The 136272-nt window shown below is 43.1% G+C and overlaps 1 protein-coding gene and 3 long non-coding RNA genes across 9 annotated transcripts, besides 6 other annotated features; 2 read left to right on the forward strand and 2 right to left on the reverse strand.

Moving 5' to 3' along the window:
- Positions 1–26074: 26074 nt before the first annotated feature.
- LGALSL-DT (LGALSL divergent transcript) lies at positions 26075–89997 on the reverse strand. Of its 6 annotated transcripts, none has more exons than XR_001739493.3 (4): positions 36603–43698; positions 35632–36430; positions 33395–33493; positions 26075–30784 (listed from the first exon to the last, which is right to left on the reverse strand). It is a non-coding gene; the product is annotated as an LGALSL divergent transcript (long non-coding RNA). The 6 variants fall into 6 exon arrangements; XR_001739492.3 differs by having other exon boundaries at positions 35632–35703; positions 36270–43698; XR_002959392.2 differs by lacking the exons at positions 35632–36430; positions 36603–43698 and adding an exon at positions 89644–89997.
- Positions 39302–39811: an enhancer, noted in NCBI's record as "H3K27ac-H3K4me1 hESC enhancer chr2:64631317-64631826 (GRCh37/hg19 assembly coordinates)". NCBI's record gives its function as "activates a minimal SCP1, AML or CMV promoter by ChIP-STARR-seq in naive H9 embryonic stem cells {active_cell/tissue: H9 hESC(naive)}" and the evidence as "EXISTENCE:reporter gene assay evidence [ECO:0000049][PMID:30033119]".
- LOC124907775 (uncharacterized) lies at positions 74357–80577 on the reverse strand. Its single transcript, XR_007086338.1, has 2 exons — positions 80491–80577; positions 74357–75093 (listed from the first exon to the last, which is right to left on the reverse strand). It is a non-coding gene; the product is annotated as an uncharacterized LOC124907775 (long non-coding RNA).
- Positions 89038–89457: a silencer, noted in NCBI's record as "silent region_11552". NCBI's record gives its function as "represses an Ori minimal core promoter by ATAC-STARR-seq in GM12878 lymphoblastoid cells {active_cell/tissue: GM12878}" and the evidence as "EXISTENCE:reporter gene assay evidence [ECO:0000049][PMID:35858748]".
- On the forward strand, positions 89281–96500 carry LGALSL (galectin like). The gene is made up of 5 exons (NM_014181.3): positions 89281–89700; positions 90463–90534; positions 90708–90796; positions 91407–91584; positions 93404–96500. Exons 1-5 carry the CDS (start codon positions 89665–89667, stop codon positions 93545–93547), a joined length of 519 nt encoding a protein of 172 aa, NP_054900.2. The 5' UTR covers positions 89281–89664; the 3' UTR covers positions 93548–96500.
- Positions 89468–89537: a silencer, noted in NCBI's record as "silent region_11553". NCBI's record gives its function as "represses an Ori minimal core promoter by ATAC-STARR-seq in GM12878 lymphoblastoid cells {active_cell/tissue: GM12878}" and the evidence as "EXISTENCE:reporter gene assay evidence [ECO:0000049][PMID:35858748]".
- Positions 89628–89927: a silencer, noted in NCBI's record as "silent region_11554". NCBI's record gives its function as "represses an Ori minimal core promoter by ATAC-STARR-seq in GM12878 lymphoblastoid cells {active_cell/tissue: GM12878}" and the evidence as "EXISTENCE:reporter gene assay evidence [ECO:0000049][PMID:35858748]".
- Positions 119184–120383: an enhancer, noted in NCBI's record as "BRD4-independent group 4 enhancer chr2:64711199-64712398 (GRCh37/hg19 assembly coordinates)". NCBI's record gives its function as "activates an origin of replication core promoter dependent on BRD2, P300/CBP, MED14 and CDK7 cofactors, and independent of BRD4, by STARR-seq in HCT116 cells {active_cell/tissue: HCT116}" and the evidence as "EXISTENCE:reporter gene assay evidence [ECO:0000049][PMID:35650434]".
- LINC01805 (long intergenic non-protein coding RNA 1805) lies at positions 121472–136023 on the forward strand. Its single transcript, NR_147011.1, has 3 exons — positions 121472–121549; positions 123854–123961; positions 135638–136023. It is a non-coding gene; the product is annotated as a long intergenic non-protein coding RNA 1805 (long non-coding RNA).
- Positions 127854–128148: a silencer, noted in NCBI's record as "tiled region #8770; K562 Repressive non-DNase unmatched - State 22:ReprW". NCBI's record gives its function as "represses a minimal TATA promoter and a strong SV40 promoter by Sharpr-MPRA in K562 cells {active_cell/tissue: K562}" and the evidence as "EXISTENCE:reporter gene assay evidence [ECO:0000049][PMID:27701403]".
- Positions 136024–136272: the final 249 nt, after the last annotated feature.

Raw genomic sequence — 136272 nt, forward strand, 5'->3', positions numbered from 1 at the left:
ATACTGATAAAAAATGAATATTAATAAATTGAATGTTCAATGAAAAACAGGGCATTTACATAATCTCAATGTATTTCCCCACAAAATACTTAATTACAAAAGGGAAAATAATAATTTACAGTGGAGAAACTGGCAGACACCACCATAATCAAGTGACCAAAGTAAACATCACCAGTCATGGGACAAATAGAAATCACGTGGCACCTGGTAAAATCAACGCCAAGAGCACAGGAGGATTGTTGCGATGTGACTATTTGTGTGGAAAGGTGAGACTACAAATTCTACAAAATGGGTGGCTTGCGATTTCCAAAACCATCAAGGTTCTGAAAATCAAGGAAAAGTTGGAAGAACTGTTTCAGACTAACCGAAGAAGACTAAGGAGAATTGCCTGTTAAGTGTGATGTATGATCCTGGCCTCAATCCTTTTACTTTAACATATTTGGGACTATTGCACAACTTGAATTTGTCTAAGAATTAGAATGGTAATTGTATTAGTCTGTTCTTACACTGCTATAAAGAACTACCTGATACTGGGTAATTTATGAAGAAGAGAGGTTTAGTTGAATAACAGTTCTGCAGGCTTAACAGGAAGCATGACTGGGAGGCCTCAGGAAACTTACAATCATGGTGGAAGGCGAAGGGTAAGCAAGCACATCTTCACAATGGCAGAGCAGGGAACAGGTGAGAGAGAGGAGGGAAGTGCAACACTTTCACACCATCGGATCTCATGAGAACTCCCTCACTATCATGAGAACAATATGTGGGAAACTGCCCCCATAATCCAATCACCTCCCACCAGGTCCCTCCCTTGACATGTGGGGATTACAATTCAGATGAGATTTGGGTGGGCACACAGAGTCAAACCATATCTGTAGTGATATATCAGTCTTAATGAATAGATTTCAATGGTGGTTTGTGGTTATGTCAAAGAATATTCTTTTTTGTAGGAAATACACAATAAAGTATTCAGGGGTCATGGGGCATTATGTGGCAAACGTGCTCATTTGTTTCAGGGTAAAACAATGCTGCTCTTACAAACATTCTGTACATTTGAGATTGTTTCACAAAGTTTTAAAATCATTTAATTAATTAAATGAAACCCTGTACCTACAGTTAAATTCAGAATTGAGACATCTATTTCCACAGAAGTTTAAGTGTAAAGAAGTTAGAGGCTTTATGTGGATACATACTCAATATCCGAATAATATAAAAATGGCAATGATATTATATAGCTTGAAATATTATTCAGATTAAAAATAATCACATGAGACTCTGAGGGCAGAAATGTGTCTATTTTATTTACTACTACTGTATTCTCAGCAGAGGATTTGGCATTAATAAATATTTGTTAAATAAATGAATAATATGTGGCAAATAATAAGACCCCAATAAATGGTAATTTTTAAACTGTTGTTGTTACTTATAAGGATGGAAGTCAACCATGTGAAGCTGCCAAAATGTTGGTCTTAGGGTGGCACAAGGTAAACAATAGCTCAAACACATATCACAATAGTCCTGCCAAATCTGGACAATCATGCTCAGTTCTAAATGCAATATTTTAAGCTCTATCAGATTTAATTGATCTCAGCTGTAAATAACAGGATACTTGATTTACAATGTCTTAAATAAATGCAGGTTTGATCTTCTCATCACACTGAAAGTCTGGAAGAAGGCAGTTGGTGGTGGCAATTCTCATTTCAACAGTTTCATTGCCTGAGTCTCTGAGATATTTTTGGCCTCTCCCTCATGGTGATAAGATGACTACCCCAGTTCCAGGCATCAGATGCCCTTCCAAGGGGGCAAGAAAAGGTGAAGGGACTATGCTAGTAGCATCTATCACTACAATTAAAAAGGCAAAAACTTCCTTATAAGCCCTTCACTAGGTCTCTGTTTATGTATGATTGGCTAGAACTGGGTCACATGGCCACCCCTAGTTATAGGGAAGATTGAGAAAGGCAGCGTTTTGTTTTTCATGCTTTACATTGGGAGTAGCCACAGCAAAAGAATTGCAAATGTCTGCTGAGTTAGCCAATGAACAGTGTCCGCCGTAGATGGACACCAACCAAAACATGTCCAGAGGAACACAACTGGGATGCTAAGGGGTGTAGAGGTCATGTCCTGTATGGCTTGGTGGAAGGAACTGAAGTTGTTTGGACTGAAACAGAAACAACTTAGGAGGATGTAGCAGTCACCTGATAGATCTGTCACATGGAAAGGGAATTTACTTTCTCTGTACTGATACAGAAGACAAAAGTTAAGACTACAGGTGGGAGGTATAAAGAGGGGCCCCTGGTCTTAGGCTGGCCCTCCTTCACATGGCTGCTTTGTGAGGGAGTGAGAGACCCTTGCCTGGAAGTGGCCAGCAGTGGCTAGACTATCACATATCAGGGACATCCTCCATGGCATGGGGGACTAGAGTGAAGAAGCTAAAGTGTGACTTCCAAAGCACAGATTCACTGAATTTTCTGTGACCCAGTCAGAAGCCAGGCCCACGAAGAAGTGGGCTGGTTTTGCTCCTGCATAACTTTGTTTTCAACACCTTCTTGGTAAAAGGGAGCATCTTTCTTCTGAAGAAGTCAAAACACTAATTTATTTCTTTAGTCACATCCTACCGGGCTTCTTCTTTCCTGCACATAGCTTCAGGGGTGTTTTATCTACTCATTCACTTGAACTTGTGCGTAACTGAGGAAAGAGTGCTACCTCCTCACTGATGAATGCAACAGGAACTTTATGCTGGGCAGAGGGTTAGAGCAGAAAGAGTGGCATTTTGACCCCAGGCTTGAGTTGTCCTTAGAGACGAAGATAATACACTATCTGCTTGACTCACGCAGTTGTAGGACTAAGTGTTGCTGAGTGCTTTGAAAATCTTCAAGTGCTGAACTAATGATAACTATTACAATAGAAATGATTATTCTGTCTTCTGTCCTGTCACAGAGAGAATATCAAATACCTGGATCCCCAGCTGGAGAACCTTTAAATTGGTGTAAAAGTCTGTCTCCCCACAAGTGTTTTCTGTTCGCTGGGGCTTCACTAGCAGTTGTTTGAATGTTTCATGAGTTTTGTTTTGAGCCTTCTAAATTGGCAGTGATTTTTCTGCTTCTGTCTCTAGAGGCTTGAGCCAAAAAGATCAGCCTGAGTTAGTTCTTCCCCGGCCCTTGTAGCTGCATCTCTGCTGCTGCAGCCCAGCCCTTGGTCCAGGATCTGACCCAGAGGGGCCCAGGAAATGTAAACCACCTTCGGGAAGAGTGTGCTTTTCATGACCCAAATAGGCAAACATCACCTGCAGAGGAGCAATTTAAATTACTGTTGCTGAAGAGAAGATAGGGAATTGGACTTATAGTACATAAAAGGAAATGGAAGCTTCAGTTAAGTAGTTTGCCTGAGGTTGCATGTTTTACAAGATTGTGTTCAGTTTTTGAAACAAGAGTTTCTGACTTCACAGCTTGTCGGTATATAAACGTCACACAGAGGATGGCTAGGCTGAGGTCGGATCTTAACAGATTTGAGTTAGAATGACAGGAAAGGAGGCAGGGTGGTCGTGTGGTGAGGCTAAGAACCTGGAAAATGACCATTATTTAAAGATACCAGGAGTTCTTCAGCTGCTGGAGATGGATACTTCCATTCACCTTTGGGGAAGAATACTTCTCTGTTTGAGGAAAATGGCCACCACAATGGGTATTTTTTTGTGCTGAAAAGCACTTGCAGGAGTTGATGGAAATGGGACTATGAGAGACTTAGGGACTAGACTGTGGGTAGCTGTTTCTGGATCCAAGGGAATTAGGTAGGAGAAGATGCCAGTGTTGCTCCTAGGACATGTGGAGCACCAGGTGATATTTCTATAGGGTCCCTGCCTATATTAACCATTCGTACATTAACCAAATGTACTGCAAATTCATGGGTCTATTTTAGATAGAACCATTTACAAATAAAAATTCAGAATAAAGGATAGAAAAGAGATATGTCTGTATGTGTTTGTTGTTTAATCAGTGCACCTGAAGATTCTTTGTAATGTACTGAAAAGGTAGCGATGGTGATGTGACTCACAGTTCTGTGGCTCTTTGGAACCCACTTGTAATTTTTTTTTTTTTTTTTTGAGAGGGAGTCTCACTCTGTCGCCCAGGCTGGAGTGCAGAGGCACAATCTCAGCTCACTGCAACCACCTCCCGGGTTCAAACCATTCTCCTGCCTCAGCCCCTCGAGTAGCTGGGATTACATGTGCCATCACACCTGGCTAATTTTTGTATTTTCAGTAGAGACAGGGTCTCATCATGTTGGCCAGGCTGGTCTTGAACTCCTGACCTCAGGTGATCTGCCCACTTCAACCTCCCAAAGTGCTGGGATTACAGATGTGAGCCACTGCACCCGGCCCATTTGTGATTTAACAATGTAGAAATTCTTACCTCTGCAGTTCCCTTATAGTTTATTTAATACTGGTGATATCATAACTCATGACTATATCATACATCCTGCCACCTGGCTGCCAATCACTCTGGAAGGTTGTTCTGGGCTTCATTGATGATGACCACAAATGAGATTCTTACTTAGAATATGCAGGAAAATGTGAATGGTAATTTGTTTTCTGCTCACTTTAAATGTACTGATAGGAACTGTACAGCAAAAACATTCTCTTCCCATCTTGTCTTCTCCTAAACTCATGAATCCAGTAATCATTGTATTCCAACAACGTGATGTCTTTCAGTGTTTACCCACCCCAGCTTTGCAAACACTGCCACCAGCAGGGAGGATAAGTGGGAGGAGGGGGGTGCACAGTGGGGACAGAGCCAGAAGATCCAACCCATTCATGTAAAGTCAGTCCCTTGTCCCAAAAGGCTTAAGACCGACCTGAGACACCAAGACATCATTGATAGTAAAGGCCAGTTGGCATTGAGGAGCAACAACCTCTAAGTCCCCCCAGGAAGTAGACAAGACCACCCCTGGGGAGGGTCTAACATGTGGCCTGGGGCCTGTGGGAGGGTGGGGTGACCACCTTGTGTGCCAGTGATGGTGGGGTGCACATAGGATACAGGATGCCCACTGCCAAGCAAACCGTCATCCCCACTGCCCCACCGTGCTGTGTGCTGGAAGTGGCACTGCAGTAGGAACACCCGTGGGTGAGCGTCAGGGCGTGGCTGACACATGCACAGCTCCAGCACAACTCTGCCGTGGGCTGTGGGTACCCCAAAGGCCTGAACTTGTCCTTGCCATAAGTGAGAATTACTCCAGATCCGCATGTTCTCACCTTTCCCATGGCCCAAGCTCTCGTGATCCCTGAGCACAATACTGCACAAGCTAATGAGAGCAATCCACCTACCAAGCCTTCTTTCTGGGAGCAAGTCCTGGACACAAGTGCCAGGAAACACCTCAAATTTTGAGAAGGGCGTTCCAAAGCAGAGGGGTCGTGTGTGGGACAGACCCACTTGCCTGGATCTAAGGGTGGTAGGAAAGCTCTCGCTCCCTGCCTCTGCCTCCTACTGAGTACCTCTGAAAAGAGGCAGTGTGGAGGGTTTGCAGAAGGTATCTTCAGTGGCTCTGGGGTGCAGTGTCCCTACTCCCTCTGATGGTTTGGAAGGTAAGGGGAGAAGCCAAAAGTAGCTGGAAAGAGTAGCTGATGGTCATAGAATGGTTTATGGGCACGTAGTGGTATCTGTTAAAGAACTTTCAGAAATTATTGGTCGATACTTCAGAGTAGGCCGAAGTGATTGGGAGATAAGGGACTGAGGTCCAGCAATCCCCCTTGATGTGGGGATTGCAAGTTTGATCTCATTTCACACTTGGGGTGATGAGGCCTAAAAGGTGATTTTTAAAAAAATCTTACTTGCTTTGATATTCATACCTATTTATACAAGTATTTGCAAAAGAGATGTTTCAAACCTTCTTTTAATTAAACAGCACATTGTGATTTACTTCTGAAATCAATAATTATTCATTCTAGTTTTTTAATTTTGAAAGTAAACTTTACATCAGGTAACATGCATGGATTACAAAGGTATGAGTCTTAACAGATAGATACAGCTGGGTAACCACCATCCCAGTCAAGACACAGACTATTTCCATTAACCCAGGAAGTTCTCCAGTTAAACCCATCCCCATGGGCAACCACTGTTCTGATTTCTATGACAGTGAATTAGTTTTGCAGGTTCTAGAACTTCGTACAAATGAAATCATACATTATTTACTCTTTTTGGTTGGCTTCTTTCACTGAATATGTTTTTGAGATTCATCCATGTTGTAAAAATTATTTTTTTATAGCTGAGTTTATTCTTTTTACATTCTACTGTATGGCTGAACAGTTAATCCGTTTTCCTGTCACTAGACCTTGGGTTGTTTCCATTGCCTATGATTTTTTTTTTTTTTTTTTGAGACAGAATCTCACCCTGTCACCCAGGCTGGAGTGCAGTGGCGCAATCTCAGCTCACTGCAACCCCCGCCCCCCGGGTTCAAGTGATTCTCCTGCCTCAGCCTCCTAGTAGCTGGAATTACAGGCATGTGCCAACCATGCCCAGCTGTTTTATATTTGTGGTAGGGTGGGTTTCACCATGATGGTCAGGCTGGTATCAAACTCCTCAAGTGTTCAGCTTGCCTTGGCCTCCCAAAGTGCTAGGATTACATATGTGAGCCACTGCACCCGGCCTATTGCCTTTGGTTTTAAGCTGTGTTCGAAGTGCCTTGGGATCATGGTGGGAGTCCATCACCAAGTTCCAAAGCAGAGGGGTCGTGTGTAAAACAGAAACTTCTATTTGTTTTCCATTTGTTTTTCTTACATGTTGGGATCTCTGTGAAATAGGTTTAGCTGCTAACATAGAGTTTAAACTGCTGTAACTCACATTAATGAAAAAAATTGTTTAGCTTTTCAAGTGTCTGGGATTCCCTTTCTTGTCCATCCTTCGGTGCAGCATCCATGTTGAAGGAGAGGCCAAAAGGTAAGTCATAAACCAGTAAACAAGGTGCAGCCACAGCTGCCTGATGATTGGCTGCCAAGTAGACCTGTCCAGATATGCCACTTTGGCTCACTTTGATGAGTAACACCACTCCTGGAACAATAGCCCTTCTGTAATTAACAAAGTTCCCAAAATGAATTGGACTCCGACTGTCTGCCACATTCTAAAACAATGAACCAACTGAAGGCTGAGATGGGAACCTCTGCTTCAGCTGAAGTTTAGGTCAGACATGTAAATACAAAGGACTAAACAAAACTGTCTGGAGTGTCTCCAACTTATCATTCACCTAGAAAGTGGAATGTGGGTGACATATCTCTCATAGCAAGAAGGTGAGGGAGGGGAGACAAGGTTGCACTTCTCAAGGCAGGTCCATCACCTGAGTTTGCTGAGGCCCAGCTAGGAGAGTTGGATGAAGCAGGAAGTGTGGATATCACATAATTGGATTTTCAAAGTGAGTTTTCTATTCCAGCTCTTTGTTCTTCTCTATACCCAAAATACTGGGCCAAGAGGAAATGTAAGACTGGGTCCACCAACCCAGCTTTCCAAAGAGATCCACAGTGACTCACTTACATTCTCCACCATCCACAGCCAGTCTCACTTTCCTTGTTGAGTCCTCATCTAGTTTCATAGGAAGTTTTATAGCTTCTACTTTTTGACCAATAAACTCAGAAATACATTTGCTACCCAAACATCTCCAGTATATAAGACCGTGTAGTCTGGACAATCTATTCTCATTGGTCATTTTCTTTGTCCTAATTTTATTCTGTATTTATATTTCACTTCATGCACTGTATATTTCCTGTATGCTGCTTTTAATCCTTTGTGGAATGAGGTGGGGTATGAATAAATAAATAAATAATAAAGCCTGACCTTGGAGCTAAATTAAAACAACGCACGTCTCTTCTGTACCCCCACCCAGCAGTTGGTACAGTTGGGCTGTTGATACAATAGCTCCTTCTTCCTGCAGAAAGAGTGGGCTGGGCAAACAGGTGTGTAGCTGCCTCTGGGGATGATATTATCCAAGCTTCTCACCCTTTGAACTTCCATTCATTCTTTCATTTATTGAACAAGTATATATTGAGCACTTAATATATGTCAGGTGCTAGGGGGACAGAAACAAGTTTGCTGCTCTCATGGAATCTTCACTGTAGTGAGGGAGACAAAAGACAAGCAACTGAACAACAACAAAAATCACATGATTTGGTGAGACCCTGTCTCTATTAAAAATATAAAAAATTAGCCAGGCGTGGTGGCAGGCACCTGTAATCCCAGCTACTCAGGAGGCTGAGGCAGGAGAATCACTTGAACCCAGCAGGCAGAGGTTGCAGTGGGCTGAGATTGTGCCACTGCACTCACGGCAAGACTGTCTCAAAAACAAAAAAACAACAACAGAAAAAACTTACGTGATTTCAGATAAGTGCTGTAAAGAAAATAAATGATGGTAAGGTGATTATTGTTTTAATGAGGGTGGGCAGGGAAGGCCTCTCTCTGAGGATATTTGAACGAAGACATGAATCAAAAGAAGGAGGTGAGCCAAAGAAGGGACTTCTAGTCAGAAGAAGCAACCACGCAAAGGCCCTGTGGCTGGAATGTTCTTGACCCTTTCTGAAAATGAGGAAGAAGTTCTGGAATGTGGCTGAAGCCTGGCAAGTAAGGAGTGGGGGGTGACAGTAGTAGGAGATGAGGAGCTAGATCATGTTAGGCCTCATATGCTGCAGGAAAGAGATTGAAATTTATTCTGAGTATGGTGGGAAGTTATTGAACCTTTTGAACAAGAGAGCAGGGTGAAGTGATTTCTAATTTGAAAGGAGCTCTCTGGCTGCTGCGTGCTGAGTTGACTAAAGTGGAACATAAGTGGAAGCTGGGGGATTAGTGAGAATGCCTCTGCCATAGTGCAGGGAAGAGATGCTGGCTTGGACCAGAACGCTCATGGAGGAGATGGCGAGGTGGTCAAATTTCACTAAGAAGGAAAACACCATTAATTAAACAATGGCACACCATCAGTTGTCAGATGTGTTCTGAATTCATAGACTTTATCATATGAGGGGAAAAGTGTGTCTTAGAATCAATGAAATGTGATATTCAGAAAGCAGAATCCAAAAGTGTTGCTGACAGATAGGATGTGGAGGGGCAAGAGAAGAGAAGACTCAAGGATGACCCCTAGGCTTCTGGCTTGAGCAAATGGGCAAACAATGGTGCTGTTATTGACTAGGAATGGGAAGACTGAGGGAGGCACAGCACTGGAGACAGGCAGAAAAGGCAGGGGGCGTGAGAGTCTGTCTTGGCCATGTCATTGTGAGCTGCCTACTAGACATCCACGTGGAGATGTGAGCCCTGCTTCAACCAACCGAACTTGGATATATGAGTCTGGAGCTCAGGGGAGGTGCGGGCTAAGCATATAAATTTGAGACTCCTCAAAACTGAGATTGTTAATAGCCATGAATTAGGGAGCAATCGCTCTATTCTTCTTTTCTGGCACCCCACTCAGAGACCTTCTCAGGCCAGCATGCTGCAGAAAGCAGAGTTGGGGGAGCAGGAGGAACTTATGTCACTGTGTACCCCATCTTCTCCCCAGGACCCTCCTGCATACCTGTCCTACCTAGGGTTCCTCCAAGAAGCAAAGCCTGAGACAAAGACTTTAATGCAATGAGTTTATTTTGGGAACTGAATTCAAAGAGCCAGAGGAACTTGGATAACGAAAGGAGAAAAGAGAGAAGCCAATCTGAGGGCACTTGATGGAGCTGGTCACCACCGTGGCAGCTGAATCCCACTGGGAGCTTCTGAGAAGCCATGTAGAATGCACCTTAGCATTGTCCACCTGAGACTCAGGAGAGGGGAGAATTCATCCACCCTCTCCCATACCCCATTGGTCAGCAGTTGCCCCGGGGGGTTAACTCTCTCAGACTTCTGGGTGTGTGCCTGTTCCAGCAAGGCTGAGTGAGCTCTCCCTGGTTTCACAGTTGGTGGAGGTAGGAAGTCCTGGGATAGAAAGTGACAGATGAAGAAGCAGCTGAGGCAAGGGGCTGCCAGACTACACCGGGACACAGCTGGTTCCAGCAGAGCAAAATGCGGGCCCAGGGATGTGAGCCAGCATGTGATAGGTGTCTGCCAGGGTACCCTGGAGCCCTGCCAGAAATCTGAGTCAGCATTTGAAGGAGGGTGCCCATGAGGGCCCGGAGATACATGGGACACAGAAATACAGTATAAAATGAGACAATTATGCAAGGTCAACTGAATTGTAATACTTCATCCATCTGAATTTCTGGAGGCAGGAGGCTTTTCAGACGGATTTGCTTGTTACTATGATACAGGATTAAAGTGCTTCATTCCAACTGTCTCTCCTTTCCATTTCTGACACAGAGAACGTTCCTCCCAGGATGGCAGGTAGTCCCTAGAGTTTGGCAGAATCCCAGGTCCCGTTCATCTGTGTTTGTGACTTGGGTGGAGACATGTGACTATTGTCCTGGTCTACGGGTCTTTGGCCTCTCACTCAAAAATGGATGAGTGATATCTTCCATGACCCAGAATTGATTTTCTTTGGCCCACCTTGAGGTCATATTGCCTGGGAGTTGACACCATCAGCTCTGGCTTAACTCTGTGCTGGGACTTGCTGTAGTCAAGGTGGGACTCATGGCGGGGAGGCATCTCCAGGATGTCCTGGTGCCCCAAATGAGCTAATTCTGGAGTGCACGGGTGTACATCAAGGATATAGGATTTCTCAGTGTGCTCTGATCTGGTCTTCATGAATTTTTATAGTAGTCACACTCCACCACCACCACCACCATCACCACCATCACCACCATACCACTACCACCACCACCACCATCACCATCACCATCACCACCATACCACTACCACCACCACCACCACCATCACCACCATACCACTACCACCACCATCACCATCACCACCACCATCACCACCATACCACTACCACCACCACCACCATCACCACCATCACCACCATACCACTACCACCACCACCATCACCACCATCACCACCATACCACTACCACCACCACCATCACCACCATCACCACCATACCACTACCACCACCACCATCACCACCATCACCACCATACCACTACCACCACCACCACCATCAACATCACCACCATACCACTACCACCACCACCACCATCACCACCATCACCACCATACCACTACCACCACCACCATCACCACCATCACCACCATACCACTACCACCACCACCATCACCATCACCACCATACCACTACCACCACCACCATCACCACCATCACCACCATACCACTACCACCACCACCACCATCACCACCATCACCACCATACCACTACCACCACCACCATCACCACCATCACCACCATACCACTACCACCACCACCACCATCACCACCATCACCAGCACAAACATGGCACCACCATTACCACCACTCCCACCACCACTGTCACTACGACCACCACCTCCCCATGCCACCACCACCACCATCACCACTACCACCTCATAGTACAGCAAAGCTTCAATAATAATTATATTAATGTTTATCTTAAGCACCTATTTATTGCACAAAAACACTGTTCTTAGCACTTTCCACATAATAGCTCATGTAAGCCTCATAATAAAGCTGAGAGAAGAGCACTATTATTATCATCATCATCCTTATTTTATAGATAATAAAACTAAGGCACAGAGTAGATGAGTAATTTGCTCAAGGTTAACTGGCTAGTAAGGGATAGAATCAGGATTCCAACCCAGGTGGTCTAGCCTTGGAGTCCACATGCTTAACTACTACTCTCTGTGGTCACGTTCCTGCAATGCAGCCGCATGTCCAATGCCAAGCTGATGGGTGCAATACCTGGTAGGATATTAAAGAGAGGGGCATGCTCTCTATACCCTTTTTCTCCATCTGTCAAAGCTGGGAGATGCATATGGTGGTGAGTCATTTTGGACAAAGCAGATGAAAGCAATTCTTAAAATTTAGCAAATCAAAAAAACAGGAGGATCTGGGTCCCCAACATGATGAAACCCCTTTTATCAGTTTTTGACTCCTTAGGGGAGAGAAAAATCAAAATCTGCTTGGCTTATACCTCTATTATTTTGGTCCTTAATTACAGCAACTGAATCCATATCTATAATGACACAGTGGGCAAAGTCAATCTGGATAGCAACACAGCCAACTGCCCCCACCTCAGAAGCTCTGTCTTCAGCTTCAACATGCCGAGGGCCTAATTCTATGCGAGGCTGGGCTTTCTGAAGACTCCTGCACCGCCGAGCTGTACAAACCAGACTCACAGGGTGGAAGTGGGGAGAGGCCCATCTCCACGACAACCAAGTGGTGATGTTTATATTTATGTAGACTCATAAATGCTCCTGTAGTTTTTATGAGCATAAAACAGAAAATTATCAAACCAGAGCAGAGCTTCCTCAGCAAAGAGCTGACACCCCAACAAAAGGCCTCACCTCACAAAACAGGGTGGGTGTCTTCTTGGAGACTATAAGATCACAGCAGAAACTAGATAGGCCATCTAATCTGATCTGAAGGCTGGGAAAGAGAAAAGGAGAGGGGTGAAGGAGGCCAAAGCTGAGTCAAAAGGTTGGAACGTGAAGGTTTGGGAGGTGCAATGAAGGAGTCAAAGTGTTTTTAAAATCATTTTTTAATTGAAAAATCAATGTAGTAGTAAAGTTTTTTTCTTCTTCTTCGTAGAGAGAGGTCTTGCTTTGTTGCTCAGGCTGGTCTCAAACTCCTCTGCTCAAGGGATCCTTTTGTCTCAGCCTCCCAAAGTGCTAGGTTTATAAGCATGAACCACCCTGCCTGGCCAGTGGTAAAGAAATTTTTAAGCCTCTAAAATTTCATGAATCCTTAATAGAACTTTAAAAAAAGTTTTCTATATATGTCTTCGTACCCACACTTATCAAACTTATCTACAAATATGTTCAACTTTTTGACTTCTAATTATAATTCTCCACATTTCTACATATCTATTGCAATTGTTAGGAAAGTCACTTACTCTCACAAAATCTCAATTTTCTCATCTTTAAAATGGGGCTAACTATACCTAGAGGAGTTGTTATAAGGATTAAGTAAAGAGGGTCAAACACCCAGCAGCATGCCTGCCACAGAGCATAAACAACCTTTCCCTTTAAAGAGTGATAAAGTTTCCCCAAAACTCCCCGTTCTCCGCGTTCAAGGCTTCTCTCTTCCTTCGCACTCTGTGCTCATAAGGTACTTCTTGTCTATCCACATTACACCAGTAAAGAGGTAACTTAAAGGCCTGAATACATAAATATAGTAGAGTCATTTGATGGAATATTATACAGCAATAAAAAAGAACAAACTACCGCCATACACAAAACATACATGCAGCTCCCAGTAAAAATGTTGGATGAAAGACATTAGACACAAAATAATACATATTCTGTGATCTCTTGATATAAAGTTTCAAAACAGGAAAAACTAATCTATGGTGATGTATGTTAGAATAGTGGTTACGGGCTGGGTGTAGTGGCTCACGTCTGTAATCCCAGCACTTTGGGAGGCTGAGGCAGGCGAATCACGAGGTCAGGAGTTTGAGACCAGCCTGGGCAACATAGTGAAACCCCATCTCTACTGAAAATACAAAAAATTAGCTGGGCGTGGTGGCAGGCGCCTGTAATCTCAGCTACTCGGGAGGCTGAGGGAGGAGAACCGCTTGAACCCGGGAGGCGGAGGTTGCAGTGAGCCGAGATCGTGCCACTGTACCCCAGGCTGGGTGACAGTGTGAGACTATGTCTTAAAAAAAAATAAAAAAGAATAGTGGTTACCTCCTGGGGGAGATGACTGGGAGGGGACATCAGGGCAGCTTCTGGGGTTCAAATAATGTCCTGTGTCTTGATCTGGGGGGTGGTTACTGGGTGTATTTACTTGTGAAAATGCATCACACAGTTCATCCCTGATTTGTGCAGCTTATTATATGTTATATTTCAGTTGGAAAGTCTCTTTCCAAAGTGAAAATTTGGGGTGTCACAGGAAAAGATACTAACACAGGATGCCTGCCTTGCCCTGATCACTCCAGCCCTACCCCATTCTCTGCCATCTCCTCTCTAGTGTCCAGGCAAATTTTTTCTTTTTCTCATGTAGGCAATTTTTCCAACACTTAGGAGCTGAGGAAAGCCCAGAGTCTATTCTTACACATCACATCAAGGAATTTCTTCCCCAAAAAAATTCTCTTTGCATTTATGTCATTGGGATGAACTCCTTTATGTGTATGTATTTTTTATTTCGATGAACTTTCCAGAGTGGGAATCCATCCTTATGACTTTTTATTCATATGACCGCTTTGCTTTCTAATATGGCTGTACCCAGTCACAACCCCCAAGGCAATTCATTCACACCCAACAATTAGTTTTCTCTGGTATGAGAACCAGGAGAAAAGTCCAGTCCTGAGGGCACTGGTCTGGCTACTCTTACACCCCGGGTCTTCAGGGAAAAGTTCCCCCAAAGTGATGATGCTTCTCAAGTACGTGAGGTGCTTGTTCATCTCAAACATGTCATCATCCACATTTATGCATTCCAGACATGAAGTGTCTACCTGGGGCCTGGCATGGGCCGTGCCCTGGGATAAGCATGGCAGTGGTGCGTAACCAGCACGGTGACCTCTGGCCTCTGGCAATGTGACCTGTGGATGACGAGTCCACTCACAGAGCAGTGGCTTACACAGACAAGAGAATCCTTAGCTGCCCTGTGTCCATCCCATCATTAGAGGAGATCCGCCAAACTCAAAAAGGAGTCTAGAATCACAAGCATCACGGTTATAGTTAGTGAGTTACTGCCTGGCAAATGAGTTTCAAGAGGCTCTGCCTTTTTCCTCTTAGTTACAATTCAAAATTCTTGGGAAAGACTCTGATTGTCCCTTCTTGGGTTATCTACTCATCTCCTATACCAATCACTGAGGCCAGGATAGTAGAATGGTGTAAGGGACAGCTTCCATGTGGACCTCATGATTCTTAGAGAAGAAAGAGTGGCACCCCAAAAGAAGGAGGCATTTTCCCAGTGGGAAAGAAAGGTGTTGGACATACAAAACAAAAAATAGTTTTCAGAAAGGTGAGCACATGCGTGGGCACATGCACACACACGTGAGGAGGTGGACTGTCTCTTAGCTTGGGTTCCCGCAGAAAGAAGGGGAATTGCAATTGTTAGGAAAGTCACTTAACCTCACAAAATCTCAATTTTCTCATCTTTAAAATGGGGCTAATTATACCTAGAGGAGTCGTGACCCTGAGATAGAAATTTGAGTGAAGTTTCTTTGGGAGCTGATCCCAGGCAACACCACCATAGAAGTGGGGAAGAGAAAGCTGTCAGTGAAAGGGACATTCTTGAGCCAGTTACCACCGAGGGGAACTGGGGCTTAATCCCACCGCAGAACTCTGGGAGTCAATACAAGACAGTAACCCCGGAGTTATCTCACTTGAGAGCTGCTTCTACACAACCACCACCAGTCACTGGTGGATGGCTGCTCCGGGGACTGGGGAGTGTTGTTAATTCTCTGAAACTTCTGCCCATTGGGCACTCAGACAGTGCAGGCTCCAGCTGCCAGAGAAAGCCCTTGTGCAGTTGGACACCTGGCTGGTGTTCACACAGTGGTCAGGCCCGGGGAATATTGCTGGGACACTGACAGTGTCTGTTTCATATATGCTTGTGTTCCAGCGGGAGAGATAATTGTGGGAGACCCCATATCTTTATATCTAGCAGCAAGGGGATAAGAAATTTGTGTTCCCTCTCAGGGTTCATGGGGATGAGGCTCGGGTGATGATGGCTCATGAGGGAGAGCTTTATCTGCAGATCTATCGTTTCCATTGGGGAAGCCCACTTTTAGTGCTAGGGAGGGCTGCCGGGTGCAATGACCATGAAGAGGGTGTTCTTGGGGACAGTCACATGTATGGAGCATACTTGTTAGTTTCTTTCCCTACAGGATGGGAACCTAACCCTGCCCTGGCCAATTAGTGCATTTGGACTCCCTATGCATAGCACCTGGTTCAAAGATGGACTTGTGGCCCAAATCAGTAAAATTCAGTTAATCCTAGAATGTTTGTTAGAATGGCCAGGAAAAGATCTTTCTGTAGCAGAAAGAAATGGGGAGACTGTTAGCATGTGGCTATGGAGGTCACCCTGTAAAAAGAGCCTGCCTGAAGAAAAGTCACAGGAAAAACAAAGGAGCCAAGGCTGAGGAGAGAGTGAGGGCTGATGACAGCACATGAGCTGCTGGATCAAGCTGTGCCTGAAAACCCACCAAATCCACCCATTGACTGTTCAGGTGTGTGTGTGAAAAGGTATGTGTGCCTGACTTTGACTGTTCAGCTGCGTGTGTTAAAATGAATTTTGCTGAAGCAATTTTTGTTGGTTTTCTGTCAGTTGTCCCTGGAAGAATCCTGGAAATACAAGATGTGAACTTGCAAGACAGTAAGATTTCCAGGCAAGCCCTGGCTGAAGGAACCGGGAGAAGTGTCAATTGCTCTTATGTTTCTGAGAACTAATTTCCTGGCGCCTTGAAGAGCAGCTATGAGAATCTTAAGGGTTACGAGAATCTTAAGGGTTACCAAGGCAACAGAATCAGTCCTTAGAAGTGAGTTTAAGGCTTTCTTTCTTTATTTCTGGCAGATAATTGACAATCCTCTTGCTTGATAAAAATCTACACTGGCTGGTTAAAAAAAAAAAAAAGTGACTGTAGCACCTTTCCATGAATTATTGGTCCACGATAGATTTAGTCAGACTTTTCTCTGCCTCTTACAAAGCCAATTAGGATGATATCAGATAAGATCCATAATAATAGCTAACATTTTTATGCACTTATGTGTCCGGCAGAGTTCTAAAACGCTGCAAATACATAAATTCATTTGACTCTCATGGTTAAACAACTTACAAGACAGGCACTATTATTACCTCTGTTGTATAGATGAGGAAGCTGAAGCACAGAGGTTAAGTCACTTCCACAAAGTCACACAGTTGGTACATAGTGGAATGAGGATTCAAGCCCAGACCTTCTGAATCTAGAGGCTATATTCTTTTCTCATCACCCCTCCAGGAGAAAGGGGGAAAAAGCCCTGCTTTCCATTAATCCCATGACACAAGCCAAGCATGTCCCTAAGCTACTTCCACAGGTGCAATGGGGACTGTGTCTCTCAGGACGAGATAGGCCAGGAGTAGACAGGCATGCTGGGGGCAGGGGCTGCTTTGTGAAATTAGTTGGAAATACATTCCTGGGGAATGTGGGGTCCAGGTACCACTCAATGACCCCTTTCCTCATCCCCTTCTTTCTCACTTTCCACAGTGGCCATACCAAAGTGCCCTTTGTCCTCAAGTCCCCATCTCCCCCAGTCTCTGCTAACGGCCTCATTACCCACTGCACCAAGAAAACAGGGGCCATGCGGCATAACCCCTTCCACTGCCTGCTCCTATAAACTTACCAGTATCTCCAAACAATCTTGGGTTCTTCCATTCGGACTAAGAGGATGTGTTCCTCATCTCAACCAGGACTCTACCCTGATCCTGTTGCCTGCTCTCTTGGAGACTCCTAGGCCTGGTTATTTTATCTCTGCCCTGGCTCCTGCTCTTCAACCAATCAGCCCATCCAAGTCCCTCATAGCCTAAAAAAGAAAATCCAGCCACCAACCCCTTTGAATTGCCATATATCATGAAAGAGGCCTACAGTGGTGCCTCTACTTCCTGATACCCAATCATTCCTTAGCCCACTGTAATCTGGTCTCTGACCACCATGCCCCTCCCTTCACAAACAGTTCCTATGGTGGTCATGGAAGACCTAATCTTACTGAATTCCCTACGGTGTTTGAAGCCCCCTTCTCCTTTTGTAAGCCTCAGCAGTTGAGTATGGTGGTAAAGGATGCTGCTTAGGAGACCGACGGCCCGGGTGCAAATCCCAGCTTCTACCTGTGTGATCTTGGGCAATGGGCAAGTGACTCACTCTCTCTAAGCACCACTTTCCTCAGCTATACAATGGTGGCGATAATGCTCTCTACATGCTAGGGCTATTTAAAGATTAAATGAGAGGATAAATAGAAGGCCAGACCTCTGGATGAGCCATGCATTTCCTCTTTGTTAATTACTGACCACCTTCCTCTACTCGGTGCTGACTTTAGAGCCCCCAGATATCCTTTGCAGAATTATCTGCCCCCCTTAGAGGTAGTAGGGGAGCACAAGCCCCAGCAAGAAAAAATGTGCACCCCAGTGCCCTTGGCATCAGTCAGTCAAGTCCTATTCTCATTCACGCTGTTTGGCCTGCAGTCAGACTCTGAGGTCTGGCCATTTTGGGATACGGACAAGTTCAGATTCCTGGGCCTACAAAGGGTGGCTGGTGCTTGCCCTGAGAAGCCCTGGCTGACTGAGGAGCTGGCAATCTAGGGGACCTGCCCTGAATGAGGGAGACGGAAGCATCAAGAACAACCCCCAGGTTTCCGCTTTGGGTGCCCAAAGAACTCCTAGGCAGAGGGGCAGACCTGGGGAAAGGGACCTTCTATGCAGTGCGGTGCTGGAGAAATGGAGAGGTCCAGCCAGCAGTCATATCACACACAGGGTACAGCTGTGGTGCCATCAGCATGTGGACAGGAGGAGGCCCTGCTTCCTCTTGCTTTCTCCCAGTTGCTACACATGACTGCATTTCCTCAATTCAGTTCAAGGCAAAATTTCCCATTTCTGATAACTGCTGTTGCATTTGCTTGCACCATCACAACCTGAGACCCACTTACCTTTTCAGCTTGACATTTCTTGGTCTACCTTGAAGGTGTGAATTCAGACCTCAGACCAGCATGAGGACCAGCCCGTGGTCCACATTCTAAGAGGAGATTATTTTCTTACCTCCGCCTAGTGCCAGCTGTGAGGCATTCAGATTTCCTTGCTGGCCTGGCAGCCAGGCGGGTTCATTCCTTGTTGACCCTTCCATTGAGAGTGTAGCTCTTTGGTGTCCTACACTCCCTCCCATCCCCCTCACCTTGACTGCTTTTTCTTTCTTAGAGGCTACATATAATAACGGTGGATCTTAACAATCAGGTACCTTATATTAGATGACACACTGTACCTTCCTAAACACAGAGATTTGATCTTATTTTTCCCTACTGAAAGCCTTAGTGACTTTCTCTTTCTTGGAGTGTGAAGGCCAACCCCTTGGCCACAAATACAGGGCCTGTTCTCATCTCTCATCTCCTGACACTTCCCCCTCCTACCCCACACCATGCCCAGGAACCTCAGGTCCACTGACACCAGATGACAGTGATTCCCCAGCAGACTCGCTGCAGGGGCCACTTTGGAGGGCAATACAGAGGATGCTGCGTGGAGCCTCTGCCTCAGAAGTTACAAACAACCTGCATCCAGAGCTCCCGCCCCCATCCCCTCTTATGGCTCATATTTTGTTATTTAATAAGAAAAAAAAGATAAAATTTTCAGGTTTTAGCTTACAAATGTAGAACTTTTTTGAGAAAAAAAGGCATTTAAAAGTAGGATTAAATTTGAGCAATAAAAAGATTATGTTTCAGGAAAATGATAATATTTTATAGATGTACAAGTATTACTTGGGATGCAGACATTTTCAAACCCATATTTAAGTGGTTTCTAAATTTTTAATAGAAAGAGTTTATCTTAACAATATCTTACCAAGTTCAAGCACCAGCATTCTTTGATAAACACTTGTTATAGTGTTCTCGAACTTTGTTGTTTTACATTTTTTATTTTTTACTTTTTATTTCGAAATAATTATAGACTTACAGGAAATTGCCAAAAAAAGCAAGGTTCGAGGTACCTCTGATATTTATTCTATTTTTATTCTTTTGAAACAGGGTCTCGCTCTGTTGCCCAGGCTGGAGTGCAGTGGCGCAATCTCGATTCACTGCAACTTCCGACTCCTGGGTTCAAGCGATTCTCCTGCCTCAGCCTCCAGAGTACCTGGAATTACAGGTGTGCATCACCATGCCTGGCTACTTTTTTTTTTTTTTTTTGTATTTTTAGTAGAGACGGGGTTTCGCCATGTTAGTCAGGCTGGTCTTGAACTCCTGGCCTCAAGTGATCTGCCCACCTCAGCCTCCCAAAGTGCTGGGATTTCAGGCATGAACCACTGTTCCCGGCAGCCAAGATTTGATCTTAGCAGATGCTACAATAGTAACCACTATAACAAAATATGTCTCTAACATTGAAAAGTTAAAGAAAATTTAATAAAGAGGCTTTTATGCATTTTATGTCTCCCATTAAATAACCTTGATATTGAAACTTTTCCATACTCACTTCCATTACCTCCCACTTCCCCCATGCCTGATGGGAGACTAATAATTCACTAGATTTTTAAAATTAACTATCACATCTCTAATAAATTGAAATAAGTTAATTAATGCTAATCTTGAGGAATTGCAGGGAAAGTGTGTCTGGAAACCTGTTATTTTACAAAAAGAGCCTTACATACCTCAGGTCTGTGTGAATTCTCTCCCCTACCTCCGGGGCCCGGTAGAATGGAGACTGACCAGATTTTTCTTTCTCCAGGAAGTCTGCACTAGAACTTCTCTCTCCTGAATCTCATCTGGGTTCCCCAGGCTAGCTGAATGAATCTTCTCAACCATGTTAGAATTAGTTTTGTATGTTGGTCTCTTAGTATAACAGTATGAGTATGGGAAAGACATTAAGTATGGTGGGAAAGTTGTTTTTTGTTTTGTTTTGTTTTCTTTTCTTTTTTTGAGATGGAGTTTCACTCTTGTCCCCCAGGCTGGAGTGCAATGGCACGATCTCGGCTCATTGCAACCTCGGACTCCTGGGTTCAAGCAATTCTCCCACCTCAGCCTCCCAAGTAGCTGGGATTACAGGTGCCCGCCACCATGCCTGGCTAATTTTTTTTTATTATTATTTTAGTAGGGACGGGGTTTCACCATGTTGGCCAGGCTGGTCTTGCACTCCCGACCTCAGATGATCCACCCTCCTCGGCCTCCCAAAGTGCTGGGATTACAGGCATGAGCCACCATGCCCGACTATGGGAAAGTTTTAGAGGCAAATAAAAAAGGTATCTCAAGTCCCAATTACTCCATTCATCCTTTTAAGACTCAAAACTTCTCATTGGTAAAATGAGTACAACCTAGTCCAGAGGAGCTACAGCAGATAATGCCTGTGCCTGTCATTTGGCACAAAGAAAGACATGGTTGAGATTACTGGCAGTGAAAAGAAGATAAAAAAATTGTTATTTTTAAAATTGCAGCTGCTTGAATAAATGCCTTCAGGAGAATGAGAGAATTTCTTTTAGAGAGAGAATTGCCTTTTTGTCTAAGACAATTCTTTGTTTTCATTCTCCCACTTGGTTGTAAAAGTTGAGGCCCTGACCAAGTGTGGTGGCTCACGCCTGTAATCCCAGCACTTTGGGAGGCCAAGGAGGGTGGATCACCTGAGGTTAGGAGTTCAAGGCCAGCCTGACCAACATGGTGAAACCCTGTCTCTACTAAAAATACAAAACCCCGTCTCTACTAAAAATACAAAAAAATTAGCCAGGTGTGGTGGTGCATACCTGTAGTCCCAGCTACTCCAGAGGCTGAAGTAGGAGAATCGCTTGAACCTGGGAGGTAGAGGTGGCAGTAAACCAAGATCACGCCACTGCACTCCAGCCTGGGCAACAGAGCAAGACTCCATCTCACAAAAAGTTGAGGTCCCTCCCGCAACATGGTTTAGAAGAAAAAGAATAAAGTATAAAATAATAATAATAACAAAGTTAAATTCATCCCTTTCTTTTGTTCTTTTTCTGATACCTTCTCTTTCCTTTCTGATCCATTTGGCCCTGAGGCCATCAGTGAGTGGGGTGAGGTAGGTGTCCACAGTGAGGGGCTCTCAGTGGCTAGGAACAGTGTCTCCAAGCCCCAGTGGGGTAAGGAGGGTGTCCGCATGGAAGGACAGCCCCATGCCCAGTGTCAGAGCCTGCATATGGTGAGAAGGACATCCAGATGGGAAAGAGGATAGTAGTAGAGACAGAAGATCAGTTACACACGAGGATGGATCAACTAAGCTGTGAAAGGAAATCTCCAGACCCCAATTCACTCTGCCAAAAGGAAAAACTTAGCCTGAAAGCTGAGTCATGCAAGAAACCGCCTTTCCTTTTGTTCCTAAGCAGACAGCTACAGATAAAAGGTTAAATATCTCCACAGGTAGCTGCTTTATCTTCACCTTACCTTATATAAAGTGTAGCTTTACTGAGCGCAAGATGAATACAGAATTGACTACTCCCCTACCTGCTCCTTTTCTCCTGCAACATATAGACTCAGTAATGTGACCATACCCTCTCTCTTGCCCCACCAACCGCTTTTCCCCTTTAAGTATTTGAAGCCCTCAAAATCACCTTTGGAAAAAGGCAGGATCACAGGTTGTTCCTGTGGATTTATGTTTCTTTTTTCAGGGCATGTCCTTAACGTTGGCAAAATAAACCTCTAAATTGATTGAGACCTGCCTCAGACTCTTTTTGGTTTACAAAGTAAATACATTAAGGGTAGTGGATGCCACTGTCAGGAAAGGGAGTTACAAACAGGAAAGAGAAAAAATGAACCTTGTGGTGGTTGGATTGGAATTGTAGACATCAATGTGAACTCACAGTTTTCCATATATATAGATTTATGAATAAAATAAACATAAATGTGTATATATGTGGAAAGAAAGATTGCTAAGTAGTATTTTATGGTATGAATGTACAATACCACAATTGTTTATCCATCCTGTTGCTAGGCATTTACCTTATTTCCAGTTTGGGGGCTATTATGAATAAAGCTTCTATGAACATCTTTACACAATTCTTTTTGGATACATATTTTCATTTCTCTTAGGTAAATACTCCACAAGTGAAATTATTGGGTCATAGGGTAGGTCTTTGCTTAACTGCATAAGAATTCATCAAATGGTTTTCTGAGTTGGTTGTACCATTTTCACAACCAGCAATGTAAGAGAGATTCAGTTGTTTGACATACTCACCAACATTTGGGGCTTTCAATGTTGCCCCTTGAGTAGGATTAAAAGGCTATCACATTGTGATTTTAATATGTATTTTCCCGATGACTAATAATATTGAGCACATTTTCATGTGCTTATTTGCTGTTCATATGTCTTCTTCCATGAATTGTCTCCTCAAATCTTTTGCCTATCTCTTAAAAATTTGGCTGTTTGTCTTTTTGTTATTGTGAGTTTTTAATATATTCTGCATACAAGTCATTTGTCACTTACATGCACTGTGAATATTTTTCCTACTCTGTAACTTGCCTACTTATTTTCTTAATGGTTTCTTTTAATGAGCAGATTTTAATTTTGATGAAATCTAATTTCTCTTTTTTTCTCTCATGACTATTTATTTTATAAAAATTTTCTACCTAAGAAAATTTTGCCTTACTTCAGGAAGATATTTTTTATGTTTTCTCTTGAAACTTTAGAATTTTAGCTTTTACACATAGGTCTTTGTTCCACCATGAATTACATCTTTATGTGGTATGAATAGTGATTGAAGTTCATTTTATCTTGTTTAATTTATCCAATTATTCCAGAATCATTTGTCAAAAATAATTTTCTTTCCCCATAGGAAATCCTTGATGCCTCTGTCAAAAATCAATAAACCATATATGTATGGGTCCATTTCTGGACTCTTTGTTCTGTTCAATTGATCTATTTGTCTACCCTGACCTAAATAACTCCCTACCATGATCATAGTAGCTCCATAATAAGTATCAGCATCAGATACTTAGAAAGCTCACTTAGTGTGAGCTTTGAGGTTTTCCCCCAACTAGATTGTTTTGGGTATTCTAAGCCCCTTGTATTTCCATTTAAATTGTAAGATTAACCTGCCAATTTCTACAAAAATCTGTTAGGATTGTAGTTGAAATGATATTGAATCTTTAGGTCACTTTAAGTAAACTTGACATATAACAGTATTGAATCTTTCAATCCATGGCATGTATCTTTCCATTTTGCCGGTCTTCTTAAATTTCTCTCAAAAATCTTTTGTTGGGGTGGGTGCAATGGCTCATACCTGTAATCCCAGCACTTAAGCAGGCTGAGATGGGAGAATCACTGGAACCCAGGAGTTCAAGACCAGCCTGAGCAACATAGCATGACATCATCTCTATAAAATTTTTTTAAAAATTCCCTTGGCATTGTAGTGCATGCCTGTAGCCCCAGCTACTCAGAAGGCTGAAGTGTGAGGATCAGTTGAGTCCAGAAATTCGAGGCTGTAGCGAGCTATGACTGTGCCACTGCACTCCAGCCTGGGTGACAAGGCGAGGCCCCAACTCTAATCAAAACAAAACAAAAATCTTTTGTAGTTTTTAATGCAAAAGTATTAAACATCTTTTATTAATTACTGTTTTTGAATCTTATTTTCCAATTATTTGTTGCTATTATATAGAAATGTAATTTATTTTGTATATTAGCCCTCTATCATTAGGATTATCTATACAATCTTGTCATCTTCAAATAAAGACAATGTATTACTTTATTTCCACTCTTTAATTCTTTTTCCTTTTGTTTTATTGCTCTGGCTAAGACCTCTAGTTACAAGTTTGAATGGAAGTGCTAGAAGTGAACAACCCTTCCTTTTATTCTGATTTTAGGAGAAAAATATTCAATATTTCACCATTTTATGTTAGCTGTAGGTTTTTTCATAGATGTACTTTATTTATTTATTTATTTATTTATTTTGAGATGGAGTCTCACTCTGTTGCCCAGGCTGAAGTGCAGTGGCACGATCTCGACTCTTTGCAACCCCTGCCTCCTGGGTTCAAGCGATTCTCCTGCCCCAGCATACTGAGTAGCTGGCATTACAGGCATGCGCCACCATGCCCAGCTAATTTTTGTATTTTTAGTAGAGACAGGGTCTCACCATGTTGGCCAGGCTGGTCTCAAACTCCTGACCTCAGGCGATCTGCCCACCTCGGCCTCCCAAAGTGCTGGGATTACAGGCCTGAGCCACCATGCCCAGCAGAAGTACTTTATTAAATTGAGGAAATTCCCTTCTATTCCTAAGTTTTAAGAGTTTTTAACCATAAATAGATGTCAAATTTTATCATATGCTTTTTTGTTTCTACTGAGATTATTATACAGTTTTTCTCCTTTATTCCATTAATATTGTGAATTACATTGACAGATTTTCAAATGTTAAACCAACTTTACATTCCTGAGGTAAACCTTACTTGGTCATGATGTATTATCATTTTTGTGTATTTCTGAATTCTATTTGCTAATATTTTGTTAAGGATTCTTGTGTCTATGTTCACAAGTATATTTGTCTGTAATTTTCATTTCTTCAAATGTCTTTGTCAGGTCTTAGTATGAAAGTTATGCTGACTTTATAAAATGAAAGTTTCCCTTCTTCTCTCTTTTTGAAAGAGTTTATGCAAGATTTGTATTTTTTCCCTTAAATTTTTGATAGAATTTACAAGTGAAATCATAGAGCCTTGGAGTTTTCTTTGTGGAATATTTTTTATAGTTAATTCAACTTCTTTATGAAATATGGGTTATTTGGATTATCTATTTCTTCCTGTTTTGATTTTGATAAGTTGTGTTTTTCAAGGAATTTGTTCATTTCACATAAATTATCAACTTCATTGCCATAAAGTTGTTCATAGCATTTCTGAATTATCATTATAACCTGTAAGATTGGTAATGATATCCTCTCTTTCATCCCTATATTAGTAAGGTGTATTTTCTCTCTTTTTTAATTGATCGATCTTGTTAGAGGCTTACCAATTTTATGAATCTTTTCAAAGAACCAATTTTTGACTGAGTTAAAAATCCCTGCAGCTTGTTTTCCAATATACTGACTTCTGCTTTTATACTTATTATTTCCTTCTTTCTTTGGGTTTACTTTTCTTTTTGTTCTACATTTAAAAATGGAAATTTGGATAACTAATTTTAAACCTTCCTTCTTTTTCTAATACTAACACATTAGAGCTATTAATTTCCCTCTAAGCACTGCTCTACCTGCACCCCACAAATTTTGAAATATAATATTGAATTTTCATTATCCCTCAATCTGAATATTTTCTAATTCCCCTAAAATGTCTCCTTTGATCCATGGTTATTTATAAATGTGTTATTTAATTTCTAAATATGTAGGATTATCTAGGTAGTTTAATATATGATCTAATTTCATTGTGGTTAGAGAACATACTCTGTAAGATTTCAATATTTTGAAATTTATTGATATAAAACAAGTATATAACTTACCTTATAGAAAGTAGAAAGTGGCCATCAGAGAGGTGTAAATAAAATGCCATGGGAGTTAGAGGAGGGAGAGGTAAATTCCAACTATATTAAACAATGGAAGACTTATGGAAGGAGGTGGGATTTGAGCTGGGTTTTGAAAGATAGATAGAATTGGGAAGTAAGGAGATAGAGGGACAACAGGCAGGAAAAGCTACAGTTAGACTCAGCTTTCTTTAAAAGGCGTAACTATGATTACCTTTTATGAGACCCAAGGCCTCAGAGCACTGCTGGGAAAGTGACTGCAGACCCATGGCCCCAGTATTCTTCTCTCAGTTGCCTCTAAATATCTGTTTTCAAATAACCACTTAGACATTTTAAACTCTGAATTTGGCCACCTCCTGTTTTAGAAACTGAAGCAGTAACATGTACTTTAAACTCACAATGAGAAGGGCCAAATTTCATAACTTGAAAAGCAATTTCCTTTTTATTTTTAGGATATGCACCATTCTATGATTTCTTTTTCTGCCCACAGATCTGGGAGCATGAGTGTGATACACTGAGACATTTGTGTTCCTAGTCACAGCCTCTCCCTTTGGGGAAGTTTAGACTTCTTAATGATGTCATTGGAGAAAACTTCACTTATCTCTATGGTCACATGGCAAGAGTCACTCTTAGAAGTGTCATGGGTAGAAGGCAAGTGGCTCCTCGGGATCTGTGTCATCTGAAAGAAGCTCCTGGTCAGAGCCCCCTGAGCGAGTGATACAAAAAAAAAAAAAAGTCTGGGCCTGAGATCATTATCCTTCAGCCAAACACATGGAGGCCACAATTCAGATCTGCATACTCCCAAATCTGTGTGAGCTGAGACTAATTGTAGTTTTTCCTGCCTGCTGTCCCTCTATCTCCTTATTTCTCAATTCCCAAACACACATAGGCCACAGTTCAGATCTGCTGGCATCTTTAGGGGTGTACAGCCACCATCCCAGAGCTCCAGGGCAGGGCTGGTATTTTCTTCCCCACTTCATATGCCTCAGCTCCCAGAGTGGCATTTGTGGAAGTTCATCAAGTGGACAGGCAGAGCCAGCCTGAGCTTTCTTCTTCCCTGAGCTCTGGTCCACAGCAGGAGTGGACTTTACCCTGAACTTCCCTCGAGAGATAAGACTGTTGCCCTTATCTTTGGTGATTCCTGGGGGTTGAGTTCCCAGTGTGGAAAGGTTGGTTTGGAATGTTTTCTCAGATGTACTCTGACATGCTAACACCCACATTCCTGCCTAAACTAAATAGTCCTGCCAGCCCTGCCAGATGTCATGGTCTTTTGTTGCCATAGATGCCCCTGGAGGAAAGGGGTAAAGGGCTGACCTGGAATAAACATGAGCCCTTGATAGCCATGTCCTTAAAAGACTGAGAAGCCACACCAAGCAAAGTGTGGCTATCAAGACCTCTAGTTCCAGATATAGTCATTGAACATAATTCCTGGCAAGAAAGGGGTAATCCAAAGTCAGGCAAAGGTTAGTCTTCTGTGGGTCTAATGAAGTCTATTTGAAGAGTTCATCCTGATGCCTCATTTGGCCTTGCTGAGGTGTGTCCTTTAGCCAGAAGCTATACGGGGCACACTAGCATATATCTGGGGCACACTAGCATGTATCCAGAGCACACTAGCATGCCTGTCCATGTGCGACACATTTTAGCCATGTGTTTACAGTGAAACCTGGCCAAAGGACTCCACCTCCAGTGAGCAGCCCCTCCCTGACTTTTGCAACTCTGAGTCTGGAAGGGTTCCCTATCCAGGATGGTGATGAAGATGAAACTGTCCCTAGAATGTCCCTCTTCAGAGGCAGTCTGATGAGTTCATGTAGGAGACACAGACAAAGGTTAAGAGCAGAAAGTGCCTGTGATGGCATCTGGTTGTGAGGCTTTCAAGTCTGGATGGTCTCAACAAAGCCTGCCAGGCCAGTTCTTAACACGGGACAAAGACTGGACATCTGGTTCCCTCCCACTCCAAGTGAGGAGGGCAGAAAATACAAGGAGACTATGGGCTAGAAGCCCTCTGAGGCTAGTTAGCCTGGAAGAGTTTGAGAGAGTTTAGTGACAAACACTTCAAACTCAAGTCCAGTACCTTACTCCTGATTGTTGCTTTAGGTTGACTACCCTCATATCAACTCAATAACTTTTCCTCCTTCTCCTCCCTACTTTCCTCTCTCTCTCATAGTAGAGGGGGGCCAGTATTTGAAGAAGTACAAGATTAGGAGGCATTGGGGTTGAGACTAGGAACTAGGAAAAGGTCCAAGTGAAAAAACTAAATGCCTGATCAGGACTTATGGCATATGTTTGTTAAGAGAGAGGTGGAGGGATTGCTGATAACCAGAAAGGCCAAGACACGTCTTGTTGCGAAGGCCTCCTATAGATTCTGATAGTGCATTTATAAGCCAAGCCAAATGCCACAGACAGACATGTTCCAAACATAATGGGTTCCATGGGCTTGGGTAAAATGGATGTCATACTTGCTTGAGATGTTTCCAATATCTTCCCAGACTGCACCCAGAGCACTAGCTATTAAAACAACGTCACCGAAACAGGAGTGCCCTGGAGTGCTCCACCCTCCACTCTGGGGGTTAGGCTTTGTGCATTAGCATACATTCCCAGCACTTATTAGAACTCCCTCCTGAGTACAAGATACTTGGCTTCCAACATAATTGGTTTACATTTAAGTGCCCAAATGTGATTATATAACTTTGATTAAATTAACAGGTCTGACTTGATTTGAACCTTGCTCAGGTATGAGCCAAACAGTCATCTAAATAATAATTAAAACAAGACAAACCAGCCTTGCTGGACTCCAGTGTTGGGAACTGAAGGAACTTCCGAGTCATCAGATGGAGTTGATGGATCCAGAAGCCCAGCTCCCAACACTATGCTCACTTGCCTTTGAGGCTCAGTGCTGTGGTCTGGGGCACCCCAGCTGTGGCCAGCAGGGACTCTCAATTGCTTGCTCTTTCCAACTTAGCAATGATGAAGCAGAGTCTAGGAGTTGAAAGCAGAGCTAGGATTTTAGTTCAACACAAAGGGTTGAAGGCTATTCTCATCTAACCTCCCACCCTGTTTAGAAACCCCTGACTGTTGTCACACCTCTGCCTGGCCTGGGTTAAGAACCAGAAGCCCACTACCCCCACCAATCTTAAATGATTCCAACTATGATCAACCTTCCTTTGTTTTGATCTCAAATCCACTTTCCTATAATTTTCATTCAAAAGTTATTTTCTCTTTAGGCCTCCCATGCCATTTCTCAACTCCCTCAGCCCACTCACAATAAATTCTGGAACCCAGAAAGCTTACTCTGCCACAGTATGTTGATCAGTGGCTTAGACTCTTATGAAACTCAATCATAAGATGGACTCTGCCCTGACTTTTGAACATCACAGCTTCAGATCTGGCAGGGGTCAGAGGAACTAAGGAACTCAGTGCTATGTTGTATGAAATCATTTTGAAGACTAGAACAAAATCGGAGAGGAAAACGAAATAAGTATTTTAAATCAGAGCTTTTGCCAACATAGCGGCATATGTTGATGGGAGAATCTGAATATTTTCTGAATAAGTTTTTGTAGCAAACTGACAGTGCCATTTATGATTAGTTTATAATGATATTGTGTGACTTTCATAATATTAGACATGGATCCCAGTGAGGGCCAGTGTGGGGAAGGGGAAGCCAGATACTCAATATCTTGGTTAGATGTTCTATATCCAGAGAATAGAATTATTCCCAGTTTACACAATGTTATGGCACCTGTGATGCTGTACTATAGGCAGCTATGTACCTGCTTGTCTCTGCCACTAGACTATGGGGTTCTTGGAGGCAGGAAGCATATCTTCTCCATCACCGTGCCCTCAGGGGTGGCATGGGATAGGCTCTCTGCAAGTGTTTGGTGGATAAACTGATTCATAAAAGATGTTCATTCCCTGGCTGGGTTACCAGTTCCCAGGGGTTCATCAGTGGTGTACTCTGACTTCAGCCTTGCACTGTGTATCTCAGCACACTTACATTCATAGGTGAACACATCCAGGACAGCAAACCTTAAATGTAGAGATCAGGAGGTGACTTATAATAGAGGAGAATTACTTACTTTAAAAAAAGATTTGCCACACAGCCATCCTAAACAATGAACTCCCCTCCAACATTTAAAATGATCCAATTTCTAAAACTTTGGGGCCAGGTACAGTGGCTCACACCTGTAATCCCAGCACTTTGGGAGGTGGAGGCAGGTGGATCACTTGAGGCCAGGAGCTCGAGACCAGCCTGGCCAACATGGCAAAACCCCGTCTCTACTAAAATTACAAAAAAAATTAGCCGGGCCTGCTGGCACATGCCTGTAATCTCAGCTACTCGGGAGGCTGAGGCAGGAAAATCACTTGAACCCGGGAGGCGGAGGTTGCAGTGAGCCGAGATCGTGCCACTGCACTCCAGCCTAGGAGACAAAGCGAGACTCTCTCAAAAACAAAAAACAAAAACTGGCCAGCAATTGAGTGCACATATCATAGGGGAATGACACCACACTCAGCTACTGAAGACACTGTGGGTCCATGGCAAATGATGTTTGAGTTCAGCCATGCCAAACTCAGAGATCAACCTTGACATCACTTTGATCTTTTCCACATTTCTGCTGCCATTTGCCATCAAATCCAGAGACCTGGAGGAAAAGTAAGAAGAAAGAACTTTCAGTGGTTTGAGATAAGCTCCTTTTCACATCCCTGAGCTCAGGGCAGGCAAAGCCTGGTGAATGCGGCACACAAGGCCCAGGGTCCCTGCCCTTGGAAGCATGCACACTGCAATACTGTACATCCCCATGGTCCCTAGGGTCAAGGATAGGATGTCCACATTTAAGTGCTATTATTTAATCATAACAGCCTGTGTGGCATTTTTCAGATAATGGAGCTAAAGCTTAGAGAGATTAATGTCACCCAAAGTCACACAGGTGAGGGCTGGGCATTAAACTCGGGCCTGCTCATGTCCACATGGGGAGGACCAGAACTCCCAAGGGCTTCCCCAGATGGAGTGTGTCTGGCCCACAGCATGAGAGAAGGGGCACTGCTACCTTTGGCTTCTTGGGCAGGGCAACTGTTCTCTTCAGGTTTTGATTTCTTATTACATGCAGAGAACTCCTCTGTTTTCCGGGTCTATTTGTAAATTACTTAGAAAAACCTGTCTGGGTGTCCATTCTGCTGTCAGGGCAATGGGAAGTGGGAAGCCAGCAGGTGAGTGGGGTGCCAGTGATTTCCTGTCATGGGGGGCTGGACTGGGTTCTGACGCCACTCTGCTATCACTTCCCCTGCCTTCTTTCCCTGTCTCCCCACGCCTCTTCCCGCACACTCAGTCCATAGGATCGGGGAGACACCACAGTGGTCCTGGCATCCCCACACTTCAATTCTGTCTTGGCAAGTGTCAAATAGAGACCCTGCCTTCCAGATACCCAACTCGGGGGCTTGGCCTAGTTTACAAGCCAAAAAGAGGAGAGAAAGTCTATCAGGAGTCCTTCATAATCTCCAGACTAAAGGAGAGTGTTACTGTGGGAGAACCAATGTCCTCAGGTGGTCTCTCTTCAGGCCTTTGCCTAGAGTAAGCCTGTTATGTGGCATCAGGAGTGGCCTCAAGATGGCTAGGGTGGTCCTGCCCTCTGAGAATGAAGGGGCTAGAATAAAATGGGTGAATTAGTTTGCTTCCCATTGTTCGCCCTAGCCAGAGGAAGCTTTGTAAAAGATGGCTCTAATCCGATTAGCCCCCAGTTAATAATCTCCTTGCCTCATCTGCAGAATCCTGGCCCTTCATCCTTGCCCCACCCACCCCTCCTCTTCTTCAGTCTCTTCCCCACCCCATCTCCATCCATGCTTTGCCCTCACTGTACCTCCTCTTCATCCTCAAACACCCCATGCACTTTGACACCATTGAGACTTTGTTGTTCCTTCTACCTGAAGTAGCCCTCCCTCAATCCTCTCCTCACCATCTTCACCCAGCTCAGTTGTCACCTTCTTGCTGTAGCTTGCCACATGTCAGGCAAAATTAATTGCCCCTCATGCAAATTCCCATAGCACTTGAATGTGTCTCTATATCACTCATCATGAGAGCTATTTGCTCATATGTGTCTCACTGGTTGGATGATACACTCTTTGGAGAGGAGTGATTACTTTATATTCCTGTATATCCCTGGGCCCTAGAACATGGAAGGGGGTGCATGAATGTTGTCAGGAAGTGGCTGCAACAGTGGAAGATATTCTTCAAGGGGGTCCTGGGCAGCTCCCTGGGGTCGAGTACAAAAGACAGGCTCCTAAGTGACCGGACCTCTTCTCCCTCCCTTACCAAATTGTCTGATGGGTCACAGCTTGGGTCCACCAGCTCTGGTGCAAAAGGTCATTCACCAAAGGCAGAGTGAGGTTTGGGAGCTCCAAGGTTTTTTTGAGGGACATCAAGGTTACTTTTTAAACCTATGATGATGGTTCCCCACAAGAGAGGTGGAGACAGAGAGGTGGGGTTCACAATTTTGAGCTAGGTAACTTAGAGCAAATTGCTTAATCTCTCTGAGGTACAATATCCTCATCTATACAAATGGGGAAATACTACATACCTCATGTTCCTGTGGAGATTAATAACTACTCTTTATTGAATTCACTGTAGAGCTATGGGCTCTACAAATATCATCCAGTGAGAAAGTGACAGAGACAGAATCAGAAGTTGTACCACCATTCAATATGAAAAGGACGTTGGAAATTGCGAACATCTACAAAAATGTTAGCTATACATTTTTCTTTTTCTTTTTCTTCTTTCTTTCTTTCTTTCTTTTTTTTTTTTTTTTTGAGATGGAGTCTCACTCTGTCGCCCAGGCTGGAATGCAATGGCACAGTCTCGGCTCACCACAACCTCCACTTCCTGGGTTCAAGCGATTCTCCTGCCTCAGCCTCCCGAGTAGCTGGGATTACAAGCGTGCACCAACATGCCTGGCTAATTTTTTTTATTTTTATTTTTATTTTTTTAGTAGAGAAGGGGTTTTGCCATTTTGGCCAGGCTGGTCTCGAACTCCTAACCTCAGGTGATCCACCCGCCTCGGCCTCCCAAAGTGCTGGGATTACAGAGCTATAACTATTTATTGAAAGTATTTAGGTCTGAAAATATTTGTCCTGTTGGGAACTGAAACTAGAAAAAGAAAGACATTTTTTTTTCTGGGCCACTGTGAGTAGCTGTTGCAGGAAGTGCAAAGGCGAAGGGGTGGTAGGAACAGCTAGTTGTCCACCAACAAATTGTGCCTTACCTTCCATAGGCTTAATGGTTTCTGAGACGTGGCAGCCCAGCCAGGGATTGCACTTCCTGGCTCCCCTTGCATGTAGGTGGAGCTATGTCATACCTTCTCCTGTGGAATGTGATCAGAAGAGACAGGTGTCACTTGCAGGTCAAGATGGTTAAGAAGAGGGTGTGACTTGCCAAAAGATAGAAGCAACTTGGGTGTCCATCATGGATGAATAACTAAACAAAGTATGGTGTATACTGCAATGGAAGGAAATTCTGACACCTTCTACAACATGGATAAACCTTGAAGACATTACACTAAATGAAATAAGCCAGTCACAAAAGGACAAATATTATATAATTCCACTTATATGAGGTACCTAAGACAGTCAAATTCATAGAAACAGAGAGTAAAGTGGTGGTTTCCAGGAGCTGAGGGAAGGAGGGAAGTGGGGATTTCATGTTGTTTAATGAGTGCTGAGTTTCAGTTTGGAAAGATGAAAGAGTTCTGGAGATGGATGGTGGTGATAGTTGCAAAACAGTGTCAATGTACTTAATGCCACTGAACTGTACACTTAAAATGGTTAAAATGGGACATTTTATGCTATGTATATTTTACAATAGTTGAAGAAGAAAGAAGAGGAGGAGCAAGAGGAGGAGGAAGAGGAGGAGGAAGTGGAGGAGGAGAAGGAGCTGTGACTTCTCCATATCTGCCAGTTGGAGGTGGAGAACTTTTAGGCCATAGGATGAAAGAACCACACAAGGGAAATAGCCTGTGCCCCTCAATCACCACATGACAAAAGACCCTCACTGACTAGGAATCTGACATTGGAATCTTATTTGAGTGATAAATAGACTTCCAATGTGTTAAGTCATTGAAATTGGGATTCAATCTGTTGCAGCAGCTAATAGAACCCTAACACGACCCACAGCTGATATTCACAGCTGATGTGGGAGAATGGCTACCGGTGCAGCAGGGTCCCCTGTGAAAGAGATAGGGGGTAGTTTCAGAAATGGGCATGGTTTGAGACAGAGAAGACATTTCTGCTGAGGGCCCAGCTTCAAGTTCAGCAGTTCTCAAAAATTAAGTCACAACCCTTTGTCTGCAAGGTGGCTTCCAAGGACTTTGTTTCTAAGGTAACTCAGAGGAGCTTACCTCCTTGAAAGACATGTCACCCATTCTGGGTTAGGAACTGGGTGTGGGCTTGGGGTATGGAAGGTAGGGGAAGAAGGAGACTGTGGTCCTCAGTCTGTGAGGGGTAGGCATGAGATCAGTCCCCACATGCTCTCATAGGCAGATCATGCCCTGGGTAAGTGGCTCTGCCATTCCATTTGAGTGGCAGCTCCTTAGCTGAGCATAGCATTGAAAGAAGGCAGGGATTGCCGTGTCTTGTGCTGAAAGGACAATTGTCAGTAGGATATATACCATGGCTGCTAGCTGTGACCAGAGCTAGCCACAAACTCCATGATCAGCAGCAAAGGAAGTCCCAGCATCAGGAGTGTAGAGGAGGTGAGAGTGACCAGGACAAGCTCTGGGGCTCAAATGGGGCTGTGGAATTTCAACTGCAGCTACAGTGTGTGGAAGGACTTTCCTGGCTGTCCAAGCCCCAGTCCCTCTGCCTCTGGCAGCGGTCTGGGACCCCCTGGGCATGGCAGGGGCTGAGGAGCCCCACAGCCTCCAGGCATGCATCTGAGATGGTTCCAGTAGCCCAGGAGACAAGGACTGACCCTTGGCTTTCTCATAAGCATCCTGGTAACCTGGACTTCTTGGGCTCATCACAGGGAAATGACCCTGGGAAAGAGAGAAAGCCATTCTTGCCAGAGGGGAGATGAGGCTAGAGCCAAACTCACAGGACACATAAAAGAGATGCAGCCTCACTTCATCTCTCAATTTTGCAAAGAATTCACCGTTTTAATGAATTAGAGCAATTCAAGGTCACCCTATAATAACAATGCTCTTACTTACATGCATTCTTTCTTTCCTCCTAAGCTAGAGAGGAAGAGGTGAAGTTAGGGTTTGGGAGCTGGGAATTGCAAACAAATTTGACAGTTGTGGCCAAATCTCGCAATGTGCATAGGGGTGAGTCATGTAGGTAAAGGTCATGTGAGTTACATTAAAATACAAGTTGAAAATGATTGGTTTTATAGGTTTTTATCAGAGATTTAATGTTTATTAAATGTATGAATGTTTCCCTGTCCCTTATAGTGTAAGATCTCCAGAATTCTCCCACAGTGGCCATTAACACTGCTGTGGGTTCTTACCTCTCTTTAGCTTGTCCCTGGCATTCACCCTGTAATGTGACACCAGGTTCTGAGGCCTCCAGAGATGACAGACTGCAGAACATTCAAAGAAAAAGTAAAACACAGACCCTGCCTCTCTTTGCATCCCGTCTCTTGGAGTTTCCTGGAGTCAGTCCTCCATCTTCCTACAAGGTGGTGTCTGTTTCTTTCTCTCACTCTGGATTAATGTTTGCGTTTTCCTTCACCAAAGCCCCAAGGGGAGACATAGCACCTTGCCCAGGGTCTGAGCCCTATTTACAGAAAGCTGTTTTCGCTTTCCTGACATTTTTCACAGTCTCTTATGCATCCTCAGCCTGGGCCTTGTACAAATACTAGCTGATAAACATCTGATGCCAGTCTTTGAAATGGTCCAAGGCCACCTGGGTCCTGCTACCACTTCCTGGGGTTGATCCCAGGATTAGGGCTGAGCAACAGCCCCTCCCGGCCACCTGATCTGGGCAGGGCCCTGCTAGGAAGGGGAGGTCTGGCTCTGGCTATTGAAGGCTGACTCAGGGCAGCCAAGCCAGGATTCCAGCTCCCACAGCATGAGGAGTCCTCTCCTCTCCCCTCTGCTCTCTTGCCAGGATGATACACCCCTGTCTCCCACTGTCAGCGCTCACCTGCATGGGAAGCACTCGCTGGGTCACGAGACTATTTTCCCATTTCCTTCAGCACCAGTGGCTGTGGTGACTTGAGGTCATTTAGAGACCTGCCAGCTCAGTCTCCTCTGTCCTTCTTGCTCTCTTGCTGCCTCTGGGAAGGGCTGAGCTATTCCTGACACCTGGAGTAGGACAACAGCACGAGGAATCCACGCAGAGCTGAATATAAGCAAGCTGGGCTCCTCATGCATGACAAAATGCAAGCTCATGAACCCTCTACGTGCCTGGAAAGGCCACTGTCCCCAGGATGTCTCCATATTCTCCATTTGGGGGTGGGGAGGCTTATGTTCTCACCTCTGGCTCCTAGTTTCTGCTTCCACTGAGTTCTTTCAGTTTGAGTCACTTTGCCATCCCGTGTACACTGTCCTGGGTCTGCACTCAGATGTGGAACTCAGACCTTTGCCTTGATTTCCACAGAAAACAAACCAAACACCCGTCTAAGACTTCTGTTTAGGCAGCAGACTCTGTCAAGGGCTGCTCAGCCAAGAGGATTTACACTGCAGCAGAACAAACAACTTCAAGTGGGGTTTTTGATCTTTAATGATCCTCTTTGAGGCCACTCCCAGCTCCAGAGATTTCCCAGGGATCAGACCATGCCCTGTTGCTAACGAAGCTCATGTTTTCACAGGTTGATGAACGGCCTATACTGGAACAACTACTGGGGGGCTTGGGGGGTCTGCTCTGTGTGTGTGTGTGTGTGTGTGTGTATAAGAGAAGGAGATGGTGGGTTTTATTTGTTGGCTTGTTTCTACTTTGTTTTGTTTGGAGACTTGGTTGTAAGTGAACCTTTACATTTGGAGATAGGTGTCCTGCTCTTTGCAGTGCCCACTCACCAGAGTAACCTCTTAGACCCCATCCACAAAATCCAAAGAGTTGAAAAGAACACAAATGCTGTCCAGCTCAGGAGTCTTCAAGTATTTTGCTTGCATTGCATGTCCCCTAAAATAATGTTGGAACATTATATATCCCCTTTGACAGTTTTTTTTTCCTCCTCTACTCTGAAGGGATGCCTTAAAATTTTTGTGTTGGTATTTTAAATCTCATTTTGAGTTTAAATAGCTGAAAAATGTTACATTTTACTGTAAATTTGAAATCTTTTAACATTTTAACAGTTAAACATTTTGGAATAACTATAAGCCACTATTTAAATGTATCAAAATAGAATTGGAATGTTTTAGCAATTTAATATGTTCCATTTTTTTAAAAAAAATCACGAACAAGCTCTTCTTTAACAGTCAGAAATTTTACATTATTCCTTTTTTCTCCTTGAGTTTGTATTTCCACTCCTCTTTCCCTAAAGAACTTTATCCTGATATAATATACATTTATGATCAAAGTCATTTATTAATCGCCTTATCATTTCTCTTAAAATGTATACAAATTCAATTTTTTTTCCTTTTCTGTGACCATAAAGCTCTAAAGCTACGTTGTCCAATACTGATATTATGGAACACTCATTAGTTTCTCCTTCATCTTTGTTAAAATAATTGGATAGTGTTAGATTTGTAAAAGGATTAATAATCTAATTATTAGCATAATTCACTCCTTCAGCTCAAATCAATACTTTAACATTATCTCTTTGGACCCTCCACCAGCAATGAATAAGAGTTCCTATAGCAGCAAAGATGATCCACCCTTCTTGGGGAGGCTTGTGTAGAAGGTGGCTTTAAAAAACATTCATTTTCCCCATTTCCTCCTCCCTAATATGGGTTTTGCATCTGGGCTTCCAGGGTATCCCAGATTCATAACCTACTTCCTGAGATGTGGGGGTTCCTTTGGCTCTGGAGTGGGGGCCAAGGTGAGAGAGGTTCTAAAGTCAAAACTGTTGTGAAATGCCACAAAGCCACTGGGGACAGCTGTGAGTTGAGGTTCTGGAAAGGAGAATGAGTCACTGCAGTTATTGTTAGTCTGTGTATCCACTTCGGTCTCATTTGGAAAATGTGGAATGACTTGCCCCCCCTCAATAAGGCCCCTCACATTACCAACCATGATTCTTGGGCTCTCAATGCAATAGAAATTCACACAAGGCCCAAAGAGTTTTTCCAAACAAGGCTTCACTGGAGCTTATGCCTGGACATAAAAGAGGCAGCGAGAGAGAGAGAGAGAGAGACAGAGACAGAGACAGAGAGAGAATTCCCTGACTTACTCCCCCAAAAGAGCCCTGCTTTTTTATTAGGCAAAGCGCAGGAATTAACATGGGGCATGAGGTATACAGGGTGGGCTGGGCAAAGCACCTGAGGGTAGGGGATGAGGGTCAGCATATCTGGTTGCCACGGTTATCTTGAGTAATGGACCACCTGATGCTCTGGTCAGTGGCAACAAGGCGGTAACTCAATTGTTAGCATTCCTTCCCGAAGTGGGACACTTCACAACCTTGTTATCTCCAAAGGCCAGTGCCTGAAATTTGTAAAGTAAAAGGCATGGTTGCACATTATGGTATCAGCGAGGCAGTAGTGTGGGTTTTGTGATCACTAAGAATGCTCCAGCAGGGGTGAGCTGAAGCCGAGCCGCCATCTCCACTGTCTCATTTGGTCCTCCCTTAGAGCTCTCCCTCCCCGAGTTCACCTGCCTGATCAGCCAGAGCAGATTTCCTGCACATCTAGGTTCTTTACACCCTCTAGCCTACAAAGCACGAAGAGGCCCCTATTGGCCCTCTGGCTCTAATGGACTGAGAAGGAGCTTAGCAGGAGAAAAAGTGAGTTTCCCAGCCCCATCCTAGGAGAGAGTCTAGAAGGCTTGTTCTTCCTCAGAAATGTGAACAGTAGAGATGATTTTTCTATCTCATTATTCCAAAGAATTCTCAGGCAGTGACCATGAATAGCTTATAATTCTCTGTCTTTAAAAACGAAAACACACACCCCTGGGAATAATTGCGCCCACAGGAAGTAGGCTGGCCCGAGTGCACACAGCCAGGAAGAATAAGAACCCTCCATGTTTACTTCAGAGCAAGGTTTTTAGCAGGGAAAATGTTGCTAGGTTGTGTCTACTCCCTCCAGTGCCCTCTTCCCTCCTCCCTCCCCACAAATCCCCCACTTCCGTCACATATTGGCAGGAACTTGCTGTTCCTTGGCCAGCTGGGAGGCCTGCCAGAGCCCTTCCATTTTCCGGAGGGCTTCTCTTCTATTTCTAAACAGAGTTGTTTGAAACCGGATGCTACACAGAGCCAATCTCCTCACCCTTCAAACCCCCTCCCTGACCCCTGACCCTGTGAAGCAGGCCCCTCCTCCCTTTATTGTTCTTGACTCTGGGCCTGTCCCTGTAACCAAAGCCAATGAGTTGGGGGCAGGGGCCGGCACAGGCTGCAGGCCAAGGGGGAAAGCTGCCAGAGGAAATTTCACAGGGTAAAGAGGCTCCCAGAAGAGCCACGTTGTCCCTCAGCCCCTCCCATTTCCCTCTCCCTCTGCCCTGCTGTCCTGGAGGGCACAAGAATGAGACCAGCCCATCGAGGAAGTCCCTCACTTGAGCAGGGCCAGACTTAGGCCATCACAGAACACAGGGAGAGATTTCTAGTTGGAAAAACAACCAAAGGACTGTCTATGCCCTTCATTCATTTAGCTGTAATAGATGGCTCTTTTAACAGGTGTCCATTCATTCATACTGTCACTCATTCATTTTCTATTCAACAAGGTGAGGTAGGAGGTGGCACTCAACTCCAGAGGCATGGCTTGGACACTTGGACACGGGACCAGATTGAGGACTAGCTAAAACGGCCCCAGAGAAAGCCGCTTTCAATCAGACACGCCCACTAGTGTGCCGGGTCAATTCACCGTTGCCATAGCAACATGTGGGCGTTACCACCCTTTTCCATGGCAATGACCCAATGACCCAAAAGTTACTATCCCTTCCCTAGAAATTGCTGCATAAACTGTTCCTTTATCTGCATGCAATTAAAGTGCGTGTAAATATGACTGCAGAATGGCCCTGAACGGCTACTCTCTCCCTACACAGTAGTCCTGCTCTACAGGAGCAGTCATGGAACTGTAACACCTCTTGAACCCGGGAGGCGGAGGTTGCAGTGAGCTGAGATTGCACCACTGCACTCCAGCCTGGGCAACAGAGCGAGACTCCATCTCAAATAATAATAATAATAGTAAAATAATGATAATAATAATAAAGCTGTTTTCTTCTGTCTCCAGCTTGCCCTTGAATTCTTCACTGGGCAAAGCCAAGAACCCAGTGGGCTAAGCTCCACTTTGGAGCTTGCCTGCCCTGCGTCAAAGGCATCCACTGTACCTGCTATTGTTCATCACAGCCATTGGGCTATGACAGTAGATAAAACAGGCCAAAATACCTGCCCTCCTGGGTTTTGTACCGATGGATGTTAGAAATTTCATACAAGGGAAGAAGGAATAGGAAGTCCTTGGAAATATGATAATAAAGAGAGTAGTCAATGACAATAGCCGTTGACCCTGTTGCAATCTTAAAGGGATATGCCGGGTCACCAGGCCCGAAGCCAGATCTGACAGTCAGGAAGACCAGAAACCAGCCAAGAGTCTAATGGCTAACAGAAGTGGCAAATCAGAAACATGGCTTTGGATTTCCTGCTGCAACAGATGTGTAGAGGGGAAGCAGATGGGCTCTGCTCAGGTTTGGGAGGCAGGGCATTCTGGAGGTTTCCCTCAGGCTGGCCTCCATGCCTGCTGCCACTGTCTTGGCTGCACCATCATAACCACACATCATCCACAGCAACGGGGGAGGACCCAAAAACAAACAACCTTGGCCTTCCTCAAGAGCTGTGGTGATGTTCAAGTCATTGCAAAAAAATTTCATTTTCCTCAGTGAACTAGTCCTCACGTGTGGGGGAGGCTTTGTCACTGGTCCTGATTATTGCTTCTTGGGCAATACCTCCAACATTTTGCTTTCAGTTTCTCTGCTTCCAGCGTATCTGTCCCATGCTAGCGATCTATAATTCATTCAAACATACACTAGGTAGCAACCATGTGTCAGGCCCTGCACAGGGTGCTGAAAATGCCCTTCTGGAGGAGAGAGACACGAGTGGTGCCTTGAGGGCTGTCATGAGAGAGGCAGGCATGCCATGAACAGCACACACCTGGGCTGAGCTCTTGTGGAGGGATAGTGAGCCAGGAGCTCTGCGGGCAGCCGGGAAGGAGGGCACTCCTGACTCAGCCTTGGGTCCTTGAGAATTCGCTTGGCATTTTTTGGTAGGTTGCACTGTGCTAGGCACTGCCATTTCAAGAAGGCATAGCTTAGCTCAGAAGGGACAGTGAACGTTCATTTGAGATGAATGAATAGAACTTTCCAAGGCAGGCAGGCAACTATGGAGAAGAAGTGGGGGAGGCGTGCAGTCAGAGTGAGCAGCCTCTGTAGAGCTGAGAGCTGGGAAAGGGCAGGGTTCATGGGAAGGCCAGGGAGTGGTGCTCATGATGGGAGCCTGAGGGTGGGGGAAGGGAGGTGGCTGATTGGAGGGAAGCTTGGTGCTGGAGGGTGGAGAGGACAGAGGGCATGGAGGCCATGCCAAGGAAAGTTTGGACTTTATCCTATAGTAAGCAAGAAGGAACTATGGAAGGCTTTTAAGGCTGGGCATGATATGATCAGATCTGGGAGCTACAGACACACATATACACATATAGATAGCTATAAGAGAAATTCAAACATCTAAATAGTCTCTCTCTATATACTTTAAGTACACATATATGCGTATATTTCACCCATACAAACCTAGATCAGTTATTGTGCTTTTCTTCCTCTATCACTTCTCCCCTGTACAGTCAGGGGAGTCAGAGGCCTATACATTGCCCAGGAGAATTATGATTCTCTTAGCAGAAATATAAAGAGAACACAGGCAACAAAAACAAAAACAAAAATAGACAAATGGGACTTAATTAAACTAAAAGGCTTCCGCACAGCAAAAGAAATAATTAACATACTGAAGAGACAATCTGTAGATGAGAGAAAATATTTGCAAGCCATTCATCTGACAGGGAACTAATATCTAGAATATGCAAGGAACTAAAACAACTCAAGAGGAAAAAGAAAAAACAATCCCATTAAAAAGTAGGCAAAGAATGTGAATAGATATTTCTCAAAAGGAGACATACGAATGACCAACAGGTATATGAAAAAATGCTCACTATCACTAATCATCAGAAAAATGCAAATCAAAACCACAATGAGATATCATCTTACCATAGTCAGAATGGCTATCATTAAAAAGACAGCAAATAACAGATCTTGGCAAGGATGCAGAGAAAAGAGAACTCTTATACACTATGGTGGCAATGTAAACTAGTACAGCCACTATAAGAAACAGTATGGAGACTTCTCAAAAAACTAAAAATAGAACTACCATTCAATCCAGCAATCCCATTACTGGGTATCTACCCAAAGGAAAAGAAATCAATATATCAAAGGAATACCTGCACTCCCACGTTTACTGCAGCACTATTCACAATAGCAATGATATGGAATCAACCCAAGTGTCCATCAACAGATGAACGGATAAAGAAAATGTGTCATATATACACAATGAAATACTATTTGGCCATGAAGAAAAGTGGGTTAAAGGGTACAAATATGTAATAAGACAGAAGGAATAAATTAAATGCATGATAACAGAGTAGGGTGATTATAGTTGACAAAAATGTATTGTACTCAGATGATGGACGCAATAAATTCTCTGACTTGATCACTACACATTAAATACATGTAACAAAGTTTCACACGTGCCCCATAAACTTGTATAAATAAAAAAATAAAAATGATAGTTAATATTCAGTTGGGTTTACCTCTTACTTCCAAATGATGCTTTTGAGAACCAACAGGCAAAGGTCTAGGGAAATAAAGAGGTCTCAGAAGAGAACATCGGGAGAGGGATGGGCAGGTGACTTTCACCTTCTCCCTGCCACAGGGGTCACTCCTTCTCCTCCACCATGGGGGTGGGGATGGTGCAGATGGAGGCCTGGCCATAGGGAGGAGGGGTCTGCATGAGAGGCTGCCAGCTCTCTGGGCGTTGAGTACCAGGGAACTGTGCAAAAATGATGCCCACATATGCAGCCCATTTCTCATCTTTTCCGCAGCAGATCTGACATCTGAGCAGATGCTGTTCGCATCTCTATGGGATAAATCTGCCCATCAATAGTTGGCTGGGCACTACTGGTAGTCACATTGCAGAGGGAGGCCCAGTGGGTCCTGAGACTGCTAAGTCCCATCCAAACTGCCTGTGTCAATAGTTTAGGACAACCCTTGTCCTCCTCCCCACAAAACAAGCAGAAGTCCCTGACATCCCACAGGAGGGGGAAAAGGAATGGTGGGGAAGAGGAAGCCATAAACATACTGCATATCATTATATTTTTTGAGGTGACTTTAAAAGTCTACCTGATATGGTTTGGCTGTATCCCCACTCAAATCTCACCTTGAGTTGTAATAATCCCCACATGTCAAGGGTGGGGCCAGGTGGAGACAATTGAATCATGGGGGCTGTTTCCCCCATACTCTTCTCGTGGTAGTGAATATGTCTCATGAGATCTGGTGGTTTTATAAATGAGAGTTCCCCTGCACAAGCTCTCTTGCCTGCTGCCATGTAAGACGTGTCTTTGCTCCTCATTTGCCTTCCACCGTGTTTGTGAGGCTTCCCCAGCCATGTGGAACTGTGAGTCAATTAAACCTCTTTCCTTTATAAATTACCCAGTCTCAGGTATGTCTTTATTAGCAGCATGAGAACAGACTAATACACTACCCAATGTAAGATTTTTTTTTTATTTGAAGAGAAACCAAGTTTAAGGAGAAAATTAAGAAGGGGTAGTAAAAAGATTAATATAGAAGGAAAGTTAGTATCCAGTGATTTACACTGATCTTATATAATTACCAAAAATAGAATATGAATTAGGCTCTGAGCTTCTTATGAAACAAAGCAAAAATGAGAATGTAAAAGTTACAAAAATGACAATGAACAAAAGACAAAAGAAAGCCAGTTCCTCAGTGAGCGCTTTCTTTTTCCTTGTTCTGGGGCTTGAGTGAATTTTTCCTCCAAATTCTCACACAAGGGAAGTCTCATAGATTCTCAGCAATCTATACAATGCTAAGTTCTCCACAGCTATTCCATAGGGTTCCTGGAGGTGATATTCCAAACCTCAACTTAGGACTAAGAGGTGGCAAAGGGAGAGAGGCCAAATACATCAACCCAGTAGTAGACTCACCTGATTTGGACTGGGAAATAAGATCTACGCTATCTAAGGGTAGACTGCATGTCTGGCAGGCAATCCTCCATAAATGTTTGCTAAAAGTTGGGTCACACATGGTTGGAAGACACATTATTTGGAAAGAACTCAGCTAGAGTAGAGTAACTTTCTATTACTGGTTAAAGGCAGATCAGTAATCTTCAAAATCAATTTTACACACATCCAAACAAATACTAGATAGTCATTAACAATTATTTTCTGTATCATAATTTTTATGACCTGATAATTGTCTGTAATATTACAGCTTTAAAAATCAGTAACAAAATAGGATCTACAGCATTAAACAGGGAAAAAAGAAGGATTTAAACATGGCAAATGTATACACACACACACACACACACACACACACACACAGAGAGAGAGAGAGAGAGAGATAAAGAATAGAAAGAATAAAAGAATATAAACTGTTAACTGTCTATTTCTAGGTGGTATAATTTGACTGCTTTGTGCTTACGCTAGTTTTGGGTTCTTCTCACTCCTGAAAGGAGAATTTGGGTGCAGCTGCTTGGGAGATAATTGCAGGAGGCACTAGAAGTGGGGTGAAGAAGTAGAAGAAAGAAAAGAAGATCAATATGGGATGTGCTGATGAATGGGTTACCACTGTTGGCAATTGGAGCTAAATCCCTCGAGGGAAACTCTGAGACACTCTGTGAAACACATCTCAGAACAGTCCCATCAAGGGTCAAGATAGCTGGTCAAGATATTTATCCAGCCACTCTCATCCTCCATTGTTAAGGATCACTTCTGGAAATGTTAACTCCCCAGCACTCCCGGCACTTTCAACCACCCTATGTGCAAGCCAAGAAAGCTCCTATAGCCAGAGAATGTCCTCAAGAAGGGGACAAAGGTGCTTGAGAAAGGAAGCCATCCATATATAACAGAACCATCCACAACTGCAGATGACTTCCAGGTGGGTTAAGGAATGTGGGCAGGTCACCAACAGTGTAGTTTTCATATTTTTTACATATATTACTTTTGGTGTCAGAAAAATTGTATTTATAAAAATTGACTTTTCAGAAGCTACATGTGCTGAGAGGCACAGGTTATGAGAATTAAGGACTTGACCATGACTCCCATATGAACAAAAGGATTCTGTCACTGTCCAAAGGCGGACTGGGGCAGCACTATAGAAGGAACAAACTTAGAGAATATTTCTGGGTCCAATCCAGAAAATAAACATATGAGAAGTCAAGGTCTCAAATCTTCACTCCATAGAATATTGATCACATTGATGTTGGCCTGAAATTCGTTCAGACTGGGAATTCAGTCTGAAATCTCAATCATGCATTCACAAAGTGTTTAAATTTGAGCATCACAGTTTCCAAGGAAAGATGGCTTTCACTTTCAAATTATAATTGCAAACTTCAAATGGGTGCCCAACACTGCCTGGTAGCATGACTATGTCTATTCTAAGTAAGCTCACTTTCCTCACTGTGGTGGCCGTGAGAATGCATCTTGCAGTGTATGTGTAATTAACCAAAGTCCCCAGCCACTGTACTGTGAAAGCCATCACTGTGTTGACTCTAAGGCCACCTTGCCACAGGCTGCTTGCAGCCAATGGCTGAGCTCAACAGGGATAACAAGTCAAGCTCATTCAGGGGAAACAGGGCACTCCTCTGACAGTGAACTCTGGCTCTGCATTAATCCTGCCAAACCTTCCCCAGATTTCATGGCAATCTAGGATGCTTCCATCCAACCTTCCTTTCTTTTCTCCTTCACTCAGGGTCAGACTTGCATCACTGTTGGACAGCTGTACCAGCCTCTTCTGACTCTCTCCTCACTTGTTCACACAGGTGGTTCCACTAATAAAATCTTTGCATGCTTATTTCCATCTTGACATTTGCTTCTTAAAGGACCTGGACCAATATACCACTTTATGAACCGGCTGTTTCCTGCCTTCTTCTCTTTTCTCAACAACTCCCTTCTCTCTCCCCCTCTCAGCTGATGACATGGCCTCCTGTTTCCTTGAGAAAATGGAAGGCATCAGATGAAGCCTAAGCCCACCAGCATCTCCTTCCTTCGTGCTAATATAGCAGAGAAGGTGTCCCCTCTCCAGGCAAAGCCCAGTCTTTCCAAGGGATCCTTTCCAAGGATCTCACCCCTTTCCCAAAAAGGAGATCTTCACTCCTTCAGGTCTCTCCTCCCTCTCCTGCAACACAATCTATTCCTTACTCTCTGTCGTCCTGGCTCCTCAACCTCTCCAGCTGTTTCCTCACTCCTCTGCTCCTCTCCAAAATCAAATGTCTAGTAAGAGATCCTTACACATTTTGTCTCCACTTAGTTACTTCTCATTCATTCCTAATTCACTTCATTTTAGCCTCAGCAACCACCACCCTGGTGCTCTTGTCAAGAATAGCATGGCCTCCACCTTGGTGAGTCCATGGGATATTCTCCTATCCTCATCCCACTCAACTGTTCAGCAGCATTTGGCACAGCTGACCATTTCCCTGTTCTTTAAGCCTGCTTCTATTTTGACAGACACCATAGACTCCTGGTTTTCTCCTACCTCACTGGTCACACCTTCTCAGTCTCCTTGCCTGACTCTTCCTCCTCTGCCAGAGATTTCAACATGGGTTTCTCCAAGATGTTCAGCTCTTTTCTCTGTCCCTTCTCCTCAATAAGCTCATTCACTCACTTGGCTTCCAATACCATGACATGGCACAGCTGTCAACTCTCTATCTCCAGCCCTTACATTTCCCCGATGTTCAGCCTTGTTTCCACCATCTGCCTACTCCATATCTCCACTCACATGCCTAATGGGCATCCCCAGTTTAACAGGTCAAGAGCTTTTGATTTCTTTTCCCAAATATGCTCCTCTCCAGCCTCCTCTTTTCAGTAACTGATACTACCATCCACCCAGTAGCATAAGCCAGAGATACCTGGGGGTCACCCTTGATTTCATCTTCTTCCCTACTCTTCATGTTTAATTCATCTGTCACTTCTTCCTCAGAAGTATATCTCAGGTCCACCTATATCTCTTCATCTCTGAGCATCTCTCTGCATCCTAATATTCTCTTCTTACAGGGAGACCAGTCATACTGCATTAGGGCCAACCCTGATATCCTCACTTACCTTTTTAAAGGCCCTATATCTCCAAATACAGTCACATTCTGAGGTACTGGGGGTTAGAACTTCAACATATAAATTTTAAGACCCATTACACTTGAACCACTACAAGTGTAAAGGGGATGTGAAAGCCTTGTAACTGATCTCCCCACTTCCATCTCATACATTCCCTCTCCTTACAGAATCAAGAGCAAATTTTTAAAAACACAAATCCTATCTTGGCACTCTTCTGTCTTGAACCCTTTAGTGCCTTCCTATTGCACTTAGAATAAAACCCGAAGTCTTGCCCTATAGCATCTTGCTTCAGTCTACCTTGTCAATGTCATCTCACATTCCTCTCCCCATCAGTCACCATGCTGTTATCACACTCAACTTCTTTCAGCACCTGGACCAGCCCAAGCCTTTTTACTGCTCAGAGGCTTTGAACACATGATTTGTTTGCCTGAAAGTTCCCTCCTGCTGCACGTAGCATCGCTGTCTCTTTCTCAATCTTCATGTCTCAGGTTAAGTATCCCCCACCCCTGCCGTTCTTTATGATAACAGCCTATACATGACCTACATAGCACTCATTGCATATACACAGCCATTCATCTCTTTGCCTGGTTATCTGTTTTCTATTTCTCCTTCTAGAATGTAGGCTTCATGAAGACAGGGACTTTGTCATCTTTTCACAGCAATATCACTGGCATCCAGAAGAGTGCCTGGAATACTATAGGTGCTCTGTAAATACTAGCTGAATGAAGGAATGGTCATGCCAGAATAAATTATGTGAAAAATGTACCCACAAGGAACTGAGAGTCAACCTGTTGCATAGTATTGTTGGATACATGTTAATTAAATTCCAAAGACTTCTGCCAAAATGACTACTGTGTTTTTAGAATAGTTGTTCTTGGGCCTTTCTTTCTGGTAATAGTTGAAGAGCAGCAGGATCAGTTTCCTGTTGAAATCACTTCTAGTTCTTCACCTAATTTCATCAGTAGAACACAGGACACCTCTGTAATCGTCTAGGGCAGGATCAACTGGCCACCATTAGAGTGCCATATTAGAGTGTCACAGACTTTGGCATCAACATATCCAGGTTGGCATCCCACTTCTGCCATCTATAAGCTGTGTAACTTGGCAAAGTCTAAACTCCCTAAGCCTCTTTGTCCTCATAGGTAGATTGGAGACATGAGTAAGTACCTCTCAGGAATGTTCTTAAATTAAATGGTATAATATATATAAAGTGCCTACCAGAGCTCCTGACATACAATGAATATTAATAAGTGATGACCATTATTATGAATCCAGGAAGCAATGATGCAAGACTTGAGGGCACAGTCACGGAGGCAAAGAAGAAGAGATAGTTTAATACATGATTATGAGATTGCACAGACAGAATTTATAATTATTTTGATTGGGTGTGAGAGATGAGGCAACATTAATTGAAGAGGACTTGAAATTTCTAGCTGGGTGATTAGATGTGCAGTCATGCCAACAACAAACACTTCCATGCAAAAGCAGCTGTGTAGAATAGTTCAATAATTTTGAGTTCAGATCACATACTACATGATTTTTAGCTCTGGCTGGCCTTAAAATGGGGTTCACCTGTATTTAAGAACTCCTTGTGAGACCTTCTCAGTTTCTGGTCAGAGGAAGGAAGATACCTCAGACTCCAAAGAAAGGCTGGAGGGTTTATCTTTTTGTGGATTAGTTTCCTTCATCACCTGCCTTTCCCTTCTAAATATGACGGAATCTTTTCATTTCCCTTGCACTGAAGGGAAACGCATCCTCTGGGGCTGGAGCCTGACTCTGGCAGTCCTTCTGAAGTTACAGATTTAGGCTCCAGCACTTCGAGGTCTCACTGTGCATCTGTAGGGGTCCTCTGGTGGCCAAGACTCTCAGACATGTGCAGACTAAAGCCAGGTGCTGAGAAAAACACAGAAAAGGCTGTCCCTGAGAGCTGGAAACCTATATCCCCTAAAAACAGGCTAGCAACCATGATGCACTCTCTTAAGTTTAGGGTGGGCGGGCACTAGTTTATGTTTAACTGGTTGCCAGAAGAAAAGGTGGAAGGGAGAGAAATCATCAGCAAAGCTTTCACAGAATAGAGATCCAATCAGCACCACCTTAGCGGCAGGGAGTGGAGCAGGAGGATGTAAATCACAATTGTTGCATCAAAAGTCAACCCTTCTTTTACCCTCCAGCCCCATCCCCAGTTGTGACTTTTTAAATTACAGCAAGGAGAGTTTATTGTAAATAAGTATTGAATGAATTAAATTACAGAAAGAAAAAAAAAACTGGGCATGCCTAATTATATACTCCAGAGACATGAATGCATATATTCATTTAGAGACATGTACAAGACTACTTAAAATAGCATTATTCTTAATAACTAAACACTAAAAACACCCCAAATATCTATCAGGAGTAGAACAGATAAACTGTGGTTTAGTCACGTGCAGAGGAATATTGCACAACAATGAAAAGGAAGAAGTCACACAGTAGAATGTGGCAGACACATCCTACAGTGACTGCCGACAAAACACACCCTTATAGCATCCAGTCCCTTTGATTACAGGCAGAGCCTGTGACTTGTTTCTAACAAATAAAATATGGCAAAGGTGATGGGATGTCACTTCCTTGATTAAGCGATGTTACATGTCACAAGTGATGGGAGCGTGATTATGCTACTTTATATAAGGCTCTGTAAACTAGAGAGAAAGAATCTCCCTTACTGACATGCAGTAAGCTGTCATGTTGAGAGAGAGCCTGTGAGAGAGCCATGTGGCCAGGAACTACAGCTGTCCTTTAAGAGTTGAAGGTGGCCTTTGGCCTAGTCAGCAAGAAACCGGGACCCGAGTCATACAACCACAAGGAGGTGAATTCTGCCGACAACCTGAACAAGCTTGGAAGCAGGTTCTTCCCCAAGCAACTCAACAGAACACAGCCCAGCCACCACCTTGATTGCTGCCTTAAAAGATCCTGAGCAGAGAATTTAGCTAAACTGTGCACTGACTCTTGACCCATAGAAAATGTGAGATAAGGAATGTGTGTTGGAGCTGGGTGCAGTGGCTCATGCCTGTAATCCCAGCACTTTGGGAGGCCGAGGCAGGGGGATTGCTGAGTCCAGGAGACCAGCCTGAGAAACATGGTGAAACCCTGTATACACAAAAAATACAAAAATTAGCCAGGCATGGTGGCATGTTACTGTAGTCCCAGCTACTAAGGAGCCTGAGGTGGGAGGATTGCTTGAGCCCAGGAGGTCGAGGCTGCAGTGAGCCATGTTCGCGCTACGGCACTCCAGCTTGGGCAAGTGGTAAGCCACTACCTATGTGGTCTTTGTAACACCTTGATAGGAAATGAATACAGAGGACATGTTGCATGATTCTGTTGCAATTGCAAAACAGGGGATTGTATTTTATTTTTTATTTTTTTTTCCATCTACTTCCCTTAGGGGTAAGGATTTACTTCTCTTAATGCATACATATGTTCTTCTTGCTTCCCGTCTCCCATCCTCTTAATATGATTATATTTGGCTATATCAGTCCTCAGGGTTGGTGTTATTATGACTCCATAACATGGGAAGTAACCTGGCTGTATTGTTCCTGGCGAGCCAAGTGTTGTGCAGTTATTAGGTGTCTGTGTGGGTTTCCTAGGTCTGCTATAACAAATTACCACAACTCTGGTGACTTAAAACAACACAAATGTGTTCTCTCACAGTTCTGAAGGCCAGAAGTCTGAAGTCAAGGTGTCAGCAGGGCCACACCCCCTCTTCCAGCTTCTGGTGGTCACAAAACTGTTTTTTTTTTTTTTAGGTAGGCTCATGGTATTTGCTAATTTAACCTTCATGAACTAGTCCTTCATGACTCAGAATGCTCGTGACATGGATGTCCTTTTGAAGGAGGCTGACTTGTAAATATTTCCCTCTGGAAGCTTGGTGCTCCAGAATGTCACTTAGCTGGTAAGTGAACCTGGCCAACTGCAGCTGCTATATCAACAAGGGGGCTTTATTGTTTTCCACTGACCTTGAGTCTGCATGTTCTTGAGTATTCACATGTTTGGGGATTCTGAAAGGTCTCCAGTTATCTTCTGGTCTCTTGAAGTCAATCACCCATTCAGGACCCTTCACTGCCCAATCTCCCGCTCCGAAGCCCCAGCAGGGTTCCTTCTCATGTCTTTGCTGGAGCTTCCTGCTGCCTCTGCTCCTAACACAACCTAGTCAGGCATACTCCCTATGGGACCCTCTGCTGACAGTCCAGCTTTGCCTTGTGCTCTCTTTAAGCAGGTACCAAGGAAGTGTTGCCGTTTCTCAGCCTCTTTTCATGACATTTGTTTTAGGATTTCCCTTCCCCTTCCTCTGAACAGTTAAAACCTTACCCTTTCATAGGGGGCCATGGGGGTTGGGGATGGTGAGAATAACTAATGAGATTTCAGCTCAGTTACCTGGACAGGTGTGGCCCTAGCCTTCCTGAATTCTAAATGAGGGATGAGAGGAGAGGGAAGAAATACAAGTTAACCCCACACCCCAGGCTGCTGCCATGGTCACAGTACTTCACCCTAGAGGTGTCTGCCCAAGTGTCTCAAACCACACAGCAGCCTCAGGGAAAGGATCTCAGCCCTGTGATCCCCATAGTCAACCCCAGTCTCTGTCCCAGCGTCAGAAACAGGCAGGTTACTGTGATGCCAATGAAGCTTAAGAACCTGGGTCCTCCTTGCCCTGGCTCCTCTATGGCCCTGGAAGGGCCCTAGCAATGGGTTCACATGACAATATAGATCTATTAATAGTATATATAATGTCTTAGTCAGCTTGGGCTGCCATAAAAAAGTACCGTAGACTGAGTGGGTCAAACAACAGACTTATTTCTCACAGTTCTGGAGGCTGAGAAGTCCAAGATGAAAGGTCGGGCAGATTCAGTTTCTGGTAAGGCCTCTTTTCCTGGCTTGCAGATGGCCACCTTATCACTGTGTCCTCACATAGTGGAGAGAGAGCATCTCTCATCCTTTTCTGATAAAGCTACTAACCCCACTGTGAGAGCACCACGCTCTTGACCTCATCTAACACTGATTACCTCCCAAAGGTCCCATCTCCAAATACCACCAAACTGGGGGGCTAGGGTGGGGGGACACAATTCAATCCATAGCTGTATATATATATAGTACACACAATATTCATTCCTCCTGCAATACAAATTATATGAAAATTGACATATAAAATATACATATAGAAAAAATATATTCATGTTACAGCAATAGGTTAAAGACCACCCCTTCTTTCCACTTTCCTTCCCCTTCCATCATGCTTCCCCTCAGGTCAGGCAGTCCTGGAGTGATCGTGGGCATCTCAGGGATCTGGTTAAGGAGAAGTGGAGTCAGGGATACATCTGGTGTCGGGTTACAGGGGTGTTTGCATCACTTCCATGTACAGGTCGGTAATGGCTAGCCACCCTGCTATAGAAATGGCTCTGACAACCCACTCTGCCAACTCACCAGTGTCCTGACATGGAGGCACACTGGTGTTGTGTATGAATGTGGCCTGTGGCAGCCAACACTAGAACTATGCAGGTAATGGAGAAAAAACAAGGATTAAAATGGACAAAGGCAAAAGCTAGTATATGGAAAAATTCTTCCAACTCTTACAACTCAGATACAAAAGAAGCTTGATTAAGGTTTTCCTAGATTTGATGACAATCCTTAAAATGTACAGGATATTACCAATAATGAGTTCTGAAGCTGAAACAACTCTTAATAACTATCAATAGCTTAGAAAAACAAATTTCAGACACATTAGAGCAAAGACTGAGTTATCATTCTATTCTCTCCAAAGAAAATGATAATTACAAAATTGTTGTCACATGAAGAGAAAAAGTGCATGCTGCCCAAAACTACAGGGAAAAAGTATTATCAAGGTGTTTTGGGCAACAAATTCATTAGAATACTGTTATTTTTCTGGATTCTGTATTGATGACACTTTTCATCAAGTATGTAGTTTATTGTTATTTCTTGCATTATTCTAAACAAACATCCAGTTTTGTATTTAAATTTTTGGGGGTGGGGGAGACGGAGTCTTGCTCTGTCACCCAGGCTGGAGTGTAGTGGTATGATCTCAGCTCACTGCAACCTCCACCTCCCAGGTTCAAGAGATTCTCATGCCTCAGCCTCCCAAGCAGCTGGGACTACAGGTGCATGCCAGGAAACCCGGCTAATTTTTGTATTTTTAGTAGAGAAGAGGTTTCACCATGTTGTCCAGGCTGGTCTCGAACTCCTGGCCTCAAGTGACCTGCCTACCTCAACCTCCCAAAGTGCTGGCATTACAGACATAAGTCACTGTACCCGGCCTTACATTTAATTTTTGATGGTAGTTTTGCATTATTTTTATTAAAGAGGGCCCCGCAAATTACATGAACTTCAGGCCCCACAAAATCAAGAGCCACCTTGATGGTGAGGCCACTCGCCTGACACTCTTCCTCATGCATTTCTCTGGGTCCCCTCGCCCATCCTCCCAGCATCTGCACAGGGATCGCCACAGGGTCCCTGCGTGGCTCCAGGCATTTGTGTCAGAGATAGTCTTCCAACCAGAGTGTGAGTGCAGGATGGAATGTTTGCACTTATTTTGTTCACCCTGCCCCAATTTTACGGATGAGGAAACTAAGAGCCAGAGAGGCAAAGTGACTTGTACAAAGTCACGCAGGAAGCTTGTGGCAGAACTTGAACACAGGACCCTAACTCTTAGTCCAGGGATCTCTACATTGTTGCTTGCAGTCTGTCATTAGTTAGATCAGTGGTTTTCAAGCTTCATTATTAATAATCAAGCTTGCTAAAAACAGATTCCTCCAGCGTGCAGGTCCTCAGGTCCTCAGGCACAATTCAGTGTGGGATTCCCTGAGACATGGGTGCCTTGGGTCTCTAGGGGCCCAAAGCAGTGATCCCTCAGATGCACCAAAGTTACTTGGATGCTTGAAATGCAGATCTCTGGGCCCCACCCCTAGACACTGTGATCCATTAGAACTGGGTCGAAATCTGAGTTTTTAAAAACCTCTCCCAGTGAAGCGAAGGCAAGAAGTGGATGAACTTAGGCCACTTATCCTAACCTTCTCATTCCTTAGATCCCAAATATTCCCCCTCCTCTTCGTTCCACCCACCCCCACCTCCCTTACAACAGAGGAGAGAGTGGTATACACCAGCTCTCTTCCTAGCTTCCTTCTGTGCCACCTACTTTCAAATGTACATCACACTGCAGGTTTTTTCCCTAAGACATTGTGCTTGCAAGCTATTTATAAGGATAACTACCCAGTGAATTCCAAGGACTGTGTAGAGCCTAAACAACAAATAGGCCACAGATTCCATGCCAGGATTATTGGGAAATAATTCCTGGTAGATTTCATAAGTGCTTACTGGTTCTCTACATGAAATGTAAAATCTGGACCTGTCACATCCAGTTTCATTAATGACCCTGGGGATAACCATAGGGTGAACTACAGAATAGCTGCTGTGATTAATTTTGACTCAGGGCTTTAACACCATCTTGATGCTAACTAGTAGTGACCTGATCTGTCGGCTCCAGATGTCTGGAGCCTTGTGAGATCTGGCAACCAGAAGAGGACACTCACTCTAAATTTCCTTACAAAGTAGATGCCATTTGAGGCCTTAACAATCACGGACCCTGAACTTCACTACCCACATTAGCCTAAGTTAGAAGAGGATGGCTTTTGCCCACCCCCATGTACAGTGAGACGATGTATATGAAACTCTTTGCAAATTCCTAGGAGATATATAAATGCAGTGTTCTACTCACTGTTTTTATGAGGCCCAGATCCATAAGTCCTCAAAAGGTGTTCTTGAGCCCAGAGTAATCAGCTGGCACTCCCCTAAAGCACATAAACACGGACATGACTAATAATTGGCCAAAAAGAATCCTTCGTGGCACTACAGTTATAGTTTTAGAAGAGCTACAAGGATGATTGTTAATGGTAATGCTTCTTGTTATTAATACTCAAACTTGCCAAAAACAGTTTCCTGTGGGGTGCAGTTCCTCAGGCACAACTCCACATGGGGTTCCCTAAGGCAAGGTGCCAGGGGCCTCTGAAAGAGCCTCCCAAGGGCTTGCCTCCTAGGCCCAAAGCAACCAGGATTCTTTTGATACAAAAGATTTGCCATCCTAAAAGCATGGCTATTTTCTATTCTCTGACCTTTCTGCTTCCTCTATGCTCAATGTCTCAAAATGGAATTCAAAAGAGGAGCTAAAGGCTACTCATTTCTCTAAATAGACTTGTATTTAGTGCTCCAAGAAGAAATGTTATTCCTACCTCCCATTAGCACAGTGTCCCTAATTCTAGAGGTAATAGCTAAATAGCAGCTTGTCCCTATTGGTGCAGGAAATTCTTTTCTCCATTTTCAGGATAAAAATAAAGATTACTCAGACAGATCTGTGATTCTCCCTTGGCAGAGAGTTTCAGTGCCTGGGAACCAGAATCTATTGGATGAACATTTGTAGGCTTAATTTCAGAATCTCAAATGACAGAAACATTCTCACTGACTGCAAATGAGGACAGAATGTTTGGCTGGTTTTGATGTTTTCAACTAACACCTTTAAAACAATAGTGATGACCATCTCTTGATTATCATCATAGCAAAATGTGTTCTCAAACTTCCTCAATAAATAAAAGTTGAAGTCCTGTCGTTCAAAAAAACATTTAATAAATTATCAATACATCTTGTTGATATGCAAAGAATTATGCAAAGTACCTTGGCACCACAAAAATAAATGGGACACTGTTTCCACTGGGAGGACCTTACAATCAGACAAGACGTGAACGCTGATAAATATAAGTAGAATACGAGAAGTATCACAAAACAGGGACAAACAACGCTATAGGATTTCAGATGCAAGAGATTACTTCTAGCAGAAGGGAATCCATGAAGATGGCAGTGGGGTGACATTTGAGCTGGGTCCTTCAGCATGTGTGTAGTCTTGCTACTGGATCTGCCATGTGTTTCTCCAATTACCCATCCAATAAAGCTTGCTTGCCAATGGAGCTCATGGTTTTGACTTATGGTAGTTTTCTTTTGCTATGTAACACATTACCACAAACTTGGTAGCTCAAAACACACACATTCATTATCTCATAGCTTCTGGGGGTCAGGAACCTAGACACGGAGTAGCTGGGTTCTCTGCTCAGGGTTTCACACAGTTGAAATCTAGACGTCAGCCAGGTGTATTCTCACCTGGAGTTCTCCAAGTCCATTCAGGTTGTTGACAGAATTTATTTCCTTACAGTTGTAGGATGGTGCTCCTTAATTTCTTGCTGGCTGTTGGCCAGGGGTTGCTCTCAGCAACTTGAGGCTACCCTCATATCTTAGCTGTGGGGCCCTCTTACTACACAGCAGCTCACTCCCTCAAAGTCAGCAGGAGAATCTTCTCTTTGGGGAAGGCCTGAACCCTCCTTTAAAGGACTTGCCTGATTATGTCAAGCCTGCCCAGGGTAATCTCCCTTTTGTTTGACCCAAAGTAACAGGAGAGACATTAATTACATCAGCAAAATTCCCACACCTGTGCCAGATCATGTAACCTAATCACTCCAGTAAAATTCCATCATACTCACAGGTCCCTGACATTCAAGAGGAGGGGATTACACAGGGTGTCTATACCAGGTAGGAATCTTGGGGCCATCCTGCCTACCATGTGATTCAAGCCAAGTGTAAGCTTTGGCACCCATGGGATGACAGTCCTTACTGCGAATCCCATCTCTGTCAATAAATTTAAACCAGCAGGACTATAAGAGGTAGAGAAAGGAACAGTGAATATGGAAAGAGATGTGGCAGACTGAATTTTCAATGTAGTGTGTGTTCACCATACTCCATACATGTATACTACATTGGTACAAGATAGTGCATTGCACACTACACACACAGAGACACACACGATACATGCTGTTCCTCCTATGTGACACTGAACCCTCCTCGCATTGAGTGGTGGGTCTGTGTTACCCCCTCTTAGACTTGGACAGAACTTTGTAACTGCCTTGGCCAATAGAAAAGCAGAAGTGACACTAAATGACTTCTGAGACTAAGTCATAAAAATAATATGCACTTCCATTTTGTCTCTTGAAACACTCACTCTTGGAACCCTGCCACCCTGCTGTGAGAACACCAGTCCAGAACATAGAAAAGCCACATGTAGGTGCTCCAGCTGACAGTCCCCATTAAGGTCCCAGCCAACAGCCAGCATCAAACACCAGATGTGTGAGTGAATGAACTTCAGATGACTCCAGCACCAGCTATTGAGTCACCTTCAAGCCACTCCAGCCTTTAAGCCACCCCAGTAAGTTCCACGTGGAAGAAGGGATGAGCTATCCCTTTTAGCCCTGACCAAATTGCAGATTCATGAACAAATAAATGATTATCACTTTAAACTACTTAGTTTGGACTTGGACAGAACATGACTGGAACAGATGTGGAATGGCAAGCTGGACACTGGCATCTCTGTATTTCCCCAGAATCAAGGGGAAGCCCTCCTCCCATAACCAGGAAGGTGAAAGTAGTCAAAAGACTTTGAGGCCCAGCATTCCAGCAACTGCACAGCATTCTAATCTCCCCTGCTTTAATCTGGGGGCCTCGTCCATGCAGTGGATTAAGAACCCTAAACTACTGTTCAGAAGGAGCTTGACTCACTATTCCAAGGAAAATGAGAAAGCAAAGGGGCTGAGGAGACGAATGAAGAGCAACAGAATCAGAGGAAGAGATGCAGAGGAAAGAAATGCTGGCTTGAAAATTGGAGTCTGAAATGCAAATGTGCATGTGAATGGGGGCATGTTAGAGACAACAGAGATTTTAATAAATGGTGCCCACTAGACACACACACACACACCCCAGGCTGCCAGCAACAGACAGGCTAGCCTCTACCTCTCTTGCTCTTTTGGGTTCTGGAAAAAGGAATCTGGCTTTCAAATACATGCTGAATTTCCCATTGCCATGCCACATCCCTGGTTCTCTACAAAGCATGTAATTCCAGCTATTTGGCTGCAGCTCAAGAGTCACTGGAGTGCAAAAGTCTTCACATATGTGTTCTTGCTTATTTGCCTGGGTATGAGAGAGAGGATTTCTGAAGGATCCAGAAATCTAGCATTGATTGGGCAATATGAGGGGTTGCTTGGGACAGCAAGAACAAATAGTGTATGACACACCATGCAGACACATAGTATACACACAACACATTCACACACTGCACAGTACATTACATGTATGTCATATATACTATGGGTACAACAGATACACACTGCACACGCACATATAGCCAACTGACCTTAAGGAAGAGAAACCTAGTATTAGGAATGGTTTGACTTAAACACTTGTGAGGATCTAAGGAAAACTACACATCCTAGGATTATAATGTTTTTCAATCATTCGATCCAAGCTCTCCATTTTAAAGGCAAAGAAGTGGGGGTTTAGCTGAAAGTGGGAGCATGTGTTCTCATTCCTAGACTGGAGTTATTTTCTCAGATCTTGGTCCTAGGGAGGCCCCACTGTGCCTCTACTAGTTTTAGAAATATACATGTGAATTAATACTTCAGCACTGGTTATACACACACACACACACACACACACACACTCCCTTCCTCACCTGTGCAACTACTGTTTTAACTGAACTCTAGAAAAATAACATGAAAAAAATTGTTGCATTCAGATCAGAGCAAGGTGAGAAAATGGACACAATCAAGTTCTCTTGTCAGCCAGATGTCCCTCACTTCCCCACACTCAGAGGTCAACCTTCCTTTTGGTGCCCAAAAGACACAGTCCTTGCACCACAGACTCCAGGAGGCTGGCTTTTCCCTGGATCTTCTCAGGCTCCTTGGGACTCCTCAGGAATGCAAACCCACAGATCTTGCCATACAAGGCTGCTGCCCAGGAGTCATGCTAGTCACTTGCCATGTTGTAACTGGCTTCTCCAGGTGACAGACATTCTCCCCTTACTAGTCCCCCCTGAGCTTGGTTGGACAGGGCATGAACCTGCCTACTCAATTGAGAGAGCTTTGGAATCCTGGAGCCCAGTGAGAGAAAATAACTCATTTCCCCTCATCTTCATCTTCCAGGGCCTCAGGCTGCTTCAAGTCAGTTAATCATCATCTACAGAGATGCACTCTGCCCACTGTGAGGAACCTCCTACCCCTGTAACCAGGAAGGGTTTCCCCACAGTCCAGCCCCACCCAAGTTCCTCTGCTGGCTCTTCCCTTCACCATCCCTGCCCCTCTGGGGGCCAAGGACCCCTTTGCTGTAGAGGGGATTAAACGTGCCCTAGGCTCTTGCTGGGGGTTGAGGAGTCTGTACAGTGTGGTGTGACTGGAGCTCAGTAGTCACTGGGCATGGGACGGTGTCTGCTGTGGTTGATGGACAGAGAAGGACTGCCACGTGGCTCCTATGCCTGGCAGCAAATGGTGTTCTCACTCAGCTGGTGCCAGATGGTGGGGTCTCCTCATAGGAAGCTCCCCCTAGCTCCCTCCCCTCCAGTACAGGAGACTCCTGAGTATGCTCCCTGGAGTACAGAGGACAGGCAAGATGGCATCCCTCTCTCATTACTTTCCTTTCTTTGCATGGCATAAACTCTGTGCCCCATGACCCTTAAAGCCCTGTCTTCTGATTTGCAAGAACCTGGTGATATAGTTTGGATATTTGTCCCCTCCAAATCTTATGTGATGTTGATCCCCAATGTTGGAGGTGGGGCATAGAGGGAGGTTTGGGTTCTGGGGGGCAAATCCCTTCCGAATGGCTTGGTACCCTCTTCATGGTAATGAGGGAGTTCTTGCTCTATGAGTTCCTACAAGATCTGATTGCTTAAAAGAGCCTGGCACTGCCCTCCACTCTCCCTATTGCTCCCTTTCTCTCACCATGCAACATGCCAGTTCCTCTTTGCCTTCTGCCATGAATGGAAGCTTCCTGAGGTACTCACCAGAAGCAGACACTGATGTCATGCTTCTTGTACAGCCTGCAGAACTGTGAGCCAAATAAACTTTTCTTTATAAATTACCCACCCTCAGGTATGATTATGATTATGATTATGATTATGATTTTTTGAGATGGAGTCTTGCTCTGTCGCCCAGGCTGGAGTGCAGTGGCGTGATCTCAGCTCACTGCAACCTCCACCGCCCAGGTTCACGCCATTCTCCTGCCTCAGCCTCCTGAGTAGCTGGGACTGCAGGCACCCGCCACCACACCCAGCTAATTTTTTGTATTTTTAGTAGAGACAGGGTTTCACTGTGTTAGCCGGGATGGTCTTGATCTCCTGACCTCATGATCTGCCCGCCTTGGCCTCCCAAAGTGCTGGGATTACAGGCGTGAGCCACCGCACGCAGCCCAGGTATTATTTTACAGCAACGCAAAACAGACTAAGACACCTGGTTTGGAAGTTTTTAAAACAGCTCCATATTTACATTTTTTTCTCTTTGTATTCCTACTAAAACAAGCTCACTAAAGGAAGGAACCAGAATGCAAGGGAAGAAAAGAACAGCACAAAGATTAATATTTCAAGATGTCCTTTCTTTGCACATTTTAATGTAGAGCTCTTCAGAGATTCATTGCCCTAATTTTGGGGTCCAATCTCAGAGTACCCCTGTATGCTCTTCTCAACGATGACCAGTAACTTGAGAAACCAGGAGGTAGGAAACTTGACCAGGGCCAACTGTGAGAATGAAATCTGATCATGATAAACACCAGAGTGCCTGACACAGAGCAGAATCTAAACCTCTCTGAACTTCATTTTTATCATCTGCAAAATGTAGATAACTGTTAGGTACAGAGGTTAATTTCATGTGGAAATTTCATAGCTTGCACATAGTGGATGTTCAATAAATATTCACTAAACTTTAAAACACTTTATTTTTGCAGGAATCTGAATTATGCCCAGTAATGCCTAGGTTCAGATTAATTATTACAAAAGCAGCACGGTAATTCCTTGTTTACATAGTGTATATAGTGTGTAACTTTCCCCTTTTCCCTGGAGGCCTTAGTATCAGTCTTCAAATCAAGTACTTGATTTTATGTTCACATTTTTTTTTCTCTTTCAGTTCACAAAGGTGGAAGTGATGGCTCCAGAATCTCTATATAGAAGGTTTCAATTGGATTAAAAAGAGGCTTGAGACTTGAAGTTGCATTTACATAAAACACAGCTGCTATAAATATTCATGTGCAGGTTTTTGTGGGAACATAAGTCTTGATTTCTCTGGGATAATAAATGCCCAGGAGTAGAACTGCTGGGTTGTATGGCAGTTGCATGTTGCGTTTTATCAGAAATTGCCAAACATTTTTGCAGAATGACTGTATCACTTGACATTCCCACCAGTGGGATCCAGTTTCGCTGCATTTCTCCTCACAGCATTTGGTGATGATGATACTATTTTTAATTTTAGCTGTTCTGATAGGTGTGTAGTAATATCCCATTGTGACTTTTAATTTGCATTTCTCTAATGGCTAACGGTGTTGAACATCTTTTCAGGTCTTATTTTCCATTTGTATGTCTTCTTTGGCGAAATGTCCCTTCATGTCCTGTACTCATTTTATAATTGGATTTTTGGGGGTTTTACTATTGAGTTTCAAGAGTTCTTTATATATTCTAGATACTAGTCTTTGTCAGATATGTGGTTTGCAAATATTTTTTTCTCCCACTCCATAATTTGTCTTTTTGTCCTCTTAACAGGGCCTTTTGCAGAACAAAAATTTTTATATTATTATTATTGTACATATATTTTTTGAGACAGGGTCTCACTCTGTCACCCAGGCTGGAGTGCAGTGGCAGGACCTTAGTTCACTCAGCCTCCAGAGTATCTGGAACTACTGGCGTGCACCACCACGCCCAGATAATTTTTTGTCTTTATGTAGAGACAGAGTTTTACCATGTTGCCCAGGCTGGTCTCAAACTCCTGAGCTCAAGTGATCTGCTGGCCTCAGCCTCCCAAAGTGTTGGGATTATAGGGGTGAGCCACCATGCCCAGCAAAAATTTTTAATTTTGATGAAATCCAATTTATTAATTTTTACTTTTATGGATAAGCTTTTGTTGTCAAGACTAAGAACTCTCTGCCTAACCCCAGGTCCTGAAGATTTTTTCCTGTTTCTTTCTAAAAGTTTCATAATTTTATATTTAGGTCTATAACCCAATTTTTAGTTAATTTTTGTATAATACGTACAACTTAGTTTGAGGTTTTTGTTTTGTTTTGTTTGCTTACAGATGTCCTATTGCTACAGCACTATTTATTGAAACATATGTACCATCACTGAACTGCTTTTGCATCTTGTCAAAAATCAGTTGGGCATATTTGTGTAAGTTTATTTTTGAGTTCTTTTGATTATTATCATTATATAATACATCTTGAAATCCAGTAGACCAATTTCTACTACTTAATTTTCCTTTTTCAAAAAAAATTTTTTTTTTTTTTGAGACGGAGTCTCACTCTGTCACTCAGGCTGGAGTGCAGTAGCGCCATCTCCGCTCACTGCAAGCTCCGCCTCCTGGATTCACGCCATTCTCCTGCCTCAGCCTCCTGAGTAGCTGGGACTACAGGCGCGTGCCACCACGCCCGGCTAATTTTTTTGTATTTTTTAGTAGAGACGGGGTTTCACCATGTTAGCCAGGACGGTCTCGATCTCCTGACCTGGTGATCTGCCCACCTCAGCCTCCCAAAGTGCTGGGATTACAGGCGTGAGCCACCACGCCCGGCGTCCTTTTTCAAAATTTTTAATCTATTCTACTTCCTTTGCTTTCTCATATAAAATTTAGAATACTTTTATCTATATCTACAAAATTCTTCTGTGATTTTAATAGAAATTGAGTTAACCCTGTACATCAGTTTAGGGATAACCGACATTTTCACTATGTTGTCCTCCAGTCCATGAACATGATATGGCCCTTCGATGTCTTTATTTAGATCTTTGATGTCTTTCATCAATGTTGTACAGTTTTCACCATAAAGTCCTGTATGTGTCATATTAGATTTATACCTAAATATTTCTCTTTTGTTGAGCAATTATAAATGGCATTTTATTTTTAATTTCAGTGTACATGTGTTCATCTCTAGTATATAGAAATATAATGCATGTTATTTTGCATCTTCCATCCTATGACCTTGTTGAACTTATTACTTCTAGGATTTTTTTTTGTAGATTCCTTGAAATTTTCTGCATAGTCAATCACATTATCTGCATATAGAAATAATTTTATTTCTCTTTTACTGATCCATATACCTTTTATTTCTTGCATTATTAATTGAATAGAACTTCCAGTACTATGTTGAATAAGAATATTGAGTGTGGACGTCCTTACCTTATTCCCAGTCTTAGGAAGAAAGCATCCAGTCTCTCACCATTAAATATAATTGCAATAGAATTATTTTGGTAGATGTTCTTTATCGTGTTGAAAAAGTTCCCCTTTATTTATATTTTTGGGGTTTTCTTAACCATTAAAAGATGTTAAATGCTCTCAAATACTGTTTCCGCAGCAATTGATATAATCATGTGATTTTTTATTTCTGTCTGTTAATATGATATATTAAACTGATTTTTGGATATTGAACCACGCTTACATCCCTGGAATAATCCCCATTTGGTCATGATGTGTAACCATTTTTATGTTGCTGAATTCTATTTGCCAGTTTTTAAGGGATTTTTGTATCTATCACAGGAGACATTGTTCTGTAGTTTTTTTTTTTTCACTGTTTTGTCTTGTTTGGGTATATGGTAAGAGTAACTTCATAAAATTAATGGAGATATATTTCCTCCTTTTGCATATTCTGGGAGAGATTGTACAGAATTTGTATTAATTCTTCTTTAAACATCTGGTGGAATTCTGTGATGAAAACGTCTGGGACTGGAGATTTCTTTGGGGAGAATTTTAAACATTTCTAATTTAATGTCCTTAAAGTTATAGGGCTATTTAAATGATCTATTTCATATTGAGTGAGTTATAGTTTTTTTTCAAAGTGTCAGTCCGTTTCACTTCAGTTGTCAAATTTATATATGTAGAGTTGTTCATAGTATTCCCTTATTATCCTTTTGATGCCTTCAGGGTCTTCCCTGAGGTCTTCAGAGATATGCCATTTTATTCCTGATATTGATAATATGTGCCTTCTCTCTTTTTTCTTTGTAAGTCTTGATAGAGGCTTGTCAATCTGATTGATTCCTTTAAAGAAACAGCTTTTTGTTTCATTGATTTTCTCTATTGCCTTTCTGTTTTTGTTTTTATTAATTTCTGCTCTTATCTTTACTAGTTCATTTCTTTGTCTTGTTTTGGGTTTATTCTGCTCCTCTTTTTTTAAGTTTGGTCATGGGAGCTTAGATTATGTATTTGAGACTTTTCCTCTTTCTAATGTATGCATTAAATTTCCCTCTCAGCATTTCTCTAGCTATGTCCCACAAATTTTGACATGTTGTATTTTCATCTTCATGTAGTTCAATGTATTCTTGTTTCCCCTTGAGACTTCCTCTTTGACCCATGGATTCTTTAGAAGGGCTCTTTCATCTCCAAGTTTAACAGAAATGTTATTTCCAAAATAACAGAAAGTTTTCCTTTCTGTTATTTGTTTTTAATTTTATTCCATTGTGTTCAGACAACACACTGTATGATTTACTTATTTTAAATTGTTGAGGTTTGTTTTATGGCCCAGGATATGATCTATATTGGCATATGATCCACATGCACTTGAAAGGAATGAATTTTCAGCTGCGTTTGGGTGAAGTGTTCTTCAAATGTTGACTAAATTCTGTTAGTTGATTGTACTGTTGATTTTTTTTTTTTTTTTTTTTTGAGACTGAGTCTCACTCTGTCACCAGGCTGAAGCGCAATGGCACAATCTTGGCTCACTGCAACCTCTGCCTCCTGGGTTTAAGTGATCCTCCTGCCTCAGCCTTCTGAGTAGCTGGGACTACAGGCATGCACTACCACACCCAGCTAATTTTTTGTATTTTTAGTGGAAACGGTTTCATCATGTTGGCCAAGCTGGTCTCGAACTCCTGACCTCGTGATCCACCCGCCTCAGCCTCCCAAAGTGCTGGGATTACAGCATAAGCCACCGTGCCCAGCCTTGTTGAGTTCTTTTACATCCTTGCTGATTTACTCTCTGGTAGTTGTATCAATTGTTGAAATAAAGATATTGAAGTCTCCAACTATAATTGTGGATTTGTCTATTTCTCTGTTCAGTTCTATCAGTTTTTGTTTCACATATTTTTCAGCTCTGTTGTTTGTTGCATACACATTTAGGATGCTATGTCTTCTTGGTGGATTGACTCTTTTGTTATTATCAATATTCCCTGTCTCTGGTAATTTTCTTTCTTCTGAAGAGTACTGTATTTGATATTAATATAGTTAATCCTTCTTTTCTTTATTTAATATTTACGTGATTTTTTTTTCATCCTTTCAGGTTCACCCTATATCATTTTATTCGAAGTAAGTTTCTTCTAGACAGCATATAGTTGGGTCATGTTTTTAATTCACTCTGGCAATCTCTGCCTTTTAATTAGTGTATTTAGAAAACTTACATTTAATGTAATTATGGATGTTTTAGGGTTTATGTCTGCCATTTTATTTTTTCTCTCTGTTTTTCATCTCTCTGTTTTTTCCCCTCCCTTCTTTTGGCTTACTTGAATATTCTTTAGAATTCTATTTTGATTTATCTATAGTATTTTTAGTATATCTCTTTATATAGCTTTTATGGTGGTTGCTCTAAGTGTTACATCATATACATATAACTTATTATAGTCTACTAGTATCATAATTTTAATAGTTCAAATAAAGGATAAAAACTTTACCTTCCTCTAGATTTCTTTTTTTTTTTTCTTTTTTGAGATGGAGTTTTGCTCTTGTCACCCAGGCTGGAGTAAAATAGCACGATCTTGGCTCACTGCAACCTCCACCTCCCAGGTTCAAGCGATTCTCCTGCCTCAGCCTCCCAAGTAGCTGGGATTACAGGCATGTGCTACCACACCCGGCTAATTTTTGTATTATTAGTAGAGACGGGGTTTCACCATGTTGGCCAGGCTGGTCTCAAACTCCTGACCTCAAATGATCTGCCCACCTTGGCCTCCCAAAGTGCTGGGATTACAGGTGTGAGCCACCATGCTTGGTCTAGATTTCTTTACTCTCCCACATTTACAATATGATCATCTTAAATATTCATACATTTTAGAACCATATTATACCGTGTTATTATTTTTGCTTCAACCATACAATGTAATTTGGAAAACTCAAGATGAGAAGGAAAGCCTATTATATTTACCCATATGTTTGTTTATAGCGTTCTTCCTTCTTTCCTTCCTGATATTACAAGTTTCCTTCTTTTGTTGTTTCCTCTCTATTTAAAAAACTTTCTTTAGCCATTTTTTTATGGTAGGTTTGCTGGTGACAAATTCTCTTAATTTTCATTCATCTGAGAATATCTTGATTTTCATTTCACTCCCGAAAGGTAGTTTTGCAAGATGCTGGGTGGATGGTTCTTTTCTTTCAGCACTTGAAAAATGTTGTACCACTTCCTTCTGGTTCTCCTGATTTCTGACCAGAAATCTGCTGTCATTTTAACTGCTTTCTCCTCTAGGTAAAATGTCCATTTTCTCAGCCTTCAAGATTTTTTCATTGTCTTTAGTTTTCAGAAGCTTAATTATAATTGTGAGTTGGTGTGAATTTCTTCAGATATATTCTGTTTGGGGTTCACTCAGCTTCTTGAATCTGTAGGATTATATCTCTTGCCAAATTCAGAAAGTTTTCAGCCATTATTTTTTAAAGTACATTTTTAGCTCTGTCCTCGTCTTATCTCCTTCCGGGGCTCTGATGACACAAATGTTAAAGCTCTTGTTTTAGTCCCACAGGCCTCTGAGACTGTTTCTTTTTCTTCCAGCATATTTTTCTCTCAGTTTTTCAAACAGTAATTTCTGTTATTCTTTCTTCTACCTCACTGATTATTTCTTCTATCTCCTCCATTCTGCTGTCTCCTTCATTCTGCTTTTCACTAAGTTTCTTGTTTTCATTCTGTATTATTCAGTTCATTTAGTTCTTCTTTGTATGCTTCTATTTCTTCTATTTCTTTCCTGTGACTTTCTGTTTCTTTGCTGAGGTTTTCAACTTTTTCATTTGTTTCAAGTGTGTGCATGATTGCTATTGCTGCTTTTATCATGGCTGCTTAAAATTTGTCAGATAATTCTAACATCACTGTCATCTCATTGTTGGGTTCTATGAATTGCCTTTTTCATTCAGTTTGAGAGCTTTCTGGTTCTTGGTATGATAAGTGGTCCTGGATATGTTCATATTATGAGACTGGATCTTAACTAAACTTGGTTCTACTGACTTTTTCTGATACAGTTCTGGTAGGTGAAAGAGAGGAATGCTGCCTTATTCTTCCTAGGTGGGGGTAGAAGTCCTGGTTCCCCACTTAGCTAACAAATAGTTGAGCATGGAGGGCATCTTTATTGCTGCTGGGCAGGGTGGGAATTCTAGCTCCTCACATGGCCATTAGACACAGTGGTGGAGATGGCCCATTGCTGCTGAGTGATGGTGAAAGTCCTTACCATTCACTAGGCCCCCTCTGATACCATCCCAGCAAAGAGGGGGAGAGGTACCTCATTACTGCCAGGTGGGGATAGAAGTGTTTAATCAAGGTCACAAAGTTAGTGAGTCATGAAGTTGGAATTCAGGCCCAGGCATCTTAGTCTCCAAAGCCCAAGGTATTAACTACACCATCAAAATGCTGTGAGCTGTGATTATAACTACATACAAATATTTGTATATATATATCCAAAGACTGGAGAGTTATAGAGAGATGGGAAAAGTAATTCAACTAGAGTGATGAAATATGACCACCTTTTTTTTTATTTTTTTGAGACGGAGTTTCACTCTGTTATCAGGCTGGAGTGCAGTGGCATGATCTCGGCTCACTGCAACCTCTGCCTGCCAGGTTCAAGCGATTCTCCTGCCTCAGCCTCTTGAGTAGCTAGGACTACAGGTGTGTGCCACCATGCCCGGCTAATTTTTGTATTTTTAGTAGAGACAGGGTTCACCATGTTGGCCAGGATGGTCTTGATCCCTTGACCTCGTGATCTGCCTGCCTTGGCCTCCCAAAGTGCTGGGATGACAGGTGTGAGCCACCGCGCCCGGCCATCTCGTCCCTTCTTAACATTCCTTGACTGCTCCCATTTGCTTCTTCTTTTGCTTTCTTACTGACTTCTGAGATTTGAAATGCTACTTTCTTATTTGCTTCTGAGATTCTGGCGTAGTAAAACTTCCTTCAAGCAAGGAATAAATTCTACTATCCACATACCTGAATGGGATCAAATAATGGCATTACATACTGTTTTGTTTCTATTTGAAAGTTAAGTTATTTAAATTCAATAGTTTTCAATAACATTCAAAAGCTGAATGAAGTGAGACCTCTGATTAACAATCTTGCATCTATTTGTAAAGTCTCATATCATCAGCCACTCTAAAGTATCTTAATGCCAGAATATTTGTGCTGAATATTTTCCATGTTTTTTTCCAGATCCACTTACCTTTCTTTTTCATTCCACTTAGGGCTTCAGGTGGCTGACCTTTGTGGATTGCATTAACTGCCTTCTGGCAGTTGGGCTCAACTAATTGGATGCCATGCCAAGACACAAGAGGGTGAGTGGAAATCATCAAGGCCAGGATACTCATTTCCTTCCTTCTCTACTAGGTCATCATGCGTTAACTGTCTCCCATTCAAAGGCCACAGCTCCTGTCTATCAGCCCTTTCATACAACTATCTGTCTGAGTCCATTACCTTGCGTCCTCCTATGACCTATTCAGGCCTAGAAGTGATACCATTGTTGCCAACCCTGGAATACTGCACCATTCCTTGTTAGTTTTCCTTAACATGACCACACCTTTGTAAACGCTCCCTTTGTTGAACACGCCTCACCATGTTCAAGACTAACATCTTAACTGACAGAATATCCTATCCAATTCTTCCATTTTCTTTCAACACTCCAAGGGCAACTCCCATAAGTCTTTCATTTTTCAAAGTAAACAAATGTTTCATCAACAAGTTAACCTTTGTACTAATATCAATAATACTCTGAGATGCAATCAGTAAAACAAATATTCAATATTTAGCCTAAACTGTTATTTTAAAAAACAACACACAAATTAAGCAACAATGAACTTAGTACATTGCCAGTCAGTTCCCATTATACTGGCAAAAACATAAAAAATGACATTACTAGTTGGTGAGGAGATGGTAAAGCTGGTACATATACTTGAAGTATATTCTTACTTCAAGAGGTATAATCTTTGAAAACTATGTTAATTGGTATAACCTTTGAAAAGCCATTCAGCAATATATTTTGAAAATCATTCACTATACTTTTGATCCAATAATTCCGCTGCTGAATAGTTCATCCAAAATAAAGTAATTTTAAAAAGTCAAATGGCTTGGGAAGAAATAGATAAATAAATAAAATTAAATGGCTTAGGAGAAAATAGGTAAATAAAATTAAAGGGCTATATTAGTGTTTAAGTTAATTTAATCATTATTTAAAATAAAACAGAACACAACACTGGAAGCAACTCAAATATCCACTTACTGAAAAATTGCTGAGCAAATAAAATAAGAAAGTTAAGTAACAATAAGAGAACATTCTTATTATGTAATGCTAAACTGAAAAGCATACTACAAAATTGTAGTGATGCTATATCTATGTAAAATGATATATGCATGTGGTCAAAAACAAAAATCAAACATGTAAAATAAAGATAATTTTTTTTTTTTGAGACAGGGTCTTATTCTATTGCCCAAGCTGGGTTGCTGTGGCACAATCTCAGCTCACTGCAGCCTCAATCTCCTGGGCTCAAACAATCCTCCTACCTCAGCCTCCCAAATAGCTGTCTCATCCTCTCCACACCTGGATAATTTTTTTTTTTTTTTTGTAGAGATGGAGTCTCCCTATATTGCCCAAGTGGTCTCAAACTCCTGGGCTCAAACTCCAGCCTCAGCCTCCTGAAGTATTGGGATTACAAGTGTGAGCCACTGTACCTGGACACAGTTGATTTTTTTAAGATGATAGGATTATGGTTGATTATTATTTCTTTTCACTTATTTTGTCTGTACAGCTAATTTTTAAATGGGGGTTAAAGGACACTTCACTAAGATAATAATCACTACCATGTATGTACCATATTATATACCATCATACAGCATTTACATATGTTAGAAGGCTACTGCATGAGGCAGTGTAATCCTCATTTTAGACATGAGGAAACTGAGGCTCTGAGAATTAAACAAACTTGCTCAAGAACACAGTGGAAATAAGAAGTAGAGCACAGAGTCAAACCCAAAGCCTGCAGCACATAGCTGTCTGCTGTAAGATCTGGCTGAAAGGACTGGACCCTAAATCAGTGCACCCTTCCGGAGGCTTCCCTCCCCGATTGTCATAACAGGGGAGGAAAATTCTTGACTCTTCTGTTCCTCTGACCATCCCCACTGAATCTCAAGATCCTGACTGCCGGAATGCAGGCATCCCCATGTCTCAATTCTTGGCTTTTCCCTCTTTCTACCTCATCCCTCAGAAAGTTCAGCGATCTCCAGAGCTATAACTACCATTTCTCTGTGGATCTAGACCCCTTCATTCTCCTGTATTTAAAATCTGTATTTTCAACCACTTGGTAGGGGTTCTTATATGTTTGCATTTCAACCTAAACATGTCCAAGACCAAGCGCCCACTTCCCTCACAATGCTGCCTTGCCTCCTAACCTTCAACGTCCTTTAGTGATATGATCATTCTCCCCAGTAACCCAGGCAAAAACCTCTTTGAATTTCTCCCTGTTCTTTTCTATCCTCACATTCTGTCACTTGCCAAGGCATGTATTTAACAGATTCTTGCTTCACTTTGTCTATGCATCCTTCTCATCTTTGTCATTCCCACTGCCTCAATCCAAGTTCAGGCTCATTAACTTTCAACTGGACTATCATAATCCTCAGAAATTAGTTTGGACTCATAAATAACCCCACATTAGCTTTTGCCTTGCAATCACACACATATGCACACACACACACACGTGCACATGCATGCACACACACATACTCCCAGGCCCAACTCGCACCTACTGAATCAGAACCTTTAAAAGTACAATGAAGTCAGGGAATTTTTTTAAATCTCCAAGTGATTCTGATATAAAGCCAGGTTGAGGAGACCCTGACCTATGGTTCCTTGCCTCTAGTTCTTTTTTCAAAAACCCTCCTTTCCAAATTTTAATCTAGATTGTACATTGTTTTCAGATAAACCTTTCGAAAACATATGCTTACATAACTCTTTTCACAGACCTCCACTGGCTCCCCCTAAAGCACCTTCTGAAGTGTATACCTCCTAACAGCTATAATCCAGGGAGGAGTCCTGCATTAAGTTTAACCAGTTTTTTTAAATACAGAACTCCTCAGCTTTTATTATGCAATTATATGGTGTGAATTTTCAAGAGGGAGGGATATAGCATGTGTAGTTCTCAAACTTACCTGACCCTGGAACGTTCTCTTGTGAAACATCTCATTGCCCTGAGGTTCTGAGGAAGCTTCCAGGAAAGGGTAGCCTATAAGATAAATTCCAAACTCCTAAACCTGGCCCCAAGGTACCCTATACCCAATCTGCCTTTCCAATCTTGTCATGTGCATGAGTCCCAAACACCCTACTCAGATGAAGCTATTTGCTGTTCTACCAATACTTACTGTTCGCTCTCAGTTGAGGTGGACAAAGCATTATGGCAAAAGTCAAACGGAAATCCGCCACTCTGGATACTTTTCCTCTCAATTCACAGGCCCATTTCTATTTACCAACTAAAATGTATGTTTACATGATTTAGACTAGAGCCTTAACTGAAAAAAAAAGTCTAGGTTCTCCCTCTATGCTAAAGAATGGTATCAATAATGTGCCCACATATTCACTGCACATTCACAGATGTGTGCACACTAAGTAAGCTTGATTATTTGGTGTTACAGGGTAAGAAACTGATTTTTGTTTTTGATGCTTTTATTTGTTTACTAAAGAAACTTACAAGATTGGATTGCTGGGGGGGGGAGGAGAGGAAGAGAGAACCTAAGGAATCCATATGGACTGGGCGCCATGGCTCATGCCTATAATCCCACCACTTTGGGAGGCCGAGGTGGGAGGATCACTTGAGCCCACGAGTTCAAGGCCAGCCTGGGCAACATAGCGAGACACTGTCTCTACAAAAAAAATTTAAAAATTAGCCAGGTGTGGTGGTATGTGCCTGTAATCCCAGCTACTTGGGAGGCTGAGATGGGAGGGGAAGATTGCTTGAGCCTGGGAGGTTGAGGTTGCAGTGAGCTGTGATTGCACCACTGCACTCCAGCCTAGGTGTCAGAGCAAGACCCTGTCTCCAAAACAAGAAATAAATATGGCCAGGAGTATACAGACAGACTCCATCAAGCTTTCTTCCACTAAATCTGAGACCGTCAGACAAATATCTTCTTGCTTTTGGATCATAGTTACCATTAAAGCAATTCAATGATTAAGAGAGGAATTTCAGAGCTTTTTTGTTTTCTTTTGGTTAACCAAACCAACTGGATGTTTGAAAATCGGTCTCCTTCAAACCCCAAGTGCAGTTACTTCTTGGGGCAATTGAACCACTCTTGTTTAGAACAAGGGCTCCTTAGGTAAGCATCCTGCTCCAAGTTAGGTTACGTGTATCATGGTTTCTGCTGCACAAAACAGAAACCTGACTATGGTGACTGAAACAAGTGGTTTATTCCCTTGAATAAGAAATCTGGATGTCGGTTCTCCAGGGTTGGCCATCCAAGGATCAGACCCCTCTTACCTTTCTGTTTGCCCTCCTTATGTCTGTTGTGTTCCAGTAAGAAAGAAAGAGGAAGAATAAAGAGGAAAAGCCAAATGCCAACTTTTTATGAGGGAAAAAATGGCTTTTCTGAGATCCCCATAAATTAGACCAATGAGATGTAAATCTCATTGGCCAGAATGACATTACATTACTACCCTGAACAGCAAGGAAGTTTAGAGAATAGAGCCTTTTAGGGGACAAACTGCTACCCACCCCAAAATTGGTCCTGTTTGCAAGGAAGAAGGGGAGAATTAATATGAAGGAGTCAGCTGGAAGTATCACCAGAATGAAAGCACCAAGCTACCTACCCTGACAGGCAGAGCACTTGTATCTTCCATATGGACACATCCAAAAAGATCAGGCATCTATACAAACACCTGTGCTCTGTCTACCCACCTGTATTGAAATGCATATATGTAACTCGTATAGCTTCCAGAGTTTCTTCTATATATAGCACTAAGCAAATTGCTTATACAGGGATTACTCAACATTCCTGAGATCATCTAGTTATTGAGCATTTAAAGCCAACTTTCGGCATATATAATATAAAGCACAGTGTATTCTGAAAATCTCAATTCTCATAAAATCTGAATATCCTGATCTGGAAAAACTGCTTTTGCCCAGAGCAAAAAGATTGGGAGACATCTGAATGACAAGTTTTGTCTATAATTTAGTGAGTTTCACTCATTCATGCATTTGCACACTCCCTGAAAAGTAGAAGGATTGTCTCCCTTAGCTCGCTGTTGCTGAATCCCACTGAAACTATAGTTTTTCAGGGGGAATTGTTGCAAAAGAGTCCACTGTGAGTTTACTGTGTACTAAATGACTTGAACTTAAGAAGCTGGGCAAGCTTCAGACATAACCTTCTCAAACAAGGCAGACGAAAGAAATGTTAACAGCAAATAAATGGGCCAGTGAAAATGAACACCTCATTCTTTCTGCAAAGGTTCAAGAGAAATAATCATTAAAGACATTGTCACTTTCCAAAGAGCTTTATTGCAATTGCATGCAAGATTTTAGTGAGGCCAGGAGAATTGAGCTGGCATCTTTCTCCCTGCCTGTGACTCAGGCCAGGTAGCTCTTTTCAATAGCACTTGTTAATCTTGTTAAATCTTAAGTACCTCTTGGTTTTATGAGCCATGCTTACTTTCCCTTCTAGCCCTCATTGACCTTGCTGTCTTTGTGTGGCTTGAATGTCATCTCATGAAAGAAGTGCACAGTTAATTCTAGAACAACATCAGGCTGAAGAGTATGTGTGTGGCCTGCATTTCAGGGTAGAAGCAGAGGGTGAAGGTTCATATTGATGCCCATCAAATTCATTTTAGATCTCTCTATGACCGGATATATTTTAGAGGTTGAATTTTAGTGAGCTGGCTATTGTGTTTTTGTCTCTGTTTTTTAGAAAGGGAAAATGAATGTGTACTAAGGTTGGTACAGGTGAGTGGAAATGCATCACACATGGGAGTAGAAAATGAATTTAGTTGGTCCAGCCCCACTGGACAAAAACCTAGCAGTATAAAACTATTAGATGTGTATACCCTATGTTCCAGCAATTTCACCTCTTAGTGGTCAAATGCTTTGATTTTTATAAGAATGTGTCCTGACTCTTTGTTGAGTATAGCATTCTACGAAAGAGCTCACCTTTTGATACTGAATCCAGCTCTTGGAAGAGACAAGTGTTCTGGAAGCAGAGGTGGCTCCCAAATGCAGTGTCTGAGGATTAAATATAAGCATTTCAAAGTCCAGAAATAGACTTTTTTCCTTTTATCTTTTATTGACACGTAATAATTGTAGATATTTATGGAATATAGAGTGACATTTTGATCAGGGAAATGCAAATCAAAACCACAATGAGATATCATCTCACGCCAGTTGGAATGGCTATTATCAAAAAGGCAAAAAAATAACAAATGCTGATGAGGAGGCAGAGAGAAGGGAACTTATACAGTGTCGGTGAGAATGTAAATTAGTGCAACCACTATGGAGAACGGTCTGGAGGTTTCTCAAAAAACTAGCAATAGAACTACCATATGCTCCACCTTTTTTGTTCTCCCTGGAATATGGCTTATTTTCACTGGGTTCCACCAACTGTGCGCAGCTGAGAAGTGACTACAGGAAGGCAGTTCAGAATCACCAAGGGGTCAGTGGGGAATGTGCAGGATTCCAAGACTCCTCTCACTCCACCATTGCTGCCATCCCCACAGCTAGACAATGACCCTCCACACTTATTCCTGCCTCTGCCTTCATAAGGTTTGTCAGGTTTGAGAAAACATTCTTCAATAAAATGCTAGATTTCAGAAATAAGTTATTTACTCCCTCCCCAAACACAAACTGTTTACTCCAGGAAAAGCTGTGTTCCTCTGAAACCATGCTCATTTTCCAGAGGATGGTACTAGAAATATGTTATGCTCCGGATACACTGTCTCTTCACATTCTCTTAATTTGGCTTAGTGTAATAAATGAGCTTGGGTATCTACTCTAAGCAAGATCTGTTGTTGGCCTCATGAGTTCTCTTCTAGTTGGTGTACATTACTTTTTAAACACCTCTGTACTTGCTTTCCTTTGTGAATTATTTACAGTATTGTTATGCTGTGGGCTATAGGGCAAGTTTCTAAAATGGCTTTATGTGTTACGAAAATGGGCAAATGAATAAATCATGTTAAAATATCCACAAGAGAATGGAATAGAATATGTCACAAGGGAAAGAACCTGTTAACATAAGGGTCAATGATGGTGACATAATCAGCTCAGTAACAAGAATAACCTTCATTCAGATCCCAAGTAGAATCCTTTAATCCCCCTGGCTCAGAGGACACATTTGGTCTGTTGGGAAGTTTATATGTCACATTGCTGAATTGTATCCCGGCTGCCTATTTTTGCAGAGTGCTTACTACCAAGATTTTGTTCCAGCCTTTTGGACTATGCTTGATATACAAATAAAAGTAACAAGGGATTAAAACAGAATTCTTCTATTGGGCTCAGAGAGGACTCTTCACCAACTCCGGAAAAAGAATTTGAAGCCAGTTAATCCCACTGGAGCTAAAAGTCTTAAGGATAATAACTTTTATTACATGAACTCTTCTAGACAAAAATAGAATTGTAAGTTAGGGGGAAATGTGTATTCTGCATCATCCAAAATAAAATTTGCCATCCTTGGATTTCTTCCTTGCCTAAGCCCAGTCTTTAGAACAAGAAGTATGATTTCACAATGTAGGAAATTATTTTAAAATATCTTTGAAAGCCCGGGTGCAGTGGCTTACACTTGTAATCCTAGCACTTTGAGAGGCCAAGGCAGGAGGATTGCTTGAGTCCAGGAGTTGAAGACCAGCCTGGGCAACACAGTGAGACCTCATCTCTACAAAAAATAAAGAAAATTTTAAAAGTAACATGCGTGGTGGCCCATGCATGTAGCCCCAGCTACTCAGGAGGCTGAGATGGGAGGATTGCTTGAACCCAGGAGGTCAAGGCTGCATTGAGCCAAAATCAAACTACTGTGCTCCAGCCTGGGAACACAGCAAGACACTGTCTCAAAAATAAATAAATAAATAAATATCTTTAAAAGATTATGTGTAGCTAGGCTGGGCACGGTGGCTTATGCCTGTAATCCCAGCACTTTGGGAGGCTAAGGCGGGTGGATCACCTGAAGTCAGGAGTTCGAGGCCAGCCTGACCAACATGGCGAAACCCGTCTCTACTAAAAATACAAAAAATTAGCCAGGCGTGGTGGCGCGTGCCTGTAATCCCAGCTACTTGGGAGGCTGAGGCAGGAGAATCGCTTGAACCTGGGAGGTGGAGGTTGCAGTAAGCTGAGATCGTGCCACTGCACTCCAGCCTGGGCAACAGAGCAAGACTCTGTCTCAAAAAAAAAAGAGTATGTGTAGCTATAATTCCACAAAGGTGACGGGAAATGTTCTACTGCCTCTAGATTTCCTCTGTCCCCCAACTTCAGTCTGAGTCCACACATTGCCATTCTGAGGAACAGCCATATACCCACACTGAGCCCTCTCCCGCCCTCTTGGTCATGCACAGTGTTGTATTGTCTTACAGACCCTACTGAAGAGCGCCCACAGCCCACACTGCTCATGCCTGCAGAACGCCTTCCTCTCCCTTCTTCACCCTCTTTCTCATGGTGCTTCCTAATTTTCCCTCAGGTCCTTTTCTCTACTAACGCTTCACTTGCCTGGCAGAGCTCAGAGGTGGCCAGCCCCACCCTACATTTTACAACCTTTCTTCCACCTACTCACTCTCTTGTCCTAAACACTAAAGAGGACCTTTCCTCTTCCCAGGTCATCATAAGAACCCCAGCACATACGGTCTGGTCCTGGAATTCAAGCCCAGTCATTGCACCTCAGCCTCTAGTTCTGATTCCTAGATTTTTGCAGGCAGGATTTAATATTTAAGTGCCACAGACAACCCCAAATTATCACCTTTTGATGTCGTTCTTAATACATGCACCAGATCAGGCAAACACACACACACGCACACACCACCTTACAAAGAACTAAATAAAAAACTGAAGCACTGATGTGAGTGCACTTTACAACGTCAAAGTGTAGTGCCAATATTGCTGTCATTATTATTATTAGGCTACCCTTAACCTTCTTTACGAAGTAATAAGACAGCATAGCTGAGTAGTTAACAGCTCTGATTCTAGAGCCACACTGCCTGGGTTAAATCCCAGCTCTGCTATCTGACCTAGTTTGGGAAGTTACCTAATTTCTCTGTACGTCAGTTTTTTCATCTGTAAAATGGGAGTAATAAAAGGACCTACCTCATAGGGTTGTTACAAGGGTCAAATGAATTAACATTTGAGCAGATACAGAGATGCAATCCCCACATTCCACTTCAAGGAAGAACTCACTGCTCAATTGCAGGGACTATGGTCAGCAGACACCCTCCCCCTAGCTCTCAGCAACTCCAGTTTGGCTCAGCTGCAGAAGAGCTGCCTTGCCTCAAGCTGTGCTCTTCCTTGCTGGGGGCGGGGGGCAGGGCACATTCGGTGACTGAGTGAGGTGGGGGCCTGATGCAGGACACTCTGCCAGATTGGCTGAGGTTTTGCTGAGCCTACGTTGCAGTTCGACTTCTTCCTGCTTTCCCTTCAAAGGTGTTAATCCCTAATAAGCATCTCACACCCTGAACTCTGTTTCAACTACTGCTTCCAGAGAACCCAATCTGTGGCGGTATTTGTCAAGTACTTAGAAAAGTACCTAGCACATAGTGAACACTACACAGTGCTTGTTAAATAAAATTAAGTAAGTAATCTGGAAAAGGTAGCACTTCCATTGCTCATCCCTCTTACAGAAGATGTCAGAGTTAATGTTTGGCATTAGGGATATTAGGTTACTCTAAAGAGCCTGAGAGTTGACCTAATCAAGATGAGGAAACAATAATACCACTAATATAGACATTATATTGCTATGTTTGTGCTTTAGGATTTTTTTCACTATTATCTTTTCTGTGCTTGACCTTACAAATTCCATTTTTTATTGCTTACAAGGGTATTTTCTGACATTTTAAATTTAGGTTCAACAATTTTGGCTAATATTTAACATGAACTTACATAAAATCCATATGCTGTCTAGACTTGAGCCTTCTCGATGGTGGGAAGGACACCTAAGGGGAATTGTTCTGAGACCGTGAAACAGGAGGTCAGTAAGTGAATTCCAGCCTTGGGACCCTGGAGTCCTCAACAGCTATGAGGTTACATATCATCTGCAGATCTGTGGCCATGCATTATTCATCAACTCATCTATTCACTCATTCATTCAAACAACAAATCTTCATGCCTAATTCTCACAGTCATGAAAAAGACAAGATTCTGTGCTCAGGGATCTTACCTTCTGGGGTGGAAAGGCCACACCAGGTAATAAACAAGACAACTGGAGATGGAGATAAATACTGTGCAGATGAGGATGCAGTAAAAGGCCCTGGTTAGGGCTGCATTAGGGAAGGCTTCTCCCAGGAGGTGACATCTGAGCTAAGGATTTAAGGATGAAGAACCTGACAAGTGTTTGGGGAAGCACATTCCAGGTAGGGGGAACAGCAAATGCAAAGGCCCTAAAGCATGAGCACGCTTGGCTGCTGGAAGAACACCAGGGAGGCCAGTTTTCACTCAAGAGTGGGGAGCAGGAGAGAGCATGGCCCCCAGGTAAAGTTGGAGAGGCAGGTCCAGCTCCTACAGGGCCTTGAAGGTCATGGAAAAGGAATTCGGGATTTCATTCTAAATACCAAGAGAATCCAACAAGTGATTTTAAGGAGGGTTGACATTACACAATTTATGTTTTTAAAAGACCATGCTGCCTGGGCGCAGTGGCTCATGCCTATAATCCCAGCACTCTGGAAGGCCAAGGCAGGCAGATCACTTGAGGTCAGGAGTTCGAGACCAGCCTGGTCAACATGGTGAAACTCCATCTTTACTAAAAAAATACAAAAATTAACCAGGCGTGGTGGCACATGACTGTAGTCCCAGCCCAATCCCAGAGGCTGAGGCAGAAGAATCGCTTGAGCCAGGGAAATGGAGGTTGCAGTGAGCCAAGATTGTGCACTGCATTCCAGCCTGGGTAACAGAGCAAGACTCCGTCTCAAAAGAAAAAGAAAAAAAGACCACATTGACCAAACACAAGCTCAATATTGCAGAAGGAAACTGAATTACAATTTACTTACTATAAGGTGTAGATACTCTCTGATTCCTGGGTGATGCTCTATTTTAGCATTGTGTAATAATTACTAATGGCTTTGGGGTGAGCCTGTGGCTGTTTTATGATCTTCTATTAGAACATTGAGAATAAACAACATTGTGGACTAAAATCATTGTTAGACCTGATAAAACACACGTCCTGCTCATAATCAGCAATTCTGCCCATCCTCTTTTCTCTGAAGCTTATTCCTTCTCATTTCTATTAATATATCACCTGGCATGGGATAATCTATATAAATCATCTAGTGCCAACCCTTAGTTTTAACTTATCCAGAATAATTGTTAGCTATATCACCTTGGCTTGAAATGAGATGACACTCATTTTTCTGTCCGTCCTCGCTATAGCACCAGTCAGTCAACAATAACTAAAAGAGAAAAGGAGGCACAGTGGCCTCCTGAAAGACAGGAACTTACCTACTCCTGCTTCCAAAGAAGGATCATATAGAAATGGTATGTGTTTATTGGATCTTAATTTTCTCTTTCAGGCTGGGTGAGGATCTACTCAGTAAATCTAGCCTACAAAAGACAGGCTATAGAGGAAGAACCTGCTCAGGAGGATGGAGGAAGCCCAGATCTACTGGAAGGAGTGGGGAGGTGTCTGAAGGGCCAGGAATGACAAGGGCCAACCTGTCCAGGTGAGAAGAGCGGGTTACTATGGAAACAAGCCATTTTGTATTATTAAGTGATAGATGCACTAGGTGGGCAGAACTGGCTGGGATCTGTTGCATGTGGGAAGATTCCACCTTACTGTCAAGGAGAACACCTGTTAGCAGAGAAAGTGAGAAAGCACCACAGGGTAGAAATTTAATATTTGTATCTCTGCCTGAGTCATCTCAAAAAAAGAAAAAAGATATGAGGTTCTTCTCTTCCTCACGATGGAGTTTTCCCTGGCATTACACTGATGGGATCAAAATCAAGCCCAGACAGCTGCTTTGTGTTCTCTCCCCAAGTTACTTTTGTTTATTCCTGGTAATTAAAATGAGGATTGGCTTTTAGGAAAAGCTGAAACCTCAGCAAAAACAAAACAAAACAAAATAAAATAAACAAACAAAAAATACAAATCCCATTAAAAAGTGGGCAAAGGACATGAATAGACATTTCTCAAAAGAAGACATATGAATGGCCAACAGGTATATGAAAAAATGTTCAACATCACTCATCATCAGGAAAATGCAAATCAAAACCACAAGGAGGTATCATCTTACCCCAGTTAGAATAGCTATTACTAAAAAGAAAGAAATGACAAATGCTGGCAAGGTTTTGGAGAAAAGGGAACTCTTATACACTGTTGGTGGGAATGTAAGTTAGTACAGACATTATGGAAAACAGTATGGAGAGTTCTCAAAAAAAAAAAAAAAAAAAACTCTGCAAATAGAACTACCATAAAATCCAGTAATCCCACTTCTAGGTATTTATCCAAAGGAAAGGAAATCAGTATATCAAAGAGATACCTGCACTCCTATGCTTATTGCTGCACTATACACAATAGCAAAGACATGAAGCAACCTAAGTGTCCATCAATGGATGAATGGATAAAGAAAATGTGGTATATAAACACAATGAAATACTACTTGGCCACAAAAAACAGTTGAATCATATCATTTCCAGCAACATAAATGGAACTGGAGATCGTTATGTTAAGTGAAATAAGACAGGCACAGAATGACAAATATCACATATTTTCACTCATATGTGGGAGCTAAAAGAGTTGATTTCATGGAGGTAGAAAGTAGAAGGATTGTTACCAGAGGCTGAGAAGGGTGTGAGGGAGGCAGGGGATGAAGAGGGATTGGTTAACAGGTACGAACATACAGTTAGATAGAAGGAATAAGTTCTAATGTTCAATAGTAGAGTTGGGTGACTATAGTTAGCAATAATGTATTCTATATTTCAAAATAGCGAAAAAAGAGAACTTGAGATGTTCCCAACACACAGAAATGATAAATACTCGAGGTGATGGATACCCTAAAGACCTTGACTTGATCATTACACATTCTATGCCTGTAACAAAATATCACATGAACCCCCATAAAAATGTGCAAATAATACATAACAATTAAAATTAAAATTTAAAAAGCTGAAATTTCCCCTCTCCATTTTACCCCACCTTCACACACACACACACACACACACACACACACACACACGGCAATCTTTTAAAAAGTCGTGCCAGCCCAAAGCCTCCTGAATTTATACAGTTTGAACTAATTATCAGGTTTCAGAGAAGCACTGAACCAACAAAGGCCAATAATGTGAATGAATGAAATGTGCTGAGTTGAATCAATGTAGACTGTCAATGTGAATTTCTTCTTCGGTTTAAAACATTTTCTTCAACTCTTAATCTTTCTCTATGGGATAATCATTTGAACAATTCAGGCCTGAAATCAACATGTACCAGAAAAACTGGATTTAGATGGAAATCATATTACCTAAATGGAGGTGGGATGCAACGAGCCCCTGAATTGAAAGCATTTCATTTTGATTTTCTGGGCTCTGTTGCCATGTTGGCAAGGGAGCTCCTACATCCACTCTGAATATGTCACATGGAAGAGGCATTGTGCAGGGGAGGAATCTATGATATGAGGCTAGCAGAGATATCCTTAGGAAATATGTATCTAAGAGGAGGGCAAGTATTTTAAGTGCAAGTAATGCATGTGGTCGTTTTTGCTCTTTTAAAAAAACTAAAAATTATCATAATGGCAACTAAAACAGAGCATAGCTCAATAAATTGTTCTTGAATAAATAAATGAAGTATGCTTTCTCTCAGTCACCTTGGGCAATCAAATTTGGATGCCAGGTTTAAATTCCCAGGTCTCTTCTGGTTGGTGGTTTGCTCAGAAGCTGTGCTGTTAACCCATACTCTGTGTAGTTCACCTTTGAAAAAATCCAGAAATCTGTGTCATCCAAATATGTTTCCTCCAAAAATCAAATGACCACCTGGCAACATGCCTCCTGGGTTTTCCTCCCCATTAGTCAGGATTTCCAAATGACTGCTAAATCCAAATCTTGGTCTTCTTCCACCCAGCCAAGCCAGGCAAGTTTCCATGAAACTACAAAACTAAGAAGCCCTTTATGCCACTTGACAACAAGAAAATAAAATCACAGAGGCGGTAAAGAGGAGAACTATAAACGAGCAAATGAAAACAGAAATGACAAGCATAATGAGAGAGCATAATTAGGCCTGGAGCACCGCCACACAGGCCTGTCACATTCCTGATGGGTAAAAGATTGGCTGACCACAGACCCGCCTGTTGGAATTGCCAAAGGTGAGGCTGGAGAGAAGGCTCAGAAGCACATGGTTGACTCTTTATACACAAAAAGCTCCACTGGAAAGAGTGTTAAAATATCTCATTCACACTGTCAGTTCCAAATGCTGGAAGCAAGGGTTCTGTTTCCCTGGACAGCGCGCATTCCACTTCTCCATTGGCCAGGCTTTCTGTTCTAGGGAGGACTTCTCAGACACGTAAAGGGTCCACGGTGACATTCCCCGGGGCTTGAAGCAGAGCATACCTTTGAAGCCTTGAGCTCCTCCTGGGAATGCGTTCATTATTCTCTTCTTAAGCTGGAGATTTTCTGAAATCAATCCTTTCTGCACTAAGTAATTAAAACACAAGCAGAAGGCTCATTCTAGTCTCCTCATAAATAAACCAAAAATAAGTGAAATGTTGGAACTGGCATTGACTGCCAAGTTTTATGGCTGTCCCCTAATTACTTTGGTACAACACACATTTGTGTGTGTCTAAAATAATTATTTGATAACCATGACCATAGTTCCTAAAATAATTAAGAACCATAATCACATTGTGAAATATAGAAATACAGCCTGATAAATGTTTGCCCTCCTACCTAAGTAGGTAAACAAAAGGATGCTGAGTTTGTGTATTTTGCTGCCTACATGAATATTGATCATGAGCGGACTGGCCTGAAAAAGCAATTATGCAGAACTGAAAGCTTGAATGGACCTGTAACACTGTGCAGTGTCTTATTCCTCAAAGTGGAATACCACCATCCTTTGAGAGCTGGGGTGAGGAGGGAGTCAAAGCTGCAGGGTAAACAAGATAAACATTTGGGATGCTGTACTATAGGTAAAGGCGTGGGGAGCACATTATGTCCACATCAAAATAAACATGGCAATATTATGGAACAGAATGCACAATGCACACAAATCTCTCAATATTACAAAGACATTTTGATCTGGCAGCTACACCCACAGGGTCCCTCATGGGTCATCCTTCAGTTTAGAGGTTCTTTGTGGAATCATTTGCAAAGTGCTCCTAGGTAATCAGGAAGCAATGACTTGCCAAATAAAAAGGAAGGTGTTTCTGATGTGCATGTATCAAATCTAGATTTGACTGGAAAAAATTTCATATCATATACATAAATATGGATAATAGGAATCTTAAGGAACCTTCTAGATCATTGGTTGTTACAGGGTGAAAACTGGCTTCCCTCTACCCTTGTAGGTTCCTTGGCTGGACTATGAATTAATTTGACATAAGACAGGTTAACAGGAGGAAAACATTTTAATTACATACATACACACGGGAGTCCCACACATTATGAGACTCCAAAGGGTCAGATGGTTGGAGCTCATATAGTATCCTGAGCTACAGAAAGGAATAGGGCTTAGGGCTTCAAGAGGATGGTGGCAACGTAAGTTGTGGGAGGGTGAAAGTACGAACGTATGGTGAATAAAGGTCATCTTGTTATGTAGATAAAGTCACCCAGAAAATAAAAGTTGTCTGGAGCAGCCCTCTTCATGATGCAGATACTGTATTAGATTTCCTTTATAGATATACATTTCTTTTACAAAAGGACAGCTTTTCCAGCTGCAGTTTCTTAGAATAATCAGCTCAAAATATGCCAAAGAAGTATATTTTGGGGTGCCATATTCTAGCCTCCTACAGTTACATTTTGGGGTAGTGTATCCTGAGCCTCAACTGGGGACAATTTGTGCCTTCCCTTCCAAGAGGGGCATTTGTCAATATCTAAAGACATTTTTGGTTGTCACACTAGGAGGGGGAAGTGCTATTTGCATCTAGTGCTCAACGTCTTCTAACACATCAGACAGCCCCCCACAAAAAAGGGTTTCCTAGCCTAAAATGTCACTACTGTGAGGAGAAACCCTGCTTTAGAAAATGTGTATATACACACCGATAGAAAATGAGTGGTCTGTAAGTTCAAGTTGGGCCTTGGGATCATGGCCCATAGGAGGCCTCAGATGGCAGGCATGGTGGAAGGGATGGAGGCACGTGCCTCTCTGGACCAAGGCACAGACGAAAGGCAGCCTCTGGGAGCAGGGGTTCAGTTCAGCTGGTTGCCACACCAGAGAGAAGAGTGGGATTAGAATTCAGGCCACAAACAGAGCTGCAGTGTGGTCTTCGAAGACTTGTTGTTGTAGTTCTGCAGCAGTTGCTGCTATGCATATGCTTAGGGATATGCCACCTCCTTCAGAAAGTGGCCTTAATCCTCCAAATGGGAGTGAATCTCCCCACATCAGTGCTCAGGCTGTGGGTCTGAGGCCTTTATTATCTTACCCACTAATACATCCTGCCATTATGTCCCAGAGTAGACGGTAAGTTTCCTGAGGATGAGACTCATGCATTTTCACCTATCTCCATAGTACCACGGCATGTAGCAATACTGATAAAATAGTTGCTGAATTGTCATCAATATTTATTCTTCCTCCCAATATTAGAAATTCCATGTGCATACATTTGAACAAAACATATAAAATGTTAAGGTAAAAAGGAAGTAATCTACTATTTTCTTCTGGAAAAATCATTTAGCAAAGCCCATCTTCAAAGATTTGTTTGTACTTTTTTTCAAAGCTAATAATCTGTTTGACTGCCTTCCCCACTTCTTTAACGTTTTTAGTAGTTTCCAGTGGTAACATGGTTCATCTTGAAATTTAACTACTGCATTTCATAAATGGGTCCCAATTTGGTTAATGTTTTTACACACAAATACCTATAATCAAAGCATGGAGCAAATTTTGCCTATTCTTTGCTATACAACTCAAAAAAGAATTTTTTAAGCTCTATAATTCATTAGTTTGCTAATGGCTTTTCCCCATAAGAGATAGTTTGACCCTGCTCAACTTTTAGTTACAGCAAAAAAACTCATTCAGGCTTTCTCTCTGCTCTTCATATTCAAAATAAACCATTCTATAGACTGAGAAGGAATCAAGCACTTTTGGAATAAAAGGCAATTTTCCATGATAAAACATTCTGAGCACGTTTAGTACCTTCCTATTCTTTACATTCCTAAAATGTAAGAAACTCATCTCCAGCAATCCAAATATCTTAAACTCCACTTACAAAACAAATCAAAGGGTTATTCTTCGCCCTACAAAAGCACTTATCAAAAGATTCAACCCAAGATTATTTTCATTCAGCAGCACCTACTCTCAAACCCATTTCAATTTAGATAGTATTTACACAGCTTTTCATGAACCAGAGCTTTCTAAGAGCTAAGAGGGAATGATGAATGAGTTCTGCCCCTTAATTCTGCAAGTGAGGAAACTGAGGCTCAGAAGACCATATGAACTCTCCAAGCTGCAGGATAACAGCTGGGACTTATCAAGGGCCCAGGGCTTCTCACATCTTCACCACTTCCACCATGTCAAGGCCACCATCACGTCTTGTTTGGAATGCTATAGGAATCTCCTAGGTCCCATTTTTACCCTCCCTCCTATCATCCACCCTCTCTCCAAAGGCCACTCCATACAGCAGCATGTGGATGAATCTACAATAGAAGGCAAACTATGTCCCTCCTTTGCTCAGAAACTTTTAATATCTTCCTATTTCCCCATGTAAAAGCCAATCCTCAACCACAGTGTAGAAGGGCTATCCATTTCTAGCTACACATCTCCTCAGTCACTGCCCCCAGCCCCAGTACTTGGGGACTTTGCCCTTGCAGTTCCCTGTGCCAGCAAACTCTTCCTCCAGATGTCCACATGACTCACCCCCCTCCTTCAGGGGTCTTCTCAAATGTCACTTTACCAGAGGTGGCTTCCCTGACCATCCTGTATAAATAGCATCACCCTACCTCCTATCTCTCTCTCTACTGGCTTTTTAATTATTTTTATTATTATTGAGACAGGTTCTCACTCTGTCACCCAAGCTGCAGTAGAGTGGTGAGATCACAGCTCACTGCAGCCTTGACCTCCTGGCTTCAAGTGATCCTCCCACCTCAGCCTCCCAAGTAGCTGGGACTACAGGTGCACACCACCACACCCAGCTAATTTTTTTTTTTATTTTTGTAGAGACAGAGTCTCTCTGTGTTGCCCAGGCCTGTCTCAAACTCTTGGCCTCAAGTGATCCTCTTGCCTCAGCCTCCTATATTGCTGGGATTATAGGCATGAGCCACCGCACCTGGCCTTATTACTTTTTCCTAACACTTTTGTCACCCGACATATTTTGTTTATTGATTTCCTTTGCCCACTAGAATGTAAGCTCAGCAAAAAAGTAGCCTGCTGGATCCCCAGTGCCTGGTATACAGCAGGCACTCAGTATTTTGGTATAATAAGTGCTTACTATGTCCCCAATACTGTTTTAAGGAAGGTATTTACTTAATCTTCCCAATAACCTGAGATAGGCATTATTATCATCATTGTCATCTCTGAGTCACAGATGAAGAAACTAAGGCACAGAGAAGTTTAGTAATTTTTCCAAGATCACACAGCTAGTGAATAGTAGAGCCAGGATTTGAACGCGAGACACCGGCTCTTTAACCACCATCACATGTAGTGTCACCCTTATTGTGTCACTCAGTTAATGATAAAGAACTACTGCACTTTAATGCTTCTTCTCTATACCAGACTCTCAGAAATTGATACATACTAAAGTATGCTTTCAAATGTCAATCATTTCCTATAAGTGCCTAACATTTTAAAGTAATAAAGTGTGATTTTGAGCTAAGACTGGTAAACAAAGTGTGCTGCAGCCACAAGCGTACTGCGCTTTAGCCTCTATCTAGTTCAAGAACCACTTCCAGAGGATATGAGTGAGGCTTACAGGCGTGTGCAGGTAATTCTCCCTGCTCAACTGAGATTACCATCATTAGCTCTGGTCCATAAAGGGAAAACTAAGACACAAAAGCCACATTGATGTTCTAGGCCACACAGCCAATTGCAGTGACTAGAAGAAAGAAGCCTCCCCGGGCGGCGAAGGTTGCAGTGAGCTGAGATCGCGCCACTGCACTCCAGCCTGGGCCACAGAGGGAGACTCCGTCTCAATTTAAAAAAAAAAAAAAAAAAAAAAAAAGGAGCCTCTGAGGGGCCCTCTGGGACTGCAGTAGGTCACACATGCTCCCTGCTTATTAGCATAGAACGCCCCGGTGATTCATGCAATGGAATGTTTCAGCCAAGGATGTCACCTAATAGAGGATATGTTGATACAGCTTTATCTGAGAAGTTACATAATCGTCCTAGTGTGGAAATGCCATAAAGGAATTTCTGGCTTGAATAAAAGAGGTGTGTATCCCCTGGGAAGTACTCCACAAAGGGTATGAGGAGATTTTCAGTGAGAAGCTGACTACCCCAGACTGGGCAAGTGACTTGTTAAAAACAGGGCTCAATGGAGGCTCTCTGAGGACAGTGACTGCGCCCACTTTGATTTGGTAAGGCTTTGACTCCTGCTCGAGAGAGTCCAGGGACCCCTAGACCTGCCTGTCCTTCCACAGGGAAGAGCGACCTTTCTGTATCTAGCCTCCTGGGATAGAAAGGTCCCTACCTTGAGTCCTCTCTGCTTCGTTCTTTCAGGTCACACATTTATTTCTGCAAGCCTTCAGACCTTCCATTCTCTTTCTGCCCTAGAGAGCAGAATGAATCCTTCCCCCGATTTTGTTGGAATTCTCTGAAAGAAATCCTGCCAAGTCTCCCACTCTGGAATACCACCCCCAGCACCCAATCTTCCCTCGACCTCGCCTCCCATCGCCCCACCAGCGCCCAGGACGTGGCAGGAGGAAGGAGGCTGGAGGGAGGGGCGCGGGTGGCACGAGCACCTGTCACCTGACCGGCTCGGGCCCTCACTTCTCCAGCCCCGGCCCTGCCCACCCTCTGGCCGGTGAGAGCCGACAGGGCCCCCGCCCTCCCGGACCCGGACAGGCCCGTCCCTCCCGCCCCGGCCTCCGCCACCGTCCAATGGCCGAGGGGCAGGGCCCGCTGAGCAAGCCGCGGCAGCCCCGCCGGGTCCCCGCCCTGTTCCCGGTTCCCGAGCCGGGCCCCGGAGGCCTTTAAATGCTGCCCAGGGCCGACGCGGCACGGCCCTCGCCACTTTTCTTGGTCGGGCAGCGGCAGCGGCAGCGGCAGCAAGCAGCCCCGTCGGCCCGGGTCCGGGGCCGTTCTGGGCCGCGGCAAGCACCTTCGCCCTCCCAGCTCGCGCTGCCTCCCTCCCCTCCCCTCCTCCCAGGCTCTGCCTGCCAGGTCGGCGCCGGGCCCCGGGCGCGCGCGCGCGCGCCCCCTCGTGTGTGCGCGCGCCCGCCGCCAGCTCGGACCCGCGCCCCCGCCCCCGCCCCGCGCAGGACAGCCCCGGGATCCCCGCCCGCGCGCCGCGTCCCACGTACCCCGCCGCGCCGGGCAAGAAGATGGCGGGATCAGTGGCCGACAGCGATGCCGTGGTGGTGAGTGTGGCAGGGCGCGCGCGAGGCGCCCCTCCCCGCCGTCCCGCACTCCGCCGCCGCCTGCTCCAGCAGTGCTGGGGTGCTGAGCAGCCGCAGGCCCGGCCGGCGCCCGGCGCGTGGGAAGGCGCCCGGTACCTGTTAGCAGCCGCTGGCTGCGCGCGGCCGGTGTTAGGGGCTGGAGAGGCTCCCGGGCTGCGGGGCTCTGGGCTGGGGAGGGAGTTTGGGGAGGATGGCGGGTAGGGACGCCCGACAGCCCCCTCTGTGCCGTGCAACCGCCAGCCAGGTGTGCGCGTGGGTGAGTGTGTCCGGGGCGCGCGCCCCGCCACCGCCCCCGACGTACCGGGGATTCCCCCTTGGAAATGGGTCGGCGCCCGGGGCTCCCGAGAGAAGTTGAGCACGGCCGCTGCACTTCAGTCACGTCCCGAAGGACAGGCCTGGCCCACCGCGCTTCCAGAAGCGTTTACGGTTGGAGAGGGGCCTGCCCTCCTCCGGCGTGGGGCTCTGGCTCTTCGGTGGACCTCGACCTTGATTTTGATCTGGATCTGAAGGGTCTGCGGATCTTCAGAGGCTTAACTACCGGGTGGAAAGGATGGGTTTTGTTCGGGGGTGATGAGATTATCTAAGAGACGGTGAAGAGGCATCATCTGCAGACACTGTGTGCATGTGGAAGGCTGCTGGATTCCACCACATCTGTGTGGGTTCTTCCTCCAGCCCCCCAAAAAAGAGCCCATGGAAAGCCAATCTGTGTACTTCTATTTTTAGAAACTAGATGATGGCCATTTAAACAACTCTTTGAGCTCTCCAGTTCAAGCGGACGTGTACTTCCCACGACTGGTAAATGATTTTGCTCTGTGTCTCTGCCTGTACCTTCCTCCTTTCTCATTGCTTTTTAAAATTTTATTCATTTGTTTATTGCATTTTCCAGTGGGTCAGGCCTTCAGGGTCTGAGGTCTTGGCTTTTCCCTAACAGGCTGTAAAATTCATTTTTCTTCTCCCACCCTTTTCAGATAGTTCCATTTTGTGGGCACATTAAAGGTGGCATGAGACCAGGCAAGAAGGTGTTAGTGATGGGCATCGTAGACCTCAACCCAGAGAGGTAAGGCAGAGTCTTTGTCAGGACAGAACTATCAGGCTGTGGCTGAGCCCTGCCCACTTCTGTTGTGGTTTAGCACTCCTCTTCCTCTCCTTGTGGACAGTGTTGCTAGTTGCCAGTGCCAAGAAAGTACCATGTTCCCATGAAACGAATATGTATGAATCCCAGCCATCATTTCTCCAGACAGCTATTTATATCAGAGATTATAAATATAGGCCCACATTTTCTCTTTGACCCTTAGGGAGGCCAGAGGATTTTTTTTTTTTTTTTTAATGGTTTTGAAACATGGTGCCAGGAGCAAGAACTATCAAGATGAATAAGAACCCAACTTAACATTATTTCCCCTGGTCAATTTCTGTGGCTGTTTTTGAGAATTCCGAAGTGGAATTCTCTAATTTTAGTCATTTTCAACACCAAAGTTTTCACCAGAGCTTGCTTTAGGTAACAAAATAAGCTGGTTTGACTTACTTCTCCATAATCTAACCTCTCTTGAAGAGTAGTGGCCTCTTAAAAATGGACAAACCCAGAGGAGGAAGAAGAAATATAAGCACTTGGGTCATTTTGAAATGTTTTTATATCCAACCCTTAATCAGTGGGATGATTTTCTTTTCAGCTTTGCAATCAGCTTGACCTGTGGGGACTCAGAAGACCCTCCTGCCGATGTGGCAATCGAACTCAAAGCTGTGTTCACAGATCGGCAGCTACTCAGAAATTCTTGTATATCTGGGGAGAGGGGTGAAGAACAGTCAGCAATCCCTTACTTTCCATTCATTCCAGACCAGCCATTCAGGGTGAGTACCTCGAGTGCCTCGGCTCCAGCCACTGGCAGGCTGATAATGTTCGACTTACCTAGTGTGTGCCAAGAACACTTGAAGCAGCCAGAATTTCTGCATGTCCAGGAAATTTGTCACCCAATGGTGAAAAAAAAAGATCAAAAGAGCTCTGTTTGCTGATATAAATTAACACTTGCCATAGTATCTTCTTAGTTCTATTCAGGTCATACATTTAAATAGACCCATATTTACATGTCCAAATTGTTAAGAATAAGTAACTTTTCTATGTAGTACCCAACATATAGTAGATACCTACCCCCAAATATCTGATTGATTAATCAATACTAAGTACCCACTTATTAAATATTAATATTAATAAGGTTGAGAGCTAATAAGTAGCTCTTTTATTTGTATGACATTTTAAAGAATATGATGATGATCATTTCATTTTCTCTTGTTCCCTTTGCTAATGAGGCCATGTTCGTGTCCTTGTTTCCCCCTCTGGATTAATTAGCCTCAGTCTATTTCATGGTTACAGGCTGTGTGGCTGACAAATTCCTTCCCTTGGGGCTGGATGAATAAAGATTTGCTCCCCACTATCTTCTGGGCAGGAAGCACAATCCAAACTTTTCATCCAATCAAGCAGCATTAGCAGCCCCTTCCTCTATGAAAGGCAATGCCAAATAAGAGATGCAGGTAGTGGCACAGTGGCTTGTGCCTATAATCCCACCACTTTGGGAGGCTGAGGCAAGAGGATTGCTTGAGCAAAGGAGTTCAAGACCAGCCTAGGAAACACAGCAAAAACCCTGCCTTTAAAAAAAAAAAAATTAGCCTGCCATGGTGTCACACACCTGTAGTCCTAGCTACTTGGGAGGCTGAGACGGGAGGATTGCTTGAGCCCAGGAATTCAAGGCTGCAGTGAGCTATGTGTGCATCACTGCACTCCAGCCTGGGTGACAGAGCAAGGCTCTGTCAAAAAAAAAAAAAATAAAGGGAAATGCAAGTAGTAATGGTGTTAAAAAGGGGTCAGACCTAGTGATGAATTGTCATTACACCTTAACATTACATCACAATAATGACAACTCAGTTAAAAGCTCCATGTTACATGTGAGCCCAATAAAACACAACTACACTTAACTGGTTACCCTTCATCTAGAAATTTTCAAGTGCCTCATGAAGAAGTAATTCTTTCACTTCTCTTCTTACATTCTGGGGAAAATAAGAATCCATGATTTTTGCATTGGTGGTAGAATTGAGATAGTTGCACTTCTAGTTATAGTCTCTGGAAGGCACCCTTGACCCATTATCTCTCCTCATCCCCTTCTCTAGAATGGTGATGTCCCCTTGGGCTCCTCTTGGCTAGGATAGTTTCTTAGTGATGAACCTTAATGCATAGCTCATGAATGTGAGTAACCACAGCTTCTGACTGCCAGGAGGAATATAATGCTCCCAACAGCAAAACTGAAGTGAAATAGGCCCTTCTTGGTGATAAAATTTAGTAATATAAAATAAATGTGACTAGTATCACATATGGAGCCTCCTTACATGGTGAATGCCAATGCTTTTAATAAACCCATCATAGCACACTACCAGTAATTGAACTTTATGGTAAATTACTTGAGGAAAAAGCTTTTACACTTACATTCTACACAGGAATCAGAAATTTTGGAGGTAGAGCCCAACAATCTGTGTTCTAACAAGCCCTCTGCAGGTCTCAATGCATTCTGATGTTTGTGAACCACTGAAGATACTGCCTTTCTTTCTCTAAAATGAAGTATTGTTTGTTTTCCCCAGTAGCGTTCATTGAAATTGTGGATTATTATTTTGTTTCTTCCAGGTGGAAATTCTTTGTGAGCACCCACGTTTCCGAGTGTTTGTGGATGGACACCAACTTTTTGATTTTTACCATCGCATTCAAACGTTATCTGCAATTGACACCATAAAGATAAATGGAGACCTCCAGATCACCAAGCTTGGCTGATTTAAACCACCTCTATTTCAAATAGGATCACGTGCCACAACTATCTGACTGTTGGTCTGGAAGAAGTGTCCTAGCAAGATCTGGAGACTTAAAAAGAAAACAAAAACAAATGGCAAGTTTCACTTAAGGGTGGTTTGCCCTTAAGAAGAAAGCTGTTGGGACAAAGACACCGAGCCATTATACCCAGAATAAAATAATACATTTATGCTGGATTTTATTCAGACCAAACTAAAATGGATTTGTGATGATTTGTGATTTGGTAGCAAATTATTCATCTTTTCAAAGCAAGGCAATGCTTAGAAACAGAAGTGCTAAAGACACTTAAAAAGCCAACAACAACGGTACAGTGAAATCAATGCATTTCTGCACTAAAGTGGAATTGTGTAGCACAACCAATATTTTAGTCAGGGTATTTACATAGAATGTAGGTTGTTCAAGGTTTGACTTTTTTTTTGTTTTTTGTTTTTGTTTTTGTTTTTGTTTTGCACAGCATAATGTTAATTCAGATTGTTGAAGCTTTCTTGTAGTTATTTATTTATACTCAATGTATGTATTAAAGAATGAACAATGTCTCAAGAACAGCAAGTTGTAAACTTTTGAATGTATAAATATCTTAGGTCCAAGGGGAGAAAATTACATATTACAATTATGAAACAGGTGAATTTCTGCTTTAAAGAATTGAGATTCTCCATACCCCTAAACTTAGGATCTCTTGATATAAACTGCTGTAAGTGCTTTTGGGAAACCTTTGCAAAACCATTTTGATAAAACTGCTTTCCAAGTTATTGTTGGTTATGTAAAATTCTATTTACATTGCTTTTTCTCCTTACTGGGAATTAGCACATTATTGGCTTCCTTAAGACTAATTATTTCTCTCTTGATTTATATAATAGCTCATTAAGTTGTTATTAATCAAAAACACAAAGAGGTGATTGCTTAGACAATTTTTAAAGTGACTATAGTATAAACTTTTAAAAGAATAATATGAAAATGACTGTGGAATGCAGTGTAAAGCAGAAGCAAACGGCCCTGAATAACTTACTTGGAAGTAATTTATATCAACTTAAGCTGTTAGCTCATTGTATAACTTTTCTTATGTGACCCTCACCAATATCCCTAAGTAATGCCTTTGGAAGCTTCAGAGTAGAAGATGCTTCCTACTGTGTTGGCTCTGAGGAGATAGTAGGATTAGATAGGATCCAGATTAGGAAATGATCCAGTTAGTTTATCTGAAAGGTTAACTCCCAGGACTCCAGGTCTTTGAATCCAGCCAGTAGAGTGAATGCTTCCAATTAAGCTGTAGGTGTTACCCTGCACTTACGGAACTGATCAAACAGGTGACTCCAACAGGAGGTTGCAGTACTGTAAACGTCACCGCAAGGCAAGGGATGCTTAAAGTCCTGGGTTCTGGACTTTAAAAGCTACATTGGCCCTGGAGGGAGGGACCCTTGGCATTGCTTTGATCAGGTAGTGAGGGAAGACAGGGTTCTGGGGTGGGGGTGTATTTATATATAATTTAGGTTTTGTTTGTACAGCATACTGTGTCTTGTAATGACACATCCTTGTCCTGCTTTCCTTTTTTGAGTTTTTTTTTTTTTTTTACACAACATGCAGAGGCACTGAAGTGACCATGTCATTTTCAAGTGTCAAGAATGTAGACAGTGTTTCAGTACCAAAGTCTAAAATAAACTAAAATTATGAATTTTTTATAGGTGATACATTTGGATTCTTCTCAACTTTGAAACTGTTTAGCACAGTTCCATTGTATTATATAAGAAGACACTGTATCCAACAAGACTGGCTGTACATTGAAAAGCTTTATGTACCAGCCAACTTATTTAACCATATTCAGCCTGTTCCGTGGGGGCTGTTCTGTGGTTCCAGGTATTTTCAAGCCTGTGATTAACTTCTCATGGCTTGTCACTTAAAAGTCCCTAAATTTGAGAGACTTAAAGGGCACCTTGAAATACATTTGTGGAGTTTTGATCCAACTTATGGTGGAAGAGCCCCATAGGAAGACTGTTTTGAGTGGCCAACCATTCCCACCCACTGCATAATTCAGCAGAAACTAGAGGAGCAGGGCGTGTACTGATTGGAATTGACACGCTTATTCTGTCTACCTATCAGCTAACTCATTAGCAGCCAAGCCCTTAGGCAGCTTAGTGTGAAAATACAATGTTAACTGTTTGTTTCTCTGTGAGGTTAGTGGGAACCGCTTGGATAAGCCTATTGGGATTAATCTAAATGATGTGATGATTTGATTCAGGTATAGCCCAAATTAGTAAGGGGCTTTAGCTGTAAACTGAAAACAATATTCACACCCTCTCCTGGGCCTGTAAGGTCTAAGGTGAGAATTTCAGGATGGAAAATGCAATGTAAAGCTTCCACAGGAAAGTATTCGGGTATGTAAGGTGTTATTTCTGACCAGAGCCCTAGTTCTGCAATAACCAAAACCAAGGAGTATAAATAACAATCAGGCTCTGGGGGAATAGAAAGCAGGCTTTAGACAATCTGTCCATTTCTACAGTAAAATTGGAGTGAGTGTGTATATCTACTTAAAACTTAATAGAAGTGACTTCTACTTTTTGGGCTATTCCAGAAGTATTTTAAAATTATTATTTAAAATTTTGAAGCCCCATTTCAAATCTTGCCGACCTTAGTTCAAAGCCCCCTGAGAGATCACTTTTAGAATTGAGGATTTGTTAAAATGGCAAGTCATTTCATTTGTGTTAAAAAGAAAATACCCAAAAGGAAGGAGGGAGCCCTGTTTGCCTTGAGATAAACGGCCTTGGCATTTTCTGGCATTAATGTAGAAATAATGTTCCTATGATGACATATTTTCAAAGAAACACTTTCTTATTTACTGTGTGGTGTAAAATGTTGCTAAATGTGTTGTTACATTATGTCACTGCTGAAAGTAATTTGCACTATAATAAAGGAATTTTCTACAAAACAGTTTCCAGTTTATAACATGCTACATTTGGCGCCAGGTATAGAGTACTTAGCATAGACCACGTGGCATAGCAGTGATTCCTCACTTTCACACTTATGCCTCAAGATAACTTTTTCCTGCATTCCCCACACTGATAAACAGAAGAAAAGTCTCTTGGGGCCCTCAGAGACCTAATAACTTACATTGTGAATGGTAAATGCAGTGGGTTCTTTTAAAATATAATTTGCATACAGCAAATTCACTCTTTTGGTATAAAGTTCTGAGTTTTAACATATACATATAGTCATGTAACTACCATCTTAATCAGAATGCGGGATCATTTCATCATCTCAAAAAATTCCTTTGTGCTACTCCTTTGCAGATAAATTCGTCCCCCGTTCCTAACCCTAATTAGGCGTCCACAGATCCATTCTCCCTCCCCATAGTTTTGCATTTTTCTGAATGTCATAAAAACAATCGTATAACATGTAATCTTTTAGAGCTGGCTTCTCAATTTGCATAATGCATTTGAGAGTCATTCATGTGTATATCAATAGTTTTTATTGCATTCCATTGCATAGATATACTACAGTTAATCCATTCAGATGTTGAAAGATGCAGTGGGTTTTTAATCAGCAAATATAATCTTAGCACAATGTAGATACAAAAACAAGATTGCATTTCTCTTGCCTTCTCTTTCCTGTGGTTTGAATGATTAGGGAAGAAATTTAATGTCTTGGCTATTCAGCCTACAGATAAAACTGTATGGCTTATAGAAGTTTGCCCAGCTTCAATCATTGCTGGGTGACAGATTTACTCACATGCTAGATCTAGGGCCCTATTTATACCTTAATTTTATTGATCCCATTTTTTTTTAGGGTGCAGCATTGGGAGGCTGGTTTGCTGGTTCCTCTGTCACAGCTTTTGCAGTTAAGTACTGGCAGATGAGGCCTGTTAAGGTAGGGACAACTTGCTGAGGCTGTTGGACAAAAGATAGGAGAGCTTCCCTTGCTCGCTAGCCTGGCTGGGAATGCCCCTTAGGGGATGTCACATTTTACTTACGTTATGACAGCATTTTGGATTAGATGGCCTAAAAAATATATCCATAATTGGAGCTTTGAGTGCCACGATTCCTTAAGGCCTTCATTCATTCAACAGGTATTTATTGAGCTGTGTCACTTGGAGTATAAAAGACAAAGGTCTCTGGTGGCTTTAAACTTCAGTGTGATTAACAGGCAGATAGCTCTCCCCTTCCCCGAGTCCCCAGGAGATTTCTGTTTCACCAGGTCTGGAGTAGGGCCCAGAGGTTTGTATTTTCAAAACCACCCTGGGCCAGGTGTGGTGGCTCATGCCTGTAATCCCTGTACTTTGGGAGGCCAAGGCCAGAGGATCATGTGAGACCAGGAATTTGAGACCAGCCTTAGCAACTTAGGGGGACCCCATCTCAATTAAAAAAAAAAGGTGTGGCAACATATGCCTACAGTCCCAGCTACTCAAGAGGCTGATCAGGGAAAATCGATGGAGCTAGGAAAGTTGAGGTGCAGTGGGCCATGATCATGCCACTGCACTCCAGCCTGCAATGACAGAGCAAGACTCTGTCTCAAAAAAAAAAACAAAACAAAACAAAAAAAAAGCAAGAAGCACCCTGGATGGTATAGGTGGTCCTGGGTCTCTTGAATCTTAGATTAAGTAACCTGCCTTTGGGAACTCCTAACTGTTGGGTTGCACAGCCCTCTAGATTCCAATCTATGGATATCATTCTGTGAAAACTGCATTTCAACACAGGCACATCCTTCTGTGCCAAGATCCTGCAACTATCATTACAACATTACAACTATGTGCCATTGTCCCTGACTTAACTTTCTCTTCTCTAGGATTTCTCTATCATTTCATTTGCTCACTTCTGCCTCTACCTCAAAAATAAAACACTGTGTAAAAGAAAGTTTGCCTTTCAAATGAGTCTTGTAAAAATCCTCCTTCTTTGGGTTGGTTTGGGACCTAGGTGACACTCTGACGCCTATTTTAAATAGCGATTTCTCCTAGAAAGGTTAAAGTTCTGGGGGAGGCCTGTCTTCCTTCTTGGTAAGCATTTCAATTAGTTAGTCACTGAAGAATTGTCAAGGTGGAACTCAGTTTTCTCTGATGCAAATCCACGTGGTGGCTTACAGCTTGTAAAGAGGCAAAGGGCAAGTAGCAGTGGCCCAAGTGAGCTTTCATGGCACTGTAGAAATGAATTTAAAGGCTTCCTTTCACGGGAAAATGCAACTGAGTGTGTACATAATGCTGAATGGTTGCCTCGAGCCACTTGCTTCCAAATCACCAGGTTAATTTCAAAATGATTTTTCACTAAAAAAAAAAAAAAAAGTCTTCTGCATAAGGCAGAGACCTGCCTTGCAAAACATAGACTTCATAATTAATTAAAATGGGTGTATCTAAGGTACAGAAACAATACCCAACCTAGAGAGCAGAGGAAGAAATAGCCACTGACTCTCTTGCTTTGATACGCCCTTCCATCTCCCAGGGAAAGATGGTGACTGGTTGAGCAAACACAGGGTGAGGAGGCATCATTGTTTGATAGGACAACACAGACAGTCCCTAAATAATAGGCCCTGGGAAGCTGCAAGCCAACCACAGGCCTTGGGGATGATGTGGGGTTTTGGGGGCCTTCCAAGCTTTCATGAGTCAGAACAATAACAAATGTTTGCTAATAACCCCAACACATCCCTTTCTGTCAGTATTCTATTATTAATTCTAAAAAGACAGATGCAAATTATCAAAGCTTACCTAAACAGCTGGGATGGGAACAGGAGGAATCAAAGTGGTGAGTCTCTGGTGACAACGAGGAGTTGGGAAGGGGGCACCCATGCCTCCTGGATTTGTGATGTGTGCTCAGGTTGGTGCTTTAAACCTCCAGCCTAAACTGACCTCCTGTGGGAAATAAGGACTGCAATGCCACTTGTTATGGTGAGCTTGGAGAGCCAGAGGTGACAGCAGGTCATGCAGGAGTAAGGCATTTCTTACAGCTAATAAAGCCAGAGTTTAAAATAATCATGACACCAATTTCTATAATAATCCTCCACAGTTTTATAAAGAAACAGTGTAAAAACTGCTAATCCTTAAGACTATGCTCTAATTCACCAGAATGTGCCTTACATATAATTTCACTGAATTATCATTTTATTTAAAATCTAGCCAAAATTAGCAGTGTATTAGGCAATATTTAGAATAGCATTTGTAAAATATACTTAGGGATTTTTTTACTCTAAATTATTGCAGCTGTTCCAATATTAGAGAGCACAGATTTCTCCTAATGCAATAACAACGACCTTTAGCCCAGCGTAAAATGGTGTTTAGTATTATAATAAAAAGTGAATAAGGAAGAGATGCCCCAAATGATGAGAAACTGCTGAAAACATTTATTTAAATGAGAATCTTCATGGAGTAGTGTGGTCTGTTACTCTAAGATTCTAATTAACCATGTATCACACATTTTTTAAATCCTCAGATTTAAAAAATCATACACACTATGGAGCACAAGACCACAGTTTTTTATTAGAAGACGTTGGAAATAGATCTGCTCTCATAAGTCTCTGATTAAAGTCGACACCGAGGTCACCTCACAGGTTGGTTTGTTTTAAGGCAACTAACTTTCTTTTTGGTTTTGTAAATGATGTAAATCCTTGACTTGAGAGTCCCCTTCAATCCTTGAGAATTAAGTATATAATTTTAAAAAAATTCAACCTCCTAACTTGAAAGGGCAAATACTGTCCTTTTTATATAGGTTGTGCTTTAAAAACATATCTGTCTGGTTAATTCATAGCCATCGTTTCTCTCTCCTATGAGAGAATTACTCATAACTGGTGCCAATGCAGCTAGATGTGAAAGAAGCACTGTATCTGAAGGCATATTAGACACTGTGGGGTACCAAACAGGGAAAAGACACCTACCATTTACTCTTAAAGAATTTATGATTTAGCTGGAAAGACAAGATGTGTACATACAAAATACATGTAAACATGAATGTCGATAGATAATTAGAGTCAGCCTGAGAAGGCAGAACATAGCAAGCTACAGAAGGTTGGGGAGGATACAGCTTGCCATGTCTTGGGTGATGGGGGTAGGTGGGGAGGGTCTAAAGCAATGGTCTCCAACCTTTTTGGCACCAGAGACTGATTTTGTGGAAGGCAATTTTTCCACAGACAGCGAGGAGGGGGGATTGTTTTGGGATGATTCAAGCACATCACATTTATTGTGCACTTTATTTCTATTATTATTACATTGTAATATATTATGAAATAATTATACAACTCAACATAATGTAGAATCAGTGGGAGCCCTGCACTTGTTTTCCTGCAACCAGACAGTCCCATCTGGGGGTGATGGGAGACAGTGAAAGATCACCAGGTATTAGATTCTCATATGGAGTATACAACCTAGATCCCTCACATGAGCAGTTCACAATAGGGTCCACGCACCTATGAGAATCTATTGCCACTGCTGGTCTGACTGGAGGTATCTAAGGCGGTAATGCAAGCAATGGAGAGCAACTGTAAATACAGATGAAGCTTCGCTCATTCGTTCACCATTCACCTCCTACTGTGTGGCCTGGTTCCTATCAGGCCACCAACTAGTACCAGTCCACGGCTGGGGGTTGGGGACCCCTGGTCTAAAGGACTTTAGCCATGTTTCTAAGGACCTAAATCCCCTTTGCATGTGTACAGGCACAAAACTCATCAGTATATACTAACTTCAGGTTTGATCTATGGGGCCAGGGTTGTGTTTCCTAATGCTCAATGATGTCGTTGAAATTCTAGCCTCCCAAGAAAAGAGTTCAGGGAGGAAATTTATGTTCTTTAATTACAAAACACATGGGTCTCTGGTAGAGAGCATACCCTTCCTTAAACGAAGCCTGGAGCAAAGAAAGGCCTGCTTTGTGGACTATCTACAAGGAATCACAGCATACATGCATTGAATGTACTCAAACTTCAGCTCCATGCATTTATCACCAAAATATAGAACAAAGCAAAAAACTGTTTAAACACTATACATGGGTGCCATGGCTCATGCTTTAATCCCAGAGCTTTGAGGGGCCAAGGCAGGAGGATCACTTGAGGCCAGGAATTGGAGACCAGCCTGGCCAACATAGCAGGACCCTGTCTTTAAAAATAAAAATAAAAATAAATAAATTATCTAGATGTGGTGGCACGTGCCTGTAATCCCAGCTACCTGGGAAGCTGAGACAGGAGAATTGATTGAGCCCAGGAGTTTGAGGCTGCAGTGAGCTGATAGCATTCCTGTACTCCAGCCTGGGTGACAGAGCAAGACTCTGTCTCAAATAAATCAATAAATAAATACCACAGGGACAATTCCACCTGTCATCCCATTGAAAGAAAAAGGAGCCGAAGAATGGGGATGTGATTCAAATGTGCCTTCAGTTGGTTCTGCTTCCTGGGTCTCTCATAGTTAAGCCTTCTAGCTCCCTGCAGTGTTACGCCAGTGTACAAAGATACTGTCAGTATTTCTTATGCACAGCCACTAACCACAAGCCAAATCTTTCCTCAGCCAAAGAAACAAAGATCTGTTGACTTTTGTATCTAGCCCGTGGGTGAGACGGGCTTCCACTGTTTATCCTGAGTGGACGGTTTTCTTGTTTAATCATGGTAGCCAGTTCCTTGACAGCAGAATTCATTCTATGAGCTCTGGCTCTAGACACAGCATTATCCACTAAAACTTTCTGTGGTGTTGGAAATGTACTATAATCTCCACTGTCCAGTACAATGGCTACTAGCCATATTTAATTGAGCATTAGAGTGACTAAGGAACTGAATTTTCCATTGTATGTCATTTTAATCAGTTTAACTATAAGTGGCCACATGGGGCTAGCGTCTACTGTACTGGAAGTGTGGGTGTGGAACATCACGAGCTGCTGGGCTTATGTTTGGTCTGGACACACAGAGAACACCAGGGGCTGCAGAAGTTCCTTATTTAAACCCAAGTCATGTTCGACCTCAAGTTCAGGAAAGGCTAGGTGCTTTCTAAAGGCTAGTGGAGGCCTAGTTGTATACAACACACAGGTGCTCCTGGTAAAGAAGTCATCCTAAGGGAAGAAGTGCTCAGGCGGTTCGATGCAGGAAGACAGGCAAGTTGAGAAGGAAGTGGCAACTCTGTGGTCCCAGGCCCCGCTCAGTGGAGCCACACTTGGGTGCTAGAACAAGGACATGGCCATAAACCCCCTGCTTCCTCATGAACCTCACTCCCTGGAGCACAAAAGGGGAAGGTAGTGGCAGATGGGCAGCTTTCCTCATTCAGTCTTGCAGCCAGCCTGCATTTCCCAAGCAGTGTGTAAATGCTCTGCATAGTGCTGGGCAGTGGTGTTGGCACATGCATCAGTACCTACTCAGGCCTGCTTTTAACAACCTCTGTACAGCTGTCAGCAGTGACAGCGATGCCATCATCGAGCATCAGGAGTATAGCTGTCTATTTTGGAAATCTAGTGACGATCAGGAGCATTTATTTCCATTTTTATGTCCAAACCATAGGTGGCTGGTCTCCTATGAACAAGCCTTGGGTTCACCTGAAGCCAACCCAGAAGAAGGATGTGGCGCTTTGCTGAATCCTCAAGAAGCAAACCTACTCCAGAAAGCATTAGGGAGCAAGGAATTTTACTATTTTGTGGGAAGAAGTGCATTTTATCACATACCACCCAAAAAACTAGGGCATAAAAATCCCTGTTAGACTTTTTTTTTCTCTTCCAAGTCTCTCTTAGCTTCTATTCCCTCTCAGGACCCTCTTTTAGGCAGCTTCTAAATATCCCCTGGCTCCCTTCCTTATGCAGAGCTATTTGGCCACTACACGCTCTCCTGGGGGCTTTTTAAAGCATTCATCCTGCATGGGCCATTTTCCACCACAGGGGAGATTTGCCCCTAAGAAAAGTAGGATTTCTCTATCATTTCATTTGTTAGTTTCTTTAACACCCGGCCTCAAGTCCAGAGGAACTCAAGGCAGCAAAAAGTGAAAACACCAAGACAGGTGAGAAGGAAAAAGGCCAGGCACCTCCTGGTGCTTTCCAGTCTCAGGACTCAGGTTTAATGTCTCCTTTTCAACTTCCCCACCTTTATCCTAAAGAGTTCCCCTTTCCTCTCAATGTTGTCTTCTCTGTATGCTTGCTTAATATCCATCTCTCCCATTAGATAATAATTTCCACCAGGGCAGGTACCATACTACTCTTATTCTACTGCATCCTGAGCACCTAGCATGATGTTTAACACATAATACATAACAAATAAGCCAGACACGGTGGCTCATGCCTGTAATCCCAACACTTTGGGAGGTGGAAATGGGAGGATCACTTGGGGCCAGGAGTTCAAGACCAGCCTGGGCAATACAGCAAAACACAGTCCCTTCCATCACCTACAAAAAAAAAAAAATAAATGTTTGTTGAATGAATGAATGGTAGCCAAGATGTGGTATTCATTATATATCACTGTGCAAAAAATTATTCCAAAATTTAGAGGCTTAAAATGATAACAAACAGTTAAGATCTCACAGAGTTTCTGTCAGGAAACTGGGAACAGCTTAGCTACATAGTTCTAACTCAGGGTCTCTCAGGTTATATACAGTTAAGCTATCAGCCAGAGCTGCAGTCACTTGAAGCCTTGATTGGGGCTAGCGGATTCACTTTTCAACGTGGCTCATTCACATAGCTGTTAGCCGCACGAAATTCTCCACAGAACTGCCTGAGTGTAGTCACAACGTGGCAGCTGTGTTCCCTTTAGGGACTGATACAAGAGTGAACAAGGTAGAAGCTGCAATGTCTTTGATGCCCTAGCCTCAGAGGCCACCCTTCCACAATATCCCATTTCTTACATAGGTTAGCCCTATCCAATGTGAGCAGGAACTACACAAGGTATGAATATACCAGGAAGGGAAACTGTTGGGAGACATCTTGGAGACCAGCTACACAGATGGCTAATTCTTGCAAATTCTCAGAATTATTTGAGTGGTTGTAGAATTCCTAGAAGGTAAATGACAGTGGAGCCAGAGAAATGCTGTTCATGGCTATTATGTTTCCCTAGTATTACAACCCCCACCCCCTACTACTGTTGCCTGGGATTAGTGTTTTCTATAGAATGTCTTCACTTGTACATCCAGATCCTCAGAGTAAACTATAACAAAGAGAGCATGAAGAACCCAGAAATTCCTAGTGGATTGAAAATAGCAAAATTCCACTTATGAAATACGATGACAAAGTCTTCCTAAAATTATGGTAGAGGGTAGAAAATCAGTTCTTATTGGGAACCTCAAACAAACATAAATGTTTTTGAGAAAAGTACTCAATTTTTTTTTCAGTTCAAAGAGAAATGTAACTACTCAGAAAATGTGTGAGTTTTCCTTGTCTTCAAGTTTGATGTTTGGTTTTAATGGAATTGGATAGGAAGATAGACTGAGGTAGCAAAATCCATTAGTAGCCTGCATCAAAGGGCTCAGATTCAAATGCCTACAAGGGGAAAACATGTGATATTAAAGAAGCAAAATGGGCCACATGGGCAGCTGCCACCCAGACCTAGCCATTGTTGCCATAAATAAATGTGAGCCCTTTATTGCCAAAGCTTCTGGATTTTCTTTTAAAAGAAAAGCCAATATCTATTAAATGTTACATGTGAAAATAATTTTAACTATGTGGATTAATATGGCCCTTGATCTGGCATACTAGCTGCCAATTTGCAATCTTTGCTATGAGTTAAAGGGCAGATGGAGTAATAACCAAGCACCTGAATGGGTCCTGGCTACTGCTTGGGGGCAGAGTGGCGGGGGGCCCTTTTGAGAGGCTACTTGGCCTTTTGAGTTCTTCCAATTTACTGAGGAATTTTTCCATTCTCCTTTTCACAGACATTCTCTGCATATCTGAGAGTTGGGGGTAGGAGAGAGGGGGAAACATGACAAAGGAGTAAGAGAGTCTCATAACTCAATGGACATAGAAGCTGAAAGGAACAGCACACTAAAGCATTCTCATGCCACCGTTGGAGCTCCTCGTAGGTGAAAGGACCTTCCAAATGAAATCACTTCTGTAGACTCTAGCAGGACAACCAGCTCCTTACATAGTCAAAGAGAAAACCAGCTTTTGGCTTTCCTCCCTCCTCGGTAATAAAATCATCTGGGACTCCAAATGTCATTGGCTGTGCAATCGGGGTGCCTTCTTCATATCAGGCGGTGGTTTTGAGTGAAGTCAGTGCCTCTCCACTCAGAGACGCTGTGCAAAGGAAAAGAACATGAAGACAGACACATTAGGATTCAAATCTTGCCACTTACCAGCTACATGGCCTCCTTGCATAAGTTTTGACAAGTCTGAGCCTCATTTTTCTCATCTGTAATATGGGATAGCAAAAATCATCCTTATAAGATTATTGTAAGGATTAAACAAGAGAAGACCCCTAACCATTAGGGTTACATCAGGGTGACAATTCTCTCACCTGATATTTTATATTCTGGGCCTTAACTTCGCAGTTCATAGTCTACCTGAATAGTAGAGCTTGCAAGTTTCTCACGTTGCAGATGAGAAAAACCAGTCCAGAGTGGTTAGGTGACTTTGTCAATGGTGGGACTTTGCTCCTCACTGCTTGTCAGGACCCTGTGCAAGTCTTCCTGAGATGACACAAGTGGGAACCAGCTCAGGAAGAATGATGAATGGCCCAAGACAGCAATGTTCTGTCTGGGCTGCTGAGGCCACTTAGTGGTGAGCTGGGACCCTGGCTACTGTCTTGGTTGATCCTACAGGAGAGGCTCATGTGCCTGACCCACCTCCCAGCCATGGTTGGAAGGGATTAATCAGTGGCTGGGAATGCAGCTGTGACAGCCATCCTTATTCCAGTGAGCCACCTGAGTGCACCCAGCGCTACGGCCAGGTGGAAAACAACCGCTTAGGCCTTAACGAGCTTGTTCAGCTATAATTCTGGGGAGTCCTGAGAGCCCTGCTAATTACCCCATTTTGTTGTCATTGTTGTTGTTTGGTTTTGCTTTGTTTTTTGTTCATTTCAGGTTTTCCTCACTGAGCAGGCCCCTGTTTTGGTTAGCTTGTCTCAGTTGTCCATACTATCACATACCAGTTTCCAGGCAGATTTCAAATAATTTGCAAATGCAGGAGTACGAGACTGTGTTTGTAGTTGGCTGGATTCGAGCCTTCCTCAATTTGCCTGAATGGCTTCCATTTTTAACCCAGAGAGCACACTTCTCTTTCTAATCCATTCTAGCACCTGTTACAACCTACCCAAGGCACTGGAGGAGAGAGGAGACAGATTTTCTTTTATCCACAAAACGTAACTCCCTGGTTAGGCAATGAAAAAAGCACCAGGCTCTTTTGAGGTCAGGAGGATGAGGTGTAGTGCCCCGTCACAGGCTTTTCTGAAAAACAGTACGTGAAACACTGCCTGCTGGCCCTATCATAAAAGTGAAATGAAAAGTTGGACTGTGTTCACATGACAGTAAGTTCAAGGTACACCCTACCCTACCCACTCCAAGGCCTAAAAAAGGGGAAATTCCTGTGCTCTAAATTTGCTACAAGTGGGATGTATGAATGAAACAGAGTACCAAACAGACGAGCAAGTTCTGGGTGGCTGATGGTCTGCAGTTGGTGATGGACACCACGGAATCATGCTCCAGAGACCACCCACCTTCCTGGGGCAAGGCCTGGGGTCGCACTCTGGAGATGAGGTCCTGCCTGTAGAAGGTGCCTGTGAAGAACTGAAAGCTCTCTGGAAGGACAGTATATTGGCCTTAGAGATCTGAGACGTGAAGCCAGGTCTAGGGTGAGAGGGGACTGACAGAAGGCATGGAGCTCATTCGTGAAGTGATCTAATATTGCCATTTTACAGGTAAGGAAGCTGAGGCCCAGAGAGATGAAGCCAATTGCCTAAAGTCACACAGTTTGGAATAGATGTAGAAACAAAATCCAGATCTCTTGCTTCCTAAGCCAGGACTCTTTGCAGGAAAAAAGCCAGTAGCAGGAGGTGGTGTGAGAAGCTGAGGTGAGATGGGAGTTCCCAAGGCTGCTAAAGAGGCTCTGAAAGGAAAGTAGTCAGATACTCAAATCTGTCCTATGTTTCCCAAGGATTATCACAGCTTATAGAGTAGTGAAAAGTGACCCCTACCCCCAAGAAATTGAATTTTGCTTCAAGGGTAAGGAAAACATCAGAAAAAGAGAAGGGTCATATTCTATTTCTGTATGTATGCATGTATGTATGTATGTATGTATGTATGTATGTATGTATATATATAGAGATGAGGTCTCCCTGTTACCCAGGCTGGTCTTGAACTCCTGGGCTCAAGCAATCCTCCTGGCTCAGTCTCCCAAAGTGCTGGGATTACAGGCATGAACCACTACACCTGGCCTCAATTTAGTTAGCTGCCTGGCAAAAGAGAAGGGCTGAAATGAAGCACTCTCAGGTGAACGTGGAAGCTGTCTGCAAACACAGTAGTCTTCTGGAATCATTACAGACAGTAGAGATCTATAGAAATGCTTCCAGCAGAAAGTCTGTTGAAAGGGAGCAGAGACAGATTTATCATCTGTGGCACCTAAAAATGACATAATTATGCTAAGACAGGGACCAAGAACCAACGTTGCCAGGCATGCCCACTGGCTACCCTGCAAACAGGCACTGGTTTGAAGAGATGGCTCACCCACGGGTCCTGGGATTTTCCATCTTGTGGAGGACTGTTCACTTCCATGAAATGGGGAAGGACAAGGTTCTAAGGGGCCTTCCAAGATCGGTCAAGTGATGAGACTATGGACACTGAGAAGACATGGGGTGGGGATAATGAGGAGGATGGGGATGCAGGACCCCAAGTTTCCCTAAGTCTATTGGACCTCCATACCCTGAACCAGGGCCCTGAGCAGTCCACATGGGGGAGGGACAGTGCATGTATTTGGCTCCCTGGTGGACAGGAGGTCAAGTCCAACGGGCTGAATAGCAGAACCTGCTGCAGAGCTGGGGCTTGCTGCATCTGCCTGTTTCACTGAAGCTGAGGGAAAGGGCACTCGATTCTGAAGTTCTGCAGACGTTCTACTGGGGTGTCTGTGGTTCTGTGAAGTACATGACATTGTCTTCACAGCCATATCCTCCAGTTTCTGGTCTTCTCCCTCCCACCCACACTCCCAAGAAGATGAACATTTCACTTCGTCCACTAAATGACCCATAAGTTAATATGGGAGTTCCAGGTGGTAGAGGACACCAAGGTCAAGTGTCACCTGGGTCTCAAGGGAGGAAAGGTGCTAAGAATGGCCCGGCTCTGCTGTAGGTAAATTTCTCTCCATCTCACTCCACCAACCTCCTCATCCCCCTGCATTCTAGATATATGCTGCAGTCACAAACAGCTCTTGAATCTCAGGGACTTAAAACAACAAAGTTTATTTCTTGCTTGTCGCTTCATGTCCCTCTCAGGTGGGTAGAGGGTGCTGAGCTCCTCATCATCCTCACTCCAATCCAAGCTGATGGAGACTCCATCATGGGCACCAGTCACCCTGGCGTAAGCACTTAACACGTGGGCCTAGTGTTTCTTATGATGAAATCTGTTTTCTCCCATGATGTAGTTCTTTTGAAGATGGCATAATCAGGGACAGAAAGAATGAGAATTCTCATTACAGGGCAGTAAAAAGGCCAAATAATAAAGATTTGGGAAACCGATTCCCAATTTTAAAACTGCCAGTTACTAGCTATGTGACCCGGGGTAATTCATACACTCTGTGAACAGTTTCTGCGGCCTTATCTATAAAATCAGCAACATTGATTTGGGTCATGTGAGTGTGCTTTAAGATGTAGGCTTTGTCATCAGGCATAATAAACTTTGGCCCTCAATTTATGGATGGTTTTCAGGTCATTGACAGTGAGCCCAGTCATCCAGGCTCTGGCCCAAGCAGGACTCAGGCCCCTGTCCATTCCCTGGTGAGAGGAGCCAGGTGGTAGCTTTGTGGGGGTCCTCAGACTCACACTACACTTCAGGTGGTCAATGCGCATTCCTGTAGTCATTGCATCCTATGGCCTCTGGTCTCAGAAGGGCTCGGTTTCCGGAGGAAACATTTAAAAAGTGCCTCTGCTTGTCAAACACCACTTTGAGACCTTCAGAGAGCATGAATGCAAGACTTCCTCTTTTCTGCTCTTTATCTGAATTGCAAAGGGCAGCTCCTGTTTCCAAGAGCTCATGGTTTGATACGGATCACACAGCCTGTGCCCTCCTGACAGGCTCCCCCTGTATCTGCCAGCAGGCCACCTTCTGAAGCACTAAGATGCCCAGTCCAGTCTTTTCTGACAGACTCTTGCCTGGACAAGAAGGACTGACAAGCTTCCTATAAGCATTTGATAAAGCAGAAGATTGTTTTTTAATCACACCGTTGAAAATAGACAGTCTCAAACATTGCTGGTAGAAGCATGCATTGATTCAGGCTTGCTGGCAGGCCATTTGGCAAAATGTATCAAAAGCATTAAAAATGCATATGCCATTTGAGCCAGGAATTCCATTTCTAGGAACTTACCCTAAGGAAACAGTCTAAGATTGAGGTGCCAGGGAATTCATTACATCCTTATTTAGAATGGGGGAAAAAAACTGGAAACAACCTCAATGAGGAGAGCAATGTTAATAAATAAATGTGATCATAAGATGGAATTCTGGGCTGCCACAACAAGTGACATTCCCAAAACACTAAAGAGAAAGACAGAAGAAAAAAGCAGTATGATACAATACAATCCTATTTTTAAAATTTATTTTACTTTATTTTTATTTGTTTGTTTGGTTGTTTAAACACAGAGTCTCACTCTGTTGCACAGGCTGGAGTGCAGTGGTGCGACCACGACTCACTGCAGGCTTGACCTCCCAGGCTCAAAAGATCCTCCCTCCTCAGCCTCCCAAGTAGCTGGGACTACAACCACATGCAGCTAATTTTAAAATTTTTTGTAGAGATGGAGTTCCACTGTGTTGCCCAGGCTGGTGTTAAATTCCTGGGCTCAAGAGATCCTCCCAACTCAGCCTCCCAAAGTGCTGAGATTACACATGTGAGCCACTGTGCCTAGCCTAAAACCCCATTTTTATAAAACAGTATGAAGGACATATTTCAAGAGGTGATGGGAATTGTATTGTCTTCCTTTCGTTTCTCAGCACTTCCTAATTTTTCTGTAGAAAATGTAAATCCATCCAATCTTCCAAAAAGTAGATTGACCAATCTATTACAAGTAGTAGTTTTATTGAGTAACTACTAGGTAGTTTATTGAGGAACTACTAAGTATCAAGCACTCTGCTGGGTCAGTACTGAGAGATGAGATTCCTGTTCACCAGAACTTTTCTGTTTATTACCACTTGTGTGATTTTTTAAAATTATTTTTTCAGTTGTACCAGTTAGGTATTTTTTCAGTCTAGAATCCAGGGAGTGAGTTATATCAGAGGCTTTCAAATAGTTCTAGTCCACAAATCTTCTTAGTGTTGCTAAAAACCCACTGATCTCCTGGTTCTTTCTCCCACACCCCACTGCTGCTTGCTATGGCAAATCAGGCAAAATCTTTGGCAAGGCAGTAGGGAAAGCCTGACCTGCTTTTAGAGAAGGCTATACTCTGTTAAATATCAAAAGGCAAGTTACTGATTTATGCTAGAAACAGAAGGATACCTGTTGTGTATCCTTGAGTGGATGAAGAGTCAAGGGTGGCTGTTGGACAAGTCCTGCTGATGAGTTTGGGTGGCTTTCACAAATCCACTAAGCTCTCCACTCCACACTTTCATTCTACCAAAAAAAAAAAAAACAAAAAAATGGGAACAATAGTGTCTGCTCTTCCTATGTCACTCCTTATGTGAAATAAGGAAAACATTATCTGTCCTGCCTGCCTACATGAGGAGTCTGCACAGCTCACATTGACCCTTTTGAGAGCTAACCTTACTCTAAGTTGGGTCTCCGCAGCCATGTTTGTACTAGACTTTCTCTCCTGGGATTTTAGAATGGGTACCAGGAGACTTAGATTCATTCTGAACTGGTTTTTCAAAAGGAAGAAGTAAAACACCTTGGTTGCTGGGCTTGGCCATCTTTGGTTGAGGAATCTGAATTACAGAAGAACAAAGCAGTTTGCTGAGAGAGGCAGAGCCGAGAGACAAACAGACCTGGTGGATTTCCACTTCCAGGACCCTGGCCTGATCTAGGACTGGGCTACATTCTTATCTTCAAGTTCAGGAGAATGCCCTGCATTGTTATAAAAAATCCTCCAGTTTTGCTCAAGCTAGTTTAAATCGTCTCTGTTTTCATAACTAAACAATTCCATCTTACACTCTTCTTCAAAAATTCTGTGAGAATCAAATAGACTTGTTTTATTTTATTTTTAGATGGAGTCTCCCTCTGTCACCCAGGCTGGAGTGCGGTGGTACGATCTTCACTCACTGCAACCTCCGCCTCCCGGGTTCAAGCAATTCTCCTGCCTCAGCCTCCCAAGTAACTGGGACTACAGGCGCCCGCCACTACACCCAGCTAATTTTGGTATTTTTAGTAGAGACAGGATTTCACCATGTTGGCCAGGCTGGTCTCGAGCTCCTGACATCAGATGATCCGCCCGCCTCAGCCTCCCAAAGTTCCGGGATTATAGGCATGAGCCACTGCACCCGGTCAAATAGGCTAATTTTATATGAGACATTTGAAAACTCCTTTAAAAAGAAAGTCCCCTGACTTTGCAGTTAGGGTAGGAGCTCAGGGTCTGACTGGTTTTCTTTCTCAAAATTCAAACAATTCTGCTAATTTCTACTCCAACCTCATCCCACATTCAAAAGTACATGTCACATCCAATTCCTGGGCTTTCTGGGGGATCTGTGGCACAAAGTAACTTGATACTTGGGTTGTATATTGGTTACAATAAGTAGTGCTGGCTGCTGTAACAAATAAACCCCCAGTTCTCAGTGACTTGACAAAATAAAAAGTTAATGTCTAGCTCATGTCAAAGTCCAGTAGTGCTGGAAGGAAAGTTCAGCTCAATCCTATTATGTGGGAACTCAGGTTTCTTCCACAAACTGGCTTTGTCATTTCCAGGGCCTCGAAGTCCTCTGCACAAGTCAGCAGGACTTGTCCAACAGCCACCCTTGACTCTTCATCCACTTGCTCCATCCACTCACAACAGGTATCCTTCTGTTTCTAGCATAAATTAATAACTTGCCTTTTGATATTTAACAAGAGTATGGCCTTCTCTAAAAGCAGGTAGGACTTTCCCTACTGCCTTGGTAAAGATTTTGCCTGATTTGCCATGGCAAGCAGTAGTGGGGTGTGGGAGAAAGAACCAGGAGATGCATGGGTTTTTAGCACCGCTAAGGTGGTTTGCGGACTAGGACTAATACCAGAGGACTCTGGATCCTCTGCATCGAGCCTGCAGATATAGGAAGAATGAGTGAGAACTCAGAGGTCTCCTGGGCAGTTTCTCTGGGGCCGGGCCTGAAAGCAGTATATATCATTTCTGCCCATATTCCACTATTCAGAGCTTAGCTACATGGCCCCACCTACCTATGAGAGAGGTTGGAACCATATAGTCTACCTACATGTCCAGAAGGAAAAGGAAAAGGGAAGGAGGTTTAGTGAACACAGAACAGTCTTTACCTCCATTTTCCAGCCCCATATCCTCTACTCCTGTTTTTAGTTTTCTCTAGCCTACTGTCATTTAGCCAACAATACAGGGGCTGACAAACAATGGCCTAAGGGCCAAATCCAGCCCATGGCCTGTTTTCATACATAAAGTTTTCACTGAGGCTCAGCCATGCCCATGTGTTTACTTACTGTCTATGTTGCTTTCATACTATAATGGAGCAGCTGAATTGTTTTGACAGAGCCCATGTGGCCTGCAAAGCCGAAACTATTTACTCTCTGGATCTTTACAGAAAAAAATTTGCCAACTCTACAAAACTACATCAGCTTTCCAAATAAGAGTGCACAATCTCTCCTGACTGTGTCTTTTCCTCTTCTGTTTTTGCCCCTCGCGGGCCACCTGCTGCCCCGGGTAAACCATCAGGTGAGACAGCCTCTGGAGAATGGCTCCAATGTGCTAAGGAAGAACTTGGCTGCTCATTTATTCCTGAGGTTCACTGGGTTTGGTCATTTTTGTAAAATTGCTGAAAGTTTTATGTTCTAAAGTCTAAGGATACTCTTTCTGAATTATTTTTTTTCTTATTCAACTTCCAGATGATGTTCTCATATTCACCTGGAAGTGCCATATAAGTTTTCAGCTAATGGAACAGAAAGCAAACAAGATGAGTGTGGTCAATTAAAGAATAAAAAATGGGTTAGAGAAAGAGCAAAAATTGGAAAGAGATGAGCAATGTTACCACAAGTCTCACAACCTACAACACCAACCCTACCCCCTCTAATACCTTGTTGTTACTAAAAAAAGACTGTGAAATAGGATTTATTGCATACATTGTGCTATCTTTGTAAATTCAGAGATTACATGTAATTTAGACCATTTTAATTAACAAGGATTATATGTTGCTTCATTGTCCTTTATTACGTATATAATGTCATAAACTTTGCTGCATGATCAAAGGTTCTTGGATTCTGTTTTAAATAAAGATTTTGAGACTTCAAAAGAACCTACCTCCCCTCTCAGATGGCTTCTTCTAGCCTAGAGTTCCTATGATTCACAGCAACCCCATCCAACCCCCAGTGGCTCTGCCCAGCCCTTCTGTGGTGTTTCTAAGCACATAGGTCTGGTTTCAAAAAGAACCCACACCTCCCCGCCCTTCCTGGAGCTCAGAAAATGAGCTTCCAGCCTCCAGGTTTGCTGGCCTCTGCCAGAGCCCATGCCCTGTGGGCACATGTGCCTGAAGGAAGCCGGGCCCCTGGTGGAGGTGCCTTGCTAGGGGGGAGAGGGCATGGATCATATGGTAAGGCGGTGGGTGAGCCACCCTCTCAAGCCACAAAGAGACACTGGGGATGGGGCTGGAAGATTTGCAGACTCTTCTGGGCCTCACCGGAAAGTGCGGCTCTAGCCCCCAAGCATGTAAGGACTTTTTTCCCCTAGGCATTCAGAGGCTTTTTCAGTGTAAGGAACATGGCTATGCTTCGGTCAGCGATAGCCCCAGGTAAACACCGAGAGTGATTCAGCAAGTTTAGAGCATAGGTGTATTACTCCACTTGTCATCACATCCATGTAGCCATAGCATGGGAAGGCTCATCATTTGGCTCTAAGCCACTATTGTCTGTAAAAGGTATAATTGCCCTGCTGACACTGTATAGGCCCGCTCATGCCCAGACAGAGAAAGAGTTAAGCTGCTGACCCTGAAGGGAAAGCCAGCAGCGCAGCTGTGCATGGGAGCAGCCAGATCAAGCAGCTGAGACAGAGCAGACCGTGTAAGAGAGCTGCTGATGAGAGAGCTGCTGAATAAAGCTGTATCTCACCTACCTACAGCTCCTTAAGTGTTCTTTCAGCTATCTGCCATTCATCCACCCACTCCCTTCAGACCTCAGCATGGGCTGCAGCCTAACCCTAGACCTGACATTCAGGAAACTCCCTTTTCCATGAATCACTGAGCCCCTCTGAGACTAGAGCTTCCAGTTGCTCCTCTTGAGATCAGCAATCAGGGCAAACAATCAGCCAAAGCGCCCGCCTCTGCCTGCCACTTTCAAGGGCCCTGCTAGCATGTAAGCTCCATGGAGACAGGGACCTTTGTCTCATTGCTGATGGATTCTAGGACAGTCCCTGGTACTTATCAGGTGCTCAATAAATATTTGTTGAACAAATGGCTCTTAGATGATGTACTTGGAAACGGCTCTCTGCTTACTAGTGTCCTTTTAGCACTATGGCATTTTTATTTCTTAGGAAAAAAAAGCTTTTATTTAGGTAAAATTTATACACAGACAAATGCAAAGGTATTCCTTAGCACAATTTGATGAGCTTTGACAAATGTATTACCTCTGCAACCAATCAATATTTGTAATATTTCCGTCATCATTTTCAAGAAAACAACACCTTTTGTTGCTTAGTTTGGGGCCTTTCCTCACTTTAGAGTTCTTGTCTTATTTTACTCTACGATAAGGACTCGGCTGCCTTCACCTTCCAAGGTGTCCCAAGGTATAAGCTCAGTGAGGCTGGGATGCTCCCCAGAGGCAGGCAACTAAATAAACATTGAAGTATGCACACCTGGACGGTCTGAAGGTAAAGCCTTCAGATGCACGGAGAGGCACCTGCCCTGTTTCTGAGTGCAGCGCTGGGTTCAGAAACATGGAGAGAAGATCCTGGGTGGAAAAGCAGAAGAGGCTTCCTAAGTTGAAGAAAGGACAGGGTCAGGGTTTGAGAAAGGCCAGACAATGAGACACAGAAAGATCACAATTTTGTCTCAGGTCAGATCTACTATTCTTACAAACAAAAGGATTTCCTTCTTGATCATTTCAGTGACTAAATAGCATGTTTCATCTCCACACCAAAACCCACACCCCAGGTTTACAAGTGAGCACAGTGTCTTGTACCCAGTAAATGTTCAACAAATGATTCTAGGGTGGAATTTATTGAACACCTATCTTATCTCATGGTACAGCTGCACCTGACCCAATTAACTGCAACTCAAAGGACCCTGCAGGAAATGGGCTAAAAGCTGGAACCCATCAATAGCATCATGATCAAGAACACAGATTCTGGAGTCAGGTTGACTGGGTTCAAATTCCAGCACTACCACTAGATTTGTAACTGTGTGCATGTCATTTAACCTCTCTGTTCCTTAGTGTCCCATCTGTAAAGCAGAGCTGATGAGAAGGATGAGCTTCTTATTAGGATTAACCAAGATGATGCACATAAAAAGCATAGCACGTGCCTAGCATATATGCGTGCTCAGTAAGGGTCAGCTGTCATGATTCACAACTCTGAGAATAGGGTGAGCCTCACAAAAACACACCTAGCTGCAGGAGCTTAGCAAAAATTATCTAATCCATTCTGGAGCCAAGCTGCAATATTGGTAGGATGTGGCCTCGGTGGGGCATGCACAGTCCCAGCAGACAAGGAGCCTTGGAGAGTCTGACAGGAGGCTGCGGAACACCCCAAGGAGCAAGGACAGAAAACTTTGGAATTCAGAGATGGTAGAGATTGAAGGATAGCCTGGGAGAAATCCTTAACGTGAAAATGGAAGTTAAAAATAGATGACTTGTCTCAGCAATGAGAAGGCAGATGTTATGCCTTCAAAACTCATATGTCCAATTTCTTCCCCCAATTTTTTGTTCTTACCCCAATTTTGTGTGTGTGTGTGTGTGTGTGTGGTTGTGTTGTTTTGAGACAGGGTTTCATTCTGTTGCCAGGCTGGAATGCAGTGGCACAATCACAGCTCACTGCAAACTTGACCTCCTGGGCTCAAATGATCCTCCCACCTCAGCCTCCTGAGTATCTGGGATCACAGGTGTGCCTAACCATGCCCAGCTAAGTATTGCATTTTTTTGTAGAGATGGGGTCTTGCCACGTTGCCCAGGCTGGTCTCCCGGACTCAGTGATCCACCTGCCTCAGCCTCCCAAAGTGCTGGGATTACAAGCATGAGCCACCATGCCCGGCCTCTCCCCAATTTTTTGTGGGGCAACTTGTTTCATACCAGACATATGCTCAATCTGAGGTACGCAAATACATCACACATTTGTCATAAGGGATTATCACAATTAACAAAGAATATTGAAAATACAAATAGGAGGAAAAAGAATTTACAATGTATGTTCATGTTAGTGGGCCCCGCTACAACGTAATTCCAGCTCTGTAAATTGGATTGATACTGAAATGCAGCTGCAAGTTGGTCCGGACTGTGAGAGCTAGGGTCTGGAAAACTGGGCATCACTGCAACCCTAGATCACAGCAATGCAGGGAGGGAGAGAGGCACATCTTCGATGAGAAGCTGGTTCCAAGTTTTTTTTTTTTCTTTTTCAGGCCACTTTCTCAACATCATGATTATTAATTATCCTTCTCTATAGTACCTATTACAAGGATCCCCTCCAGGGAAAAAGCAGTTGACCTTTAAAAAATGTAGTCTTTAAAAGGTTTAGACCCATGACTCTTCCCTCTGTGATGTTCTGAAAATGCTTCCCTCAGCAGTTCAGCTGTGACCCACATGGCACAAATAACATTTCAGGGAAATTACTTGTCTCTGTCTCCGAAACTAGGCCTTTACATCTTCTAGTCTCTGTCATGATTTCTTTTGTTCAGCTGATGAGAACTCTATCTTGTTCTCTTGTTCAACCATCTTGGTGAAGGCATCAGAGTTCCACCTGTCCATTTGCTGATACAGCTCCCTGGGATATAGCTCAAGAAGCCAAGGCTGAGCTTTCCTGCTCCTTGATGTGGAGGCCCAGGATACTCTCTCTCAGAAATAAAATTCCTGGTTATCTTACTTCACTGGGATGGGCAGCCCTCTTCAATAAACAAGAGCTGTCACAGCGCCTTTGGAAGCAGGTGGCACTGCCCCCTCCCTGGCAGGCTTAGCCTTTGGTTAGCACAGAAGCAGTTTGACTTGAAGACTGAAGAAGGGATTCCTTCCCAGGGGACTTGTTCATCTGGCAGCAGGTCTGGTTAGAAATTTACCTGTTGGCACAGAAATAAAAGAACAGAGTAATTCGGTGAAAGCATTACAATCAACAGGTCAGCCCTTTCTGAGTGAAGGCCTGATGTTGGAGTCATCACACCCCACCAGCAGGAACGAGCTGGCCTATTATCAGATAAAAACAATTAACTGCCTGCCAGGAGGCAGCACGCTGCTGTGGAATGAATGTCCTTCGCTTGTGTCCCAGCGCTGCCACTTCCTGGATGAGTAGTCCTGAGCAAGTGATGTCAACTTTCCAAGCTTCTATTTTCTTATTTGCAGAATAGAACTAACAAAACCAGCCTTGTAGGATTGGGAGGAATGATTGTGTGAGATCAGCAGTGGAAAATGGCCTGCAATGTGCTTGACACATAGTAGGCCCTCATTATTGCCAGTTTCTTCCCATGTTTCCCTTCCCTGCACTTTTCCCTCTCCTGTTGGCTCCTAGGAAAGCATGGTGAATGGGAAGAAATTAAAAGTGTGAAGAAAAAAAAGGATAATCCAGGCAGAGAGGAAAACAAACCTGGAAGGAAAAGTCTGAGGACATTCAGGCAGCCAAAACAATGATGGTATTTGTGTGTTCTAGTAAGTTCTGTGGTGGATGTCTGCTCACTTTTTCTGTCTGTCCAATGTCCTTTCTCCCTGTATTCGTTTTCTGCTACTGTATAGCAAATTACCCTAAAGTTTAGCAACTTAAAGCAACATAGATTTTTTTCCCCCCAGTTTCTATGGGTAAGGAGTCACCCAGCTCAGGGTCTCTCCCAAGACTGCAATCAGTGTTTGCCAGAGCTGTCTTCATCTCCATGTTCGGATAGGGAAGTATCCATTTCCAAGCTCGCTCAGTGGTTATTGGCAAGATTCAGTTCCTTGTGGACTATTGGATTGAGGGTCTCAGTTTCTTGCTGGCTTTGGCCAGAGGCAACCCTCAGTTCCTTGCCATATGGGCCTTTCCATAAGGCAGCTCACAATGTGGGAGGTGGCTTCCTCAGAGTGAGCAAAGGGGAGAGAGAGAGAGATCACAAACTTTTGTAAAATAATCTCAGAAGTGATATCCCACCACTTTCCTCATATTCTACTCATTAAAAGTGACTTACTAGGACCATCCCACACTCACAGGGAGATTACATGCAGGCTTGATAACAGAAGGTGGTGGTGATCACTGGAGACCACCTTAGAAGGCTATCTCATTGCCTTTCTGATAAGAGCAACCCTCCTTCTTCTGTAAAACCACATATGATTCTTGTGGGGCTGCTCTCTGTAACACCTGCCACTCCCACCCCATTCCCACACTGAAATGGCCTGAGATCCAGGTCTGGTGGATTATCATAGCACATCTTGTAGCCACAGTGATTGGTCCAAGATGGAGCCATGTGACCCAAGCTTGGCCAATCAGAGCCTTTCCCTGGGATATATAGCAACAGGGAGCGAGACGTTTTCTCTTTCATCTGAAATAACTAACATCAGATGTAAGCTTGGGGTTTCCCATGGCCCTATCTTTCAGGAACCATATAAAGAAATTGGGCCGGGCGAGGTGGCTCACACCTGTAATCCCAGCACTTTGGGAGGCTGGAGTAAGTGGATCACTTGAGATTAGGAATTCAAGACCAGGCTGGCCAACATGGTGAAACCTCATCTCTATTAAAAATACAAAAATTAGCCAGGCGTAGTGGCGCAGACCAGCAGTTCCAGCTACTCAGGAGGCTGAGGTGGGAGAATCACTGGAATCCGGGAGGCGGAGGTTGCAGTGAGCCAAGATCGCACCACTGCACTCCAGCCTGGGTGACAGCGAAAGACCCTGTGTCATAAAAAAAAAGAAAAAGAAAACAAAAGAAAGAAATTAATTTCAAGTACACCAGGAACAATTGAGGCCATCATATTCTGAAGCAGAGATAAAAGATTTGAGATTAAAGAGAAAGTGCAAATAAACTAGTGACATTTTCCTGAATCCTGGATGCTGCTTTCACCCCCCAAAGCTAATGTATCTCCCTTTTTCACTTGAGATAATTTAAATTGGGTTCTGTCACTTGCAAGAAAAAGCATCTTGATCAACTTAGCTACAGTTTTTGCATCTACAAAATCAAGGAGCTGAACTAAATGATTTCCATGTTTTTTTCATATTTCAAGTTCTAAGATTCTGACTTAAAATGTCTGATTTTTTACTAAGAAATAGATTTTTTTAAAAGCGAGGAAAGAGCAGGAGAAGCAGCCTGAAAGAAAAGGAATGCAGAAGAGGGAGACAGGGTCACTCCTGGGACCAGTGAGAGCCAAAGACCAACTCTGCCTGCTGCATGATTTAGACAAGACTCCCGATTTTAACTCAGGACTGTAAGAGTGCCCTGCAAAAGGACTCACGCCTCTAGTGATCCCAGGTAAGGCCCACACATAGGTTTCTCTGACATGCTGTTGGAGTCATGATGACACAGTAGTTGAGGGCATGGGCTTTAGAGGCTGCTGCCCCTGGATTCAATGATTATCATTTTCATCACAGCATTTACTGAGCGTTTATGACATACCTGGAAATATCTCAAGACCCAGCCTCTTCACTTACTAGCTATGTAACCTTAGGGAAGTGACTTAACTGCCACAAGCCTCTGCTTCCTCATCTGTAAAATGGGTGTCATAATAGTTTACTTCTCACAGGGATGTTGTGAGGATTCAATGAGTCAAGAACAGTATCTGGCACGGGCTCAAGCATCAAGAACAGTATCTGGCACGGGCTCTTCCTAAAATGTTCCTCCTTGCCTTTTACACACAGCTCAAATACCAAACATCCACAAAACTTCCCCAATTGTACTCCACCTCCTCTGTCTCCCCCGAGCACTTTGTTCCTGCCTGCTGGCTTTCTTTCTGCACACATTATTTAAGAGGTAGAATGATCAGGATTTCTAGCTCTGTATTTCATTCACCTGCTCACAAATCTATCACCTGTGTGGCTCACCATACCTTATCTTTGGGTTCCTGAAGCGTTGGTCAATGACAAACACACAGGATCTCAACAAATTTAAATGGATTGAGTAAATAATATTCAGCCATCTCTCAAGATCAAAGCAGACAGTATGATCAGTAGTACGTGCCACACCTTTTGGTTTCACCACCTCAGTGAGCATTAAGGATTTTTGTCAGGCGAAACTGATGTGTGATTGTAAAGCTGCTCCTCACATGAAACCACCAATTGCTCAAGCTAAAAGTAACAATTCCTCACAGCTGGCAGGCCAGCCCATCTGCAACTGGCCGTGGAGCCTGTGTTAACGGGTGCGGTGCTGCTAGTTTGGAAGCTGACCAAAGAGACAGTAAACACAAAGGTTGCCTGGGTGCATAAATACAAAACGAGCTCCTCCTTGCCTCATCCCCGAAACAGGCCAGTCACAGCATCAGGGACTCCACAAGTGTCTACTTGTCAGCTCCTGTCAAGTGCAACGGCAAGGACCTACCACCCTCAAGCTGCAGATATTAAGGATGAAATTGCAGGAGCTGCGGTTTTATAAGAAGCCAAACATTGTGTGCATTCAGAAAAAGATATTTTTCTAAGGTGAGTACATGGCAAGGTCATGTATACGGAGAGGAAACATTTCCCCACTTCTGGCTAAAAGAAAATGTGTTAAACGTGTTCACCCGGCTAACTACAGAAAGAACCTCTGGGGACAATCTGGTATGCCGCATGAGACTGACCATGTGGCACCTCATTTCTCATTAGTGCAAATCTTAGGGAAGCAGTACAAAGTGCTTTTGAACCTATAAGGGAAATGAGACGGATAACTGGCTGGGGTGGCATGAAGTTTTCTAAGTAAATAGTGGAATAAAATGTATGAATATAATTTTTATTCCCTTGTGTTGATTAGAATTCAACTCGAGGGCATGGTAAGGCTTACAGGATCACAATGGTGATCTCTCAAATGACTGGAATTTTTTTAAAAAAAACTCTCTTATTCTCAATTCCTCTTTTCTATCTGTGTGTTTTTATTAATTCACTCATTTATTTATTTGTACCCTATGCCATTCCTGAACGCAATGCAGCCTTATGCTCTGCAGGCACTGGGGAACTGACAATGGCTTTTGAGCAGGGCAACTACATGATCAGACATGAATTTTAGATGATCTGGAATCAGCGTTGAGGATGGAACTAGAGAAGACAGAGGTTGGTAGTCCTCCAGATGAGTCCTGACTAGATACCATGAAGGAGAGAAGACACATTATTTAAGAGGCAGAATGATCAGGATTTCTTGACTGGGTGACTGTGGACAGTAGCAAAACAGTGAAAAAATAACTAGAAAGTGACTTTTTCCATGACTTTGTGAATGATGACACTAACTCAAGCAGATTGACAATATAGGAAGTGGACCAGTTTTGGAGTATGGGTAGTAGAAAGCTCGAGGAAGTGCTTTAGAGAAAGGCGCCATATAATGATGCTAAGATTTCAATTCTCTGTCAAGTTGCCAGTGCAGGTGACAGAACATGTGGCTAATGAAGGTCTACTCTTGCTCCCTGTGGGCTGATTGCCAGCTGCACCCTTTGAAGTTGTCCTACATCCTCATCATGCCTGATGGTGACCGCTAGGCTCACTAGAGGAACTTTGAGAGAGTGTGGAAATGGAACAGTACAAGCCCAGAGACATCCTTAGGGACCCAGCCAGAAGGCCTCTCCTACCGATGGGATGGTGGGATTGGAGCAGTGCCAGTTTTGCTTCTTCTTAATTTTTGAAGGGTGGGCAGAAATCTATTGCCAGTGGAACACTGAGTATGCAAGGGTAGATGACCTCACAACTAGGGTGACTGTCCTCAGGCCCTGCCTTGAGTACTGTCTCCCAGTCTGTCTTCACAGCTCGAGGAATGGATCAGGGAGAAGAATCCTCCTTTCCAATCATCCTAGTCTCTCTCTTTCCCCCCAGACACCTTCTATCTATCTCGGAGCCTCTGCTGCTCTTTCTGTATCCCTGGAATGACTTCCTTTTCTACACTGGGTGAGTCTCTGAGCTGGGATACTTCCTGGAAGGGAGAGCCGTTATCTGCTGGAGCAGTCAGCTGTGGACTCGCTAGGCTGTGTCTATGACTGCTGCACAAATAGAAGGATTTCGTTCAGCTTGGGAATTTTTTGTGTATTCTTTACCTATTATCTCATCTTGTTTCTAAAAAGATTCGCTGCATCTTGCAGTATAACAGGAGTTGTTTGCTTTTATTTTATTTTATTTTATTTTATTTTATTTTTTATTAGAGGGACTGGGGATGCCCTCCTTGGGGCTGAGCCAAGGTGCAAAGGTAGAGCTCCCCCTGCTGGCTGACTTTTGCTCCTGCAGCCCTCGGGCGTCTGACGCTTTCGCGTTTATGAAGTCTTGTAGTTTCACAGGGGAGAAAATCAGTGTCGCTCAGCTTCAGGAGGTTCGCTTGCTTTCAGAAACAACGGTCAGTGTGACTGTTGGACTGAACATGCTTAAAACTCATTCCATCACTTTCTGTCATTATCTTTCACTAGCTCTTGCACAAATATTGAGGCTCTTAGTTTGTGGGACATTGACTGGGCCCTGACCCAGAGGCAAGCATTTTGCTAGCACCAGGAACACTAAGGCCAAAGAGACACCCTCCCTGACGTTGGAGACCAGCATAAGCGAAGCTGCCCTCTTTCAGATAGGAAAGCCCTTGTCATCCCAGGATGGGGACACTCAAAATGAAAGGAGCTCCCTAGACAGGGCCCCAGACCCAGGTCCATTCAGGAATAGGGGGTATTTTATCACGAGTTAACTTTGAGTTATCCTGGCCCCTCCCCTAGGCTGACCCGGCAGGTGGGAGGGAGAGTGAGGCATCCTGAAGGCTGCAAGCCTGGCTGGCTGTGATCCACGCAGGAGATCTACACCTCAGAGCACTTCCTCCCACTGGGCAGTGGACCACTCGAGCAGCGGTTCTGAACACCTGATCCCCAGACTCATCGCAGCAGCAGCATCTAGGAACAGGTAACACATTCTCAGGTTTGAAAGGCGCTGGGTGTGAGGCCCAGCAGCCTGTGCTTTAGCAAGCCCTCTAGGTAACTCTGACAGTTAAGGACGTCCAGAGACAGCGGTGTGGCCACCTCTGGGAGCCCTACGTGACAGCTCAGCTTCATGAGACATGGCTTCTTCTGCCTCACAGCAGCCACAAAGCCATAGCATTTCAGAGGTACCTATTAGATACCCCTCCCTTTTACAAATGAGAACACCAAGGTGCAAGAATACATGGTTCGCCTAGGGCAAATCTGTCAGGGGATTTCCCCACCAGGCATCCCAATTTACACCAATAGAAAAGGGAGGCCAGTAAAAGAGACCCTTCCCGGGTTCCTCAGACCTGCCTGCTCTGGGTGTCAGGGCTCTGCACAGCATCTAGTGCAGATCTGTCTCTCCCGGGCCTATGACTGGGTCACCCTGAAGCTCTTGGCCCATGGTCTTCCTCTCCTTGGGGGTGATGTCGCATTCCACTTTCTCCTTTTTGATCGCACTGGTCCTTGCTGCCACTCACTCAGAGATGGAACATAAAGGGCCCAGCTGTGAAAGGATCACAATGAGGTTTGGTTTTTAAAATCAATCCCCAGCATCTAAAAATACTTGTCAATCACAGAGAGATAGGAAGTCACTAGAAAGACAGGAAATGTTTGAGGTTGGAAATGCATCCCCTCTAGCCTGGCCATATGGTACAGATGCCCTTTCAGATAAGTGCCAAGGTCTTGTCAGCTGGCTAGAATTAAGGCAATGCTCTGCCTCCCCTCCCCACAATATTTACAAGCATTGATTTTCTAGAAGGGAAGGGGTGGGGAGGGAAAAAGGAGAAAAGAATAGCATCTTTATTAATATTATTATTTTTGTGCACATCATCAGAGGGGTTGGGTCCCAAAGGGGAGACTGCACTTTGAAAACACAGCTTTCTCTCAAACAGCAGAAAAATGATGGGCTCACAGTGTGAGCACTGTCCATGCAGCCCTGCATGATGGGTGAGGTGCTGACTCAGGCAGAGAAGAAATTTCTGCACCTCTCCACTTATTATTATTATGGTCTTTGCAAAAGGCTCGATGCTCCCTTGTTTGAAAAGATCACTGCACTCTTTCATCCCTGATGCAGTGAACAGCGGTTGGGGAGCACAAAGGAAAAACTATTTTCTCACCAAATGTGAAGGAGTCATTTTCCCAGGAGGCTTTAATCAAATGCTATGCCGGATGTATTGAGGAAGCAGTGCAGGGAACAGTCCGTACAGGAGGACGGCCTTTCCATACTTGCCTTCTGGAGAGGAGGGTCTGGGCAAGCCTGTTCCATCCAGAATGTTTCTGCAGGTATTGGTGGCATGGCTAGATTTCAGAACTGTTTTAAAGAAGAGAAAAAGGGGATCTTTCAGCTGGTTTGGGAAAGGGAGCCTGGAGTGCTCATCACACACACACTCTCACACACACACTCACACACACACTCACTGACACACACACTCTCACACATACTCACACACATGCTCACACACTCTCTCTCTCTCTCTCTCTCTCTCACACACACACAGAGAGACACTCCGAGCTACTTCTGCTTTGTTTTCCAGATATCCCACCTCCTCATTCTAAGTAGCCCTTCTATTTCTTGGTCTCAGGAGGGGTTTCTTAAAAGATAAACTCTTTTCGTGGTATAAATAAGAGTTTAATCTAATTGAGGATATAATATTAGATATTCTGGAAGTGGGGAGTATTTGGGGAAAGAATGGGGGTTGAGCTGAAAGAGGGGGAAGATTCATGGGTTCACTGAGGATTGGGACCTATGCTCTGTGTCCTCCCAGTGCCCCAGGGATACGGCAGGGCCTCTGGGAGGAGTGGCTATAGGATGTGCCCTGGGCAGCCAGGTCTAAGTGTGAGGATAGCCAGTTCACAGAAAGAATGCAGTCCTAAAAAGAAATCAGATGGGCTGAGTTTGAACCCAAACTCTGCCACTTGCTGGCTGTGTGACATGGGGTAGTTACTTCCCTTTATTGCCTGTTTCCTCATCTGTAAAACTAGGACTATTATTCTACAAATGTTTAGGGCTGGGCGCAGTGGCTTATGCCTGTAATCCCAGCACTTTGGGAGGCTGAGGCAGGCGGATCACGAAGTCAGGAGTTCGAGACCAGCCTGGCCAACATAGTGAAACCCCGTCTCTACTAAAGATACAAAAAATTAGCCAGGCGCAGTGGTGCGCGCCTCTAATGCCAGCTACTCGGGAGCCTGAGGCAGGAGAATCACTTGAACCCAGGAGACGGAGGTTGCAGTGAGCCGAGACTGCGCCATTGCACTCCAGCCTGGGTAATAGGGTGAGACTCTGTCTCAAAAAAAAAAAAAAATTATTGAACTATATACTGGGTACTATTCTAGGAGTTGAAAGAAAGAATTAAAAAACTGGAGGTCCTACCCTTACAGAACTTACATTCTAGTGGTGGGGGGAGGGGGGCAGATGAAAGACTCTATTAGTAGGTAAATCACACAGCATGGTATGCTGGACGATGATAAGGGTTATGGAAACAAAGTAGAGCTGGGAAAAGCAGAATTAGAAAGGGAGGGGCACAGATACTGGTGGTCAGGATATGCTCATTGAGAAGGTAATATCTAGGCAAAGCCTTGAGGAAGATGAGGGAGAACCATAAGTTATCTGGGAAAAGAATGTTCTAGATCAAAGAGTAGTTGCCTCATATAAAACTATTTATGTAAAGCACTACCAAGTCCCTGGCACGTTAGTAACATTCCATAAACGTTAATCGTTGTCATTATTTTCATGGCCAAGTAGGGCCCAGCAGCTACCATGTGGGCTAGAAAAATGAGCACGTCCACAGTAATCAGCATGCCCTGAGCTGGAGGGACTCCTCCAAATGATTGGTTTTAGATGAAGTCCCCAGGACCTTTGTTTGACTCAGGGGTAAGGGGAGGAATCCCTAACAGTGACTGAAATTACATTTCCCTCCAGGCCTACCAACAGGAGACTGAAGTCAGATTCTATTCTGATTTAAAGAAAATAAGGTAATGTTGCTTTCTGACTTGAGCTGATAAAGTAAGATTCTTACTCATGCCCGAGAAAAATGGGAAAAGTCTGAGAAAGGAAGACATGAGAGGGTCCTAGACTGAAAGACCTAAAAATGTCTTGATGCTGCAGATTGATATGACTTTAGCAAGGCAGGGACCAAGGGCGGGGGTGCGGGGAGACAAATGAAAGGCAAAAAGGAGTTGAGGTCAGAGAGAAGAAAAATATATTGGAGGCTATATCTGAAGTTGCTACAAGTAAAATACAAGCAGCTCTGGCAATAAGAGCAGGGCCCGAACATATAGCAAGAGCAGTCAACCCCCAAAGGAGGTAGGAGCAGTAGACATCATAAGTCAGAGGGGTTGGTGATACCAAGGCCAGAGAGTACCACGTGGCTCCAGGGAACCAAGTTTATCTAAAGTCAAAAATGTTTAGCCTCCATTGAAGGGGTGGGGATGGGGTTGGGGGGCTTAAATGTGTTAGAATCCCAAAATGTTAGAATCCCGGAAAAGACTTTCGTGCTTATTTAATCTTACACCCTCCTTTTTCTATGTGAGGAAACTATGACTCAGAAACAGAAAACAGCCAGTCGGGAGTCACATTCTACTGATCAGAACTCCATCCACAGTGACAGAAACTCAATTCAAACCAACTTAATGAGCAAAGGGGAATGCATTTTGGCTCATGTTCTAAAGACCAGGACTGGTTCACAGGGCAGGACTGAGACAAAAATTTGGGTATGAACAAATCTAGGATGTACAGTAGAGACAAAATCAATAGTAGACTGCTGTCACAGTATTCTGTGAGCACACAGGCAGGCATGAGGCCCCCTAGAATTTACAAGAGTTTTCTTAAAGCCCACTGTGATCCATTTCCCAGAGCAAAATCAATCAAACATCAACTTCATGGGAGGCAGGAAACTGCTTGCCACTCTAAATGGCACTAATTTCCAAGGGCTGCTCAGTGAGGGACTGAAACCCGAGTTGTGAAGTAATGGTCCACACATCGAATCAACATTCCAGATGCGCTTTTTCTGACCCCCAGGGTGGGATGTTTTAAAAATTCATTTACTTAACAAATACTTGTTGAGCACTTACTGTGTGCCAGGTCCCTCTGTAGGCACTTGGCAAAAACAGTGAACAAAACAGGGAAAAATCCTCACCCTTATATACTTTGAGTATAATGGGAGGATATGGGCAGTCAGCCAATAATTTTTAAAATTCTATTATTCTACAGGATGATAAGTAGTATAGAGAAAAATTGAAAAGCAGGGAAGGAGAGAGAGTACAAGGTGGAAAGAAGGAGGTGTTGCAATTTTTAAAAGAGTAATTAGGAAAGGCCTCCCTGAGAAGGTGACATTTGGGAAAACACCTGAGCAGAAGAAGAAGTAAGGCTTGTGGGCATAGAGGGGAAGAGTATTCCAGGCAGGAGGCACAGCAAGAGGCAGAAACAATGCCTATGATGTTTGGGAAATAGCAAGGATGTCTGTTTTTCTTTTCTTTTTGTTTTGTTTTGTTAATCTATATTAGCTACCAACATTTAAAAATTGGGAATTTCACATCAAAATCTGTATTTCCAGATTTTCTTGAAAAAAAAAAAATCTCCAGTTAAGATCTTGCAATGCTGGCTCCAAATCATTTCGTAAAATCATGAACTAGCTCTGAGTAGCAGCTCTTCTCCCCTAATGGGACATGCATCTCCCATGTAACATAGTCACCCTTCCAGCCTGGGTATTTTCTCTTACACTCATGCCCAGCTACTTCATTCATTTCATTTCAACTGCTGGTCAGACCCCTGCAGGCATTTAAGCCGCTGTAGCCTACATAGGGCAGGCTAGGTTATGGTCATAAGTAAACCCCAGCAGTTTAGTGGCTTAATTTAACAGATTTGTTTCTTGTTCACACAAAATCCAACAGGGATGGAGTGATTCTTCCGGGAATCTGTCCTTCATGCAGTCAGCGACTCCAGGTCTGGGTTATTTCTAAACTGTGGCTCTGACATTTCAACTTGTGGACTTCATGGTCACCTTAAAGAGAAAGAGAGAACATGGAGGGGCCACACTGACCCTTACATGTTTTATGTGGGAAGTGATGCAAGTCATTTCTGCTCACATTTTATTGGCTACAGCTAGTCACGTGGCCTTGCCTAACTGCAAGAGAGCTAGGAAGTGTAGGCTTCCCATGTATCCAGGGAAGGACAAAGAATAGGATGTAGGTACGATGTATTAATCTCTTCCCTACCCTTGTTTAAAACTGTTTACAAACTCTATATCTATTCTCAGCCAGAGCCACCTGGTTATATGCATATAATGTGATATCACTGAGAAATTTTCGGAGAGCTGAGCTTCCCAGACAGGTGGCTGATTACCTAAGCAATCTATAGTAATTATATACATGGCACAGACGTTAAGTGTGTGAGCTCTAGAATCAGACAGCCACTATCTAAATTGCGACTCTACCGTTGCTAACAGTAGGACTTCAACCAGTATTTTTAACTTCTCTAAACTTGTTTCCTCATCTTTAATTTGAAGATAATAAGAGTACCCACTACATAATCTTAATGTGAAGATTAAAAGAGTTTATACATATAAAATGCTTTGAAGACCACTTAGTGAATCCTTGGTAAGTATCCATTGTCTTCAGTAAATATTAGTGTTCTGATCATCTGAGGCCAGGAGTTCAAGACCAGCCTGGCCAACATGGTGAGACCCTGTCTCTACTAAAAATGCAAAACTTAGCCGGGCCTGGTGGTGTGTGCCTGTAATCCCAGCTACTCAGGAAGCTGAGGCAGGAGAATCACTTGAACCCAGGAGGCGGATGTTGCAGTAAGCTGAGATCATGCCACTGCACTCCATCCTGGGTGACAGAGCGAGACTCTGTCTCAAAAAAAAAAAAAAAAAAAATCTGAGAGTAGCTAAGAATTTGGAGGAATTTATGTAAAAGCAGAGTTTTTAACTTAAGGGAACCAAATAAAACTATAACCTCCTACAGTGTTTATAGAACTCAGAAATAATATTTGTTTAACTTTATTATGAGGTAACACATACTTTCCTGTATTTCTAGATATAGTTTGGAAAACTATCCTTAATAGTCCATTTTATATACCTTATATTTAAAAGTTTGCTTAGTCATTTTTGAAAGACTATTGCTGCTGCAAATAGTTGTGTGCTTTACATTCTAAGCTTCAGTCAATTTCTTTATTTAAGAGCCTCATAATCTGTCCTGAGCATTCACTTGGAGAATGTTTTTTTGTGTGTGATCTAGGGTGGCAAAAGACCACAAAAATGTGTGGTCTGGATTTTTTCAACTATGTCATTGACTTTATGATCCAAGACCTGTTATAGGACGAATCTATATGTAAAAATAAAATCTTATTTATGGAAGGAATTATTCTAAGGGAAAAACCTAGGGTCAAGCTGTATCTTTTATGTCCTCTCTATTGCATGTCTATTTCTGTTACACGATTTGTTATTTCTTCAAATTTCCTATGGTAGCCAGATAAATCATCAAACAACCTGTTTGGGATATAAAACTTTGATAGAAAATATTTGATGAGTATCTTGATTATGACCTAGAATATGTATAAATTAGTAAAATAAACAGATATACTACAGAACTCTCTGTTGACTCAAACAGGTTGACCTCAATCCACGTTTTCTCTCGATATCACTCAATTGGCTAAAGGAGGAAACTCAAACCTCAGGGTTTGTTTTTCCCAGGACAGATAGTAGTGATAATGAAGTATATTTTAATAAGAAAAACAAACCAGTGAACCTTGAGAAATTTTAAAAAGCATCATCGAGGCATATTTTTCATAATTCTATACTTATCTATTTATTGCCCATGGAAAATATATGTGTAGAAGTATTTGTCTGTTATTTGTTACAATCTTCTTAATTTGTTTCAAAGATAATGCTGCCATACTGCATTCCCTCTGGAAGGAAATATTAGTTAGTGTTATATGAGAAAACTCTTTCTCATATACTCTTTTCAAATTCCCTGAAAGTTAATACTTTATCACACTTGCTTTATTATTCTCTCTCTCTACAAATACACAATTTTTTCTGAAATATTTGCAAATACATTACAGATATGTGGTCCCTTTTTCTCTAAATATTTCGGTGTATATTTTTTTAAAAACGGGAACATTCTTTTACATAACCGTAATACAACTGCCAAATCCAGAAATTGATACTGAAACAATAGTGTAATCTACAAACTTTATTCAGATTTTGCCAATTGCCCACTAGTGTCCTTTTTGTGGTCCTGGATCCAGTTCAGAATCATATGTCACATTTAATTGTCATGTTTCTTTAATCTCCCTTAATTTGAAACAATTCTTCTTTCTTGTCTTTCATGATCTTAACATGTTTATAAGAGTACAAGCTAATTGTTTTGTAGAATGATGCTCAGTTTGGATTTGTCTGATGTTTTCTTGTGATTCGATTCAAAGTATGCGTTTTTGTTCAGGAATATTCAGAAGCCATGCTGTGGTCTTCTCGGTGCTTCATGTCAAGAGGCACATGATACCTATTTGTCCCGTTAATGCTAATGTTCCCTTTGATCACTTGGTTGAGGTGGTATCTGCTAGATTTCCCCACTGAAAATTACTGTTTTTACTTTTTAAATAAGTATCTTATTGGGAGATACTTTGAGATGGCATAAATATCCTGTTTCTCATTGTTCTTTTAGCTTTTATTGGTCATTCTTCCCTTAAGCAGTTATTACTGCGGTGGTAGCCAAATGGAATTTTCTTATGCCATCATTCCTTCAACATGGCCTCATCAGCTATTATTACATATTAATGCATCTTGCTCCTCTCAAACGAATAGGCCCTCTGGTATGGGACTAGGAAACTTGTCCTTAAGTTAAAGGTCATGGAGGTAGGCTGAACAACAAAAGAACGTAGCAACAGCAGGGGACCTATGGAATGGGCACTACTGTTTCTGTAGGAACTGATCATGTAATTTCTAATATGTGTGAATGTGGCCACCCTTCCAAATTAGTGAGTTAGTGTGGGGCAGTTTGATGCAGGTTTGCACAGCTTTCAAAATTATCCAAAATAAAGTGTGCCTCCTAGAACCTAGTGTACTTTTGGTTATACTGTAGAAGAGGCAGCTTCATCAAGCTTTTAGAAAGCATGGGAATGGATGATAAATCAAAGGTAGATACACTGAGAGAAGAGGAATCCGCTGGAGGGGAACCTTGGGATGTTTCTGCTTTTGCAGCTCATGCAACAACAGATGAGCCAGTGAGAGACAAAGGCCAGAGAGGGAGGAACAGTATGTTGTTATGAAAACCACGGTAAGAATCTGAAGAAAGAGAGGTCATCCAATGTTATCTTCCCCTGGGTATAGTCTTGGATCTGGAATAACTTGAGTTCTTTAGAGAAGCTTGGGGTGAGCATTGTCAATATGCCTAAGTCCATAAAGTAAAGAGAAACCTCTCTGTGGGCTCTGAGTATCTGTCTAAGTCCTTTCCCCAAAACAAAAACCACATGGCCATTATCTGCTCAGGCAGTGCTGTGCCCAAACCCACCAGAATACACAGGACCCACTGCCCTGGTTCTGACAGTAGGGCTTAGGAGGCAACTCTATCCCATCCCCTTCCACAAAAAAAGAACAAAGCCCAAGACCCTGGAGTGTTTGACTCAGCTTAACCTTTTCAATGGCTGCTTGCAAAAACTTCCCTTCCCTTCTGGAATCCATTTAATTCACTTATCTGCCCTTATTCCCTAGTCTCGCTCACTGTCCCTCTTTTCCAAGCATGGCCCAGTCAGAATTGTTGAGTGTTACAGAGAGCAGCAGGAGGAGGTCTTTGGATCTGGGGTTTGAACAGTTCATTAGTTCACTGAATTCAGTGACACCTTTTGAGAGGCCAGGTTGGTTTTTTGTTTATTTGTTTGTTTGTTTTCTTGAGATGGAGTCTCACTCTGTTGCCCAGGCTAGAGTGCAATGGCACGATCTTGACTCACTGCACCCTCTGCCTCCCAGGTTCAAGCGATTCTCCTGCCTCAGCCTCCCAACTACAGGCACACACCACCACGCTCAGCTAATTTTTGTATTTTTAGTAGAGAGCGGATTTCACCATGTTGGCCAGGATGGTCTCGATCTCTTGACCTCATGATCTGCCCACGTCAGCCTTCCAAAATGCTGTGATTACAGGCGTGAGCCACTGTGCCCGGCCTTTTCTTTTTTTTCAGATGAGGTTTGCTACGTTGCCTGGGCTGGAGTGCAGTGGCTATTCACAGGTGTTATCATAGCTCATGACAACCTCAAACTCCTGGGCTCAAGCAGTCCTACTACCTTAGCCACCCAAGCAGCTGGGACTATGGGTGTGTGCCACCGTGCTTGGCTCAAGAGGCCAGTTTTAATTTTTAAAAAGTGTGATGGTTCCAGATTGCCAGGATTTGACAAGTATAAAGCATATAAAGAAAGCGGAGAAGCTCATGATAGCCTCCACTTGCCAGAAATTTGTTTGTAAAGGGAAGGAAAAAGACAGGTTAGCAATCTGATAGGGAAGCAGTGTCATGCATGGTTCAGGCTTTTGCAGTCGGGAAGTTAGGGTATATTTTCAAGGAGCTAGAGAATGGCAACCTGAACATGCCAGAAGGAGGAAAATACTGGTAGATGGAGGTGGAGGCAAAGAAGTACTGGTAAAATCAAGAAACCCAGATAAGGTTAGCTTTGAGAACAAAGATAGCATGTGACTTCTCTGGAAATAGGGAGGAAGAATGAAGGAAAAAGCAAGTGATAAATGATGATCCAAGCAAAATTAAGACAGTGGAGAGGAGAGCTGAGCCCTTGATCTTTTCAGTAAATTAGGTGCAGAAGTCATCTATGAAAGATGGAGTGGGTCAGAACTTCTTTGGGAAGGATGTGTGAACCCAAAAGTATCTGAGACAGGTCTCAATTAGTTTAGAAAGTTTATTTTGCCAAGGCTGAGGACGCATCTGTGACACAGCCTCAGGATGCTTTGATGACATGTGCCCAAGGTGGTCTGGATACAGCTTGCTTTTATACAATTTAGGGAGACACAATACATCGATCAATACATGTAAGATTTACATTGGTTCAATCTGAAGGGGCAGGACAACTCAAAGTGGGGGCTTCCAGGTCATAGGTAGATTTAAGCATATTCTGGTTGGCAATTGGTTGAAAGAGTTATTATCAGTAGAAAGGAATGTCTGGGTTAAGGGAAGGGGTTGTGGAGACCAAGGTTTTGTCCTGCAGATGAAACCTCCAGGTAGCAGGCTTCAGAGAGAATAGACTGTAAATGTTCCTCATCAGACTTAAGGTCTGTGTTGATGTTAAATGCTGGTTGGCTTTTCCTGAATTCCAAAAGGGAGGAGGGCATCATGAGGCATGTCTGACCCCCACTTTCCCATCATGGCCTGTATCAGTCTTTCAGGTTAACTTTGAAGTGCTCTAGCTGAAAGGAGGGAGTGCATTCAGATGGTTGGGGGCCTTAGAATTTTATTTTTAGTTTACAGATAAAAAGGGTTTGGAACAGCCACCTTAAAGAATTCAATAGAAAGTCAAGAGAAATAAAATGCTACTCTGACAGCAATAAGAAAAACTTATGAATCTGAAAAGCAAACGTGCTTAGATAATGCATCAGGTACAGACTAATTTGCTCCAGAAGTCTTTACAGGTATCTGCTGATTGTAGTGCTTGTTGGAACATCTATCTGAATGTCTAAGTCTGATAGAAATCTTTGGCAGACTAACTAATGGCATGGATAACCATTAGCATGCACTTACTTTTCAACACATAGAGAAGTGAAATTTTCCGCTCACAGCAAGCTGTTAAAATCCTAATTATCCCCTGGGAACCTGGCCCTCTCAATTTCAGAAACTAGCTCCTTTATAAAGGAAGGAACTCACACATACACAAGTCCCCATCCATACACACCATGAATAAAGTATATTGATCTTCATTTCCAGGAAGATACTCTAAGTCATTTCCAGGAAGATAACTCGAAGTCATTCCTTGACACGTGGACTTTCTGTGTAATCCCATCACTGATTACTCAAAACAAAGTCAGCTTTCTTCCTCTATTAGCCTGTTTTGCATTGCTGTAAAGGAATACCTGAGACTGGGTAGTTATAAAGAAAGGAGGTTTATTTGGCTGTACAAGCATGGCACCAGCATCTGCTCGGCTTCTGGAGAGACCTCAGGAATCTTTCAGTGGGAAGGCAAAGCGAGAGCGGCATGTTACATGGTGAGAGAGGGAGCAAGGAGGGAACGAGATGCCTGGTTTTTATAAACAATCAGCTCTCGTGTGAACTAATAGAGCAAGAACTCACTCATTACCCATTACTGGGGAAGTAGGGGAGGTGGGCGAGGGGGAGTGGGTGGAGCAAGGTGGGGGGTCACCAAGCCCTTCATAAGGGATCTGCCTCTATGATCCAAACACCTCCCTGCAGGCCCTACCTCCAACACTGGGGATCACATTTCAACAGAGATTTAGAGGGAATACCTATCCAAACTATATCACTACCTATTCCAGTGTTGGCAGGAGCTGGTTTTTGTTGGAAGACATATTTGTGTCAACCATGTAAAAAGCTTATTCATATTCCCACTGCCTTTTGATACCACACCATGGCCAATTACGGATGAAATGCCAGTTTCTTTCCTCCTAGGTTTTTGTGGAGAGACTGAGAAAATCACTTCCTGGAGAAATGAAGGCTGAAAGCCCTGGCAAAAAAGGAGATGGTTCTCTAGAGACAGGCAGGAAAAAAGTTTCAGGAGGAGACATGTCAGGTGCTGATGCGAGAAGCAAAGGTACCAATGTTGATGGCACCTTCTTCCAGATCGTAAAGGGCTTCTCCTTGGGTTCAAGCTTTCTGCAAATGGCAGCAGCTGGGCAGGCTGCTAAGCATAGAGGAGAGTTGCCCTCACCTGATCCTGAGAACCAAGACTAAGTAACGCATCCTGGAAAGGCCCAGGCCAAACAGAGGCCCTGTGGCGAGTTGCTCCAAGGGAAACCCAGGAACGGAGAAGGAAGGAGGAAGTTTGGGAAGCAGACCCATGCTTTGACTGAAAGGTGAGCAACAATAGAAGGAAGGGGAATAAAAGCCTTCCGCTTTCGTCATCCCTGCAAAGAAAATGGAATTCATAAATTTGAGACTCAAATGTACTCTGCAAAATTTTAAAATTTGCAGCATTTTGTTATTTGGGGGCCGGTGTTAGACTGCAGATAAACATGTAGTTTAATACATACATATTATATCAGATTACATATTGCTACAATTATTGGAGTTGCTTTGCTGTTTGC

Source organism: Homo sapiens, chromosome 2 (genome assembly GCF_000001405.40).
Source record: "Homo sapiens chromosome 2, GRCh38.p14 Primary Assembly".
NCBI lineage: Eukaryota > Metazoa > Chordata > Mammalia > Primates > Hominidae > Homo > Homo sapiens.

Coding starts and splice junctions, on each gene's coding strand:
- LGALSL (NM_014181.3), top strand. CDS start 89,665: ATGGCGGGATCAGTGGCCGACAGCGATGCCGTGGTG. Junction 89,701..90,462: donor CCGACAGCGATGCCGTGGTG/GTGAGTGTGGCA, acceptor TTCTATTTTTAG/AAACTAGATGATGGCCATTT. Junction 90,535..90,707: donor ACGTGTACTTCCCACGACTG/GTAAATGATTTT, acceptor CACCCTTTTCAG/ATAGTTCCATTTTGTGGGCA.